The following is a 144179-nucleotide window of genomic DNA, read 5'->3' as shown; positions in this document are numbered from 1 at the left end:
AAAGGACATAAGTCACCTCCCTTAAGTTAGATTTTGTTAGATGAAGGACATAAGTAGCCTTCCTTAGACCAATTTTCAGTGACTTCTGTCCTAATTAGGAATGACTTTGTTTTCTTTCCATGATCCCCTTTTAGGAGCTAGTTGAGCAAAAGACCCCACAAACATTAAAAATTTAGGCTCTGAGCTTAATTTTAGAGATATTGAGATGTCTGTCCATCTGTCTGTCAGTCTGTCCATCAGTCTGTCAGTCAATAATACTTTTGGGAAAATGTGATTTTCTAAGCTGCCATTTAAGATAGAAGGCTAAAATTCTTTGTCAACATTTAATTTGTTGAAAAACTGCTTAATACAGGAGATTGTTTATTGGACATACTTACATTTTTAGGACTTGATTATAGAGTTGCTTTGCTTATAACATTATAGTTTGTTGTCCCAGGAATTAATACACCAAAAATCAGATCAATCGGATGATTAGATCACAAAAAATTTGTTGTTAAAAAAGTAACATGTTTAAAATGGACGTACGGACATTTTGGTAATGGTTATAGAGTTGCTACGCTTTCTAAATCGTACCTAACTATTAAAGGAATCACCATTCAAAATTTGAAATTGATAGGACAATTCTAACATGCCTAAATTAACGGAAAAAAGCTATCCGTTACGGACGGACGGATGGACGGACCGACCCTAATTATAGAAAAGCTTTGCTTTTAAAAAGAATATTTAGCAATCCTCATAAGAAAATAACAGGATGTTTGTTTAATAGGGGGGAACTTCAACGCCCCCCCCCCCCCCAACCTATTAAGGTCCAGAAAGGGTACTGACCGTTTAGGGTTAAACATAGAGTAAATTCGCTACTAAAACTTAAACTCTAAAGTCATCCTAGATGTAACACGAATGTTATTTAGTTTCCTGCGAAGTTGTCTCCGATACAACCGCTAATTTTTAAAATCAAATTAATGTTTTTGATATACAAAATAATAATCCTTTAATAATTTTTAGTGCATTTAAATATAGAATGTAAATATTCTAAATAGAAAAAAATAATTTCTATCTAGGCGTTGCAAAGTTTTAAGTTCGCCAAATTTGAGATATGCCAGAAAGCCGGACCCACCTTTTTCCCCACAACCAATAAAAGATGTTCATGTTAGCAAACTAATTTTCTCCTGTCATAATATCCACTTATATCCTATTATCATAATCAGGGATCCTAAGGGATAAGACAATAAAGGATTAATTGATATACGCCTTTTATTTATTGATTTACAGCTTGCACACGCTGCTATTTTGTACTACCCTATCAAGAATTATTTAAACGAGATGGTTCCATTAACCCCCCCCCCCCCCCTTACTTCAGATTTTTTTTACGTTTTTTATGTAAAATTTGCTTTAAAATATTATTAGATCCTTGTCTTGGAGTAATAGAGGTTTAATTTGTAAAGGGGTAGTTTCACGAAAGGCATTTGAACTTAATTTAGTGAACCGTATATTTTTTCCTGGTTAATTAGTTAAACTACATTTATATGGCATATATTTGAAAAAATTTCAATTTTCTACCACGTAGTTTTTAAGATATCAAGACTTGAAAATCGTCTTTTTAAATTGCATATTATGAAAAGAAGATTTTTAAGTTTTAATATTTTCAAAACTACGTGGTACAAAATTGAAATTCTTTCAAATATATGCCATACAAATAAATTTTAACAAATTAACTAGTAAAAAATATGCTGTTAGCTAAATTAAATTCAAATGTTTAGACACCCCCCGGGCCCCCCCCCCCCCCCCTCCTCGGGAAGGTTTATAACTGACCTAACCTGAAACTGGATCCCTAACTGGCTTCTCAGGGAACCAATGGTCTCTGTACCTCTGGCGCAACACATCGATCAGGGCATCGTGGAACCTGTAAGTTAAACACAATTTTTTCATGGGACACGGAATAAATAACAATTAAATAACATTAACAAATGAACGGTGTCTTAATCTAAGAAATATACTTGAAATAGAATGCATATGATGTTACGGAGGAACAACGGAATATTAATGAAGTTTGTGCACTAGGTACTATACAAGCTTCTTCCATACCTGTGTCCATTTGTTGTGGTTGTGATGTCAACATGGTGGGTTGTGGTAGGAAAATTGCCAGCTTCAGTGGTTTTTGATAAGGCTGTGGCAGCGTTGTTTAGGGATTCCATAATGGCCGCACTTAACCCATCCTAAAATTGAATAAAAAGATTTTTAAGAATACATACAAGTTTAATTGTCATTTTTTGGCATTAATGTCAATTTGACATTTACTTAAGTATAGCTTTGAAATTTATCCGGTGGATTAGAACCGGTTCTAAGCAATACTAAAATTTATGTAGACAATTTTCTATAAATAATGAAATAAAATCATAATTGGAATTAATCTTATAAATTTTCATTTTAGTATCCGCGGAAAGATGTCTCAAATACTAGACCAATATCCTCGCAATTTATTTTTCGGCTATATTAATCAATATTCTATGAATAATAAAATAAAATCATAATTGGAAATAATCTTACAAATTTTCATTTTATTATCCGTGGAAAGATGTCTCAAATAACTAGACCAATATTCTTTGCCAAATATTTTTACGCAAATGTGTCAAAACTTCCAAAAAAAATTAGTTTGTACAGACCAATCTTTTTTTCATTAAACTATTATAAAGCCCATGTAAAATATCCTTGTAAAGGACAATTATTATACTTTAGACGCTTAGTATACTGATTGAAAAAAAAATATTAAAAATCAACATTCAACCAAAAAAATAAAAAAATATGAGAATGAATAAAACTCTCGGTTTTTCTTTTGACTTCAAAATCAAATAACCTAACTTATTTGTCTTCGAATATTTTTATTTTGCCCAAAAAATTATTATGTTGCAATGCTTAACAAATACTTACCAATAACCCTGTACAGTAGAGAATGTATAAATTTTCTTGAGACTAGCAGTATACTCGGCAGCCGTAGACCCCTTGTTTGCTCTAAATATTATATAATAGTTAGCTATTTATCGCATCGTAGTATAGACAGCTTTTTGCCGATATTAAAATGAAAAATTATAAGTGTAAAACCAGTTTTGTTACCTCAAAGAGGCCGAAGGCCCCTGTCAAAAAAACTGGTATTATTTTTATGATCTTTATTATAATATAATATAATATAATTTATTTCGGAAAAACAGAAGAATACAATGTTGCATTGGAAAGATAGCCACATGGCTATACGGATTGGATAAAAACATCAAAAAGTGTTGTTGTCCCATCCGTTTACAATGTATACTTTTACAATTTACATTACAAATACAAGTTATTCATTATAGTATAATTGTATCCATACATTATGTATCTACTGATTGCCTATAGGGGATGTCGTGGTTGTGATAAGATCACACCAATCACTGCTGTGATTATGGTCCATAGGACCGACATGCCATTTGGTTAGTTCACACACCGTGCTGTCCTTATCCTGAAAAAGGCGTCATGCACCAGATCCAAGCATCAAAGAGCACGGCGTGACCATGTGACCGTTGATTTCCCAAGGGTGGGACCGCGGGGGTTGCTAGGGGGGCTAGTGGGTGGGGTTTCTAGGACAATATGTTATGGTTTGATTTAGCACGATCTTTGCTATGGCAATGATCGAACCATATCCCAAAATATGTCAATAAGTAAGTTTATGAAATAATAAAGTAAAGTTCGCGAAGACAACGCTAAGACATTCTTTAAAATTATTAAAATTAATATTGAAACAAAAAATTGACCTTGATCTTGATCAGTATTAAAAAATTTTGAAAATTTGAAAATTTAAGAAAATGTTTAAGAAAATATTTTTGAAATAAAGATTTACAGGAATTTAGAGAATTTAGAAAATCTGAGGGTAGTTTAAAGATTGTTTAGATAATGATGATATTGGGGTGGCATAGGTATCGAGCATAATTGGGAAGGTCGAGTACTCTTAGTAGCCAGTGAAGCATTTTCATACGCACCAACAAACATAAAATTTGATATCAGACACAAAATTACTGTGACGAACATACAAAACCATATGTTATAGGCGTGTGTTGTTGTTGTTGCTAGGCTCCCGGGAAATGCATCCTAGGCATCCCTTCCCTTTTTTAATACAAATGGCGACAATACTAAGAAGATCTTTTGAGGTGTCGGTGAGGTCAAAGGAGCCGACTGTATCGTCTTAGGAAGGTGGTTGTGCCGGGTGGTAAAAGGGGAAGAAAGAAATTGAGTGTTTTTTGGGGAGGAAGTCGCCTTTGCGCAATTTATGTTTTTTGGCCCGGCCGGCGTTGTCTTTGTTAATTATTATATTTAATATGGAAAATAGGGATATTCAAATATTCGTGGAAAATTGTCTGTATACGATGCCATGCATGATTTTTCAGTATGGCTGAGAACCGGATCTAATCCAGCGGATATTAATAGGGTTTTTTTAATAGCCAGGGTTGACAGCAATAGAACATTGTTACGATAGGAGGTCAGCAATCCCTTACAGACGTATCTGAAATTTAGAAAAGCATTTATTTTTTATGATGTTTAATGAATTATCAAATAAGATGCTTACTTATCAACCCAAAATGTCCACGACGTTTGTAAAGGCACTCCTAAACTGTCCTGAAAAAATACATGAATTAAAAATCATGATCAATAATAATAGAAAATATGTGTTTAAATTCGTACATACAATTCATACCTATGTTTCAATGACTTTAATTTTAATCCAATTCAATGTGATAATAATATATTTTTCTGTATGTATTAATATTAATTCTTAGTACCTAATCATATTCTTTCATTATTATTAAGTATTTTTTTTAAATCCTGACAATGACCAGAATTGAACGATTTCTTACAATTAAAATAAGACTAAATTTATTATTAGATCACAGGTAGGTATGCATTATCATTAATGGTGAAGTAACTATAATATTGAATTAAAATCCAATGTACTACCTATCCTTTTCAGAATTATTCAACAATTTGATAATATTTACCTGTGATGAAAATTTATTGATTGTAGCTGGAGAGAAATTACTGGGAGAAAAGGCCATTTCTGGAGTTCCATTCTATAACAATAATGCATTTGTATTGAAACAAGGATGACATCTATCCATGTGTAGCAAAGTATCTACCTACCAGGTGTATCTATTTCGCTGTATACCGGGAGTATAAATCTATATAAGAGCAGAATCTATGTATCTACCAGACGGCAAGACCATATGATTAAATAATTATGAGAACAATCACTTTTCTTAAAACTAGCGTTTGCGCCCCTAGCATCTAAGGCCTAGGGGCTCTATATTCGAAGTGATATGGAAGGGGAGAAAAATAGCTTAAAACCATACCCAGGCTTATTTATAAAAATAAAATAGTCAAAAACCATCTCAGGGCCTATAAGAAGCTTCCCTCTAAAGGAGAACCATATCGGTTCAGTGTTAAGCGAGATCCTTCGCTACAAACAAAAAAAGCTTAGTACTTTATATTATAGGACTAGCGGCTACGCCCCTAGAGGCCTCTAGTGGCACTTTAAATGTTTTTGTTTGTTAAAGGTAATTTTTTATGTACGATACCACCTTATTTGACGCTGAAGTCTCCCAGATTTTAAGAAAATTTTAAATTTTTTTGTCATTTCTTTTGGGAGGTTGGTAGCACCCTCCCCCAAAATAGTTAAAAATCTTTCAAGGACATATGAGAATCTACCCTGTTAAGGAGAACCCGATCGGTTTAGCGGTTAGCGAGATCCTTCGGTACACACAGACAGACACACAGACAGACAAACATCCTGTTACTTTAGTATTAAAATATCTAAATAATGCATTTCTAAAATAATTTTAATATTTACAACAAATTTTAAAATTGTTATGAAAATTATAACACGCCCCTTTAACTATAAAAACAAAAATAAAAATAAAGATCAGCTGTTGATCTTTGATCAGCAATGAAAATTGAAGATTTAATTTATTTAAAAAGTAGCAAAAAAAATAATTTTGTTACAAACGAAGGAAGCAAATACGTTTTTTTTTTAAATTATTGATTGTTTTTATGATTTTTAATATTTTTTTAAAGCATTGAAAATAGTTATTTTAAAGTAAGTTGTTAATTTTATTACTATCAACTCTTACTATTTATATGACGTAACTAGAACTTGTTCCGCAAAAATTATACAAAATTGGGACAGTTTCGATGCCGTCCTCAAAGTTAATTTAGGCATGTTATAATTGGGCTATCATTTTCAAACTTTGCATTATGGTTTTAGCTTGTTTTAAAAATACTTCATATTGAAAATAATGATTCCTTAGGTATAGCATAATGTTATAAGCAAGGCAACTCTATAGTCACGTCTTTCTTTGTCTGACCTTCAGATTTGTAAATATTTGCTTTTATGAATGTTTTCATCCTTTTTTTATACAACAGGAAGGTATTCCGTTCTTTGGAAATTTGGTACATTTAATTTGTTTTTTCATGGTTTAAATTTTGTGATGGTTGGTAATGAACCTTAAAATCACACTTACAATCTCCTTCTCTCCATGCATTTGTCGCCTGTTTGTTGGTTATGCACTTGGAATTTATTGTATTTTTGTATACCCTCTGCATTTGTGACATGTTCTGATTGGAGTTTATTCAAAAGCTTATATTTACTCATTTAGAGTTTACCTAAAGCATCGCTAATCTATGATGTAATCGTCTATGATTGTTTTCATCCAAAACATAAATGAGACATAAAAAGGAACATAATAGTTATTTCTCGCATTATAAACGGCTTTCCGCGGATATAGAATGTACAATGCCTTCGACATCTCGGGGCTAAAAAAACTAGTTTTAATCTTATGATTGTACATTTTTATATTTGTAGAAAGCTGAATATTATACGATGCTAGACATAGTTTTTTTTCGTATGGATGAGAACCGGTTCCTATCCACCGGATTCGAATGAATACGAGAAAAAAACATATTTGATTACATTAGCAATATACTTTTCAATATGGCTTCAAAACCGATTAATATCCGTTGGATTTGATTCGATGTTAAGCCCTGAGGTGGATTCTTAAAAAATTTGCCCCACTAATCGCTTAGTGGGGCAAAATTGTTTTCTTGAAAAATCCACCTCTGCTTTATAAAGTATCACTTTATAGACAATTTTTCATACGCTGCGATAAATAACAATTATCTTCATTAATATGAATGAATGAATTTAGAAATCCCGTAGCAGTCATAAATCACGAACGTACATATATATAAATGATGTAGATATAATTTAAATTTATTATTTTTATTTTTAATTGAAAATGGTCTGAAGAAAACACACTTTTTTATTAAAGGTCAATTCTTAATGAAAAATACAGAACCCTGTGCAGGTCCGCTTTTCAGTGAAGCTTTCTGTGGTTGAAGCTGAACTTCAAATTTAGCCGGCTGGGTTGTTGACAGCTGTCTTATGTCTAATTTGCGTGTCTGTCTGTTTAGCTAGCTGTCTGTGTGTTCCAAAGGAATCTGCAAACCGCTAAACCGCTAAAGTGTAGCTTCTCATAAGTCTTGGTTTATAGCTCCTTAGAGAAATCGACCCTACAAAAAAAACCTTACCCAAAAAAAATATTTTTTCTAAACTTTTTTTCTTTTTAAAACTCAAGTTAAAAGTGGAGGAATGTCGACATACTTCTCCACCCCTAATAATGGCTTCTAGAGGCGTAACCGCTTGTGGGAAGAAAGTACTTGCCGTTAAATAAATTCCATCGATCTGTGAGACTTCAGAACGTACCCAGCATCAGCTTTTGGTTATGTAATATTTTGGCTGCTTTAAAGCATCATATGTATGCCGCTAAATTTTCCCAGACGTTCGGCTGCTGATTAAAGCTGCTAAGCACTCTTACAAAATTTAAAGACAGTTTTTTTTCTAATCTTAACTTTAGAAGCAATTTAAATTTTGTACAACAATTTATTTTTTGTTCTATTGTGCATTTTGAGCCAGGACCATAAAGTTGTCCATATTTGGTGAACATGGCAGTTAATAAAATCAGTCATGCATCTGAATATTATTTATTTGCATATTATAAGTTAGTTACTTATATTTAGTAGCACAACTGCTCTACATTTAGGGCGTGTCTGACGTATAGTATACAATATCTCCTAAGCGTAGCAACTAAATAATTAGAGGCATGGTGCTTATAATAGTGCTTTTACTCAGGGAGGAGGACATTGTGATTTTTATTACACTAGTACCCAAAGTTTTATATTAACGTTTTCTTAAGCGTTGGCTTAACAACTTTGTAGACTTTTATTATATTTTGATTAGTTGAATAATTGAGTGTAAAAGCGTTTCAACCACTAATCAAATCTACAGAAGGGAAATTTTATTTATCATCATTGGGAGTGCACATAAATTAATCAGCCATTGTCTTATCCCTTTAGATCTCTGGTATTTACTTTAAAAATTGTTAATGTTCGCTTGTCTAATTTGTTGGGCTTTGACTATTTCTATTTAGTAGGACATTATTTAAATACAGATTTTCCGTCAAGAGTGTCCACAAAGGCTTTTGGTTTGTTTATTTTCTTTCAATGCTTTTTTCCTTGTTTTTAGTCTAATTTCTGTACAATGCTTTCTGTTGGTTGGCAAAATCCTATAATGTAAAGTAGTAAGGTTTTTTTGTCTAAAGCTAAACTTTACTGTACTTTTCAGGGATCCTTTATATATAGTTTGGTTTTAGGCTATTTCTTTGTAATATTTCCTCCTCCCCATAGAGGCTAGAGGCGAATCAACTATTAATTAGATCGTATTTAGAAATTTCATAATTTAATAATTAAAGCTTTTCCAATTTGGTATCTAATAGATCTCGTTTTAAGTTAAAAATTTAATTTCATCACAGATTTTTTCACACCTGGTAAAAAATAATTATTTTTTGTATTAATTCAAAACAAGGATAACACTCACGCTTATTTGGCCAACATATTATAGAAAATAATTTTGTTTCTTGAATAATAAAAATTGAAATTTAAAAAACTTATTATAAAATAGTTATCATAGATTACAACTTTAAATTTAAACTTGCTCTAAATTTAACATATTTTTTAGCAGAAATAAAAACTAATATTGCTATAAAAAGTAACACAAAAAACGTTAAATGTTCTTTTATTAATTTGATGAAGCAATCGGTTAGACAAAACTTCAAAGTTTATATAGAGTAGCTTCGCCGCAAAGATCAAAGATTTTCTCTGGTTACATTACATCAGGGCTCGGCAGCTGTGCGTCAGTCGAGTGGAAGCCTAAGTAAACTCGTCATATTATTACTTTAAAATTCAGCTGGATGTCAAAACCTGTTCCCAAACAGACAATCCATCTTTTCTGAATTTTTTTTGCACACAATCGGGTATAAATTTACTGTTTATGCGCGGCTGAAGCGCAGCTGACGAGCCTTGGTTACATTACATCATCAATAACAACTTTCAAAATACTTTATCAGCTTTATAGTGCAATACAGAGAGGGAGAGGACAATGGAACATAATTTAATCTTTCTTACGGAAGGATTTCGCTAACTGCTGAACCGTTATGGTTCTACTTTAGCTTCTCATAGGTCCTGGGAAGGTTTATAACTATTTTGGGGGAGAATACCAGAAACCTTCCAAGAGAAATAGCCCTTAGAAAAAATGACCTCTCAAAAAAAATAAGTTTTAAGTTTCGACTAAATGCCCAAAAAAAAAAAAATCTAAAGTACATATTTAAAATACAAATATACTATTAATTGACGTCATCATGTAAAAGAACTAAATTTAGCAGTTTTAAGTAAAGGATTATACAAAATAGTTAGACACATAAAATTAAAGGTAAGTTAAAATTTAAATAATTACTTAGTAGATGTTAAAATAAAAACAAGGATGGCAACATACATATATAAAAGCGTAGCTTAACAAATAGTAATATCAGACAAACGAACATTAATAACGTAAAGTAACAACGAATTTAATATTCAACATTATTTAGAAGTTTGAACTTTTTGGTATTGACTACAGAGTTGCTACGCTTTCTAAATTGTTATAGGAATCAGAATACAAAGTTTGAAATTGATAGGAGAGTTCGAACATGCCTAAATTTATGAGAGGTCCGTTTCGGACAGATGTACTGACGGACCTACCCGATACCAAGAAAAACTTCGCCTTTAACAGGAATAGAATTTAAATACGTCATAATGAGAGAAAATTGAATATGACAATTATAATCTGGGACTAATTTTAAACATTAAACAACGTAAATATGTATGAAATTCATATAATACAATAAATAAAAAATATATATAAAGTAGTATTATTTGTCTGTCTGTAGCTTAAGATTTCGATAACTACTGAACCAATTGAGTGCTCCATGGGATAGAAGCTTCACAATGATGTCATAGGTACAGGATGGTTTTAGGTCATTCAATTTTTAAATTTAAGCCTTGAGATGGTTTTAGGCTTTTCCCTCACCTTAGAATAGTGCACTAAGATGCGGAAAGTGGCATGTGTGATGTCATAAAAATATGTCTAAAAGGAAGGATGAGAGGAGAAGTAGGAAAGGAAACTCCTAAAAAAGAGATGGATTTAAACGTATTTTTATGACGTCACTCACGACACTTTCCGTATCTCCAAAATTTTTCGTAAAAATAATTCTTCCTATTACACGAAATGTTCATGCATTATGTGCAATTGCATAACCCTTCCCCCCCCTCCCCCGATCTCCATTACACTTGTCTTAACCTTTTCTGAACTCTTAGCCCAACATTAAAGATTTGATAGATAGTAAAAATTGTTTTGAAATTGGAGTGGAGAAAAATGAGGGAGGGGACATTGGGCTGATTATTACACTAGTCCTCAATGTTTTATAGTAACCTTTTTTTATTCATTGGCTTAGCAACTTTGGGGACCTTTAATAAATGCTGAATGGTTGGTTCATTAAGTTGAGTGTCTAAACGTTTCAACCACTAATTTTAATCTACAGAAAGGGTATTTTGTGTGTCATCAATTGGGATGTCATTAATCTATCGGCCATAGTCTAATCCCTGTAGATCCCTGGAAAAAATCGATGACATAATCTAACGTCGGTGCGGCGAGTTTTTTCCAAACTAGAAATCTCGCCTACACAAATTATATATATATATAGGGTCCAGGAATAAAGGGGTAGGATAATGGAAAACATACATATATCGTGAAAAGATTCATCTCAACGCGAGCCGCTGCTCAGTTTTCCCCAGGGACTAGGGCCGATGTTTACAATTAGTGATTTATCATTTACTAGTGGCTTTGCCCCTATCATATAGAGGCTCTAAATTCGAAGGGATATGGAAGATCAGAAAAATAGCTATACTCGGACTTTTCATAAAAACCATCCCGGAGATATAAGAAGCTTCACTGTAAAGGAGAACCATATAGGTTTAGCGGTGAGCGAGATACAGTCAATAAAAGCTTTCTACTTAATATAACCACTAGTGGCTGCGCTCTAGCATCTAGAAGCTCTATATTCGAAGGCCATAAAAATAGCCTAAAACCATAAATAAAAATAAAATAGCCTAAAACCATCCCGGGACCTATAAGAAGCTTGACTGTAAAGGAAAATCATATTGGTTCAGTGGTTGGCGAGATCCTTCGCTACAAACAAAAAAGCTCTTGTACACCATCATACTTTCTAAACAAAGGCGAAGATTTAATGTAGGACAGTGTGACACTAGTAGAGTGTCAGAACTTAATAGTCAGAATATAAATTTATACGTATAAACAAAATTGTATAAATTTTTTTTTTCAAAATTGCTGAAATACATGATGCTCCGCTAATAACATTGACCTTGCTGTCATAAGAATCATTACTTCAAAAATCAGATATATAGGATAATTATATCATATAAAAATGTATTGTCAAACAAGTTAAGAATTAACATGTTTTACTAGACCTGCGGACTCAACGACTATAGAGTTGCTACACTTTCTAAATCGTACCTAACTGTTACTGGAATCACCATGTCAAGTTTGAAATCTGTAGGACAATTCAGACATGTCTAAATTAACGATAAAAGCTTTTCGATGCGGGCATACAGACATACGGACATAACCTAAATTTGAAACAAAGCCACATTCCTTTATATCTGATATTATGTATATTGTTTGGTATATAAATAGAGATAATTTAGAGACATACTCCCTAAATCAGCCAATAGGTTAATAGTTGATGTACATTCCAGACATGTCATTGGTTGAAACATTTTACAGATTTTTTCAATTCGTTCGCATTATTAGTAAGCTATAAATTGTCGAATATCTTAGGATAAAGCTTTTGTGTAAAAATGTCTTCCCTGGTATAATGTGAAGCATATAATAAAACATATAGTGAATTAGTTATGAATAGTTTAATTTCTTAGGATAAAATTAGCATTCTAAACAAATGTTTTCGCTCATATCTCGTATATAACAAAAAATAAACAAAGGTTTTTGTCTGCTAAATATTCCTTTTTAAGTTTGACGGAAAATGTGTTCAGATGAACCATCTAGATATAATATGTCTATTGTTATATACTAAATACGGATCAGCTGAAATAAATTTCCTATTCGAGCCCTAGTTTCCTAAAGTGTACAGCAGATAACCCAATTATTGCAGACCCTATTTTCAGCGACTCCGGTAAAATGGAAAAGCGATTTAATGTATAAACGATTTATACATTATACATTAAAAAATTTAAATTTTTCAAATTTTGATTTTTTTTGAAGTTTAAAGCTTTTTTAGCTAGTAGCAAATATTGAGATAGGACGCGGAAGCTACGCACACTTTCGGAAACTAAATTCAGTTCATCTAAATACGTGCCATCATGTTTTAAAACGCGGTTTTTCATATGAGTGGGTTGTACGAAGCCAGTTATACTTCAGAGCACAGGGAAGCGAGATTTGAAGAAACAGAGCAAAGCTTCTCTATAATTAGGATCTGTACGTTAATTTAGACATGTTAGAAATGTCCTGTAGATTTAAAACTTTGTATGATTATTCCTATTGTTGGCAATTCTATATTTGTTACCAGAAACTCCATTCTGATTTTTAACTTTTTTGACAACAAATCTTTGTATAATACTAGCGGATTAGTCCCTAGCCTCTAGGGCCTTTGCACCAAGAGGTAATTTTTTAAAAAAATTAATACCTAGAGAAAAAAAGATAGTTACCTTCCCCCACTGCAACTGCGTCAATTTGTGTTATAAACAAATAAAAAAAATGGGAGGGGATTTTTTTGTTTTTAGGGGGGTTGGGGTCCCACCCCCTAAGAAAATAGCCTAAAACCACAACAGGAGCAGCAGGTATATTTCCGGAAGAGTAGAATCCAATCGGTTCAGTGGTTACCAAGATCTTGATTGACAGACGGACAGACATCATTCTACTTTGTAATATAGATAATTATCCTATTGATTTGATTTTTGGAATGATGATTCCTAGGACAACATGGTACAAGTTGAAAAACGTAAGTAGGTCATTAAATAGAAATAAAAATTTACAAAATTTCGAACACGTTTATTTACAATTTTATACCCTTAAGATAACATTATAATTATCAAGTTTTGACACTCTACATGATCGTTTGTTCTTCACTTTGATGGTTGTTGTCATCCTTGTTTATCAAAAAAATAGGTGAAAAAAAATAATCATATTTATTTCAAAAGTTAAAATTTTGATATTGGCGAATATCGTTTTTTTTTTCGTTTTCCTAATCCATATCATTCTTGGCTAAATGATTTATAAAAAAAAATTATATTAGTATTATTTGGCAAAAGGGAACAGATTAGTAAATTTTACATTTTTATTATTGGATTTATACTGTAAATTTTAGACTCTTAGAGCTCAACAGCCGCAAATATGTTTTTAATATATACTAGCAGCTTCGCCACTAGCTTTTAGGGGATATGTACTCTAAACAGAGAAAAATTACAATAATTTAAAATAAAACAGCCTAAACCTATCTTGTAACCTATATGAAGCTTCCCTAAAATGGACAACTCTACAATTTTTAATGTCCGTTTGTACTACCGTTTCAGAGCTTCGCTTTTATGGATGTTGTCATCCTTGTTACTTAAAGGCTTTACGTTTATTAAGAATAGTGTCATTCTTGTTGTTAAGAATAAGTAAAATAGCCAATTTTCAATGTTGTATGATCTTAGCCAAATTAGACATTTTTAAAATGTTAAATGTTTGTATTTTTCTTATAATATTGAAAACCAATTTGATTCCCATATATAGTAAGTTTCAAATTTTTACAGTCGAAAAATAATATTCTGAGTATAGTCCCTTTTGTGGCAACGCCACTTAATGGGCGTTTCTTCGTATTTAATTCTCCTATTTCTAGCCCATGTGCTGCGGGAGGCTCTAACCCTGCGAGGCAAATTGCCTAATTCTGCAATAACCCAACCTTACTTTACCTAACGTAACATAAAATAACCTATGAAAGCTACTTTGAAAATACAACGAAACGCCCCTTTAGAGGCGTTGCCACGAAAGAGACTATACCCAATTCTCTTAATTCGTGTCTATGCCTAATTGTGCTCTTGTGTCTATTATTTAAAGAGTAATTTTGAGTATATCTTGACGTACGCACGCACGCAAAATAATGCGCATGGAATGGCCATTTGTCCCAACCTAACATAGAAATTCTTTGTCTTTATGTTAGCCAAAGAAAGCTCTAAATATGGACCGCTTAAAAATATAAAGGCGTTTTTATATCAAATTTTTTCGATGTCAAAATCTTCATCCCTGAAAATTTCAGTTGTCTGTCTTGAAAAGGAGTCGTGAAAATTATAAAACAAAAAAATCTAGGAATCGACCTAGCACCCCAATTAACAAACAGATGGACAAAACAATGTGTATGTAGATTAGATGCGCATATGTCATGGGAATCTTCACTAAAAATTTCCCCCACTTTGTCTCAGACAGACGGACTGACGGACGGAAAGACGGACGAACAGACGGGCAGACGGACGGACATTTCGAATTATAGAGTAGCTTCGCTACTAATAACAAATTAATGGGTATGTTATTGTTCATAATAACAGTGAGGAATTTTTAGCTTTTTCAAGTGATTTTATTAACTTGATTGGGGCGATTCCTTAAAGGAATAGGCACATTTTCTTATGCATTGCATATTCAGTGTTTTAACTATTTATGACATATTAACTATTAACATTGTTTTTTTGTTTAATTTTTTATTAATATTCTGTTTTATTAATTATTTTTTAGGTCCAATTTCTTTAATTGATGATTTTATCTTTATGAATGTTGTCATCCTTGTTCTTTCCAATATACGGTCCAAAACTCCTAAGTGGAGAATTGCAGGCGAAAGATATTTTAAAAATTTCTTGTAACAAAGGGTGGTTTTATAGATTTAGCCAGCATGGACGTCCAAGGGGGGGGGGAGTAAAGTGGGGATTACCCCCCCCCCCAAAAAAAACGAATTTACCCCTACCTTGGGGTAAATAAAAAAGCTTGGACGCCCCTGTTAGCCAGTATTATTAATTTCTATTCTTTGTATTGTGTCCATTAAACTTGATAATAGACATACTATTTTAAACTAGCGGATATGCTCCTAGCAATTGGGGGCTCTGTATTCAAAGTGTGCAGAAAATAGCCTAAACCCATCCCAAGGTTTAAATCTAAACAAAAAAATATACTAAAACTATCCCGGGACCAAAAAGCTTTTCTAACAAGGATGACAACATCCATAAAAGCGAAGCTCTGAAACGGTAGGACAAACAGACATTAACACTTGTATAATGTCAGAACTGAATAATCAGAATGAAATGTATAAGAGTCAAAGCAAAATTGTAAGTAAATTAATTTTTTAACAACAAATTTTTACATGATCTAATCATCCGATTGGTCTGATTTTTGGTTTACTGATTCCTGGGACAACAAAGTATAATGTTATAGGCGAAGCAACTCTATAATCAAGTCCTAAAAATGTAAGTATGTCCATAAACATTATCCTTTATCAAGCAGTTTTTCAACAAATTTACTTACAATTTTGCTTTGACCTTTATACATTTATATTCTGATTATTCAGTTTTGACACTATACAAGTGTCAATGTCCGTTTGTCCTAACGTTTCAGTGCTTCGCTTTTGTGGATGTTGTCATCCTTGTTAAAAGCGAAGCTTTTCTATAATTAGGGTCGGTCCGTCCGTCCGTCCGTAACGGATAGCTTTTTTCGTTAATTTAAGCATGTTAGAATTGTTCTATCGATTTCAAATTTTGCATGGTGATTCCTTTAGTAGTTAGGTACGATTTAGAAAGCGTAGCAACTCTATAATCATTACCAAAATTACCGTACGTCCATTTTAAACATGTAGATTTTTTACTTTTTTAACAACAAATTTTTATGTGATCTAATCATCCGATTGATCTGATTTTTGGTATATTGATTCATGAGACAACAAAGTATAATGTTATAAGCGAGGCAACTCTATAATCAAGTCCTAAATATGTAAGTATGTCCATAAATATTATCCTGTATAAAGCAGTTTTTAAAAAAATTTACTTACAATTTTGCTTCGACTCTTATACATTTATATTCTGATTATTCAGTTCTGACACTATATAAGTGTTCATGTCCGTTTGTCCTACCGTTTCAGTGCTTCGCTTTTATGGATGTTGTCATCCTTGTTTAATTTAATTTTACCAGGTTATTATAACTAAATTAAGTTTAAATTATAGTATTATTTTCAAAATTAAGCTCTAAAAATATGATAAAAGCAACAACTTACCCTACTTAAGGGATAGGTTATTGAGAAAATAATTTAGTATGGCTACGAAACATAATAATATCCGCTGGATCAGAACCAGTTCTTAGCCAAAATGAAAAATCATGTACAGCATCGTATTACAGACAATTTTACACAAAAATTAAATAAAAATCATAAAATTAATACCAATTTTGTTAACTCGGGCCTTTGGCCTCTCAAGGCTAACAAAACTGGTCTTATTTTTATAATTAATCATTTTAATATCCGCGGAAAGCTGCCTATAATACGATAACTATTCTCAGGTAGTTAAAAAAAATAAATAAAAGGATAAAAAATTTCATAAAAGCGAAACTTAACAAATTTAATGGTTAGCCAAACGAAGAATAACAAAAATAATAGAATGTAATCAAGAAAAAAGCACAAATTATTGTGTTTAAAATGGACATACTGACTTTATGGTAATAGTTATTGAGTTGCTTTCTAAATTGTACCTAAATTTTACATGAATCATTACGTTAAGTTTGAAAGCGATAGGGCAATTCTAAAATTACTTAAATTAATTGTCTACATTTACGTTTCCCTATATCCCACCGTGCTTAACTTTATATTAAAGTAAAAATGGGAATGGCTATGGAGTAGGGCACTTTTTGTGTGGGTGGGAAAGCGAGTGAAACAGCGAGAGAGAGAGAGAGAGAGAGAGAGAGAGAGAGAGAGAGAGAGAGAGAGAGAGAGAGAGAGAGGCGATACAGAAGGAATAGAGAAGGTTTTAAAAGAAACTTTTGAAGAGGTGGTTGGTGCCCAAAAATTCAAGACAATTTTACGCTTAAATGGAACATTTTAAGCAAAGAAACACAGAGCGAGAGAGAGTGAGGGGGGGGGAGAAAATGGAAAAGAGTGATGTACTGATAAGTGAGAGCAGCGATTAGTTTTACTTTTAGTTTTTACTTGAACGCTAAGATGGGCAACATTGTGAAGAATTTTCATCAAATTAAAGTGATTTTCTCCAAATATGTGTGCATGTGTGTGTGTGTGTCTGTGTGTGATCTTGTGCGTCCAGTGTGTGTGTGATAAAAACATGCATTGCTTGCAACTGCAGCAATATTATATTGTTACACAATAACATGTAATAGTTATTCATCGTATTATAGACAGCTTTTCGCGGATATAAAAATGTACAATTATAAGATTAAAACCCGCTTTGTTTGCCCCGAAGGCCTAGTCTAATAAAACTGGTAAAAAAATTATTTTAATATTCGTGGAAAATTGTCTGTAATACGTTGCCATATATTTGTCAGTATGGCTAAGAACCTGTTCTAATCCAGCGGATATTAATCGATTTCGAAGCCATACTGGAAATTCAGTTCTACACAATTTCATACATGTCAGAAATTTTAGAGCGAGGTTTTTATATATTTGGGGTTGGTCCTTAGGTACGTTTGTCTGTTTTAGGAGATCGCACAATTATACATGTTAGATCGATATGAAACTTCGCACGATGATTCCTTTAAAGGTAAAATTTAGAAAGCGTAGCAACTCTTTTATATTAATCAATCCTAGAATAGTCCTTATGTCCATTTTAAACATGATAATAGAAATCTATCATTCTATTTACTTGATAATAATAACTTTATAACAATTCTTTTGTAAATGTAGTACTTTATTATAAGGAAAGAATTAAATTACAACAGGATGTAACAAGAATGAAAACATCCATATGTAGCAAAGATAAAAAATGATAGATGGACAGGACATCTGGAAAAAAGAACCTGATAAAATAAATCACGAAACCTTTTTAAAAGTTTTAATAACTTGAAAATCAAGGAATCGATCGAGCACCACCACCAATGAGTAAATCTTACTAAACCTTGGTGGAATTATGTAGAATGTGAATTATTAAATCCCTGAAAATTCCGGCCGACTATCTCGAATAGGAGACGAGAAAATCACAAAACTTTAAAATCCAAGAATCGATCTAGCACCCCAACCATTAAAAAATCTCTATGAAACTTGACGAAAATATTTAGAATTGAACTTAATTAATCCCTGAAAAATTCATTCAGCCGAGGATATCACGTTTCCAACAAAACGTTTCAGACGGACGGACAGACATACATTTCAAATTATAGAGCAGCTCCGCAACTACAAATGTGTTAGTAATTATTTGCATTGCAGTAGTTAACTCTACCTATATCATGAAGGTGTTAACTATGACTTATGTCATTAGTAATACTTTTTACCAATATTAAAGTTTTTAAAAGCAATGCTTTATGTACAGCTACGGTCGATCCGAACGTCCATATGTTCATTACGGATAGCTCCAATTCTTTTATTTATGCATGCTATAATTTGACTTATAGATTTCAAACAATAAATGGTAATTTTTGTAACAGTTATGAAAGCAATTAACATTGTTTTTTGGATCATGGAAAGAAAACAAAGTCATTCCTAATTAGGACAGAAGTCACTGGAAATTGATCTAAGGAAGGCTTCTTATGTCCTTCATCTAACAAAATCTAACTTAAGGGAGGTGACTTATGTCCTTTGTCTGACAAATTCTTACATTAGGAAGGCTGCTTATGTCCTTCATCTTGCAAAACATAGCAAATTCTTGCAAAACATAGCAAATTCTTGCAAAACATAGCAAATTCTTGGAAAACTTAGCTTTTCTGTCCTTCACATAGCTAATTCTTGCAAAACATAGCAAATTCTTGCAAAACATAGCAAATTCTTGCAAAACATAGCAAGTTCTTGCAAAACATAGCAAATTCTTGGAAAACTTAGCTATTCTGTCCTTTACATAGCTAATTCTTGCAAAACATAGCAAATTCTTACAAAACATAGCAAATTCTTTCAAAACATAGCAAATTCTTGCAAAACATTGCAAATTCTTACAAAACATAGCAAATTCTTGCAAAACATAGCAATTTCTTACAAAACATAGCAAATTCTTGCAAAACTTAGCTTTTATGTCCTTCACATAGCTAATTCTTGCAAAACATAGCAAATTCTTACAAAACATAGCAAATTCTTGCAAAACATTGCAAATTCTTACAAAACATAGCAAATTCTTGCAAAACTTAGCTTTTATGTCCTTCACATAGCTAATTCTTGCAAAACATAGCAAATTCTTACAAAACATAGCAAATTCTTGCAAAACATTGCAAATTCTTACAAAACATAGCAAATTCTTGCAAAACATAGCAATTTCTTACAAAACATAGCAAATTCTTGCAAAACTTAGCTTTTATGTCCTTCACATAGCTAATTCTTGCAAAACATAGCAAATTCTTACAAAACATAGCAAATTCTTGCAAAACATTGCAAATTCTTACAAAACATAGCAAATTCTTGCAAAACATAGCAAATTCTTGCAAAACATAGCAAATTCTTGCAAAACATAGCAAATTCTTACAAAACATAGCAAATTCTTGCAAAACATAGCAAATTATTGCAAAACATTGCAAATTCTTACAAAACATAGCAAATTCTTGCAAAACATAGCAAGTTCTTGCAAAACATAGCAAATTCTTGGAAAACTTAGCTTTTTTGTCCTTCACATAGCTAATTCTTGCAAAACATAGCAAATTCTTACAAAATATAGCAAATTCTTTCAAAACATAGCAAGTTCTTACAAAACATAGCAAATTCTTGCAAAACATAGCAATTTCTTACAAAACATAGCAAATTCTTGGAAAACTTAGCTTTTCTGTCCTTCACATAGCTAATTCTTGCAAAACATAGCAAATTCTTACAAAACATAGCAAATTCTTGCAAAACATTGCAAATTCTTACAAAACATAGCAAATTCTTGCAAAACATAGCAAATTCTTACAAAACATAGCAAATTCTTGCAAAACATAGCAAATTCTTACAAAACATAGCAAATTCTTGCAAAACATAGCAAATTCTTGCAAAACATTGCAAATTCTTACAAAACATAGCAAATTCTTGCAAAACATTGCAAATTCTTACAAAACATAGCAAATTTTTGCAAAACATTGCAAATTCTTACAAAACATAGCAAATTCTTGCAAAACATAGCAAATTCTTACAAAACATAGCAAATTCTTACAAAACATAGCAAATTCTTACAAAACATAGCAAATTCTTGCAAAACATAGCAAATTCTTACAAAACATAGCAAATTCTAGTAAAACATAGCAAATTCTTACAAAACATAGCAAATTCTTGCAAAACTTAGCTTTTCTGTCCTTCACATAGCTAATTCTTGCAAAACATAGCAAATTCTTACAAAACATAGCAAATTCTTGCAAAACATTGCAAATTCTTACAAAACATAGCAAATTCTTACAAAACATAGCAAATTCTTGCAATAAGGGTCCCAAACTCAAAAACAAATTTTCAGCGCGATCCGACCACCGGTTCTTGAGATATGGTAACCTGGTGTCCTTGGTACCGACTGTAAGATTTGGGAAATGGTTCAAATCCTTAGTAAATTTGGCTAAGTCCAAAAATATTTTGACACTTAGTCAAATTTTTGAAGAAAAAAAAACCCAGGTGACACCAAGCGTACCTACTGAGAGGACACTAGGTCGAAAATATTCTAAGTGTCAAAAAATTTTTGGACTTATCCAAATTTAATAAGGATTCAAACCATTCCCAAATCTTACAGTCAGTACCAAGGACACCAGGTCACCGTATCTTGAGAACCAGTGGTCGGATCGTGCTGAAAATTTGTTTTTGAGTTTGGGACCCTTATTGCAAGAATTTGCTATGTTTTGTAAGAATTTGCTATGTTTTGCAAGAATTTGCTATGTTTTGTAAGAATTTGCAATGTTTTGCAAGAATTTGCAATGTTTTGTAAGAATTTGCTATGTTTTGCAAGAATTAGCTATGTGAAGGACAGAAAAGCTAAGTTTTGCAAGAATTTGCTATGTTTTGTAAGAATTTGCTATGTTTTGCAAGAATTTGCTATGTTTTGTAAGAATTTGCAATGTTTTGTAAGAAATTGCTATGTTTTGCAAGAATTTGCTATGTTTTGTAAGAATTTGCTATGTTTTGAAAGAATTTGCTATATTTTGTAAGAATTTGCTATGCTTTGCAAGAATTTGCTATGTTTTGTAAGAATTTGCTATGTTTTGCTAAAATTTGCTATTTTTTGTAAGAATTTGCAATGTTTTGCAAGAATTTGCTATGTTTTGTAAGAATTTGCTATGTTTTGCAAGAATTTGCTATGTTTTGTAAGAATTTGCTATGTTTTGTAAGAATTTGCTATGTTTTGCAAGAATTTGCTATGTTTTGTAAGAATTTGCTATGTTTTGCAAGAATTTACTATGTTTTGTAAGAATTTGCTATGTTTTGTAAGAATTTGCTATGTTTTGTAAGAATTTGCTATGTTTTGAAAGAATTTGCTATATTTTGTAAGAATTTGCTATGCTTTGCAAGAATTTGCTATGTTTTGTAAGAATTTGCTATGTTTTGCTAAAATTTGCTATTTTTTGTAAGAATTTGCAATGTTTTGCAAGAATTTGCTATGTTTTGTAAGAATTTGCTATGTTTTGCAAGAATTTGCTATGTTTTGTAAGAATTTGCTATGTTTTGTAAGAATTTGCTATGTTTTGCAAGAATTTGCTATTTTTTGTAAGAATTTGCTATGTTTTGCAAGAATTTACTATGTTTTGTAAGAATTTGCTATGTTTTGTAAGAATTTGCTATGTTTTGTAAGAATTTGCTATGTTTTGCAAGAATTAGCTATGTTTTGCAAGAATTAGCTATGTGAAGGACAGAAAAGCTAAGTTTTTTAAGAATTTGCCATGTTTTGCAAGAATTTGCTATGTGAAGGACAAAAAAGCTAAATTTTACAAGAATTTGCTATGTTTTGCAAGAATTTGCTATGTTTTGCAAGAATTTGCTATGTTTTGCAAGAATTTGCTATGTGAATGACAGAAAAGCTAAGTTTTCTAAGAATTTGCTATGTTTTATAAGAATTTGCTATGTTTTGCAAGAATTAGCTATGTGAAGGACAGAAAAGCTAAGTTTTGCAAGAATTTGCTATGTTTTATAAGAATTTGCTATATTTTGTAAGAATTTGCTATGTTTTGCAAGAATTAGCTATGTGAAGGACAGAAAAGCTAAGTTTTGCAAGAATTTGCTATGTTTTGTAAGAATTTGCTATGTTTTGCAAGAATTTGCTATGTTTTGTAAGAATTTGCTATGTTTTGCAAGAATTTGCTATGTTTTGTAAGAATTTGCTATGTTTTGAAAGAATTTGCTATATTTTGTAAGAATTTGCTATGCTTTGCAAGAATTTGCTATGTTTTGTAAGAATTTGCTATGTTTTGCTAAAATTTGCTATTTTTTGTAAGAATTTGCAATGTTTTGCAAGAATTTGCTATGTTTTGTAAGAATTTGCTATGTTTTGCAAGAATTTGCTATGTTTTGTAAGAATTTGCTATGTTTTGTAAGAATTTGCTATGTTTTGCAAGAATTTGCTATGTTTTGTAAGAATTTGCTATGTTTTGCAAGAATTTACTATGTTTTGTAAGAATTTGCTATGTTTTGTAAGAATTTGCTATGTTTTGTAAGAATTTGCTATGTTTTGAAAGAATTTGCTATATTTTGTAAGAATTTGCTATGCTTTGCAAGAATTTGCTATGTTTTGTAAGAATTTGCTATGTTTTGCTAAAATTTGCTATTTTTTGTAAGAATTTGCAATGTTTTGCAAGAATTTGCTATGTTTTGTAAGAATTTGCTATGTTTTGCAAGAATTTGCTATGTTTTGTAAGAATTTGCTATGTTTTGTAAGAATTTGCTATGTTTTGCAAGAATTTGCTATTTTTTGTAAGAATTTGCTATGTTTTGCAAGAATTTACTATGTTTTGTAAGAATTTGCTATGTTTTGTAAGAATTTGCTATGTTTTGTAAGAATTTGCTATGTTTTGCAAGAATTAGCTATGTTTTGCAAGAATTAGCTATGTGAAGGACAGAAAAGCTAAGTTTTTTAAGAATTTGCCATGTTTTGCAAGAATTTGCTATGTGAAGGACAAAAAAGCTAAATTTTACAAGAATTTGCTATGTTTTGCAAGAATTTGCTATGTTTTGCAAGAATTTGCTATGTTTTGCAAGAATTTGCTATGTTTTGCAAGAATTTGCTATGTGAATGACAGAAAAGCTAAGTTTTCTAAGAATTTGCTATGTTTTATAAGAATTTGCTATGTTTTGCAAGAATTAGCTATGTGAAGGACAGAAAAGCTAAGTTTTGCAAGAATTTGCTATGTTTTATAAGAATTTGCTATATTTTGTAAGAATTTGCTATGTTTTGCAAGAATTAGCTATGTGAAGGACAGAAAAGCTAAGTTTTGCAAGAATTTGCTATGTTTTGTAAGAATTTGCTATGTTTTGCAAGAATTTGCTATGTTTTGTAAGAATTTGCTATGTTTTGCAAGAATTTGCTATGTTTTGTAAGAATTTGCTATGTTTTGCAAGAATTAGCTATGTGAAGGACAGAAAAGCTAAGTTTTGCAAGAATTTGCTATGTTTTGCAAGAATTTGCTATGTTTTGTAAGAATTTGCTATGTTTTGCTAGAATTTGCTATGTTTTGTAAGAATTTGCTATGTTTTGCAAGAATTAGCTATGTGAAGGACAGAAAAGCTAAGTTTTCTAAGAATTTGCCATGTTTTGCAAGAATTTGCTATGTTTTGCAAGAATTTGCTATGTTTTGCAAGAATTTTCTATGTTTTGCAAGAATTTGCTATGTTTTGTAAGAATTCGCTATGTGAAGGACAGAAAAGCTAAGTTTTCCAAGAATTTGCTATGTTTTGCAAGAATTTGCTATGTTTTGCAAGAATTTGCTATGTTTTGCAAGAATTTGCTATGTTTTGCAAGAATTTGCTATGTTTTGTAAGAATTTGCTATGTTTTGCAAGAATTTGCTATGTTTTGTAATAATTTGCTATGTTTTGCAAGAATTTGCTATGTTTTGTTAGAATTTGCTATGTTTTGCAAGAATTTGCTATGTTTTGTAAGAATTTGCTATGTTTTGCAAGAATTAGCTATGTGAAGGACAGAAAAGCTAAGTTTTCCAAGAATTTGCTATGTTTTGCAAGAATTTGCTATGTGAAGGACAAAAAAGCTAAGTTTTCCAAGAATTTGCTATGTTTTGCAAGAATTTGCTATGTTTTGCAAGAATTTGCTATGTGAAGGACAGAAAAGCTAAGTTTTCTAAGAATTTGCTATGTTTTATAAGAATTTGCTATGTTTTGCAAGAATTTGCTATGTTTTGTAAGAATTTGCTATGTTTTGCAAGAATTTGCTATGTTTTGCAAGAATTAGCTATATGAAGGACAGAAAAGCTAAGTTTTCCAATATTTTGCTATGTGATGGACAAAAAACCAATTTTATGCAAGATTTTGCTATGTGAAGGATCAAAAAGCTAGGTTTTGTGAGGTGAAGGGAGGCTACTTATGTCCTCAATCTTGCAAAATCTTTGTTCAGGGAGGCATGTTATGACCTTCATCTAAGAAATTCTCACTTAAGGAAGGCTACTTATGTCCTTCCTAGGAAGGTGACTTCTGTCCTAATTTAGGAATGACTTTGTTTTCTTTCCATGATCCTGTTTTTTTTTATATATATAAACTAGCTAATGCGTCACAAGCATCTTGGGGAGGAAGGCTTAAATTTAAAAACAAACATACAAATAGAAAAAAAATATTTTGCCTGAGAAAACTCTTGTCTCCGAATGTTTTATTTATCAATACTGTTGCATGGATTGTATAAAACTATGCACTGAGCTAATAGCCTCAGTGATAGCCCAAGATTATATGGTTTTCTCGGTTACTATTTCAGATAGACAATTTTTTTCTGAAGATTCACTGAAACAATGAGAATCCAGTACAAATTTTACTTTTTTCGTCGGACAGTCGGTCAATTTGCAAAAGATAAAATATTTCTTTTTAATAAGTTTCATGATCTATTGTCGCATATTCTCTCAATTTCATTTTATATAACAACTCAATGTTTGATCCATAACTTACTTCGTCCATTGTCCATCCATGATTTTTGGCTTAATTACTTATATATGTTAACATCTTTGTTTAAATTTAAAAAATCATTTCAGAAATACCTTATTATGTACAAAGCTCAGAAGACAAGGAGACAGAGTTTACCTGGAGCTTCCTCTCAGTCCTCTAGTGAGGATTCTCACATACATAATCATACAGGTTAGTATCTCTTATTCCTCTAGTGGGGATACTCACATACACAATCATACAGGTTAGTATCTCTTATTCCTCTAGTGAGGATACTCACATACCCAATCATACAGGTTAATATCTCTTATTCCTCTAGTTAGGATACTCACATACATAATCATACAGGTTAGTATTTCTTATTCCTCTAGTGAGGATACTCACATACACAATCATACAAGTTAGTATCTCTTATTCCTCTAGTGAGGATTCTCACATACATAATCATACAGGTTAGTATCTCTTATTCCTCTAGTGGGGATACTCACATACACAATCATACAGGTTAGTATCTCTTATTCCTCTAGTGAGGATACTCACATACATAATCATACAGGTTAATATCTCTTATTCCTCTAGTTAGGATACTCACATACACAATCATACAGGTTAGTATCTCTTATTCCTCTAGTGAGGATACTCACATACACAATCATACAGACATTTGACTGTTTATTACTCTAGTCCTCAAAGTTTTATAATAACGTTTTCTTATTCGTTGGCTTGAGAACGTTCGGGACTTTAATTGAAATTTTATTAGTTAGTTCTTTAAGTTAGTGTCTGAACGTTTCTATTCAACCACCGAATACAATCTTCAGAAATATAATTTTGTGCATCATCATTGGGGATTCACACTAATCCCTTCAGATCCCTGCGTGTAAGGACTTTTTTATTTCAAAAGGCACAAGTTTTGGTGATTACTAATCTTGTTCTTAAACTTGTCTAGGATGGAGTAAGCACTATGTAGAGAGTCGAGGTGGGCCACAGGCTGGTGGTGACCAGGCGAAGAAGAGTTCTGAGTGCCTGGAGCGCCTCACCTCCAGAACCCTGAGCCCTGCACCAGAAACTTTGCCCAGAAAATATTCTAGATCTGCTTCCATTCTTACCACAAGGCATTCATTCATTTGTGCTGTGAATTATTATTTTTTGTTGTTATTTTTATTTATTATATATATATATTTTGGGCTATGGAAGTAATTTTCTTCAGTGTTGATCCAACCACTCCCCCAGGTGAAAGAAGAAAAAGCACCTTCTAGTGGCTTATAAGAAGCTTCACAGTTAAAGAGAACCCAAAAGGTCCAATGGGTAACGAGATCTTTCTGTATGGCCAAAAACATACACAGACAAACATTCTGACACTATCATATAGACATAAGTATAAAAAATTTGCACATGAATGTGTGATTAGTTCATCTGGAAGTATGAGATCTGCCAGGCACCCAGAACTTCCTCCACTCAACAACTATATCACTGATGGACCCAGGGATCAATGGATTTTTTTAAAAAGTCCGCCTAGCATCAAATTTTAAATTGATCTACATATACATCTTTTTTTTAATTTTGTAATATTGTAATTGGAAATATGGGCATTTAAAATTTGCCATTTTCAAATGATTTTTTTATAGTATATTATTGAATTGCAGTAAATAAAGTTTTTATTACTAGCGGGTACGCCCCTAGAAGCCTCTAGGGGCACTGGTAGGAGGGTGAAAAGTCGACCTCATCCCATTTTAAATTTGAGTTTCAAAAGAGTTAAAAATATTTTTTGGGGGGAAGGGGATGAAGTAACCCTTTTCAAAAATAGTTTAAAACCTTCCCAGGACCCATAAGAAGCTTCACTGTAAAGGAGAACAATTTCGGTTCAGCGGTTAGCGAGATCCTTCGGGACAGACAAAAAACGCTTACTACTTTAAAAAGGATTCAAAATGCATGGACATATATCTTTTTAACTCTTATTTTATACATCTTAATTGGAACTGATGATCTATTTTTATAGAGAAACATATGTATTCCACCAATAAATAGTTACCTGATAACCTCGGGTGAGGTGGTGATCTTCCTGGGCTGCACAGCCAACTTGATGATCACCAAGGCCAGACTCTAGGTCCGTCACCTCATACCTCATCTTCTCCACCTTCCCCGCTCTCTCTCTCCTCCTCTCTCAATAGAGCTTACAGTATATACAGTATTTACCTAAAATAAGTGTGTATATATATTTACATTTTGGTTGCTAATACTTATTCAAAATAGCTAAATCTTTTGGTTTTCTTGAAGAATTTTACTAAATCCCTCAGATTGAGTTCCCAAAAGTGTTTAGCTAATATAATGTTATTACCGAAGATGTTTACCCTTATTTGATTGTATTTAGGACAATTTCCTAAGATGTGTTCAATAGATTCAATGGGGTCATTGCAATGTTCACATGCTTTTGTGTCAGCAAACCCCATTTCTTTAAGGTGTTTGTTAACACATGCATGTCCTGTTAGAATTTGAGTTATGTACATGACATCTCTTCTTGTCCAATTTTGGATAAAATTCCAGGCTTTATTACGTATGCTGGGTAGCATCATTTTTGTCTGCCTGCAGTCTGACTTTTTCTTCCTGGTTTGCCATTTATTCTGATGTTCTCTTAGTCCCCATTCCTTAATAGTAGAATTAATGTACGTTAGCGACACAGGTAAGTATGGTTCTGGCCTGGTCCTATGGCTGTCGCCTCCATAGGAACCTAGCTTGGCAAGTCTGTCCGCCACCTCGTTGCCAAGGTGGCCGACATGACTTGGTATCCAGTTTACATTAACAATATTATTTTTGCTAAGAATATTAAGAGCTTTCTTTGCATTAAGAACACTCTTGTTGACCACTGTGAAATTACTTACTGCCATAATGGCGGGATATAAAATAAATAGTTAAAAAAATAAATGTGTTTATACATATAATACTTTATATAATAGGATAATTTAAGACAAAAGGTATAATACTAACAGAAAATTCTGTTGATCTATGTCTTTTTACCATATGTTAACATCAATTAATCCATTAATTATTAATCTAGACTGAAAGATTATCTTGACAAACCAAGACTTGTTAGCACAATGGGACGTAGGCCAAGCAAGGTAATATTTAGTTAAAATGTTGTATAATAGATGTCTCTGTAGTATTAGTATTATCTTGACAAACCAAAACTTGTCAATACAATAGGACGCAGACTAAGGTTTAAAATGTGTTCAATAGATGTCTCTGTAGTACTTGTATTAGTATTAACTTGACAAACCAGTACTTGTCAGTACAATTTGACGCAGGCCAAGCAAGGTATTATAAAGATTAAATTTTCTTCAATAGATGTCACTATAGTATTAGTATTAACTTGACAAGCCAAGACTTGTTAGCACAATGGGACGTAGGTCAAGCAAGGTATTATAAAGTTTTAATTTTCTTCAATAGATGTCTCTGTAGTATTAGTACTAACTTGTCGGTAAAATAGAACGCAGAACAAGTAAGATATGTGACTAGTTCAAATATTATTTGGTATATGGCTCTGCGTTCTTAACGTTTACTATCAAAATAACGAAATATTATCATTATCGTAAAACTATTTTTAAGCCTCATTAAGTAACTCCATATATTATAATCACTTGGAAATTTTATTAGTTTTGAGGAGGAGTGTATCCTTAACACCCAAATGGGGATGTTTTAAAGGAGAGAATACCTTCCTTAGTAGACGTCCTTAAGAAATATTTGATTGAATATCATGGATATAATGTCAATAAGTACCACCCATTTAAAAGTTTTAATTGTAAAAAGTAGTGTTGAAAAAAAAAAGGATTTTCTAATTTTCAATAAAAAGAGTTGAATCAACAAATATTATTCTTAATTGTATAAAGGTTGATGATGACATGGACTCGCTGATCCCAGGTTTATCGAAGCTGACCAGCTACTACAAGCAAACCTTCTTGAACGTGTGCAACACCTGTGACAGCCTCAACCATAAGAACCCCTGCAGCCCACTTAATAATAACGACTCTACACCGAAACAGACTTCACCACACCATAGGGGAATGTAAAAGTCACAATGAATGCCCCAGGATTTCTCCCCAACCCCCCTCTCTACGCACCTTTTAACAATCATATCCTATTATATAAATTAGTAAGCTTTTTTTGTTTGTAGCGAAGGATCTTGCTAACCGCTGAACCAATATGGTTCTTCTTCACAGTAAAGGTTCTTGTATGTCCAGAAAATGTTTTTTTTTTAAATGTTATGGGGGGGGGGGTGGTTTCTCGACCCTTCTAAGAAAAATGACACCCGCTAAACAAATTTTTAGTTACTTTTTTCTATTTAACAATAAAAATGAAAATGTAGTGGAGGTTGTTCGACTTACCCCCTTTAGTTCACCTAGAGGCTTTTTGGGGCATATCAGCTAGTTTACCATTTATTATCTTTGCTATTTTTTTTTTCAAAAATGTAAAAGGCATATTTCAACTGGAATATTTTACTCAAAAGCTATATGATTTTTCTTTTCCGCCATTTGTAGAGTAAGCAATTTTAGGTAGAAAGTCTTCATTTATTTTTCTGATTCCTAATTCACTAAAAACTGTATTTTCCTGAAATCCTAACTTTTTAGTAAAAGTCTATATATTCATCAAAAATGTATTTTATTCATTAATATCTGTATATAAACATCAACCATCTAATAAATATTTTACCCAAGTTTTTCTTTGAATATTTAGCTTATGGCTGCGACTGGCTTAGATTGGGGATTTAAATGGATAGGACAATGTCCAATTAAATGTATATACATCCCTTATGGTGATAAACAAAATTGCCCAACTGTAGATTACAATAAGTGGTTTAAAAGCTCGGACACTCAACTTAATGAAAACTTAATAAAAGTCTTCAAAGTTGTTAGGTCAACAAATAAGAAATAAGCGGCTCCATCTTTTAAAAGTCGTGTGGCCGTCGGTGGCTACGGCTGATGGTAGTGGCCTAGGGAGCCGCGTTGCCTAAAGCGAGGCTGCGAATTATTGGTTTTTAGGTCTCTGTAAGCGGCGCAACTTAAGGTGGCTTTGACTTTGTAATAAAATAGTAATAATAATTAATTTTCTTATGTTTGACATATCCTCCTATTATATAAAGTAGTTAGGTTTTTTCTTAAGATTAACTGCTGAACCTATCGAATTTTATAGAAGCTTCTTTTAGGTCTTTGTGTGGTTTTAGGCTATTTCCAACTATCCTTCCTCCTTCGAATATAGAGCTCCTAGATGCTAGTGGCGCAGCTGGTAGTTTAATAATAGATGCTTACTCATTGGCATAACTGCGTTCTTGTTTATATTGGATCGTGATCCTGAATTAATGAAATAATGTGGAACATGTCATTGCATCAATTTTCTCGAAAATTATCAAAAAATCAATTTAATTCTATTATTTTAACTCTATTGAATTAACAACAAATATCTAGTAACTACAGGATGCGTTTACTTTTTCATCGCCACTTTTTAATTTGATTACGTCCTTTTTTTACAAGAGTTAGGGCATGGTCTAATTAAAAATAAATTGATTTTACCAGGGCTTGGCAGCCGCCCGTCAGACGCGACTATGCCTAAAATTTAAACCCGTTTGAGTGCATTTGAATGCATTGGAAAAAAACTTTTGAAAAGAGGGATTGCCATAAGCGGGCCAGGTTTGGGTTCTATATCTTAAACATAGTCTTTTTTTACTTGCAGCGAAGCTAATCTATAACTCTAAATGTTTGTCTGTCTGTATATCGTCTCTCAGCAATGTGGAGGAAATGTGATTTTTTACGGCTGTTATTCAAAATAGAAGGCTTTAATTATGTGTGAAGATTTCCTATATATCAATTGGAATTCAGTTTATAGTTTACCTAGGTATAAAAAAAAATTTAAATTTTGCATTAAATTTAAAAAACTGTGCATATGAAATTATGCAATATATAACTCAAAATGCAATAAGTACATTCTCCGTTTTCCTTGTAAAGTTCAATGTTTATGTGCATATAAAAAAAACAACAATCACTTTTACTTTGATTTTGTGGTGTATTTAGGAATAGTTCATCGCATTGTATTTTAGACTGCTTTACGCGGATATTGAAATAAAAAATGTGATTAAAACCAGTTTTGTTAGTCCTAAGGGGCCGGAGGCTTAAAAATTGAAGTTTCAGTGATTTTTACAATGATTAATTAAAACATAAGATACAGAGGTGAAAATAATTAAACTTTTATTATCAAATCTATTTCATAGTTATAATTATCTATTATGAATTATTCTGAAGATTATAGCTGAATCTGCTCTCAGATCTTGATCCTCCATCATGTCTTGTCGGAAGAGATACTCGAGACTTTCTCTCAGGGTCTTCAGAACTTAAAATGAAATATGTTTAGGTTTTGTGATGATTTAATTAAACTAGCAGGGCTAGGCACCCGAGCATAAGCCTCAAATTTACATCCGCTTGTGTGCAAAAAAATAAAAATCTGAAAAGATGGATTGTCTGTTTAGTAAAAAGTACCGAACATTGTAGAAGAGCTTTATATTAATCCTTGGATAGTTTAAGGCCATTTTCTACCCCCTCCTTCCTGAAGCTCTTTATAGTGCCTATAAAAATGACGCCATTCAATACAATTAAATGAATTATGATAGGCCAATACACAGACTAAATTACCAATGGCAGGCTAGTATACATTTTAATTGACAAATGGTAGGCCAGTATGACGTCATTCTACATAGGCACTACAAAAAGCTTCCCTCCCTCCTTAACAAACCAGTGCTTAAATAAATAAGTATTTTGTTCAAATAATGGATCCTTTTGAATATTAGCAGAAATAAATTTGCCAAAATTGCAATAAAAATATCTCTCATATTAAAATCCATTAACTATTCTTGATCATCAAGTTCATTTAGTTCTGTTTAAAGTTTACAAAATATAAAATTGCTGCTTTTTAGGGATAAGACAATGGCCAATAAATTGATGTACATCCCAAATGATGATACACTAAATTACCCCTTCTGTAGATTTAAATTAGTAGTTGAAACGTTTGAACATTTAACTTAATAAACCAACCAATCAAAGTTATTTAGCCGACGAATAAGAATAAGTTACTATAAAACTTCGAGACTAGTGTAATAAACAGCCCATTGTCACCTCTCTCTTTGAGCCTTTATACTTACATGTGATTATTAGATGACGAATGTCGTCTGTGTTGACTTTCATCTTCTCGCTTCGTGCGTCTGTGGTTTAGAGATAGTATTCTTTCAGAGCTCAGCCACGACTACGCAAAACCCTCTATTTAAACAGTTAGGTACGATTAAATACGATTTAGGAAGCTTAGCAACTCTATAAGAGTTACCAGAAATTCAACTTAAATGTTGATTTGTAACCTTTTTGACAACAAGACTTTATGTGTTTTAATTATTCTATTATCCTATGATGTCATCCTTGTTTCCCCTATTTCCAAGTTTTTAGAATACTTTCTCTTCCTGAGGTAAGATGACCGCTGGTGACCCTCGACCATACTTCCAAGAAAACGGCTGGCAACTGCATCAACATTGCTAAACAAGAAAACATAAAATCTAAGGTCATCCTTTTATATAAAGTAATAAGGTTTTTTTGTCTGTAGCTTTAGATTTACATATCTATAATACAAAGTAGCTTGATGTCTGTCCGTCCGTCCGTCCGTCTGTCCGTCCGTCTGAAGCTTAAGATCTCGGTAACCACTAAACCGATTGGATTCTACTCTTCAGGGTATATACCTATTGATCCTGTGGTGGTTTTAAGCTATTTTCTTGGGAAGTGGGACACCCCCAACCCCCCAAAAAATGAAAATTTCCCCCCCCCTAAAAAAAAATATTCATATTTTTTTCTAATTTTAATTTTTTTTATGTTTTTATAGATTTTTATATATTTTTATTAATTTTTATACTTTTTTATACTTTTTATACTTTTTTATACTTTTTTATATTTTCTTTATATTTTCAATTATTTTTCTTCTTTTTAAATTTCATTTCTTCTTTTAAACTTTGTTTTATCAAATTCAAAAAGATTGTGAAAACTTCCTTCTCCTGTGGGGGCGAAGCCCCAAAAAGACTAATGGTAAAGAAATTTAAAAAAACAAAAAAAAAAAGAAAAATTTCAAAGGTTTTAAATAATATAAATCAATATAAAAAGTTATAAAGAGTTACAAAATGTTATAAAGAGTTGTAAAATGATATAAAGAGTAATAAAATGATATAAAGAGTAATAAAATGTTATAAAATACAAAAAATATCTAAAAATATGTAAACCAAATTTTTAAAATTCTCCCCTGAACCTTCAGAAATAAAGCCCCTAGAGGCTAGGGGCGAAGCCGCTAGTTTAATACAAAGTAGCTTGATGTCTGTCCGTCCGTCTGTCCCTTAAGATCTCGGTAACATGAAGGTTTTAGGCTAATTCATATTTCAGATTCAATTCTTGAATTGGTTTTAGGCTATTTTTTCTTCCATTCCCTTCTAGATGCTAGAGGCGAAACCGCTAGTAAAGTATAAACCACATGCTCATTACAGCAAGAGTAGAAATTTTATTTTGAAAATAAATTATATTAGGCAAGGAATAAGATTAATTTAAGATTATATTTTTTGTTAAAATGAACCTTAATGATTTATTCTTTGTTTCTGAAGAAGTTGTATTTACAATCTCAGGGGTCTAAAAATAGAGAAATCAATCAGAATGAATTAGTATCAATTTAAAATTTAATCAAATGGCATAAAATGAAAGATATTTAGTGTTTATTTTCTATTTGTAACTCTGCTACTTATGATATTTAGCACACCCCTCCTCCCGCCCTATAGAATGAAACTTTTAGATCATTAAAAATATAGAAAGATATTTTTTTGTGCTTCTAGATTTTGTTGCAAGTTCAATTTCAGGAACAAAATTCAGGCAAATTATTTGTTTCCCAACCGCCCCATCTTTTTTCTCCTCTACACACCCATCTTTGCAGGGTACAACCTAATAACAGTTTTACCCCTAGTAGACTCCGACAAACCTCGAAATTATCAGCAATTCTGAAATAATCTAAAAATGTAAAAAAAAACATATAATCTATTTACCTCTTTAATATTATCCTTTGATGTTGTTTTAGTCTTTGATCTGCCACGATTCTTGCGTTTCTTGGCTCGTTTTAATTTTTCATGTTTGACAAACAGATGCTTGCGGTTATAGAATGATTTCCTTATTCTGTATCCTCTCCAATAAGCCTATTATATTCAATATTATTCTTTTTTTTTACAAATAATTTCATAATAGTAAGGTTTTTTGTCTTTAGCAAATGATATCGCTAACTGCTTTCAAAGAGAAACTTACCACCCAAGAGAAAAAATAACCCCAAAAAATTGTTGCCTTTTTCTTTTATAACTAAAATTGAAAATTGGTATGGGTCAAAAACAACCCTGTAGAACCCTGTGCTTAAAATGTTATGTCACTGGATAGAGCGTTGTAAAAATTCAGAGGATTTTGTAATATTTTTATGAGCATTTTCATTCGAACTCCATATAATATAGTTAATTTCCCGCATTTTCTCGCAAGAAGGAACGGTCCGGATTTATTCCATATGTGTAAGAATTATAATCTAAAGTTATCCCAGAAGGATATTTTCAAAATACAACTAACACCTTCCTAAGACTAGTGCCATGGGGATATTTTCAAAAATCTGCTTACACGTTCCCGAGACCCAGTGCCATTCACTTAGTAATCATCTTGTATCTTTCTAGTTTTTACCTGTATTCTTGTTGCGGCAATATTGTAAAATCTTTTTATTCCCATAGCTCCATAGGATAACAATTCACTAAATAAACATTTTTATTCTAAATAATAATATATTCCAGGCTTTAAGACTTTTTTTAAAAGACATCTTTTTATCTATTACATCCAGAAATCATGAAAAATGTTCACAACGCCGGGATCATAAGGCAAATGGCAATAAATTGATGTTGATTCCCAATTATGATCAACAATACAACTCTTTCTGGATACAAAAAAAATGTTGTTGAAAATTTTGGACAATAATAGTTTGACCCACCCAATCTTCTCTTCAAATTCAACATCCATGACGTCCAAGGGTGGGGTAAAGTGGTGTTTACTCCCCTCAAACTTTAAAACCTGGCATTTTACCTCCCTCAAAAAATTTAAAAATTCATTAGATTACTCCCCTCAAAACCTTTGAAACCCCTCATTTTACCCCCATAAAAATAAAAACTTGGACGTCATTTTCTATGACATACCTTGCAATTTCTTTATGCCCCATCATAAGAGCTGTATCTAGTGGAGTTACATATACACATTCGACATCATTATCCTATAATTTCATATAACAAAATATCAATCACTTTAAACACTCAAGTCAAATGATTCATAACGTAATATGCAAAAGAAAATTTAAATAATGCTGCAACTATTAAAAGTAGCTTTGACCTAATTTGTTGTTATCGTTAAACATCTAAGTTGAAGTATATATATAACATATCCTTATACTAAAGTAACAGGATGTTTGTGTGTCTGTCTGTGTGTCTGTGTGTTTGTTTGTACCGAAGGATCTCGCTAACCGCTGAACCGATCGGGTTCTCCTTAACAGGGTAGCTTCTCATAGGTCCCGGGAAGGTTTATAACTATTTTCTTGGGGGGTGGGACACCCCAACCCCCCCAAGAAATGAAAAATACCCCCCCCCCGAAAAAATTTTGTTTTTAAATTTTTTTAACTAAAATTAAAAATGAGGGGGAAATTGGGTTGTTAAATTCGACTCTCTCCGCCTCAAGTGCCCCTAGAGGCCTCTCGGGGCGTAGCCGCTAGTTTAAGATAATGTAATAAAATAAGGTAAAAACCTATGATTGTTGAAAGTTTAACATTTCTGTCTCAAATGACAAATAAAAAATTTTCAATACATGGATGAAAATAGTTAGGCTCGGGAGCCGGGCTTCAGCCTTTCATAAGCTTAAAAATTAAACCCGCTTGTGTGTGCAAAAAAATCCGAAAAGATGGATTGTCTTTTAGGAACAGGTTTAGACATCCAGTTGATTTTAAAAGTTATAATATGATGATTTCACTGAGGCTTACACGCGACTGATGCGCGGCTGTATAACCCTGGAAAATAGAAACTTAAATACATCTTCTTACAAGGGGGGTTATAATTTATAATTTCTGTGAACGCCACTGTTTGTATAGACGTATGTACCTGTAAAACAGCAATATTATTTGGATAGCATTGTTTCTTCAACAGTAACTTCACAATCACAAGATGTCCTTTTCTAATTTGAACAAAATTAGTCAAAAGTGCGTAGAAAAAATTAAGCAAAAGAGTGATAAATTTTTAAAGCTAAATATTTCATATTTGTTCTCTGTCTACAAAGGGGTGTTCAGAAAAATAGCCTAAAACTAATCTAAGACTTAAGTATAAAAATAGAATAGCCTTAAACCATCCTGGGACCTTACTACCTTCTAAGATAGTATTTTTGTAATATTGCAGAAGGATTATTGGACATAAAAGCTTACCCCGATTTTAGTGTTAATTTATTAAATTGGTTTTAAACTTATATCCTGCTTTCATTAAATCCAAAGTATAAAAAAAACAATGATAATTAAAAATTTCCTTGAATACCATCTAAAAACTTACCTTGTTGCCCAATGTAAAGGACAATACCCTTGATTATCCTATTATATGTAAAAAGCTTCATTCTTTTTCCCATTTTATATTTAAAACAATAAAGGTTACTTTTTTATTTCACTATAAATAAATTATCTGAAAGTAACAGAAAAAAAATAATAAAATTTTTTTAACGATATGGCTTTTCAAGAAAAATGTTAAAACATTTTTACAACAACAATTTTTGGTAATTCAGGTATTCTCAAAATCGCAACTTTTCATTTTTTAAGTGTTTATTACGTTCTATACTTTATTAGAACAATTAATAACTTATCAAAGAAGTAAGGAAAATTGTAAAAAAAGCCGGAAACAAAATTTAAATATAAAAATTAGATAGCCTTAAACCATCAAGGGACCTATAAGAAGCTTCCATAAGATGGAGAACTCAATCAGTTCAGTAGTTAAATCTTAAGCTAATGACAAAAAACCTTATACAATCGGATTAATTAATACAAGTGTAGAATAGTTATTTCTCGCATCGTATTATAAACGGCTTTCCGCGGATATAGAATGTACAATTATGAGATTAAAACTAGTTTTTTTTAGCCTCAAGGTGCCGACGGCACCGGCTAAAAAAACTGGTTTTAATCTTGTGATTGTACATTTTTATATTCGTAGAAAGCTGGATATAATACGATGCTAGACATATTTTTTTCGTATGGATGAGAACCGGTTCCTATCCACCGGATTCGAATGAATGCGAGAAAATTAAAGCTTTTTTCCCTGACTGTGGATGTCTGCTTTTGCATCCAGCAGTATAGTTACACATTCCAAGCTTCCAGCAAAGCAGGCGTAGTGCAGGGGAGTCCGTCCATACCTGCACAAATCATATTTTATTCTATAACGTCGAAGGCGGGGAGGAAGGGGACAATGGGCTGTTTATTACAAAGTTTTACAATAAGTTTTTCTTATTCGTTGGCATAAACACTTTGGGGACAACTTTGGTGGATTTTGATTGGTTGGTTCATTAAGTTGAGTGTCCAAACGATGTAACCACTAATTATAATTTAAAGAAGGGGCAATTTTGTGTATCATCATTGGGGATGTACATCAATTTATCTCTTGCAATTTTGTAAGTCTTACCTGTCTAATGTTGAGACTTGAGCACCAAATTCTAGAAGTAGATAAATAATGATGGACTGACCAGCCTGGCTGGCATAGTGAACACAATTCTTCCCTTCCTCATCAACATCTTCAATATCAGCTCCATGGTCAAGCAGGACAAGAGCACAGTCCCTAGCAAATTGTTAACATATATATATATATATATGATGGATCGAAGCAGCTTAAAGTGCCTATATAAAATGACGTCATACAATACGAATGACCAATGATAGGCCAATACACAAACTAAATTAACAATGACAGGCCAGCATACATTTTAATTGGCCAATGGTAGGCCAGTATGACGTAATTTTATAGGCACTATAAAAATTTTCGTTGAAGTTAATTAAAAGTTGGTTATATTACCTGAAAGAATGGTAAATTGATTTATATCCCCAATGGTATAATGAACAAAATTACCGCTTCCACTATTTTGACGAATTATGACTTATAAAGCTTTTACACAAGTAAACTTTATTAACTATATTGACATTATAATTATATTACCTATATCCAAGTTGAGCAGCTAGTATAAGAGGAGTTAACCCCTCCTTGTTAACTAAACTAATATTATATTTCTATTACCTATATCCAAGTTGAGCAGCTAGTATAAGAGGAGTTAACCCCTCCTTATAACTATACTAATATATATATATTATAGTTCTATTACCTATATCCAAGTTGAGCAGCTAGTATAAGAGGAGTTAACCCCTCCTTATTAACTATACTAATATTATAGTTCTATTACCTATATCCAAGTTGAGTAGCTAGTATAAGAGGAGTTAACCCCTCCTTATTAACTATACTATTTTATTATAGTTCTATTACCTATATCCAAGTTGAGCAGCTAGTATAAGAGGAAATAACCCCTCCTTATTAACAATACTAATATTATAGTTCTATTACCTATATCCAAGTTGAGCAGCTAGTATAAGAGGAGTTAACCCTTCCTTGTTAACTAAACTAATATTATATTTCTATTACCTATAACCAAGTTGAGCAGCTAGTATAAGAGGAGTTAACCCTTCCTTGTTAACTAAACTAATATATATATATTATAGTTCTATTACCTATATCCAAGTTGAGCAGCTAGTATAAGAGGAGTTAACCCTTCCTTGTTAACTAAACTAATATTATAGTTCTATTACCTATATCCAAGTTGAGCAGCTAGTATAAGAGGAGTTAACCCTTCCTTGTTAACTAAACTAATATCACAATTTTCCTCACAAAGAGATAAACAACTTTCAGGCCTGTTACAGGATACTAAAACAAAAAATAATTCTAATTATGTTTTTTTAAATTTCTCAAATCAACTTATTTTCTAAAAATTCTTCATTTTTGTGTCTTTTTGTTTATTAAACTAAAAGAATGAAAATCCAATGATTTAAATGAATGATCCTGGATAATTTGTCTTTGTTCGTGGATTGTTATTGCAAGAAGCAGCTTATAGTACCTTATAAAAATTGACGTCATGCAATAAAAATAACCAATGATAGGCCAGTATTACATTTTACCATTAGTCAATTACAATGTATACTGGCCTATCATTGGTCATTTGCATTGTATGACGTCATTTTTATTAGGTACTATAAGCTGCTTCCCGTTGCAAAGGAAAAAGTCACAGCATAATAACATAACAAAATTCGAATTTCTGTCTTTTAACATTATAAATTAAGATTAAGATAAATTAACTTTTAATTGTTTATTGAGTTTTGTTTTTAGATTAAATTTAATTTTTTACCAAACAAACTTTGATTTGTATAGCTTAATATTCTGACCTGCAATATGAAGAGCAGTATAGCCCGCCTCATCCTGATGATCAAGCAGACAATCCTTGTTCTGGCAGAGAACATGGATCATGTGAATATCCTCCATAGACACGGCCCACATCAGGGCTGTTCTACCCTCCCCGTCCTCCAAGTTTATAAGTCCATGCTTCATGTACACCTTCATCACTTCTGGTTTTCCTAAAAAAAATTTGTTAGGTTGCTGTCTGTATCACTCTAACGCCAGGACCAACAACCAAGGATAACTAAGAGGAGCTAAATCTTACTTTTTCTGTCCAAACACCCGTGCTATTATTTAGGTTAAGTAACACCTATCAGACAACCAACCCTTTTGATTGCACGACCTTTGTCTGGAAGTCCTAACTGTGCACGGTAATAGCCTATTTTCGGCCAAGACATTCTCCCTACCATAACTGTTGATGTCGCGAACCTGACATATCAGCAGTTAAACCATTTTTAACGTCTTTAGCTATGACACGGTGTTAAGCCGAGATCTCGATGTTAACAAAACTGATTTTAACCTTATAATTTTTCATGTTAATATCCGCGGAAAGCTGTCTTTAATAAGATACGATAAATGTAAAGTAATTGAATGGAATACCTGAAATGACAGCAACGTAGTGTACCCTACTTAAAGGAAGCCTGCAAGGAATACCACGCTTTAACTGCTGAAAGACTGCCACAAGTAGACCCAATACCCTAAATTTGAAGCCTTCAGCTTCTATAACAAAAAAGTTCTAGGCATTTTAAAATGACATTTTATAAACAATGAAAATTTTGAAAGAATTTGAATGCTAATGTTAGAAATTTTGAAATTAAACTACGTGGCCTAGAAACAAAATTATAAGCTTATCTTTGTCATAAATTTAGATTGCCAGTAACTAATTATATATTTACAATAAAAATACCCATTTTTATAGTCAAAATTATTAAAAAAAATTAAGTTTAACTTGCGTTGTAACGAGTGTACTGTAGCCAATCAGAAGGCTGAATCAGCTTAGCAACCAATCACAGCTGAGCTTGCAGAAGTTTCCCCCTTTGTTTCCGCTATGATTTTTGTTAAAAAATGCAATTTAAATTGAATTTTTTTCATAGATTTTGACTATGAAATGTGGTGTTTTTATTGTAAAAATGTAATCAGTTACCAGAAATCTAAATTTTTGACAAAGATAAGGTTATAATTTTGTGTCTAGGCGACGTAATTTAATATTGTTTTTTCTTTTATGAGCATCGGAAATCTTTCAAAATTTCCATTGTATATAAAATGCTTTTTTGAAAAGCCTAGAACTTTTTTGTTATTGAATCTAAAGGCTTTAAATTTGGGGTATTGGGTCTACTTGTGGCAGTCTTTCAGCAGTTTAAGCGTGGTATTTCTTGCAGGCGTCCTTTAAGCCTTCATCATCAAGCATATCTGGTCAACACACACACACTCACACACACAACCACACAAACACACACACACACACACACACCTGATTACCTGAAATGACTGCGTAGTGTACTCCACTTAAGCCTTCATCATCAAGCATATCTGGCTACAAAATAACTATCAATTAAATTTAAAATAATTTCCTCGATATCGTTGATTCTTAACATTTTTGACATTCAGTTGTCAATTTTTTTGCTTTTTAATATTTTTTTGCTTATAACAAACTTATGACTTCGCTACTTGCTTCTAAGGGCACTGTCTTTGAAGAAGATAGTTGGTGGAATGAGACATAAAATCTAATCCATTCCAAGGGGAATATTATAAAAACATAACCAAAATCTTTCTCGGGACCTATGTATAGCTTTTAAAATGAAGAACTCAATTGTTGGTTAGATCTTAACGGCCAGACAGACAAAAAACTACTTTAAGTAATAGGGGGATAGTTTCATAAAAATAACTCATTTTAAAAGAAATAATATAACAAAATTAAAATTTTACCTTGGCTTTAATTTTCAACAAATAGTCACAAATATCGGCTCGACCTGTTTTAAAATTGTAACTGTTTATGTTTAAACTAGCGGCTACGCCCCCTAGAGGCCTCTAGGGGCACTTGAAAAGGGGGGAGTCGAATTTGATAACCCAATTTCTTATTTTAGATTTTAAAAGAAAAAGTAAAAAAAAAAATTTGTGGGGGGAGGGGGGGAATTTTTTTCTAGGAGCGACTTCTCTTGGGAGGTTACCCTCCCCCAAAATAGTTATAAACCTTCCCGGGACCTATAAGAAGCTACAGTGTTAAGGAGAACCCGATCGGTTCAGCGGTTAGCGAGATCCTTCGGTACAAACACACAAACATCCTATTACTTTTTTATAAGGATATTCAAAACATGAGATTATGTTAAAAAAAAGTTTGAAGCAGGAAGCAGCTTATAGTGCATATAAAAAATAGCGTCATACAATACAAATGACCAATTATAGGCCAGTATACACTTTTTGCAATGACAAATGGTAAAATGTTTACTGGCCTATCTTTGGTTAATTGTACTGTATTACGTAATTTTTATAGGCACTATAAGCTGCTTCTTGCAGCAGGTTTTGTCAATAATTTTTCGGAAATTGCGAAGCTTTACTTGTAATGTTTAATATTATTGATTTAAGATCTAAAAATATTAAAATCAACCAATAAACAAGAAAATCTGTTACCTTTTATAGTGGCGAGAATTAGAGCAGTTTTAGAGCTTGAATCCTTTGCATTCAAGTTTACATAGGGACTCATAACAATGGGCTTCAGGCTTTCTAACAATTCAATTTATCAAAGTTAAAAACTAAATAGAACGTATAAATTTGATGCAAGGAATTGTTTTATTATCTAAACCTTTTTCTTTCGTGTTTGCAGTGGCGTGCGAACCAAAGGAGACATTTGGGGCAATTGTCCTCATCCCGAAGACTCTGTACTGACTTTCAATTGGGTCTTTTAAAATTAACCAATAAGGTCGGGAACTTTAAAACAGCCAAGTCGCTACAAAATAGCAGAAAGTAATTTGCTAAAAGACGAAAAAGGTCCCCAACAGGTGGATCCAGGTAGTTGTCTTGTTATACATCTATATTTATAGATTTATTATTTAAATGAAAGTAAATTACCTATGGAAGCAAACTGTGCTGCCAGGTGTAGAGGTACCTGGCCCTGATTATCCTCAAAATTTAAACAATCCTTGGCTTTGTATTTCAACAGCTCTTTAACAACTTCAGTGCTTTCTAAGTCATCACTAAATATGTTTAATTATTAGTGTTACAAAGCAGAGACAATGAAAAACAGCTCTGTGCTTTTCAGAAATTTTTTGATTTATTCCACAGGAAGGAAGGGGACAAGGGGCTGTTTATTACACTAGTCCCAAAATTTTTACAATAACGTTTTCTTATTCGCTGGCTTTACAACCTTGTGGACTTTAACTGAATTTTAGTTGGTTAGTTTATTAAGTAGAGTATTCAAACGTTTCAACGTTTAATTGAAATTTGTCCAACAAAGTTAAGACAATACCTGGTAACGGCCCAGTGCAATGGAAGGCGACCTTCAATGTCGGCTGCATCAACTTTAGCTTTCAATCTGAGAAGCTCCTTTGTAATTTCTAAGCTTGAGTTAGAAGCCGCCCAGTGGAGCGGAGTCCTCTTGTTCAAATCTTCTATGTCTATGTTGGACTAAGGAAGAATTAATTTTATTTTCTATGAAAAAAGTATTTTTGGATGCTGAATTTTCTAAATTTTTTTAATCAAAAATTAGAACCTTTTTAAATCAGTGAAAAGAAGAAAATTTAAAACATTAAATCAATAAACATGTATAAGCAGAATCGTGCACAGCGATCAGCGAATGCAAGAGCTAAAAAAAGGAACACAGTCTTTTCTAATTTCTAATTATATGGGGTTTACACCCCCTACACACCCCTTCGGTACGCCCCTGTGATTGTTTATTTCTACCTTGTTTATTTTAAATGTTTTAAGGATAAGTTTGAACAATTTCTTATTCTTGATTCTGGCAGCTATATGAACAACTGTTACACCTGACTTTAAATATAAAAAAATAATTTCGTAAAACTTAATCTTTTTAAATATTGTAGGTTAAAATATATTTAAGAAACTATTAAAATTTTTTATAATGAAAAATATTTCTAATTCTTTAGGCTAATTTGTAATAAAAGTTGAGTTTCCCTAAAAACAATGATTAAATTTTTTAAAAGTTCTTTGGTGTTAGAGACCTTGGTAGAGACTCACATAAAATACAATTAATTATTTAATATTATGTATCGCATCGTATTATAGACAGCATTCCGCGGATAATAAAATGAAAAATTATAAGATTAATTAATTAGGCCTCTCAAAGATATCAAAACTGGTATTAATATTATGACTGTATTCTATTATTCGTAGAAAATTGCTTATAATACCATAATACGATACCTTACATGCTTTATTTTAGTATGGTTGAGAACCAGTTATAATCCAGCGGATATTAATGGGTTTCGAAGCCCCGCTGTTTTGGCACATACCTTGTCCTGGCTCCTCCAGTCTATAACATCCTTCCCTGCCCTGAAGAATAAAAAATTGGAATAATTATTTATCCCATCGTATTATAGAAAGCTTTCCGCGGACAGTATACTATATATTAGGGTTGGGCCGGATAATTTTTGGATACCGGATACCGAATATCAGGCTAATTTCAAATGCCGGATATTAAAGTAGCAAAAAAAATTCAGGTAAAAAGTAATATTATTTTTGACCTAAACAAAGCATTTAATGTTACCAAAATTATGAAATATCCAATAGTCAGATCTAGCATGGTGTACAGTCCAATATAGATAGTTATACCTTAGTATTGTCTGAATACAGTCAGATCTAGCATGGTGTACAGTCCAATATAGATAGTTATACCTTAGTATTGCCTGAATACAGTCAGATCTAGCATGGTGTACAGCCCAATATAGATAGTTACCTCAGTATTGTCTGAATACAGTCAGATCTAGCATGGTGTACAGTCATATATAAATAGTTACCTTAGTATTGCCTGAATACAGTCAGATCTAGCATGGTGTACAGTCCAATATAGATAGTTACCTTAGTATTGTCTGAATACAGTCAGATCTAGCATGGTGTACAGTCAAATATAGATAGTTACCTTAGTATTGTCTGAATACAGTCAGATCTAGCATGGTGTACAGTCATATATAAATAGTTACCTTAGTATTGCCTGAATACAGTCAGATCTAGCATGGTGTACAGCCCAATATAGATAGTTACCTCAGTATTGTCTGAATACAGTCAGATCTAGCATGGTGTACAGTCCAATATAGATAGTTACCTTAGTATTGTCTGAATACAGTCAGATCTAGCATGGTGTACAGCCCAATGAAGACAATTTCTACCACTGTAATCAGCTACAACAAATATATATTCTCATAGCGAAAAGTTCTAGATACTATTCAGTGATCCCGAAACAACGTACCTGGCTAGTACATTTAGAAACTCCCTAAAATGTTATTTTAAGATGCCTATAATTTTTTTGTTATTAAAGCTGGAGGCTTGTGGCAGTCTTTCAGCAGTATTTCCTACAGGCTTCCTTAAAGAAACATGTTGAACCTGTAGCCTTTATAAAGACATATGATAAGTTTTAGAGATCAAGAAAAAGGCAGACTAGAGCAATTGTATAGAAGCCTAGCAACTAAAAAAACATATAATTAAAGTATATTGTCCAAAAAATTAACTCACTTATAGCTAAATTACAGTTGTACTTGATGAGGGTGTGTAAACAATCCAGATTGTTCCCAATGATGGCATACATGGCAGGTGTCCTACCAAACTTGTCTGGAATATCTGGCTCTCCAGATTCTTCTACTAATATCTAATATCAAATATAAAATTATTTTTGGCCTATTTAACCTTTGTCATATATTTATTTATTTATCATTTGCCTTTACAAAAAGTTTTCCGAAATAAAAAAATAAAAGATAATTTTTTTTGTTACCTAATTTTTTTAATACGGAAAAATTATTTTTTAACTTTTGCAATTTTTAAAAAAATTTTGATAAAGTTTTATTAAATTTATTGTTTCCCACATTCCCAGCTAGAAACGTCGTAAGGAAACTCGCATCCGATATGTAGTATTTTATCGCGAAAATCTTATTTACGATTTTATGGCAAAAATTGAAAAAAATCGCTAGGGATTAATTCGATTTTGTAGTAAAAATCGCGGCAACCACGATTTGCCTAAGAAATCGTAAACAATAGCATTTTATGTGTGTCAACACACACTTACAAACAGACACACAACCAACTTAGAATCAAAATCATTGTGTGATAAATATAGTTTATAAAATTGCCGCTAGGTATTCCCATTACTTTATGTAGACAATTTGAATTTTTTTTGTTATCAACCAAAATAAATTCAAAACTGGTATGACATAATATCATAATGTGTTAATGATCTATTATTAAAAAAAAATAAATTGTTGAAAGCATTTTCATTTTAAACAACAATAAAAGTACAAAAATGTCTTAATGGTACTTAAAATAACCAATATTCAGTAAAACACTACTTCCTCTATAATCTTATTGTAATGGTAAGAGATGCAATATCACCCTTTACAATTATTGAGTACACAATATTCACGTAGAGATTGCGACCCTTTCTCTCTCTCTCTCTCTCTCTCTCTCTCTGTATGAAATGTACTAATTTTGATTATTATGAAATTGATTGGATTATGGACCTGTTCCTTACATTAAACTACACGATGTTAAATATTTTTTAAATGTATTTTTTATTCACGATTTAAGCACAATATCGCTTACGAACCTTACGATATCGCTTACGAGTTCGTAGGTGTATCGCGCAGCTCTAAGTACCTTTTCGACCATTTATCGTAACATATCGTCGATGTGCATTGGACGACTATTTAGCGATATCGTAAGAACTCGTGCTCGATTGCTACACGATATCGTGCGCTATAGTAGCGCGATAGTGACGCTACTTTCTGGCTGGGTTACTACCATTGACGTCATAACTTTGGAATGAATCAATTTTCAAAACTTTTCACTGTTTAGTTTATAAATAACTATAAAGGGGGTAATTTTTTTCGCATATTTTCTGTAAAGTTGTGTGTTAGCGTTTAGTCAAGTCCACTTGTTAAGAACAGTGTGACTTAATAAGCGCATTTGACTAAACGGTTATATACAACCTAACAGAAAATACGAAAAAAATTACCCCTTTTATTGTTACTTACCCTTTCAATAGTAGCTTTATCCCCTGATATAGCTGCAGCATGGAGTTCTGAAAATGGAACACCAGCACTTGGAAACCTTGTTCTCATATTTGTCTAGAATGTAATTAACATAGACAGTAGAACGATGTCTGTCTGTCTGAAGCTGAAGATCTCGGTAACCGCTGAACTGATTTTGCGCTATTTTAAGAGTTTCTAACCACCACCCTTTTATAAATATAGAAAAAAAAATTTTTGTGAAATAAACTAGAAAAGCTAAGAATACGCAGGGAGGGATAGAACAATTATGAGTAATTATTCTACTGCCCTTTTTTCCCAAACAAAGAATTTGGATTATATTTTTTTTATCGCCCATTGTCCTAACTAAGTATTGCTTTTAAATACAATCTACCTATATATTTGGATTATTTAAACTTAGTACGAAAAAAAGGAATAAAATTCTAGATTAGGCCAGTTAAATTATTTTTAAATATTAATAAAACAATTATTACACTTTTGATTTATTTTTGCATTGTCAAATTAATGGATAGTACTAGCGAATTTACATATTTTGCATTTAATATAGAACCTTTTTTTAAGTTTTTTAAAAATTTAAATGTAAATAAAAATGTAACTAACTATGTTAAATTCATTATTCTTTATTTTAATCTTGGATTGGTGATAAATCAATGAAAGATAAATTAATACACAACCAAAACTTCTTCTAAGAATTAGTAGGAAAATTTTCAATAAATAATATTTCTGAAATTCTCAAATTTATCATCAAAATTCTCCAAAGCGAGAGGAAATAGGAAAGATCGTAATATGTACTTATTTAAAAGTAGCAGGATTATCTATATGTCTGTCTGTTTGTTACAAAGGATTTCACTAACCGCTGAACCAATATAGTTCTACTTTACAATGTAGCTTCTTATAGACCCGGGATTACAATAAATATTTTGGGGGAGGGTACCACCACCCGCCCAAGAATTATCGTTCCTATAAAAAAGATAACCACCAATTAAATAATTACTTTTCTTTTTAAAACTAAAATTTAAAGTACATAAAAAATGAGAAAGTTAATTTTAACTTAATAAACAATTTGTAAATTACCTGATTCATAGAAATTGTGCTTATTCCACTAAAGATGGATAAAACATGGATAAACAAAATTATAATCTAACTAATGTTTTACTCGATTAGCAACTACATTTATTTTTGTTTTAATAATAGCCTAAAACCTCCTCCATTGCATATATACTTAATTTCATCAAATATGAAGGACGTTCTTTCCCGTCCTTTACTATTTCTTGCTGGACACAGACACACAAACACAACACACAAAATACAACTTATTATTTACTAGCGGCTGCGCCCGTAGCATCTAGGGTCTCTATATGAAGATGATTGAAGTCCCTCCACAGATTATGACGTCATACGATAAAATAACCAATGAGAGGCCAGCATAAATTTTACCATTGGTCAATTGCAGTGTATACTGGCCTCTCATTGGCTATTCTATCTTATGACGTCATAATCTGTGGAGGGACATCTTCCTATATATTCTCAGGGATATGAAAGGGTAGAAAAATGGGGTATACTCCTTTTCACGACATCCCTCCATATGGAGCGATGATTTTAATTGATCGCCTCTTATGACATGGGGCGATGTAATGGCTCGTTGAAAGGGGCGATTTAATAGCCCCATATAACAAGAGGCGATGTTATGACTCCTTGAAAGGAGCGATTTAATAGCCCCTTGCCCTAAGAGGCGATTAAATGATCCTTTATCGCTCCTATATCGCCCCTTCTAAAGAGGAGATGATATGTCCTCTAATCCCAAGGGGCTATTTAATTAAATATCGCCTTTTCATGGCCCCTTCACTATTATATATATCTTAGTCCCTTGATGGCCCCTACATCGCTCCTACATCGCCCCTTCATTGCTCCTCCATCGCTCCTTCTCCAAATTTATATTACATTGTACTTTGATGGCCCCTACATCGCCCCTCCATCGCTCCTACATCGCCCCTCCATCACTCCTACATCGCCCCTTCATCGCTCCTTCTTCAAATTTATATTACATTGTACTGTGATGGCCCCTACATCGCTCCTACATCGCTCCTACATCGCTCCTTCATCGCTCCTACATTGCCCCTTCATCGCTCCTTCTCCAAATTTATATTACATTGCAACTTGATGGCCCCTACATCGCTGCTACATCGCTCCTTCATCGCTCCTACATCGCTCCTTCATCGCTCCTTCTCCAAATTTATATTAAATTGTACTGTGATGGCCCCTACATCGCTCCTACATCGCCCCTACATCACTCCTACATCGCCCCTTCATCGCTCCTTCTCCAAATTTATATTACATTGCAACTTGATGGCCCCTACATCGCTGCTACATCGCTGCTACATCGCTCCTTCATCGCTCCTTCTCCAAATTTATATTACATTGCAACTTGATGGCCCCTACATCGCTCCTCCATCGCTCCTACATCGCTCCTCCATCGCCCCTTCATTGCTCCTTCTCCAAATTTATATTACATTGCAACTTGATGGCCCCTACATTGCTGCTACATCGCACCTTCATCGCTGCTACATCGCACCTTCATCGCTGCTACATCGCACCTTCATCGCTCCTACATCGCCCCTTCATCGCTCCTTCTCCAAATCTATATTAAATTGTACTGTGATGGCCCCTACATTGCTCCTACATCGCTCCTTCATCGCTCCTCCATCGCCCCTTCATCGCTCCTTCTCCAAATTTATATTACATTGCAACTTGATGGCCCCTACATCGCTGCTACATCGCTCCTTCATCGCTCCTACATCGCCCCTTCATCGCTCCTTCTCCAAATTTATATTAAATTGTACTGTGATGGCCCCTACATTGCTCCTACATCGCTCCTTCATCGCTCCTACATCGCCCCTTCATCGCTCCTTCTCCAAATTTATATTACATTGCAACTTGATGGCCCCTACATCGCTCCTACATCGCTCCTCCATCGCCCCTTCATCGCTCCTTCTCCAAATTGATATTACATTGCAACTTGATGGCCCCTACATCGCTCCTACATTGCTCCTACATCGCTCCTTCTCCAAATTTATATAACATTGCAACTTGATGGCCCCTACATCGCTGCTACATCGCTCTTCCATCGCTCCTACATCGCCCCTTCATCGCTCCTTCCACAAATTTATATTACATTGTACTTTGATGGCCCCTACATCTCTCCTCCATCGCTCCTCCATCGCCCCATTGCCCCTTAATAGCCCCTTACCTTAATTTATATAAAAAAGCCCCTACATAGCCTCTCCATCGCCTCTTAATAGCTCCTTACCTTAATTTATATAACATAGCCCCTACATAGCCTCTCCATCGCCCCTTAATAGCCCCTTACCTTAATTTATATAACAAAGCCCCTACATAGCCTCTCCATCGCCCCTAATAGCCCCTTACCTTTATTTATATAACAAAGCTCCTACATAGCCTCTCCATCGCCCCTTAATAGTCCCTTACCTTAATTTATATAACATAGCCCCTACATAGCCTCTCCATCGCCCCTTAAAAGCCCATTACCTTAATTTATATAACATAGCCCCTACATAGCATCTCCATCGCCCCTTACCTTAATTTATATAACATAGCCCCTACATAGCCTCTCCATCGCCCCTTAATAGCTCCTTACCTTAATTTATATAACATAGCCCCTACATAGCCTCTCCATCGCCCCTTAATAGCCCCTTACCTTAATTTATATAACATAGCCTCTACATAGCCTCTCCATCGCCCCTTAATAGCCCCTTACCTTAATTTATATAACATAGCCCTACATAGCCTCTCCATCGCCCCTTAATAGCCCCTTACCTTATTTATATAGCAAAGCCCCTACATAGCCTCTCCATCGCCCCTTAATAGCCTATTACCTTAATTTATATAATCATTACCTTAATATATATAACATAGCCCCTACATAGCCTCTCCATCGCCCCTAAATAGCCCCTTACCCTAATTTATATAACATAGCCCCTACATAGCCTCTCCATCGCCCCTTAATAGCCTCTTACCTTAATTTATATAACATAGGCCCTACAAAGCATCTTCATCGCCCTTTACCTTAATTTATATAACATAAGCCCTTTATGGCTCCTGTACAGCCTCTGTAATTGTATTGCCCCTTCATTATAGAAGGTAGGGCATTAAGGTAAGGAAGGAATGTGACCCTCTTCAGTTTTAAATTTAAGTTTTAAAAGGATGACAAGGATGACAACATTTATAAAAGCAAAGCTCTGAAACGGTAGAAAAAAGTTTAATGAACATTAATAATGTAGAGTGTCAGAACGGAATAGTCAGAACATAAATTTAAAATTCGAAACAAAATTGTAAGTAAATTTATTGAGAAATTGCTTACATGCAGGAAAATGCTTAAGGACGTACTCACATTTTTTGGACTTGATTATAGATACGATTCGCTTATAACATTCTATTTTGTTGTCCTAGGAATCAGTATCCCAGAAATCAGATTAATCGGATAATTTTGATACATAAAAATTTGTTGTAAGTTAATAATTAGTATGCTTAAAATGGACGTACGGATATTCTGATAATGATTATAGACTTTCTAAATCGTACCTTTCTACTACAGGAATCACATGCCTAAATTAACGAAAATAGCTAACCGTTACGGACGTACGGACTGATCCTTAATATAGAAAAGCTTTGCTTTTAAAAAGTTAAAAAGATTTTTTGAGGGGATGGGGTAATATTTGTCTTTGGGTGAATTTTCTGGGAGGGTGGAGATACCCTACCTTGAAATAATTATAAACCCTCTATGAACTTAAAAGAAGCTTCACTGTAAAGGAGAACCATATAGGTTCAGCGGTTAGCTTTTCTACAGACAAAAAAAGATTACTACTTTATATAATAGGTTATGAAAAAGGAAAAAAAAGCAAGATAACAAGGATAACAACATTCACAAAAGCAAAGCTCTAAAATCAGGAGGTCAAACATAAATTTTGTTAAAATTAGCGTAAATCTATAATACAAAGTAGAATGATGTCTGTCCATCCGTCTGTCTGTCTGTCAGTCCCTTAAGATCTCGGTAGCCACTGAACCGATTATATTCTACTATTCAGGGAATATACCTACTGGTCCTGTGGTGGTTTTAGGCTATTTTCTTGGGGGGTGGGATACCCCCAACCCCCCCAAAAACAAAAAAATCCCCCCCCATTTTTTTTTGAATGGGACAATGGTATTATACAAAAAAATGGACGTACATACCTTCTAGTAATGAATATAATATTGTACCCAACTGTTATAGAAATCATTCTGCAAAGTTTGAAATCGATAGGATATTTATAACATGTCTAAATTAAAGAAAATGTCGTCTAACCGTTTGGACGTACGGACAAACCAATTCTTACTATAGAAAAGTTTCGCATTTAAAAAGGAGAATTATAATGAAAATATAATGAATTAATAAAATAAATATAAATAATATAATAACATAATGAAATAAAGAAAAAAAATAAACTAAGAGAATGAAATTTTTTAGTTAAATAGAATATTGAATAAGGATCATATAATGAACAAACAGACAAAGTAAGTTATAGAGCAGACTTTAAGAGAATATGCTATTACTCAAAGATTATCACGAAACCTAAGTCTTTTGAAGCATAATTGAGAGACAGACAAAATAATTTATAGACTGGATATACATATGTATGTCATGGGAATATTCACTAAAAATCTCAACAGTCTATCTTTAACAATAGCAGAGAAAACCACATGCTTAACTTAATGAGAAGAGCAATGACGAAAGGACTAACCCTAATTGTAGAAAAGTTTCTCTTTTAACAAAAAAAGTATTTTTTTTTGGTCTGAAGCTTAAAAATTTCATAAACTGACTAAATTCTCCATTTTAGGGAAGCTTCACATAGGTCATGGGATAGTTTTTTGCTTTTTCATTTTCAGATTTAAGCCCCTAATTGGTTAAGGCTATTTTTCTGCCTCCTTACATTAAAAAGAGCGCAGCTGCAAGTGAATAAGAAAAGAGAAATATAAAAGAAGAATACATATTGGACAAACCTAGGAATGGGACAATCGTCGGAGTGGACATTGCTTATGTAAAACGCAGGAGTGTCTTTTATTTTATTTATAAGATAAAAATCTTTCAAAACAAAAAAAAAATCTTGAATATCTTTTCTCACAGACTGAAATTTTAAAATCAGTCTGACAGTTTTCCAAAGTAGGTAAGTTCTATCGAAAGGCAAAGGTTTGAAACAGATAGAACATTTCATTAAACTAAAACATATTTTTTTCTCACATTGTTTACAACTGTCAAATATGTTTTTTTTATATGCCTAACCCCTGCAGGGGGCTTATTTGTATATTTATATCTTAACCTAACCTAACCTGTGTAGAAATAACTAAACAAATGTTGTTGAAACCTAATTTTTAAGATATTATAGACACTTCTGCGTTTTACTTATATAATGTCCACTCCGACATTTGTCCGAAATATCCTGCGTTTGTCCACGTTAGTAAGGCTTTCTGTTCTGAAACTTAAGATCTCAATAACTACTAAACAGATTGGGCTTTCTATTTCAGGTAAGCTTAATATTTGTCTTGTAATGGCTTTAGGCTATTTTATTTTAAGTCGAGGGATGGTTTTAGGCTATTCTATTTTAAGTCCTGGGAAGGTTTTAGGCTTTTATTCATTCCCCTTTGAATACAGAGCCAATAGATGCTGGGGGCGTAGCCGCTAGTCGATATACAAAGTTTTTTTTGTCTGCAGCAAAGGATCTCGTTTGCTGCTAAACCGATATGATGTATGTCTGTCTGTCTATACAGTAGGATCTTGCTAACCGCTGAGTCCTGAGATGATTTTAAGATAGTTTATTTTTTTTCCTTATAATAAAATAACAGGATATTTGTCCATAAAAAGCGAAGCAATATCTTAATTTTTGTTGTTGGAACTGTTATTCAGTTGATTATACCAAGGATCAATGGCCGATAAATTTTTATCCATCCCTAATAACGATACACAAAATTGCAACACTACAACCAAAATATGACAAAAGTCCCCAAAGTTTTGAGCCAACGAATGAGAAAACTTCATTATAAAACTTTGGAGACTATTGTAAAAATTGCCTAATGTTTCCTTTCTCCCTGAGATTATACAGACTATCCTTAAACTAATATTTACATTAAAGTAACAGGATGTTTATCAGTATCAACTGAACCGATATGCTTCTCCTTTACATTGAAGCTTATATTACTCGCAGGAAAAGTTTTCATTTTGGGGAGGGGACCAACACTTTCAGCCCCCGGAAGGTATCACTTCCCTTAAATTCTTAACCTTCCCCCTCCCCCCCCCCTCTCCACCACATCTATTCATTAAAGTACTCCTAGGGTCATCTATGGGATTAGCCGTTAGTGACTTAAAAATAATTCAAGTGCAATGATATATTTACCAAATTAATACGATAATTTTGTATACATTTTTTATGAAAAAAAATTATTTTGCCAAAGGCAGCCAAAAAATAAGCAGCAAATATTTCAAAAATGCTCTGATAATCAGAGATCTACAGGGATAAGACGATTGTCGATAAAATGATATATATACATATATACAGTGTGTTTTTTATGAGAACTTTTTTGAAAGCAATTTTACCTTACTTATAGTTATCAGAATTTAATGATTAATGGCTTATTCTCTTCTTTTTTTATAACCTTTAATAGAAAAGCAAAAAATATTTCAGTTTTTATTCAAAAAGTACAGTAAATTAAAAAATTTAAAACTTAGGTGTCAACATCTAAAAATGGTTTTAGTGCATTTTTCTTATAATCTACCTTTGCAAGAATGGCTGCAAAACGCTTCAAAGTTGAGATATAGAGCTAAAAATTTATATAGATACTATTTGTGACATGTACTAGAACATTTTGAAATTTGAAGGCCATATCTCAACCAGGGAGGGAATACTGGCCCCCCAATGTACTCCCTCCATTCTTGGAAAGGGTAGAAGATTTGAGCATAAGAAAAATGCGCTAAAACCATTTCTCGTATTCATTTGAATTTGGTTCTCATCCATATGAAAAAACTATGTCTAGCATCGTATTATATCCAGCTTTCTACGAATATAGATATGTACAATCATAAGATTAAACCCAGTTTTTTTAGCCGGTGCCTTCGGCACCTCGGGGCTAAAAAAACTAGTTTTAATCTCATAATTGTACTTTCTATATCCGCGGAAAGCCGTTTATAATACGATGCGAGAAATAACTATTTTAGATGTTGACACCCATGTTTTGAAATTTTGAATTTACTGTACTTTTTAAATAAAAACTGAAATATTTTTTTGCTTTTCTGTTAATGGTTATAAAAAACGAAGAGAATAAGCCATTAATCATTAAATTCTGATAACTATAAGTAGGGTAAAATTGCTTTCAAAAATGTTCTCATAAAAAAAAACACTGTATATATATGTATGTTTATATATTAATTATTCCCATTGATGATTCACAAAATTACCCCTTCTTTAGTTTAGAATTAGTGGTTGAAACATTTAGACACTCAACTTAATGAACTAAACAATCACAAAACAATAAAAAGTCCCCAAGGTTGTTAATCTAACGAATAAGAAAACGGTATTATAAAACTTTGGAGACTAGACAGCACTCTTGGATAAGCCAACTTATAACACTTTGGGAACTATCCCAATCCTCCCAGGCGAAATGACAATGAGATTTTTTGGTAAATTTGTGGCAAACTTTATTCTTAATAAATTAGCACTTGCCAAAATTATACTAGAGAGATATTTCATTGAAGAATAAATCTTTTTTTTTGCCCAAACTTTTCGTCAGCCAATAATAACAGATAAGTTAAACATTGTAAAAATAATATAGTAACTTAACTCGAGTTGTCAACGGCAGAAATTAGGTCCTGAAATGGTTTTAGGCCTGGAAAGGTTTATAACAATTTTATCTGTATTTCTTAAAATAAATTAACAGAATCTTTGTCTGTATGTATGAATGTCTGTCTGTACCGATGGATCTTGCTAACCGCTTAACCAATATGGTTCTTCTTTACAGTGAAGATTCCTATAGGTCCTGAGATCGTTCTCCTTAATAGGGTAGCTTCTCATAGGTCCTGGGGAGGTTAATAACTATTTTATTTTAATCCTTATAATAAAGTAACAGGATCTTTGTCTGTATGTATGTGTGTCTGTACCTTGCTAACCACTAAACCGACATGGTTCTCCTTTACAGTGAAGCTTCCTATGGGTAATGAGATGGCTTTAGGCCATTTTATTTTTAATTCTTATAAAAAGTAACAGGATCATTGTCTGTATGTATCAAAGAAGATCGCTAACTGCAGAACCGATATGGTTCTCCTTTATAGGGTAGCTTCCAATAGATCCTGGGAAGGTGTATAACTGTTTTGAAGGAGGATATAAGGGGCTATTAAGGGGCGATGGAGAGGCTATGTTATATAAATTAAGGTAAGGGGCTTTTAAGTGGCGATGGAGGGCTATTAAGGGGCGATGGAGAGGCTATGTTATATAAATTAAGGTAAGGAGCTATTAAGGGGCGATGGAGAGGCTATGTAGCGGCTATGTTATATAAATTGGCTATTAAGGGGCGATGGAGAGGCTATATAGGGGCTATTCTATATAAATTAAGGTAAAGGACTATTAAGGGGCGATGGAGAGGCTATGTAGGGGCTATTTTATATAAATTAAGGTAAGGGGCTATTAAGGGGCGATGGAGAGGCTATTTAGGGGCTATGTTATATAAATTCGGGTAAGGGGCTATTAAGGGGCGATGGGGAGGCTATGTAGGAGCTATGTTATATAATTAAGGTAAGGGGATATTAAGGGGCAATGGAGAGGCTATGTAGGGGCTATGTTACATAATTAAGGTAAGAGGGTATTATGGGGCGATGGAGAGGCTATGTAGGAGCTTTGTTATATAGATTAAGGTAAGGGGCTATTAAGGGGCGATGGAGAGGCTTTGTAGGGGCTATGTTATATAGATTAGGGTAAGGGGCTATTAAGGGGCGATGGAGAGGCTATATAGGGGCTATGTTATATAAATTAAGGTAAGAGGCTATTAAGGGGCGATTGAGAGGCTATGTAGGGGCTATGTTATATAAATTAAGGTAAGGGGCTATTAAGGGGCGATGGAGAAGCTATATAGGGGCTATGTTATATAAATTAAGGTAAGAGGCTATTAAGGGGCGATTGAGAGGCTATGTAGGGGCTATGTTATATAAATTAAGGTAAGGGGCTATTAAGGGGCGATAGAGAGGCTATATAGGAGCTTTGTTATATAAATTTAGGTAAGGGGCTATTAAGGGGCGATGGAGAGGCTATGTAGGGGCAATGTTATATAATTAAATTAAGTGGCTATTAAGGGGCGATAGAGAGGCCATATAGGAGCTTTGTTATATAAATTAAGGTAAGGGGCTATTAAGGGGCGATGGAGGAGCGATGTAGGGGCCATCAAGTTGCAATATAATATAAATTTGGAGAAGGAGCAATGAAGGGGCGATGTAGGAGCGATGAAGAAGCGATGGAGGAGCGATGTAGGAGCGATGTAGGGGCCATCAAGTTGCAATGTAATATAAATTTGGAGAAGGAGCGATGAAGGGGCGATGTAGGAGCGATGAAGGAGCGATGTAGGAGCGATGTAGGGGCCATCACAGTACAATTTAATATAAATTTGGAGAAGGAGCGATGAAGGGGCGATGTAGGAGCGATGAAGGAGCGATGTAGCAGCGATGTAGGGGCCATCAAGTTGCAATGTAATATAAATTTGGAGAAGGAGCGATGAAGGGGCGATGTAGGAGCGATGAAGGAGCGATGTAGGAGCGATGTAGGGGCCATCACAGTACAATTTAATATAAATTTGGAGAAGGAGCGATGGAGGAGCGATGTAGGAGCGATGGAGGGGCGATGTAGGAGTGATGGAGGGGCGATGTAGGGGCCATCAAAGTACAATGTAATATAAATTTGGAGAAGGAGCGATGAAGGAGCGATGAAGGGGCGATGTAGGAGCGATGAAGGAGCGATGTAGGAGCGATGTAGGGGCCATCACAGTACAATTTAATATAAATTTGGAGAAGGAGCGATGAAGGAGCGATGGAGGGGCGATGTAGGAGCGATGGAGGGGCGATGTAGGGGCCATCAAAGTACAATGTAATATAAATTTGGAGAAGGAGCGTTGAAGGAGCGATGGAGGGGCGATGTAGGGGCCATCAAAGTACAATGTAATATAAATTTGGAGAAGGAGCGATGAAGGGGCGATGTAGGAGCGATGAAGGAGCAATGTAGGAGCAATGTAGGGGCCATCACAGTACAATTTAATATAAATTTGGAGAAGGAGTGATTAAGGAGCGATGTAGGAGCGATGGAGGGGCGATGTAGGAGCGATGAAGGAGCGATGTAGGAGCAATGGAGGGGCGATGGGGGAGCGATGAAGGAGCGATGTAGCAGCAATGTAGGGGCCATCAAGTTGCAATGTAATATAAATTTGGAGAAGGAGCGATGAAGGGGCGATGTAGGAGCGATGAAGGAGCGATGTAGGAGCGATGTAGGGGCCATCACAGTACAATTTAATATAAATTTGGAGAAGGAGTGATGAAGGAGCGATGTAGGAGCGATGGAGGGGCGATGTAGGAGCGATGAAGGAGCGATGAAGGAGCGATGTAGGAGTGATGTAGGGGCCATCACAGTACAATTTAATATAAATTTGGAGAAGGAGCGATGAAGGAGCAATGTAGGAGCGATGAAGGGGCGATGTAGGAGCGATGTAGGGGCCATCAAAGTACAATGTAATATAAATTTGGAGAAGGGGCGATGGAGGAGCGATGTAGGGGCCATCAAAGTACAATGTAATATAAATTTGGAGAAGGGGCGATGGAGGAGCGATGTAGGGGCCATCAAGTGGGTTGTTATATAAATTAAGGAGGGGCGATGGAGAGGCTATAAAGGAGCCATCATGGGGCTATAGCATAGCCTCTTATCATAAGAGGCGATATGAACGCCCCTTTAAAGGAGCTATTAAGAGGCCATGAAGGAGCTATAGCATAGCCTCTTATCATAAGGGGCGATATGAACGCTCCTTAAAAGGGGCTTTCACATCGCTCCATATGATGAGAGGCTATGCTATAGCTCCTTGAAGGAGCTATAGAAAATCATCGCTCCATATGGAGGGATGTCGTGAAAAGGAGTATACCCGAAAAATGACCTAAAACCATACCTGGACTTATTGATCAAAAGAAAACTATCTCAGGACTATTAGAAGCTTCACTGTAAAGGAGAATCACATCGGTTCTGCGGTTAGCGAGATCCTTCGCTACAGAAAAAAAGCTAACTACTTGATATAATAGGATTAATAACATATAGTATAAGATTTATGCAATGATAATTGACGAATTTAATGGGTAAAAAATATTGTAACTTATTAAACATGTTTTTCCTTCCCTAATCCAAGCTCCAGCAAATGTTTGATTAATAAAATTATGATTTGTCCCGCTACTTTGCATTTCATCATCTTCAAACTCCAATTCTGAGCCTAGAAAAAGTTAGATACAACTGATAATCACAAAAATTGTACATTGACGTTATGTGTTCGAAATCATACAATTACAACAAAAATTCTAATATGGTTCTCCTGGTTCTGTATGACATACTGGTGTAGCTATACTGACTGGTCTACCTGAATCCTCCTGGTCCTGTATGAAATGCTGATGTAGCTATACTGACTGGTCTACCTGAATCCTATTGGTCCTGTATGACATACTTGTGCAGCTATACTGACTGGTCTACCTGAATCCTCCTGGTCCTGTATGACATACTTGTGCAGCTATACTGACTGGTCTACCTGAATCCTCCTGGTCCTGTATAACATACTAATGTAGCTATACTGACTGGTCTGCATAATTCCTCCTGGTCCTGTATGACATGCTGGTGTAGTTATACTGACTGGTCTACCTGAATCCTCCTGGTCCTGTATGACATGCTAGTGTAGCTATACTGACTGGTCTACCTGAATCCTCCTGGTCCTGTATGACATGCTGGTGTAGCTATACTGACTGGTCTACCTGAATCCTCCGGGTCCTGTATGACATGCTGGTGTAGCTATACTAACTGGTCTACCTGAATCATCCTGGTCCTGTATTATATGCTGGTGTAGCTATACTGACTGGTCTACCTGAATTCTCCTGGTCCTGTATATAACTGGTCTACCTTAATCCTCCTAGTCCTGTATGACATGCTTGTGTAGTTATACTGACTGGTCTACCTAAATCCTCCTGGTCCTGTATGACTGGTCTACCTGAATCCTCCTAGTCCTGTATGACATGCTTGTGTAGCTATACTGACTGGTCTACCTGAATCCTCCTGGTCTTGTATGTCATGCTGGTGTAGCTATACTGACTGGTCTACCTGAATCCTCCTGGTCCTGTATGACATGCTGGTGACCCTCAGTATCCTCAAGTCTCAACTGTGGCAAAGATCTTCTCATTTTTATGCAATACTAAAACAGATATTGAATTAGAAAAAATAGTAATAATACGGACTAGAAGGCAGTTTAAACACGCACTATAATTAGGGGAATCTGCACTAGAAAAATCAGAACTCTATCCTTTATAACCCCTGAGAAAATGCTATTATTGCTAACTTATTCGGTCAGACAGGCTACCAGTCAGACGGGACTGACCTCAGTCATGAAACAGATGCTTCTTGGTCAAGAAAATCTTCACAAATGTGTAAATTATATTTTTTCATCAAAATATTTTTTTCTTCTTTTATGGGGTACTATTTTGTAGGACGGACAACAGAGCAGCTTAATGTGCCTAAAAAATGACGTCATACAATAAAAACTACCAAGGATAGGCCAGTTTACATTTTACATTTGGTCAATTAAATTTGGTAATCTGTATTGCATGACGTCATTTATAATAGCACTATAAGCTGCTTCCTGACAAAAATCTAGATGTCTCGCGATTCCACTCAAAACTTTCTCACAGACATATTTGCATTTGGAATAAAAGAGTAGATTTGATACTAAAAAGAAATATTTCCAAGGATCTAAAGGGATAAGACAATGGCCGATTAATTGATGTACATCCACAATGATGACAAACAAAATTCCCTCTTCTGTGGATTACAATTATTAATTGAAACGTTTGGACACTCAACTTGATACATCAACCAATCAAAATTCATTAAAAGTCCCTAAAGTTGTTCAGTCAACAAATAAGAAAACGTTATTAGGAAACTGTCGGGACTAGTGTAATAAACAGCCCCTTGTCCCCTTGGTTCCTGAATATTTTATCCTATTTTTAAAGTATTAAGCATTTTTGTCTGAAGCGAAGGATCTCGCTAAGTGAAGCCTCTTATAGGCTCTCAGATGGTTTTAGGCTATTTATTTTTTAAAAAATAAGTCTGGGTATGGTTTTAGGCTATTTTTCTGCCATTCGAATATAGAGCCCCTAGATGCTAGGGGCGCAGCCGCTAGTATAATATAATACATTCGCTCATTAATTGGTTAAATAATAACAAATATTATTCACATAATTATAATTGTGTCACAATGTGTCAAACAACTTTCTTTTCTATTAAAAGCAATATTTACTTTTTTATATTTACAAATGTTGACATTTTTTAGCGGAAAGGGCAGTGTATAATCCCATAGCAACCCTTGAAAGTAAAAAAGGAGACAATGGCTGTTAAGCAAGGAAAAGAGCGTTTAAGAGGCGGGAAAGAAACAAAGAGTATCCAAAAAAAATTTCAAGGGGGGGGGGGTTTACTTTTAAAATAATGAGTATATTCCAATGATAAGGGAGGAGTAAAAGCCAATATTTATTCAGAATTATTAAGCAGGGCATATTTGGCAGGGATCTACAGGGATAAGACAAAGGCCGATAAATTGTTGTGCATCCCCAATTATGATACACTAAATTATACCCTTCTAGATATTATAATATTGGCTGAAAAGTTTGGACACTCAACTTAATAAACCAACCAATCGAAATTCAATTTTAGCCTCCAAAGTTGTTAAGCTAACGAATAAAATTTTGGGGACTAGTGTAATTAACAGTCCAATGTCCCCTCCCTCCCTGATATTTGGTCAAGTGGAAAGGTTGAAGTAATTGTTTGCTACATTCTTGTGTTGCTTTCATTTCATTTTTGTATCAGTTTTATTTCAGGTTTGTGTGTCATACAGTTTGGTTCTACACGAACACTGACAAATTTAAATATGGCAAAATTATTGGCAATACCAGCGGTTAGACAGGTAATATCTATCCATATTATTCATAAATCTAAAGGGTTAAGACAATAGCCGATTAATTGATGTACAGTACATCCTAGGGATAATACAAAAAATTACAACTTCTGTAGATTACAGTTAGGGGTTGAAACGTTTGGACACTCAACTTAATAAACCAAACATCAAAATTCAATAAAAGTCCCCAAAGGGGATAAGCCAACAAATAAGAAAACGTTATTATAAAACTTATTATGGAGACTAGTGTAAAAAAAAACAGCCCAATGTCCCCTCCCTCCCTGATATTACAGCATTTTGTTCGAGCTCGACAAGATTTTAAACATAAACAAAGCATGTAAAAGATGTGACTATAACAAGCTGTTGTCTGTACGTACAGACAAAACCTAGATATAGAATAGCTGATCACACACCCCTACACCCCTCTCGATTTTGAGTTAAGGGCGGTGTAAAAAATTTCCGGTGCACTTTGCGCATTCTCTAGAAAAACTCTGTACATTGCCCTGTTTTAAAAACAGATTTAAATAGAAATATAGACTAAACTTGGTGTTTAACTTACATTAGAGTAAAACAATGGAAGGGGTTATATACCTGTATGTTCCTACCCCGAAGACCCTGTGCCGACTTTCAATTGGTCCCTTAAAAATCAACCAATAGCGTCGGAACTATTAACACAGTCAAGTCGCTGCAAAAGAGCAGAAAAACAATTTCCTAGCAGACGAAAAAGGTCCCCAACAGGGGAATCCAGGTAATTGTCTGGTTATACATCTTAATTTATATTTGAAATGAATTTACAGATATTGTCGAAACTTGCTCTGGGAGAAGGTGAGGAGGCAGAAGTGATTGAGAAAATTGAAAATTCTTGCATCAAATTTGATCATGACAAGAAAGGGGTAAATAACAAAATTTTTTACTATAATGGAATCTTTTTATAGTGCCTATAAAAATGACGTCATACTGGCCTACCATTGGTCAATTAAAGCTTTAGAGCAAGTTAGGTTAGGTTATATTGAGTACTGATAGGAGTTATGCAAAGGAAAATTATGTAGTCTCCCCTCCCCTTCTTATCTAAATTATTTTTAAAATGAGAGCGGGGGTGAATAGTTTAATTTTATTATTTTCCGTTCTCAACTAGACAATGAAAATGAGAATCAAAAGAAACTTAAATTTATTTTGTCTTCATGACCAAGAGTAAAAAACAATTTATTTTTAATAGAAAATATTTTTGTTGTTGTTTAGGTTTTATCACCGGACGAGTATTTCAATGTTCTGAAACTTCAAAATGGAATTGAATGCACTAAAGACGAGGTTTTTATTTATGAAACTTTTTTATATTTTAGGTCAGTCCGTCCGTCAGTAACTAATAGCTTATATCGCTGATTCATGTCTAACATGATGTGTACGAGTGGTGGAACACGACGACCGTACGATACTCAGTTTAACTGTAGACAAGCTTCGAAATTCCCAATAACAAAGAGGTTCTATTTTATTACAAGTTTACAAGTTTATTCATACAAAAACACAACAATATTGAATTCAATATATACAGAATTAGGATGGGTTAAATAGGATGATAATAGATTCCTTCCCTTTATATATTTTGGCTTTGTCACGAAAGAGACTATACCATATTTTTGTTTTAATCTGCTTATAAGTAATTTTTCAGGTAAAAACAGTTTGTGGTCCATTGCCATGTAATAGAGATGGTAAGATCAAAATAAGGTAAAAAACATTTATATTATTTATTTAAGGCTTTGCTTATTGTGGCTTGGGCAGAGTAAGGATAAGAAAAAAAATTGGGGTGTAAATGAGGGTTGTCAATATTTATTCTTCACAACAAAGACGCGCTGCTTCCTAAAAGTTCCGCGGCTAGATAGGGCTAAAACATAAACTTTTCTAAAACCACGTAGTTATGAGCGGCTAAGGTTTCTACAAAGTCGAGTTGCTGAGATTTGACTGCATCTACGGTTGCTTAGGCTAAGTAATCCTCAGGGTTACTGTAGAGTGTGGATGATCAATTAAAAATTGGTAGCTGTGAGAGTGTGCTTAGGTTTGGTGTGGCTTAGGTTCTTTGAGTATTAGAGTGGCACATTGGTTCTCTAGACTCTAAGCCGTGCGATTGATACTGAGGCTAATGGGTTGGCTTATGCATGCCGTGCGGCTGACGTTGAGGCTTCTGTACGCAGCGTAGCTGAATGCAGCCTGAGGCTGACGAACACTGTCGATAAATTACCGACATTTTAAAAGTATTGTATATAATGTATGCTTTCAGAGATTTCCTGTACCTGGATATTCACAGTGAGTGCGCTTTTGTCGCCATGGATAGAAACAAGGACGGGTACATCACCAAGGGGGAACTCAAGCTGGCTAAGAAAAAGATGACAATGAAGGAGGTTGATCAGGTGGGTTTGATTTATTTAGTTTGAATGCAGTAGGGGCTGTGTTCTATCATCAAGAGGCCTCATGTTTTCATAGAATAGACAAATGTTTAAAAGGTTCATTTCACGTTTATGCCAATAATGTAAAAAGACTGTGATAATTTATGATTATGATGATTTAGAGAACATAAGTATCACAATAAAATTAAGACAGGGGACATCATATTTAGTGCGAAAACTTCTTATCCTTCTTAATATTAAAGTTTTGAAGTGTCCAGATTTATCAAAATGAGAACAAGAATGATACCATCCATTAGTAGCGAAGTACAAGATTAAAATCATGGATGAAAATACGCAAATGTTCATATTGTTCAAGAATAGATTTACAAAAATCACATAACCACTTACGTTTTTTATTGTAGCATGACTGAAAAATCGACAGACCAAGTACATAATATAATAGAAGCTCAAATTGGCATAGGGAATCTTCACACAAAAAAGATTGACCATCTTCTTTTCATAGCAGATGAGAAAAATCACATTTCCTTCAAAGCGGTAAGGACTGACGGACGGATTAACAGATAACAAGATTTCCCTACTAAAAATGAAGTATACATGACAGAAAATTTTCTATTTAGGTGATAAAAGATTATGATCTGGACAAAGATGGAAAACTAAATTATGATGAGTATCTCAAATCAAAAGAAAATTAAAAAAGGCAATAATATTCTTTTATCTTTCTTTAAATTTTACCTATTGTGCTTTTTGCTCTAATATTTCAAGTAAAAACTTAAAAATTAATAAAGATATATTATTATTGCACAAAAACACAATTTATAATCCTTCAATTCATTAGTTTCATTTGAAGCTAAACATTTAATACACGATATGTCATATATGATTGCACTTTTCTTTTTCTGTTGAATATTTTTGGAATCTAAATATATTTACTCTAAAAACACCAAATAAATTTTACCTCGTTGGCTTTAAAAATATCTCTACCAAGGACGATTACCTCCAAAAGTAACGTTTACAGGGCATTTTTCAACTTTTAGTGAAAGTTCAGTTCAGTTCAGTCGCGTCTCTCTTTTGGACTGTGGAGTCCAGAGAATACGGCCACCCTGCTCCTCCATGAATTCCTTTTTTTGGCAAGTGCTTCAGCTTCTCCCCATGTTAATTTCAAATTAAAGAGGTCCTTTTCAGTGCTCCGCCTCCAGGTCATTTTTGGTTGTCCCCGTTTACGTTTACCAGTGGTGGGGTTCCATTTTAAGCAGTTTTTTGGAAACCTATTTTGTTCCATTCTGAGCACATGTCCTAGCCATCTTAGTCTTTTAAATTTCACTTCTGCTTCAATACTATTGCACTTGGTCTTAGCATACAGCTCAATGTTTGATATTTTGTTTGGCCAGAATATTTTGCAAATTCTTCTTAGGCAGCTATTGTGAAATGCATTAAGTTGATTTGTTTCAGTTTTCACAGTTCTCCAGCATTCAGCTCCATAAAGAAGAACTGATTTTACATTACTGTTGTAAAGTCTGATTTTTGTTTTCAGAGCAAGTTTCTTTGAATTCCAAACGTTGTGTAGACTGTTGAAAGCAACCCTAGCCTTATCAATCCTGGTTTTAATATCAGCTTTTGAGCCATTTTCACTGCTGATAACACTCCCCAAATAGGTGAATTTGTTGCTTTGTTTCAATTGTTCACCATTTATTGTTATAGTTTGATCAGGGTTTGTAGGTATATTCATAATTTCAGTCTTCTTGACATTAACAAAGAGCCCGACTTGTCCTGCGTATTTGACTAGTCTATCTGTCTTAGCTTGTAGATGTTTAATTGTTTCTGAAATCAGTGCCAGATCATCAGCAAAGTCCAGATCTTCTAGGTGTCCTAGTACGCCCAGCTGGAGACCACGTTTTTTGTCCTCTGTGGTTTTCTTCATCACCCAGTCAATGACCAATATAAATAGAATAGGTGATAAAATGCATCCCTGTCTAACTCCAGTGCTTATTTTAAAGAAATCAGATGTCTTATTGTTTCCAACTGAAACACAGGCTTGGAAGTTGTCATAAAATTTAGTTATCATAATTATCATCTTTTCAGGTATACCATAACTTCTTAGTATTTTCCAGAGTGTTTGTCTGTGTATGGAGTCAAAGGCCTTAGAGAAATCAACAAAATTTACATGGAGTGGCTTGTTAAATTCAACACATTGTTCAATAACTGTCCTAAGGGTGAAAATTTGGTCAACACAGCCTCTTCCAACACGGAACCCAGCTTGTTCTTCTCTTAGTTTATTGTCAATTTTCTCATCAATTCTGTTTAAAATAACTTTACATAGGACCTTGCTTGGGATAGAAAGCAGCACAATTCCTCTCCAATTATCACAATTGTTCAAATCTCCCTTCTTAGGTAGTTTTATGATTATACCTTTAGACCAGTCAGTTGGTATCTTTTCTTGTCTCCAAATTTTATCAAAGAGATCAGTCAGAGTCCTAGCAGAAAGATCTATGTCTGCCTTAAGCATTTCAGCAGTTATCAAGTCAGGTCCAGGTGCTTTGTCGTTCTTTAGACTATGTATAGCAGCTTTAACTTCTTGAATAGTTGGTGGTCTTGTGTCTATGTCTATTTCATGTCCTGGTTCTGGTTCAGCAGTAATTTCAGGTTCAGGTCTGTTCAACACTTCTTCAAAATGCGATTTCCACCTTTCAGCAACTTCTTTTTCTGTAGTGAGTAATTTACCATCTTTAGCCTTGATAGTTTCACCACTCTTTTTGTTATATTTGCCACTTAATTGCTTGGTTATGTTGTATACTGTTTTCATGTTACCGAAGTCAGCTGCTCTCTGGGCCTTTTCAGCCAGATTGTCAATGTAATCTCTCTTGTCTTTCCTTGTGCGCTTTTTGACTTCTTTGTCTTTAGCAGTATATTCAGCTCTTAAATTGCCCATGTCAGCCAAATGTTGAGCATTATGAATTTTGTTTTTAAGATTCTTTCTCTCTTCTATTTTGTTCCATGTTTCTTCAGAGATCCAGTCCTTTTTCTCTGGTTTCTTGTGTCCTAGGATTTCCTTAGCAGTAGATTGAAAGTTTTCTTTAATTGAAGTCCATGTGATCTCAGTCTCGTCATTTAGGTCCTCTAAGACTTGAAATCTATTTCTGAGTTTTAAGACAAATTCATTCTTTATCACTGGGTCCTTTAATCTTGAAGAATCATATTGTCTGCCAATCTCACTCTTTATATCATGGCCAGTACGCTTCAGCTTTAATTTAATCTTACTGACAACTAGTTCATGGTCACTGAATATGTCGGCTCCTCTATAGCTCCTACAGTCTTGCATTGATTTGACCCATTTTCTATTGATCATAATATGGTCAATCATGTTTCTTGTTTGTCCATCAGGTGTTGTCCAGGTATATTTGTGAATGTTTTTGTGTTGGAATAATGTACCTCCTACGACCATATCATTATTTAAACAGAATTCAAGTAAAAGTTCTCCATTTTCATTTCTTGTACCTATGCCAAAGTGTCCCATTGCATTTTCCACTCCAGTCCTGTCAGTTCCTACTTTAGCATTCATATCTCCAAGAACTAGACACATGTCATGTTTGGGTACTGAGTTTCTGATTGATTGCAGTTGATCATAAAACTCTTGTTTTACTTCTTCACTTTTGTCATTTGTTGGGGCATAGCATTGGATAAGGGTCAACTTGCAGTGCCTTGATTGGAATCTAGCCTTAATTATTCTGTCTGATATAGGTTTCCAGTCTATTAGTGAATTGACATGTCGTTTTTGGATAATTATAGCAACCCCATACATATGTTGACTTTCATGACCAGAATAAAGTATTAGGTGGCCATCTTTGGTTGTGGTTTGTCCTTGTCCTGTCCATCTACATTCTGCAATTCCAAGTATTCCGATATTGTAACTTGTCATTTCTTTAACTACTTGGGCTGTTTTAGTTGACTCATACATTGTTCTAACATTCCAGGTTCCTATCTTACAGCTTTGCTTAGAACTTATTGGTCCTGTCATCAAGTTGATAGCTTCCTTTCGGGTTTCACCATCATCTTTCATATTCTCAGTAAACTGAGCATCAGTTCCAACAGTTCTTGTTTCATGCACACCTCTGGCTGTGTTAAAGCCATAAGTGTTTGAGGTTTTGTGGGTGGTTTCGCTAACTGTGATGATTTTTACAGGTAGGATAGTTAGTCCTACGCAAACCTTTCATATCCCTGGAAGGAAGGGTGACTGGTAAGGGGAGGGACGTCAATATCCCCCAGTACTTCAAGAAGTACCTCCTGCCCTGTTTAGTGAAAGTTAGGGAGGAGGAAATCGATACAAAATTTCCCATTGTAACGCACTGGAGTTATATCAAAAGCCTAAAAAAGTGCAAGTAAAAAAAATATTAAAACAAAATAAATCGATTAGACAATTATCAAAACCCAGTCATTGTATTCGTCTATGATCTATGAACAACAAAAATATCTAGAAAATAATTTGTAAGAAGGGCTGACATAGCTCAAAACTTATTTTTGCACTTTTGCTTATTTGCAAAATTTTTATCATTATTTTCTGTGAAAAAAAATTTTTGTTTGTCATTCTTTATTTGTAATATTTACAATTATTGTAGCTATTGTGTTTAAATAAATATTTACTATATCATGATTATTTCTATATCATTTAATGCTACATAATTAAATTCTTCTTTATAAAAAGCTAATGCTAAATTTTATCAACATATACGTTAAAATAATAATAATAAAACCTTATACCAACTATGTCTGCTAACTTAGACCCAGGTAAATAAATAAAACCGGTTCCGTAAGAAATGACTGTATATTCCCTACCTAGGTCGTAGATGGACGTTTTCGTTTTAAAAATTGTATACAAAATGAAATAAATATTAGTTTTGAAATAAAATTGTAAAAAAGAAATATAATTTACAAAAACATAAAAATCATTTAATTTTTTCAATATTTATCTTATAGTATAAATAATAATTCTGTTTTTAAATTTTTAAAATGAATCTGGCCGCTTCGCTTACATCTACTCAACAAATTAAAGATGGCGGAGTTGTGTAGTATACATAATACATATATTATTCTTATATACAACAATACAAAAGAAATTTATGATAGTGTGGAATAATAGATTGTTGAAAATAATATTATAAGTGATTTGTTATTTGTTTAATGTGATTTTGCTTTAAAAAAGAAAAATATTACTTAATTTTGTGGAATTAATACCTACCATTTTTTGTTATTTTCTTCATAATTTACACGTTAATGGATATCTTTGTTAAGCATTTTAGATAAGATAAGATAAGATTTATTTTCCTCAAAGGTACAACATATTTTATTAGATATATATTATAAATTATGTTACTATGCTTGATTTGTTTGATTCATCTGGTTTGTTGTGTTTGGTGCAGGTTAGATAATAATATACATAATAACAATTATTAAGTACCTAGCATGGAATTGGCCGAACTTCATCTCCACCTAGTTACCAGGCCAGTTTAAATTGAATGGAGACAATATTTTACAATAAAAATTCCATGCAACATTGTACCAGATAGTTGGCATAACCCTTTAAGGGTTGTGGAGCCACTGGTGTACTTTGACGCTTGCCAAGCCGATACAATGTTATATGTGCAAATAAATAATAATCTTAACAATGAAACAATATCTTGCTGTGTATTTCAGACATCCTCCTACTATCAGTTGCAACTTCTCCAAGCGTGAATTCGGAACAATTAAGGAACCAAAACCTCCATAAGGAGTCGCTATTCCCGTTGAGATCCCTTTTCAGCTCCAAATAGACAGTTTCCTTTATATCAAATTATTTTCATTATAGAGTGGAGTTTTGTCCGGGTTTTAAGGACATCTCCACACCAATAATTACAGGATAACGGCAAATTTCGCGATAACACTTGGTCCAATCCAAAAAATCCAAAAAAAAACCAAAGAAAAGTCCAAAAAAGGACAAGAATACCCTAATAATAATCATATCGTGTACTTAAGTGAACAAGGTGTAATGGTTGGTTTCGATTCCTACGGAATCTGATTTTTATTTTTGAGAATGGATATAAAAAATCCTAAGAATAGGTCATATGCGATTCCTACGGAATCTGATTTTGGTATTTTGATAATGGGAGTGTGTCCCTAAATATGTATGGTTCGATTCCTCCGGAATCTGATTTTTGTGTTTTGAGAACTGGTCACAGCATGGCTGTGAATGGGGCAACAAAATGGGAGAGGAAGAGGGGGGGGGGGAGGGGGTTTTAAGGGAAGGCGAAAACGTATCATTAATCCATTGATTCCACCCCTTTTTGAAGGTAAAAGGGTGAAAGTGGGTCATGTTAAAAAAGACTGTGGCGTGCTATTGCGCGCGTAATTTGGTTATAGCTTTGCTTTAGTGAGGTTTAAATCTTACTATTGTTTAGACACGAAATGTTCGGAGAGGAAGAATACCAACAAATGTGGCAGCCGCTACGCAATAGATTGACAATAACATATGAACGACTTCTCAATATAGTTAATGGTGACAATGTCAGTGACGAAGTACGTCGTGAGGTAGCCCGTCTTCTATACCAACAGGGTTATTTAGAAACCGAGTTGGCCCTCACACTATACAACCCAAACAAGGACATGGAGTTTCATGAAGCTAAATTGGGTGAAATTGCTGAGCGGATAACTGCTCAAGAGGGGGCCTGTCTCCAGCTATAGTTCCAGAAGTTGGCCATTTCCGGTTTGAACCAGTTACGGTCAAGTTCTCTACGACTTTATATACAAGATATCCGCAAAAATATCCGCAAAAACACCCGCGGAAATGTCCACATGATGTTCACAAAAATCAACAAAAATCAACAGCATATTTTTAATCAGCTTTTTAAGTGTTGAAACACACATAAACAATGTATTAGTGATTTTCTTTCCCCTGCTCTTAAGTTTTTTGAAATATTACCATTTAAATCACTTTTATTTATAAAACTTAGCACTGTTTGGTTGCAGTATATGTTATTTTTTCTTATAACTGTAATGTTTCTAACACATTTCCAAAAGAAGTTCACAAATTTAAGACATTTCTTACATAGGGATAAAACGGATTTATTGTTTGTTTTGATATATTTATACATACAATAGTCATCAAATAGTCAGAGAGAAACTATCCTATAAAGGATACCTGACTTGAATTAGGCCCCTATTTTTAGGTCTACCGACAAAAGTTTTTAGCGAATACCAATTAAGGAATACAAGGAATGTTTATAAAGAAGTTTGGGCCTGAATGAAAATCAAATGATTTTTATCCGGCCTTTCATATAGAATCGTTCTTATTAGTTTACCCTCTGACAAAATTAATTTTACAATGAGCGTCGGTTCGTATGTCTATCTGTTCTAAACGGAAAGTTACACTTTGAATCAAGACAGTTTAGAGATCATGGAAAGAAAACAAAGTAGCGGGATTCGTCATATATTCACATTAGCTTTTGATAGGTTATTTTAGGTTAGGCATATGTTAATGATTGCCCTGCTGGGGCTAGAAATCGAAGAAAAGCTACTGTATAAATACGACGAAACACGATTCCTGATGATTCCTAAATTCGGTGCTACTATTAGAATTCACATCAAGTATTTAAACGTCCGTCCGTCAATATCAAATATGCTTTCTTTAATGTATTAACGACATATTTACATTTTTTGCTTGTAGTTTGGAATGATATTTCTTAAAAATATTAATTTTGTAGTAACTCTATATTTGTCAATGTTAGTTTGTCTTCATATTTTATAGAGCTGGGCTTTTTCTTTGGATATTGTCATCCTTATTTTATTACATTTTCTAAACTACTTAAGACCAATTTAACGTTTTAGTGAAACTAACTGCCAAGGTTCGACCGCTTTGGTGATTGCATTTAACCAATAAAGACAGACATACTGCAATTTTTACTAGTATTTGTTATTTTAATAAATTCAAATTTCTTTTTTAAAGGGATAGTTTCACGAAGTGCATTTAAAAAAAAATAGTGAACTGTAAGTTTTTTCTATTTTAAATAACGTAGTAGTGCATAATATAAAGTTATTGATTAAAATTAAGAGATTTTACCAGGGATTTTCCTTAAAAAATGAGTTTTTCATTTTTATTTTCAACTTCGTTGCGTGTTATATATGGCAAACACTTTTTTGTCATAAATACAACTTTAGATAGCATTTACTAGTTAATAGAACTTTAAACTTTTTTTACAACAAAATACACATAACAACAAAGAATGACCAATAAAATATTCAGTATGGTACTTAGAGTAGTGATCTTTTTATATGTCTTAGTAGAATATATTAGGCATTTGATAGATATGATTGTGCTAAAGAATTTTAACATTGACCTGACCAAACTTTTCTTATTTAACAATATCTAAAAGAGTTAGTGATTTGCAACATAAATTACATGAGAATGGTCTTTTTATATATATATATGTTGTATGGTTAGTTGGTATTTCCGCTTGAGATAATGTGTATATTGTAAGGAAACCGGACGGTTTTCTTAATTTTTTTAAAAAGAATCTATAGAAAACCTGTCCTATAGTGAACCGGACGTTATTTTTTATGTTTTTTAAGTAACTTGTCCCAAGGGGAACCCCTGTTCAATTTTTTTATAACTCTTGTGAAATATGTGGAAAAAGATTATCTAAAATTGGTGTTTTGGCTAGTGATGGGAATCCGGATCCGGAATCCGAATCCGGAATCCGCCCAATTTTCGGCCAATTTTGTAATCCGAATCCGGATCCGGAATCCGTTTTTTATAGCGGATTCCGGATTCTAAATTGGTAGGCTAAAATTACCGTCTTTTTTCTTACAACTCCCTCTGTTTGAAGGCAAAGATCAAAAAAAAATTTTTTACATAACAAATTTTAATAATGACTAATGTGATGTACCTAAATGTTTTAGTTATGCTGGAAGTCAACACTTTAAACAAATCAAGGCTTCAACCAAGTAACATAGTGATAAATTAACGAAAAAAGCTATCCCTCTGTGACGGACGGCCTTTTAAAATACTGCTAGAATCCGGAATCCGGAATCCTCCAAAAATAAGAATCCGGAATCCGAAAGAATCCGTCACTTTTTTTGACGGATTCCTTCAGAATCCGGAATCCGAATCCGGCCCAAAAATTCGACGGATTCCCATCCCTAGTTTTGGCTATACATATTTGGAAAAAAATAGACCATTCTCATGTAATTTATGTGGCAAATCTCTTTAACTTTTTTCGATATTGTCAAATAATAAAAGTTTGGTCTGGTCAATGTTAAAAATTCTTTAACATATAATCATATCTATCCAATGCCTAATATATTCTACTAAGACATATAAAAGTTCACTACTCTAAGTACCTTAACTCTTTAAATACACTTCATAGAACTATCCCTTTGAATACAGAAAATTGCATTGATATTCATAATGAATAAATTGAATGAACTTGTAAAACTATATACATATTTTCAATTCTTAGCTTTACTTATCTTACGTAAACAAATTACTTGCGCCTGAGTACACATTGAATTATCATAAGCCGGGGATATTATTATTAGGATCATTTATTGTGCTCTGGATGGGATAAATGATGATTGGTTATGACACAAATATTCTACATTATTCTTCATCTTTCAATATACCTTTCATTTGCATACCCTTTTTTATAAACAATAAAAAAGTTGATTAATATTCATTCCTTGAATATACCTACAGATGAAATGCTTTAATTTTATTTTTCCCTTAGTCTAGGGAAGAAGGAGTCGTTTATATTATACTAGCGGCTTCCCCCTAGCCTCTAGGGGCTTTGCATAATTACATCTTTTCTTACCTGGAGATCCCCACTCCACAACTATTTTAAATAATTTGTTTTTTTTTTGGGGGGGGGTTGGGGGTGTCCCACCCCCCAAAAAAAAGCCTAAAACAACCACAGGACCAGTAGGTATATTCCCTGAAGAGTAGAATCCGATCGGTTCAGTGGTTACCGAGATCTAAAGGGACAGACAGACGGACGGACAGACATCATTCTACTTTGTATTATAGATATAGAATTGGCAGACATTTTGTTTTTATAATTTTAAAAAATGAAGTAGTATATTTTGTCGTAATGATGATAGAAAAGTGATAATTTGCAGCTGCAGGTGCTTCCTATTTCTATAATATTTTATTTTTAATAATTTGATTACGTAATTAGACATTAAAAAAACAAGAAAAATAATTTAAAAATTTTGTTGAATTAATAGTAGGAATAACTGAGAGCAGCATATATCAATCTAACTTTAACAAACTATTCTTAAAGTTAATGCATTTTCAAGATTTAGTTCTAAATGAGAAATAGAAAAAGGGAGAGAAAATAAAAGTTTTTCTGTATCATTAATTTTAGAAACTACCTTCGTAGAACTATTAAATGTAATTAAAACAGATTTAATTAATTTTTGTAGATTATATTCCATACGTATATAATGAATATTCTTTAATTTTGTATGTACTCCCTTGTGTTATGAGTATTTCTTGGCTTATAAACAGGCGTAATGTATAATTTTGAATTTAGATCTTATAGAAAAAGTCAAGTAATTAAAGGGGGTTTTGTCTATAACATACAAAATTAGCCTATGATTTAAATTAACCCATTAGTCCGGGTATAAAGTAGATATATGAATATTTATACACTGGTCGCCGGAAGGGAAAAGCAGTTTTTTGAAACAGGCTCTCTGAGATTATTACAGATTCTGATATATACATATATAGACTAATGAAAAATGCAAAAAACGAAATCAAAAGCGTTCCTTCTTGGGAGAAAATCCGGGAAAAAGATTTTAGCTATTTTTAACCTAAAATTCACATTGTCAAGCCTGCAAAGAAATATACAGACATTTTAAAAATATCATTGTTCAGCACTTAGAAGTTGTAGAAAAATGCTACGCATACCATTGAAAAGCTTATAACCTCTAGTTTTTATATTGGTATATAACGTTTTTGTACTATTATTATTTTTTGAGCTATCCTCTGAAGTATACACAAGTTTTAAAAATGCAGTTTTTTCATGAATTTTAAGTTTGACACTTGTTACACAAACCTTTTTAAAAATGTATTGCTTAGCACCTAGGAGTTATATTATTATTTAATATAGGTATATTTATATATTTTGGGTGCATTCAATTTTATCTTAATTAAAGATAGTCTTTGAAATGTGTATAGTTTGTAGTAAGAACCATAGAGGGAGGGGGGGGGGGGTATACACTTTTGGCAATGAAATTCAGTATAAAATTTTGCTCTGGATGTTTTTGGGCTTGTTGTTATAGATATAAACATGATTCTTTTTGTAAGATCTCTTATATTATTAAATCTACCAGAATAAATATTGAAAATTTAAATTTGGCACTATCCTTCTAGGGGCTAGTGGGGCAAAACAGCTCCAAAACACTAACATCTAAGGTCTAAACTTATTTTTAGAGATATCAAACAAATTTTTTGTAAACTTTGTTTTGCATAATTAAGCTAAGTAGTTACTAAAGATTTCATTTTGCCACTTTCCTTCTTGGTACTAGTGGGGTTTAACACCCCCCAAAACACAAATATTATAAGTGATGAGCCTATCAAGATGATTTTTTAAATTTAAAATTTATTCTTATAATTGAGATACATAGCCACTAAAGATTTTGCCCTGGCTGTTTGGACTTATTGTTATAGTTATCAAATGATTCTTTTTTAAAAATTTTCTTATATGATTGGATCTACCTGTAAAACTTTACAAATTTTATTTTTGGCACTTTCCTTCTTGGGGCTTGTGGGGTAAAAAGCCGGTAAAACACTAAAATTATAAGCTATGAGATTATTTTAAAAGATATCAAGCTAATATTTCTAATGTAAACATTTTTCACATAATTGAACTAAGTAGCTACTACAGATTTCAATTTGGCACTTTTCTTCTAGAGTCAAGTGGGGTAAGACATCCCCCAAATACATATATTATGAGTTCTGAGCTTATTTTCAAAGATATCATGTTGAACTTTAATGAATGATTATTTAGTTCAGTCATTTAACAAAATCAGCCCAATATTTTTTTAAAAGCCAAGAACTTAAAGTTTTAGTAGTTTTGGGGGCAGTTTCACCACACTAGCCCCTAGAAAGATTAGTGGCTATGTATCTCAATTATGTGAATAAATTTTAAATGAAAAAAATCATCTTGATATCTTTAAAAATAGGCTCAAAACTTATAATTTTAGTGTTTTGGGGGCTGTTATAAACTGTTAGCCCCAAGAAGGAAAGTGCCAAAATGAAATCTTTTGTGGCTACTTAGCTCAAATATGCAAAAAAAATTACTTTAAAAAAATTAGCTTGATATTTCTAAAAATAAGTTCAGACCTTAGATGTTAGTGTTTTGGAGCTAAAGATAATGCCAAAATTCAATTTCAAATATTTTTACTTGTAGATTTAATCATATAAGAGATCTTACAAATAAAATCAGGTAAATAACTATAACAACAAACACAAAAACATCCAGAGCAAAATTTTATATCTAATTTCATTGCCTATAAGTGTATAAACTCCCCCCCCCTCCTCCCTCCTTGGTTCTTACTACAATGTCAAACCACACACATTTTAAAGACTATTTTTAATTAAGCTAAAATTAAATGCACCCAAAATATACAAATATACCTATATAAAATAATTATATAACTCCTAGGTGCTAAGCAATATAATTTTTAAAAGGTTTGTGTAACAAGTGTCAAACTTAAAATTCAAGAAAAAACTGCATTTATTAAACTTGTGTATACTTCAGAGGATAGTTCAAAAAATAATAATAGTACAAAAACGTTATATACCAATATGGAATCTAGAGGTTATAATCTTTCCAATGGTATGCGTAGCATTTTTCTACCATTTCTAGGTGCTGAGCAATGACATGTTTAAAATGTCTGTATATTTCTATGCAGGCTTGCCAATGTGAATTTTAGGTATAAAATAGCTAAAATCTTTTTCCCGGATTTTCACCCAAGAAGGAACGCTTTTGATTTCGTTTTTTGCATTTTTCATTAGTCTATATATGTATATATCAGAATCTGTAATAATCTCAGAGAGCCTGTTTCAAAAAACTGCTTTTTCCTTCCAGCGACTAGTGTATATATTACTGTAAATTATTATTATTTGTAATGATGTCTATGTAGAGATAATGTTGTGGATAATTTAATTACAACACCCAACCAATTTCATTTATGACCCCACACTCCCCCCATTTTATATCCCCTTGATATCCACTTTTATTTTCCCCTTTTCACACTCCGGTATATAATACATCTCTTATTGTCTTTCTATCAAATATAAAGTCATTATCTAATTATAGGAGGGAATGTAATTGCTTTATGCAATTGATGATACATTTTACTCTTTAGTTACAAAAATTCAAATAGGTTTAAGGCATTGATGTATATAACTAGCGACTTGCCCCTAGAGGCCTTTATGGGCAATTTAGGTTTGCTTTTTTTTAAAGTAAAAAATTTGTTGGGTTAAAACATTTTTTTTCTAGGGGTGATCTCTCTTGGGAGGTTGGAGATATACTCATTCAAAATACTTTAAAACCTTCCTTGGGCCTATAAGAAGTTTCACTGTAAAGGAAGATCATATCGGCCAGTGGTTAGCGAGATCCATCGCAACAGACAAAAAAGCTTTCTACTTTACATATTAGGATTGTATAAAGATAAGTTTACGAATTTTTTTCTTCTTCATTGAAAACTTTAATTTGCTTTTTATATTTAAAATTGAAAGTTAAGTAATAGCAAATTTTTCACTAGTATACTTTTTTTTACATAAAACAAGCTGAATAATGTCCCTTTAATGATATAAAAAGTAATGAAGGCAGAACAGAGAATAAGAAAACAATTAGGATATGAAGAATTAGAGAGAAAATACTGTGGAATAGTATTTAGTCTCTTCCCAATTCTCTCAGAGTAAGGGTTACCTCTTAATATTTTTATAAGTAGTGAGCCTACTCTTTATGTGAGGTATGTCTGTACATCACTGTGGCATATGAAATAACGTCACATAACTACTTATATCTTTCTTATAAATTAACAAATATTTCAATAGCTCTTTAATGCTGCATTTTTATGGTCCAACAATCTTTAAGCCTACAAAGAAAATAGATTTTGTAATTATTATATTGAATTTTAAAGCAGACCTTTGAGTTTTGTGTCAGTACAGCAACACTGAATTTGTCATTTTCTGTGACTCGACGTAACTTTGATAAATCTTACCCAAAGTTATTCTTAAAGGATATCTCACATTCAATTTAAAAAGGTTAATATTATACCTATTTAATTTGTTTTTAAGAATTTTAACTTTTGTGCTTTTGTGGATTTTTTCATCATTGCTACTTTATTTAATAAAAAATTGAATAAACTGTTTTTAAGAATGTGTCATTATAGTAATGGAATATTTTTCTTAATCTTTAATATACCTATTGTTTTTGTAATTTCTCCATTAAAGATTTAATAACATTTATTTATTAATTTCAGATGGAATTAAGATGAACAAAACTAGAGACTGACGTAGTAACGGGACCAAACAGAAAATACATACATATACACAAAATAAAAATAAATAAATAGACAGATTCTAACTAGTTTCAGCTTGTTATTAATATAGAATAAATATGTCCGGACGTCAGGGTGCGGCGGATGGTGATCCAATGGAACTTTATCAAATGTTTCAATCTAGTTATAATAAAATAGCAAAATATGAGCTGCAGGGTGATGGTTATAGCGGCAACTGTCAGCCATATTTAGGACCGCCACCGGTTTCCTCAGCCGCTGGCGGTATACTAGACAATATTAATGGCCTGCCGGGATCTGCAGCCGGAAGGTTAGCCGGTAAAATTGAGGACAGACATTGGTATAATAATAGTAGTGCTGGGGAAGGAGCCCTGTATTGCAATGATCCATCAGCCGCCTATTATTCACACCATCAGGACTGGGGCCTGGTGGCGGGTTATGGCGGTGGCTACGCCGCCGACGGAGGCGGTGTTTATGGAGACAATGAATATATTAGTGAATACACTCGGGGTGCCCATAATATGGATGAGGCGATAACTGTGCTTAGAAATCATGGTGATATGGTGAGTTTTTTAAACCCTAAAAGTTAAGTAATTTGATATTTGTATACCATACCTACACAATTTTTACTTCTATGTATATTGCAAGTAAAGTCTTCTTATGTCAGTCTTTAAACTTTTTCCGATGGCAATTAGTGATTGAAATGAAAAATGAAGAAGACAAAATTGCTAATTTTTAAACTAACATAACGAACACTACTTAAAAAAGAGTAACCTACAGCTTCTTTACAGTTAATATGACTTTAATAAAGGATAATATGAAATTGTGAAGAAATGACGGTGAAACCTTCGCTGCCGCCGCAGTAATTTGCCTTTTACAGATGACAGTTGTCAAAAATTATGGCTTGTCTTCGCCATTTCTTCCAAGTTTTACTTTATAAAAGAAAATGTGTGGGTTAATCCAAGTGCTCTAACTCATTTTGAGCTGATTTCCTTTGTATTAGTTTTAAAAAGTGGCCCTTCCACCTATAATTTTATTATGCCTCTGGTTTCTATTTTTATAATTATCAATATTCTTTTTAGTCTATGAGTGTACCTGGGTTGGCATGCAGCCCCATGCCTGCCCTCGCTTCCAACAGCCCTATGCCTCACTCTACCCTGGATGACTATCCGTCGCAGGCTGCAGCCACCAGCAGCGGCCAGTCTGCAGGCGGCCCCAGTAACCTTCCAGATCTCGAATCAAATGTAGGGATGGGCGGTATGGCATTACTGACGGGCGGCCAATCCGCCGGCGGCGCAAGAAAGCGGAAGGTTAGTGAATCTGCGAGCAGTTGTTCGCCTACACCTAGTAGCACATCACGGCTAGGTGGCAGCGATGGATCAAACAGCAATCGAGGCGGCAAGAAGAAACGGCTGCAGGAGGAAGAAAATGATGATCATCTAACACCAGAGGAAAAAGCAATGAAGGTATTAAATCATGTTTGCAAATTTGGACGTGATCGCAAAAAATACCTTATAAAAGCAATTAAAACACTAAAGTCGCTTATGCAATATTTATTTTTGTCCGCTGTTCAAGATAACCATTGAAAAATTTATTTTTTCGGGAAGCATAAATTGAGGAAAAGAAAAGGCTTATTTTCAGTATATCCAGCTAAGAATAAAGGAGGCGGGGGAATGGGTTAATGCCCAATGGCATACATTCATATGTATTATGTATCTCTTAAAATTAAGATATTATGATTTGCTTACTTATCTATTTGGCTAGTTATTTTGGTTAAAATATAAATACCTATCCTTTTCTGCCGAATTTAGTTTTTTTTAATTTTCTAATTTCTCGCCGAATTCGATCAGGCTACATTATTTAAAACCAATTGATTTGATGCTGTGTAGGACAACGAGCGGCGGTCGGCCAATAATGCCCGCGAGCGTATCCGCATTCGGGACATCAACGATGCCCTGAAGGAGTTGGGACGGATCTGTATGTCGCACCTGAAGTCAGACAAGCCGCAGACCAAGCTGGGTATCCTCAACATTGCCGTGGATGTTATCATGGGGTTGGAACAACAAGTCAGAGAAAGAAATTTAAATCCCAAGGTATTGTATTCAAATTATTAGGAAATCTTCATACAATATTTTTCGTAACCCTAATTGAAAATTTGAAGCAAAAATGACCAATTGCGCCATTCTATAGCAGGTTTTTACCGTTTACCGATTTTGTTACATATTTTAGGTTAGGTTAATTAAAGGTTAGAAAAGCCCTTCCTTCTTTTTTCGCAATAAAACATTAGTTTTTCAAAAAAATTTTGGTATTATATCTTATTATACCTATTGAGATTTAAAAAATAAAGTTTTAGAATTCCTTTGTTGTAGGTAGCATGTCTAAAAAGACGGGAGGAAGAAAAGTGTGACGACCTTGTTCCAGCCAGCAGTTCCAGCTTGTCCTCCAGCCACCTGGCACATCCTTCGGGTATTATACCTGGACCATCATGGTTCCAGGAATCAAATCTGCAATAAATTTCATTTTTTGGTTGGGTATTAGATAGCATTAATCAAACTAGATTCGTTAAAGACGTAGGTAAAATATTTGTTTTTAGATTTTATTGAGATTATTAAAATCATGCAAAATAGCCTGAAATAAGCTTTAATTTGAATTTTAGAAATTAAACTATATTTCATTTAGGTATATTAAGATAAAATCAAATAAAAACTAAGGGGGGGGGGAAGTTTTGACACATTTGCGTAAACAGGGAGTATAGGCTTTATCTTTGGACTGAGAGTATAGGTTATTAGGGATAAAATCATTCTTATATGATGAATTTTCCCAAGTTTTAAGATTTTTTGGATAGGCCTCCAGGTTCCGGAGCTCCAGGCCTCCAGGTCCTCTCTGTACAGGTAAAAATGAAAAAAAAAATTTTTTTTTGAAGAGTTAGAAGTCAACCTATGAAACAAAATATGCATATTTTTGAATGTTATTCACAAATTTGAAGAAAAAAACGCATATTTTGTTTCATAAGTTGACTTCTAACTCTTCAAAAAAAAATTATTTTTTAAATTTTTACCTGTACAGAATGGACCTGGAGGCCTGGAGCTCCGGAACCTGGAGGCCTATCCAAAAAATCTTAAAACTTGGGAAAATTCATCATATAAGAATGATTTTATCCCTAATAACCTATCCTCTCAGTCCAAAGATAAAGCCTATACTCCCTGTTTACGCAAATGTGTCAAAACTTCCCCCCCCCCCCCTTAATTTTAAATCTTATTATCCAATTTCTATCTTAAAGTTAATGCTATCTTATCTTAATTGAAATTATGATAAGTAAACGTCACAATCCTAATATTTTTTCAACCTGATAATGTTCAAATAAGCAGGGTTTCGGATTCGGATCCGGATCCGGATCCGGATCCGCAAGGATCCGCATATTTTGAGTCCAAGGATCCGGATCCGCAAAAAAAATGCGGATCCGGATCCGGATCCTTAGACTCCAAAAAATGCGGAAAAAATGGAAAAATCTACCTAAATTTATATAAAATCTCAGACATTCTCTTGATGAGAGCCAATCTTTAAGGTTTAGGTTCAGACTTGAAAATTAAAAGTATTTTTGACTTCGAATTGAAGAATAAATTTTTTTGAAAAATTTGGTGATTTTATTTTTATTGTCAAAGATCCGGATCCGGATCCGCACTGACCAAATTTTGAGGATCCGGATCCGGATCCGCATAAAATCAATGCGGATCCGAAACCCTGCAAATAAGAAAATAATCAAGTTATCATAAATGTATAAAAATAACTTGTATTTCTGTAGAAATGTATTTAAATTGTAAGCAGAATTGTTTAATTTTTTTTTAAATCTCATTCATTCAATGATTATTAGCAAATACTGTAAATTAAATTAAAATTTGCCAAAGCTAAAATTTTCTTGGACCATAAATATATTTTGGAATTTCTAAGTTTTACCAAAAAAAATACCTAAGTGGAAAAGAATTTTGTTTACGTGACTGCCTGAATTTTTTTCGTTAAGTTTATTTTGAAATAATAAAATGTGTGTGTGTGTATGTTTTAGTGTGTTAAAATTCATGGCAGTCAGCCTGTGATATAGAAAATCTTTAAACCAATAATTATAATAACTTAACCAAGTATTTTACACATTAAAAAAAATATTACAAGCTAGTCTTCTCAATTTTTAAAAAATCTTCCAAAAATTTATTAAATTAGATATTAGAGAAGTAATTTCTGTAATGAAATACATATCTGAATTTTGATCTATTGAGATTATTTCTTCCAATATAAAAACTATTTCTTCATATCATTACAATCATAATTATTAATTAAGAAAAGACATTTTGTAATAATCTAAAAGATTTTAATTGGTATTTGGGAAGTGCTATTGTTAAATTGTCAAAAATTTCTAGGTTATATCTTACTAATTAAGGCAAAAAAATAATTAGTCCTGAATTTCAAATGAGTAATTTATAATGTAAAGAATGTGTCTTAGTGCCAAAAAACTAAACTAAACTTTAAAAGAATAAAATTAATTAAGAGCCCAAATACCAAAAAAACTTGTGTATTTAAAACTATTTCGTATGAAGTGATGTGCTTTCAAACAATTGTAATACAATCTCATTGATATTATATTTATTTGTAACGTTTAAAATGTTAATTACGTATCATTATGTATTATTTTATATTTAATCTTTTTATTTAAAGGGATAGTTAAATGAAGGGTTTTAAGCTGAAATTTAAATTTTTGTAGGGGTTACTTAGGTATTAATCATATATATATCATATATATTTTAGAAAGGTAGTGAGTCTGAAGCAATTTTAATTTAAGAACTTCATAAATTTTTTTTCATAAAAATGATTTATATAATTCGATTTCATGAAACTATCCCTTTTATAAGTTAGACATTTTAAACATAATTCAATGCCAAAAAAAGGAAACACTTTCCAAAAGTTTTAATTTTGATACCTTATCTTTATTTTGTCTGTGTTCTAAGTGAGTGTATAATTTATATGAGTATATTACTATTATTATGTCTTTAACTAAAGAAACTAAATTTACATCTATACAATTACAGATAGAAGATGCGGTGTTGTTGGGATGGTGATAGAAGCTGAATAGCTGAGGCGTTCTTAGGACAACAAAATAAACAATAGTCAAACTGATAAATATAGTTAAGAACAATATAGTTACGTGAGGCTGATTGGTTAGTGTCATTCTTCCAAATAATTATAATCATTGTAATCATCGCCGGCGGTTGATGGTTGACTATTACCGCCATGAGCGGCGAGGGGGAGGATCACCTAAAGCTCTACCAAAAGTTTAATGAATCCTACAACAAAATTGCCAAATCCGAGGCCTCTGGGTTGGCGTACCATGACACTGGAATACCCAGCGAGTTCACCGTTTCCGGTTATGATTACTCAAGCGGAGTGCTCGGTGTAACCGGTGGTGGAGCCATACCTGGCACAACAACTGCCCAAAATTTTCTCCAGGACCCTCAATATTTTACATTCAGCGGCGGCGGTGGCCAAACATCGGCGGCAACAGCTCTAAGCCAAGGTCCGCCGTCGTCAGGATGGGGTGCTGCGGGTCACGATTTCCAGACATCAGGCGACCCATCTTCATTGTACCTTCAGACTAAACTACCACCGGCTGCGGATGGTGGTTATGCAACCGCTGCGACCGGTGCTTATGACTGGCATCAACAGTTCTTGTCGGGAGACGTTTATCCTGATGGAGCTGGAACCAGCAGCTATAGTCCAAACCCAGCTTCGTCCACGCCCCTGCAGGCTCCGTCACCATTCTCACACTCAACGACGGCCACGCTTGTTGGGGCCCCTCACCAAGGCTCCCAAGAAATCGACGATGCGCTGAACGTGTTGAAAACTCACGTTGATGTAAATAATTACCAACAAACTGCTAGTGGCATTGAGAACGAACCTCTACTAGCTGCTGCTCAAAATAGCAATAAACGAAAATTTGATGGATTCGACTCCAATTATGTAGATGTTAAGCCTAGTGGATTAGTAGATGATGGAGTAGGAAAGCCTACAGCCAAGGCTCGCACTAAACGATCTCGTAAATCTGATGAGGCAGAGTCAGCCGAGGACTCTACTCTGGATCCCGTTGAGAAGGATATGAAAGACAAGGAGCGTAGATGGGCAAATAACCAGCGCGAGCGAGTCCGCATCCGCGACATCAACGAGGCACTTAAAGAACTGGGCCGCATCTGTTCCACCCACCAAAAGTCGGACAAACCAATGACCAAGCTTGGCATCCTGAACAACGCTGTCGACGTCATTATGGCATTGGAACAACAAGTACGCGAGCGCAATCTGAACCCGAAGATAGCTTGTCTTAAGCGACGCGAGGAGGGATCACTGAGTGGAATCGGCGGCGGAGATCCGTTGTCGCCCAGTGGTAGCCTTACACCAACCAGTATGTCGGGCGGGGCAGGTGCCTCCGGCTATCCTTTTTCTCCAGAACAAGTCGGAGGCGGTCTTGTCCTTGATGGAGGTCACCTACAACCAGCTCCTAGTATACCATTCTCTTCATAACCTTAGGCTCAACTATACATTCATAATTAAATATGTCATCATAATATTAATATAAACTTATTAGCTCTCTGCTGTGTCTTAACTTTACAAAAGCGTGGCAACTAAGTGGCCAATTGTAAATAATAAAAAATGAAATTCAATGCTTGAAACAAATTGTTAACCCAGGCGCCTTGTGATAGGATAACGGCTGCTATTGTGGATATTTTATTGCCATTTTTAAGTGCTCTTTTATGCCTGATACATCATATATTTTATATACATTACATTTGGAAATTGTGATTAAGGGGGGGGGGGGAAGTTCTGACACTTTTGCGTAAACGGTGAGTATAGGCTTTATCTTTAGACTGAGAGGATAGGTTATTAGGGATAAAATCATTCTTATATGATGAATTTCCCCCAGATTTAAGATTTTTTGGATAGGCCTCCAGGTTCCGGAGCTCCAGGCCTCCTGGTGGTCTCTGTACAGGTAAAATTGAAAAAAAAAAATTTTTTTTTTTAAGTTACAGGTCAACTTATAAAACAAAATATGCATCTTTTTTAATATTATTCACATATTTGAAGAAAAAATATGCATATTTTGTTTTATAAGTTGATTTTTAACTTTAAAAAAAAAAAAAAATTTTCATTTTTACCTGTACAGAGACCACCTGGAGGCCTGGAGCTCCGGAACCTGGAGGCCTATCCAAAAAATCTTAAATCTGGGGGAAATTCATCATATAAGAATGATTTTATCCCTAATAACCTATCCTCTCAGTCCAAAGATAAAGCCTATACTCACCGTTTACGCAAATGTGTCAGAACTTCCCCCCCCCCCCCTTGAATATTTTCATTACTTGTCATATTTGAATCTTTTATTATTATGTCTAGCCTGTGTAGCCATAAGTTTTATAAAAACATTTTCCTGCTTTATTATATTTTATCATCTCCATGAATTTCAAAGTATTCAGAACTGAAAGTTTATTAAAGATATCATTTTTAACATGGTTGTGAAACCTTTAATATTGGGGTAGAGGGTTTACCACTTTTTTTTAACCTAACCTCAAAAGCAAAAAAGGAACTTTCATAAAAATATGGATGTAACACTTTGAACCCAAATAAAGTAAGCACCATGTCTTAACACAATCGTGATACTTTTATTTCTAGGTAATTATGTGTTTTTTTTTAAAAATTGGTAAATCTACCTCCTCCCCCATACAAATGTGCCTTTTATTGTACCCTGCATTCCTTATTTTTAGACATCCAAACAAAGCTATAGATATTATTGTTAAATAAGTGTATTGATCACAATCATATTTTTATATTACCGGGATTTTTTTGTAAAATGGCCTATTCTGTAATGTAGAAGTATTTGTTGATCTCTTTAAAATCAATATTTTTACTAAAGGGAGAGTGCGGATGGGCCACATTTGAAATTAATAAAAGGAACTTTGCCAAAAAAAGTTACACAACTGAGATATAAAATGAAAGTTTGAAAAAACGGCGATAAAACTACAATTTCTTCTGTAATTTTTTGTTATCATTAGAAATTACGGTTTTCTGCGGCGGTGAAAGTCACACCACCGTTTTGATATTTCCACATTATACTACAGTTATAGAACTGCCAGGCAAAGTCTCATTGCTGTATCTATTTTTTAGGCTAAGTTCCTTTGTGTTGGTTCTTAAGAGTATCACAACCGCCCTCCCCCCTTAATAAGTCTCATTCTTATTTTTAATTCCTTAATTCATGAAAATAATCCCGTTGTAAACAAAACATTCTTTTCGTGCATTTTATACAAAATTAATTATATTTAAAAGTGATTTATAGAATTTTAAGCTTTCAAAGCAAAATATATTTTTAAGACCCATGAAGGGCGCTTCATATTTAAAAGATCTCTACTTTTGATCGATGGGTATATAGATAGTTAAAATAAACTATTTTTTCTATTAATACCTAGATATTTTACATCAAGTGCTTGTATGTATATTTATGAATTGAATATGTAAAACCGTCCGAAAACTTTTGTGTCAAAACTTCCCAAGCCTTAGACGTTTTTGTTTGAAAATAGATCATTACAGGCATTTTAAAAATTTAAACTAATGTTTACATATTAAGTAAAAATGTCCTCGTTTATCTTAAAGTCAAAGCATTAAAATCAAAGGGGGGGGGGCGAAAGTGACACTTTTTGAAACCAAAACTAAAAGTCAAAGGAACTCAACTAAAAAAAGAGTTACAGGTCTGACATTTTGCATGGCAGTTGCTTTATAGGGGTACAATATGGAAATGTGAAGAAACGGCGGCGCAACCGCCGAGAAAAGGCAACAAAAATTACGGCGGGAAACGGCGGTTTTCGGCGGTTGCGCCGCCGTTTCTTCACAGTTCCATATTGTACCCCTATAAAGCAACTGCCATGCAAAATCTCAGACCTGTAACCCTTTTTTTAGTTGAGTTCCTTTGTTGACTCTTAGTTTTGGTTTCAAAAAGTGTCACTTTCGCCCCCCCCCCTTATTTAAGTATTTAGATCTATTTCAAGATTCTATTAAAAAACGAAGCAAAATTATTTTTTGTAAACCATTCTTATTTGTACAATTTGTTTATATTATACAGACTTTTTACATTTATACAATGTAGTCCGCATAGGCAATAAAATAGGCATTCTTGTTTGAAACTAGGAATGTTCTCTTTTATATAGGTTTAGATTTTTAATAGAAAAAATACAACAATTTGTTTATTTTGTTTGCCTATGCAACTACTTACCCAATTGATATTAGTTAAATAATTGACTCGAAGCATCTCTCTTCTTCCAGTAAACAACAACTTGTGAATTAAATCTTTATTTTCAGATAGCTGGTCGAAAATGGCCTCCACTTAAATAATACATAACTCAGAAAATAGAATTATATATCACATTGGAAATATATTTTGGTGCCGGGATTGAACCTGTGTCCTCCTTGCCCGCAAGAATAATTGCATCTTTTATCTTCCAGCTCAAATAATAAATCAGGTTATTTTTCTTCTCTTTCATTGCTGAAACATTTTTCTTATTTTCTTAAAAATAAGCTTGGCGTAATTTTTCTCCTCAAAGGATTATATTAACCATTGTCTAACTTTAAATCCCTACAAAACTTAAAACTTGCAATATTTTATCCCATATTACATTTGGCAATCACTCAGTAGAAATTATTAGGTTTTTTGCTACTGTCCTCCCTAAAAGGCCGTATGATTTAACAGTTTTTTACTCATTTCATACTTACTAATGTGACCCTAAGCAGGTTTCTTCAAAGGAACATTAATGAAAAAGTAATTTAAAGTGTAATATGTAAAGCAGTTTTAAAAGTTTGGGAACAGTTTTAACTGAAAGTATATTTTCCGATAAGAATATAGCAAACGTTGAGATTCGTATTGTAGGAAATCGGTGGGAGAGACTTACATGTACTAAAGACTACATGTTTTATAAGTTATTTTATATTTAGAATGAACGACGACGATCCTGTTCACTTGTACCAAAGGTTTACAGAAAGTTTCAACAAGATTGCCCGCACTGGTGGTGAAGCGGGGGTTGCAGGTGGTGCTGATGGGTTGGCAGGCACACCTGGAGTCTACCAGAATCTGGATCTGGATATGCAGTACGCTCATCAGCCTCAGGTACGATATTTTGTAGTAAGCTAGGTGTTTCTGCACAAGATTCATTGTTTTTACGGCTACAAAATATTTCTTTTTCTTAAGTAGGGGGGAAAATGTTTTCATTACAGAACTAGGTACTCTTTATTTTTTCATTTTTTATTCATTTTTTTACCCATACTACATATTTTTCTAGTTTTTTCCTCAAGGTGGGTGGAAAATGTAATAGTTATTTCTTTCATCGTATTATAAACGGCTTTCCGCGGATATAGAATGTACAATTATAAGATTAAAACAAGTTTTTTTAGCCTTGTTTTCAATACTCTTTATTTTTACACCCCTGTAGTATACAGTCATTTTTTGACACAAGTCATCATTTTGATTAAATTATCTGTAAAGGTAAAACACTACACCCTTTTAAATAATTAAGAACTTTCAACACGTTCGTCACCCTTAGGTTTTAAAAGTTTTTTTTTTAAGTTGGAGATTTGGTTGTTGACGATTAAACATAATAATTAAAATAAAAGTGTTTCCCAAGTATAAATAAAATACTTATTTTATTTCTTGTTTAGGGAGATGCCAAAACCGACACAGATGGATATATGAATTCTGAATGGTACCCCACCGCCGCCTTCTCTCACAACACAGCTGATCAATACCTGGGCTACCAAGGAGCTCATCATGGCGGCTATGAATACGACCAACATTTAACATCAAATTTCGACCTGACTGGTGGTGGCAACGGCGGAGGATTTCCCGTTTCAGCAGCCGCCGCAGCTGCAGCCATGCACAGCAAAGACCTTGACAGTCTTTTGGTCCAGCAAAATGGTGGCCAGTTTCCTGGCGGTTCTCTTATGCCACAATTGACCGGATCCCTCCATCAGACACCGTCACCTGGCCTTGATGGCGCGTCAGTCGGTGATCCTTCTTCCTATCCCGGACAGCACTATGATTCACGGTACGCCTCAAGCAATGGCGGCCAACCATTAGTTCAACAAGAACTGCCAACAAGTTCACTATCAAACCATCAACAAAAAGCGTCACGTGGTCGGCCGCGCAGTAAAAAGTCTCGAACCTCTGCCGATGCCGAAAATGCTGAGGATGAGTCGCTGGACTCCGAGGACAAGGATTCGAAGGACAAAGAGCGCCGGTGGACAAATAATCAACGTGAACGTGTTCGCATACGCGATATCAACGATGCACTGAAGGAGTTGGGTCGTATCTGTAGCTCACACCTCAAAAATGATAAACCCATGACAAAGCTGGCAATAATGAATACCGCTGTCGATGTTATCCTGTCGCTGGAGCAACAGGTACGCGAACGCAATCTAAATCCTCGCCTGGCCTGTCTCAAGCGGAGGGAGGAAAACGGGGCCGCCGAACAATGGAAATCTGGCGGCCAACCCGGACAGCCTGTGTCTAGTCATGATTCTAGTCACCAATCACAGCAGCCGTTGGGCTCGGTGGCAATATCTAGCAATGGCGGCGGGATGTTCTCGCCCTCCCCGGCTCCGGTCAGTCTCGACGGATCATCGTTTCCGCCAACCTCCCAGTTTGGGTACCAATAGCAGCGTCTGACCGAGTGGCTGGCGGCCTAGTTAGTTCATATTTAGAGTACCTTGATTAATGATCTGATCAAAATGATTTTATAAACAAAAGAAGGTTGTTACAAGTCTGATATTCAATATAAGATTTAATCTCTGAAAACTATGTAATTAATAATTTATTTAAATGGAAGTTAATTGCAAGGTTTGATTCAAATCTTTACAAAAATACATATAATCTAAAGTTAACCATTTAAAAAAAACGTAATAACTTACATTTTTTCAGTTCCCATTGATGATTTTTTTACATCAAGTAATAAATAATTGCCAAACTACTTTTCATAGCAAGAGATAATTTGCATGTTAGCCAAAAAAAAGATTTTTCTATGTAATGTAAAAAAAACTCGCCTAATTCGTCCATTATAATATTTAAAAAGAATTTTTATATCCCTTGTAAAACTGAATTTCTATTCTTTTCTTGCCATTTCTTTTTTTTACTTGAGTATAATAATTGAAATTATATTATGAGATTAAAGCAATATTTTCAATGAAACTAATTTTTGTTTTTATTTTTCAGCGAGATTTACCCAGACATCTTAAAATGTATTTTAATAGAAAAATAATTTTTACATCATCAGCAGAGCATAATTAATAATTTAACTTTTTGTGTTATAAATCACAAAGAAAAATACACAAAAAAACATTGCATATCATTTTTACCAATTTTGATTTTACTTCTAATTTGTATTATATTTGATTATTTTTCTTACTTTTTTACTGATTTGTGTTTTTTTTAATGTGTGATAGTGATTTTATTTATTTTTTTAGTTAGTGTGCTATTGTTAAGTTATATTATACATATCATGCTTTAGGGAAAATTTGTTTAAAATTTGACTTTATTTTTTTTAGGCCTACACCTTCCTTTTTTGTGTACCCATGATTTTTATTTTTTTTATTTTGTTTATATGATATTTTTATTTAATTTTTAAGTAATCTCAGGGGTGTTATATTCTGCAAGGGATCCCCTGCTAAAGGTTGGGTAATAAAATATATGTGGGAGGGGTAAAAAAAATAAAAATAAAGAGTAATGAAAAGATTTTCTCCCTCCTTGGAGAAAAAAATAAAAAATATGTGGGAAGGGTAACAAAAGTGAATAAAATAAAAAGTACTATAAACTTTTTTTCCATTTTTACCCCAACTTAGGGAAAAAACTAGAGGGGTGGGGTAAAATATTTTTCAGCTTAGAAAAAAAAATTAATCTTGTGCAGAATATAAACCCCTGAAAAATCTGTAAAATTGATTTGAAGGTGAAGATCTCAGATTGTGAAACTAATGAGCATTTTCTAAAGTTGTACACAGTTCAAAATTATTTCCAAGTATAAAACTTTTTATTACACTTTCTTGCCAAATAAAATTTTTTCCAGATACAATAAAAAGTTCAATACAAAAACGAATAATTAGTATATCATAATAGTTCCAAGGAATATAAACTTAAAAACAAAAATTGTAATCAATTTAGTTTATATGGGAAATAATTTTTTGGTGTGTTTTTATTTTTATATAAGGAATAATTTTTATTTAAATAGACAGTTGACTTGAAGAATTATTTAAGATTTCTTCCGTCATCCGTGTATTGAAGTTTTTCTTTATTTCTCTATAATTTTAGGCCCTAATTTTTATACCAATTTTTTTACTTATAATTTAATATTTTTAAATGCCATTACAGATACAAGTATACATACAGCAAATTTCTGAATCTTGAGCATAAATTTGCAACAAATTAAATAAATATCATAAAGATGGATCTCATATCTTTTTAAGAGAAATTATTGTTCAATTTGTTTTGAAATTCTGCGGATAAATTGTACAAAATGTTTTCTATGATTATTTTGTAGTTTGTACTGTACATAAAGTACAATTATGATATTATTATTATTATTATGATATTAAACATATCTGTCTGTCTGTCTGGCCATTATTTCGCCAGAAGTCCTTATCTTGAAATAAATTTATTGGGAAGTAATAAGTTAGTATTTTTTCATTTTTTAGACTATTGTATATTATAACATCTTATGACAGTACTGAAAAAAAAATTCAATCAACCCATAACATTCGTATTCATAAGAAATAAACATGCCTATTTCTTTTCCTAGATTTTCGCAATGACAAAATGTTTCTCCCAGCTGGCTAATTTAACAATACCCACCCACCCACCCCTTTATTATTTTACCCGATCCCCTCCCCTAACCATGGAGTGGCGCCTGGACTAATATCTGAGGACTATGTTAGCAACCTTAATTGACGACATTGCTGTAATTAAGTGCAGTAATGTTAAAATACTCTACAATTAAAGGAGGAATAAAGTAAATGTCGTAATCCTTAGAGGTGCACTAAAAATGCCTAGTTCTTAAGTACAGAAATTGTTTAATGTTTAATTCACATTGGTTAAAAAATTCTTCAAACAAGGATGGAAACAACTATAAAAGTGCAGCTTAACAATTAAGACAAACTAACATAACACCTTAATATTCAATATATTATTAAGAAGTTTGACAAAAATTTTGCAAGGTAATATCCCAAAATTACTTGAATACAGAATGCTTTTCATGGACATACTTACTTTTTAGGACTTGATTATAGAGATGCTTTACTAAGAACATCATACCTGACGGTCCTATGAATCCACATTCCAAAACTAAAATTAGATAAAATATTGTGTCTGAAACAGGTCCATTATCAATATGTTTAAAAAGGACATGGTTATTCTGGCAATGATCATAGAGTTGGTGCGCTTTCAAACTGTTACGGACTGGCCCTGTTTAATTGTTTATAAATAAAGATTGGGTTAAAAGCTAGGGGTGAAACTACTAGTTCTAGAAATGAATGGAGAAATAAAAGATTTAAAACATGAATTTGACAGTTTTTTAAGGCAAAACTTTTAGACCCATAGGGACGGCTCGTTCGTATGAATATCTGTAAACGTTAATTTAAGCATGTGAGAATTACCCTACTGATTTAAAAACTTTGCATGGTGATTACTGTGGCAAATAGGTACAATGTAAATACCAATGCTCAACATTTCAATTTATATACATAAAAAACTGGGATCACAACATACATAAAAGCGAAGCTCTGAAATCAAAAAGAAAATTAATCGAACATGAACACTTGTAGAGTGTCAAAACCTAATAAGCAGAATATTAATTTAGAAATTTGAACATAATTGCTATCAACTTGTTGCAAAATTGCGTGGATACAGGACTCTGCTTAAAGACATAATTACAATTTAGGACTTGATTCGATAGATATTTATCTCAAAATATTGTACTTTTTAAAAGCGAAGCTTTTCTATAATTAGGGTCGGTCCGTCCGTACGTCCGTAACGGATAGCTTTTTTCGTTAATTTGGGAATGTTAGAATTATCCTATCGATTTCAAACTTTGCATGGTAATTCCTTTAGTAGTTAGGCACGATTTAGAAAGCGTAGCAATTCTATAATCATTACCAAAATGTCCGTACGTCCATTTTTAACAAGATGATTTTTTTTACTTTTTTAACAACAAATTTTTATGTGATCTAATCATCCGATTGATCTGAATTTTGATATATTGATTCCTGGGACAACAAAGTATAATGTTATAAGCGAAGCAACTCTATAATCAAGTCCTAAAAATGTAAGTATGTCCATAAACATTATCCTGTATCCAGCAGTTTTTCAACAAATTTACATAAAATTTTGCTTTGACTCTTATACATTTATATGCTTATTATTCAGTTCTGACACTATACAAGTGTTAATGTTTGTCCTACCTTTTCATGCTTCGCTTTTATGGATGTTGTCATCCTTGTTTGTCCTAAGAATCATGTAACGTTCCAAAAATTATATGAATAGGATAGTTATATCATAGAAAAATTGTTGTCTAAAAAGTTTTATAATCGACATTTTTATATGGACTTTAGGGTAACTATTAAAGAGTTGGTATGTTTTTAAAATCGTACCTTGTTGTTTAAGGAACCGCCATTTAAAGTTTGAAATCGATAAGGGAATTCTAACATGTATACATTAACCAAAAGAGCTAACCTTTACTTACAAACGGACATACAGACCCTAATTATATAAAAGCGTTTAAAAATGACCCGAAACGTTTATACACCAATTTTTGTACAAACTTTATTCATATAAAATATTTAACTCGTATCATGAATCAGTCTTTTGTTGTACAAAATCTTGCCATAAATTGGAGAAAAAATTTGTTTTGCGCAGCGCACATAATCTCAGCCAATTATGATCATATTCGCTTTTCATGAGAAGCAAGGCATAGAAAAATGCATGCCGTGCCCCCTCTCTTTTTACACGAATTCTCTCGTCAATACATGTAGTGCACATGCAAGCAAAATAATGCATGCATTACCATTAAATGCAGCCAACAAAGATGGTTTTTAGATGACCATAACTGAACAAATAGGGTGTAAAGATGGAGGGGGAATTATTCAGGGATCTAAAGGGATAAGACACTGGTCGATAAATTGATGTACATCCCCAATAATGATACACAAAATTACCCATTCAGTAGAATAAAATTTGTGGTTGAAACGTTTGAACTTAATGATTAAACCAATCAAAATTCACTATAGTCCCCAAAGTTACTAAGCCAACGAATAAGAAAACGTTATTACAAAACTTTAGGGACTAGTTCAATAAACAACCCACCAACCCCTATCTCTCTTTGGAATTATTGAAGTGCAGCAGCATGCATCTGACCCAGAGCTGCATGTCAATCATGAGCTCTTTAAAGCAGCGGAGGGTGGTGATGGTGTAGATATAGATTCAGCACAGCACACCCTTATTATTATATGTACACTTAAGTATATGGTAAGATAGGAATTTTTGTTTAATAGTGTCCAGTCTAACTCATCCACCAACCACTATCATCAATTTTGTAGTAGAAAGGGAGAGGATAGGGTATACACCCCCCTCTTCGGTGTGGCAAGAATGTATGTCTTATTACACATAGACAAGTATATTATTTTCTAGTATGGATTCGAAACCGATTAATATCCGCTGGATTACAACCGGTTATCAGCCATACTGAAAAATTGCATTGTATTACTGACAATTGTCTACAAATGTTAAATTAAAATAATAAGAAAAATACTAGTTTTGTTAGCCCGAGCTTTCGACCACTTGTGGCTAACAAAACTGGTTTTAATTATATAATTTTTCAATCTAATATCCTTAGAAGTCTGTCAATAATAAGATGCGATAAATAACTGTAAAGAATGATAAAATCAGCTTATACCAACAACAAAATTATTTCAGAAAAAAATGACGAAACCTTCATGTGACTTTTAGATATCATTGGGGACCAACACTTGTAGAATTGACGACTTTTTTATCTACCCCTCAAATATTATTTTAGATTTAGTTCGCTTGTTGGCTATACCTTATTCCTGTGTCCAAATACCCTAATGACATATAGATTAAAATTGATATAATTTTCAAAAGAAAAACTTTTATTTTTAAAATTACATTTATGAGTGTTCATCACAAATAAATAGATTATTTTATTTTCATTTATTACAAAACTCAATTTTACTCCTATTTGAGAATTTAAAGTTATAAACAAAACAAAAACTACCCCCCCCCCCCCTTATTTCCATTTAATTTCAATTGTACCTACTTTGTGTAAAAGTACCAAATTTTCTTTAGCTCCAATTTAGCACAATTAGAGAATTCATTTAGTACATGATATTTAAAGCTTCTACAAGAGAAACCTAGAATTGCAGTTCAAATGCAGATATCCCCCTCCTTATTTTGAATTAAATAAAAATTAAGGGGGGGGGGGGGTTGTTTTTCATTTGTATGTTTATTACTTTAGGACAGGTTATGTTGTAAAAGTGGCTGAAAAGTCAGCCACTTTTACTAGCTTCTTCTTGTTGTGTCATACTCATAATTGTGTCTCAATCCTTTTATAAAATGTTTATATGTTGTGAGACTTGGGAATTAAAAATACAACAAAAAGTAGTTGAAGTCAGAGCTCATGATTCAGTAAATTAATTTCATTTGAACTTGCTAAAAATTTGGATATTTGAGTAGTAAAATGTTGTCATAAAACTTGTTTTGTACTGTTGCAACACTCAAAAAAAACATCTTTTTGAGTCATTTTAAAAGTTTTACAAAATGTGTAAATATATAAAAGATAAGATAATGATGGCATTTATTATAAATTCTTCGCGACATTAAATTTTTGTGAGAAATACACAAAATTGCGAAATTGGATACGGACGTTTTCCTTGCAACACTGAACACACACACACACACACACCATAGCCACTCGCCCTTCTCTTTCACACTCTGTCCAATAAATCGTGTTTACCCCTTCCCCATTACTGCAAAAATTGTATAAGTATAAGAGAGGGTCTATAAACAAAGATAGCTTAGAGAGACGGGAAGAAAGAGGAAGAGGGTCTTCCCAGTTTTGTCCGTCTGTATTCTCAAGCAATGTGTGTGTGTGAAAACGTGTGGATCTTTGTTCGTTCGACTACTTGTGTGTGTGTGTGTGTGTGATAGTAAGGGTAGAAAATACAAGAGGGAGGTAGAATTAAAATGTACTAGAGAAGTGGGGGCGGAGGGTGAATTTGTGAGGAGCACTACTATCTTCACGGAGGGACATGCAGCTGATTCGGGGAAGGTATATCAGGGGCTGGTGGGATGAAAATACTGCAAGGGAAAGGGGTTGAGTCTCGTCTCGTCCAGCCTGGCTCCAGACTTCAATGCAGCCACCAGCACCCCACACCCGTCTCATAAACCCGGCACGCCGCCAACACAGACAAGTCTCTCACACTCCCACTCCCCACCTCTCTTTCCCCTACACCCCTCTCTCTCTCTCTTTCTGTATATTGCACTCAGACAGTGGGATACTAACTAAACTAAAATAAACTGATGCCAAATCAGTTTTTAAACACCACTATTTTTACTAGTTGTAGTGCTAAAAATGTAAGCTAAAACCTTTCTAAATCTACTATATGTGTATTGTTTTGGCTTCAAAAGAATCATACAAAAACAAAGTTTTCCTGTCCTCTCTTTCTCCAGAGAGAATAGTTGAGACAGCAAATAAAATATGCAAATTCAGTCCAAACTAGTGTCGGCCATTTTGTATTGCTTGACATCCGTGTACAATACAGTTGGGAGAGACACTCACACTCACTCAGTCACACAGTATAGCAGACAGAATAGGACAGAGAGGAGTGTAATACTCCTGACAGAGGGCAGGTGTCCCACAACATAATAAACTATATTTTCAATGTTATAACAGAAAAAAAGATATTCTATGCAAGAGATATATTTTTTGATAAAAAAACCCAAAATGCTAACTATAGTGAAATACAAATGTAGCTAAAACTTTTAAGAAATGGTGAAATAATGTAGCTATAGAAATGTGTTTATAGTCATTGTGTTTACAAGATACTAACTTTAAAACTAACACAGATAAAAGTTATATTCGTAGTGAAATTCTTATCTCTTTGAAAATTAATAAAACTACATGCATATACCCAATATTTGTGTGTGTGTGTGTGTCTGTTTGTGTGTAATTGTGCAAACAAAGTGACGAATATTAATGTATAATACAAGAATAAATTTTTCTTATCTCAAATATAAAGTTTGAAAGGTGAGGCAATGATGTCTGAGTCTGGGGGAGGAGGGGGCCTCGCCTCCACCCCGTCACAAATTCGTCAAGTTATCGACGCATTCAACAGAAACGCGTCCAACTCGCTGCATGGACCCTCGCGCCTGGAAGAACACATCGGCCGAGCCAAGTCTAAGATATCCAGCACAGACGTTGATATATTTCGTGTTACTGGGCCCATACGACCGCTGGGCGGTGGAAATTTGTCCTACCGCCGACTAGATCCTGGCGGCGGTGGCGGCCAGGAGGCTGGTTTAGATCTCAGCAAACATCCGCTGTGGCTGCGGGAACGATTTCTCCAGATGCATCAGCAGCACAAGGTTGGACAGGAAATGCTGCGCCAGCAACAGCAGGCCGCGCAGGCAGAACGGGCCAGTCATCTGACAGGCGAGAAAATTCGCCAGCTTAGCCAACGTGCTTCAGAAAAGTTGCGCATGCCAGTCCCGTCGCCGAATAATTTGTCAGCAAAGCACCGAGGCAGCAAAGAGCTGGAGGTGGCGTACAAGCCAGGCGCTGGTGGTCACACGCCCAACGTCTCGGCGGTACCGATCATGTCTTCCAATGACAATAACTGGGCCGAGTTGGAGGAGACCATCATTGATGGAGAGCGCATCTCATGCTTTGTAGTTGGTGGGGAGCCGCGGCTGTGTTTGCCGCAGTTTCTTAATTTTGTTCTCGCCCGCGTCGAGTTGACAGACATCAAGCAGGCCTGTGATAAGCTACAAATCTACTGTGCCACCTGCTCCACCCAGCAGTTACAAATCCTTAAGGAGGCCAAGATCTTGCCTAACACCGCATGCCAGTGCGGCCTCATCACCAAGTCCGATGCTGAGCGGTTGTGCAGCTTTTTGCTGGAGCGCCATCCGCCGCGAGCCTCCATCCGGATGGGCGACCCCAAGGCGTCGCCGTTTTCCTTCCGGGTGGAACACGACTGCTTCGGGCGGTGCGAGGGCTTGGTGCTGCCAGAGGCCTACACCTCACCTGACGCCCGCTGCATCGAGTGCATACAGTGCGGTGGACTTTTTTCGCCGCGAAAATTTGTGACACACGCGCACGACGGCGCGGAAAATAAAACGTGCCACTGGGGCTTCAGCTCCGACAACTGGCGCATTTACCTTCGCCTCTCAGAGGCATACTCGGAGGTAGAACGAGAGCGACACCTGAAAGTCCTTGACGACTTTAAACTTCGTTTCTGGCAGACAACTGGCTCCAAACGACCACAGGTATTTAAAATATATTTTTTTACATTATCTCTAAGAGTGAGAATTTTCTGGATTAGGTTTTACTTACTTATTGCGCAACACCTACCATTCTGGAAATAGCAGTCATTCTTATGTCAAAAAATTACAAATAAAAATATTATTTTTTAAAATTTAAAACCGAAAATAGGTAGTTATTTTTCGCATCGTATTATAAACAACTTTCCGCGGATATGAAATGTACAATTTTAAATTTTACAAGGCACGGGCTAACAAAACTGGTTATATAATATTATGATTGTACCTTTTAATATTCGTAGAAAACTGGATATAATACGATGCTAGATATGATTTTCCGTATGACTGAGAATCGGTTCTAAACCACCGGATATTAATCGGTTTCGAAGCCATACTGGAAAAATGTTTCTGGTCAAAGTGATCAGAATAAAAGATTTGTGCAAATTATATATATATGGGGGAAGAGGAAAAAGAATTAGAGCACATATTTTCAGGCAACTTTTTGTGTACATTCTATCCCCTCCCTCCCCCTACCCTACACCCCTATACACCTAGTTTCAGCCATATGAGTGCTTCTTAGTTACATGTATTTAGCATCAGGGATCTTAGGGGATAAGACAATGAACTAAATGATAAAGATGTACAACACACATCAAAATAAACAAAATTGCCCCCAATTTTTAGTGAAAAGTTTGGACAACACAATTAACATCCAATAAAAGTTTATAAGTTAACGCATGACAGATCGTGTTTACAAAAGTCTGGGGAACACAGTAAAAGTGTCGGACTGATTATGACGTAAAAAAAAAATTAGCCAATGAGAGGCCACAATAAATTTTACAATTGGTCAATAATGGCCTCTCATTGGCTAATTTTTTTTGTTACGTCATAATCAGTCCGACACTTTTACTGTGTTCAAGTCTGGGGACTATTATAATTTACATTCCATTGTTCCATCCCTCCCTGATATAGCATACATATGTGATGTATATGTGTATGTATATATGTTTACAATGAAAAAAAACTGTCCTAGTTAAGCTAAAAACGACTAGGGGATGGATGTTTACATCTTTTTATTATGTGTCTCTTTTATTCATTTAAATTTTAATAATTAGAAGTTTTATAAACACTAGTTGAAATTTTTAGAAATATTTTAAATATATCTACTAGTAATTAATAGCCGCAGTCACAATTTAAGTATACAAAAACCTACAGTATTTTATCAATAACCCCCCTTTTTTAATAACAGAATTAGCTTAATTTCATAGCCTAAGGTACTAAAAAATAATATAAAAATAACAAAAAATACCTTTTTTGTTTTGATTTTTGTGTTTTTTATATAGATTTCGAAAGAGCTTCTTAGTACATGTTTATATGAAGCTATATATATGAATATTTATCTTTCTTGAATGTTTCTTAAAGAAATAAATACTTAGATTACGAGGTATTTTCATTGATTCTGTCTCCATTTGTTCCTTTTGACTTACAAATTATTTTGAAGAATATTAAAAACCACAAAGATGAATATATAAAAAAGTTATATGGTAATAAAAATGATTTATATATACCTAGTGGATAAAAAATGTGCGTGCCAAATGGTAGCCGCCCCTTTTCCATTCTTTAATTCTTAGTTCAGTTGTGATTTTGCAGAAGTTATGATTTTTATAAATGATTGGGTTAGTTTTATTTAGGGGTTTCACTTATATTGCATCTGGAACATAAACCTATTTTTTAGGTTAGGTTAGGTTAAGATTACTTCATAGGGATAGGGTCACACAGGGTTGGAGCATCCCGAAGGAGCTAGAAATAAGTTTTTTTTACATAAATTAAAAATAAGAGAGTGGAGGGGGGATTCGGTGGCCAATAAATAGGTTTAAGTGAAATCACCTTATAGTTTTATTTTTATTCTATATATACTTTTACTGTTTTTGTGACTTACAAACATGAATATGAAAAAAAAACTTATTAGAAGGCCTGGAGGCCAACAAAACTTATACTACATAAAAAAACACTCTACAATGCGATACGATACATGATTTTTCAGTATTGCTTAGAAGTGATTTTAATCATATGGGGAATGATATAGTTTACGTAGTTAAAGATTTTCCATTCTATTTATGGTTTCTTATTTTTATAATCTAGAACATAATTATATGCGTAGATTTTTTTTGATGTCATAAGTTTTTACATTCTATATTCATTATATTTTATACAACAACCGAATTGTCATTAATTTTTAAATAAAAAGAAACAATATCAAATGTAAAGTAACTTTTAAACATCTAACAATTAGTAAAACACCCCAGTCAACAAAGCCAATGATATATCTAATTATCCTAAATATTAATCTGATTTTTGGAATACTGATTCCTAGGACAACAACAAAAATTTTAAGGAAAGCACCTCTGATCAAGTCCTTAAAATGCAAATATGTCCTTAATTAGTATTCTGTATTTAAACAAATTTACAGATAAATTTTTGTTGACTCATTCATTTATACTTGCTTATTTAGTTCTGACACTCTACAAATGTTAATGTTCGTTTGTCCTACCGTTTCAGAGCTTCTCTTTTATGGACGTTGTCATCCTTGTTTGTAAAAAACGGATTTGTGGTTCATATGCAATATGAGGTAAACTACCGAAGTTTGGTTTTAAGAAAAAACATTTTTACTAGGGTTTAATTTTTCAAAATGGCCACAAGTATTATTATGCAGAAAGAGGGGTCAATGGGCTGTTTATTACACCAGTCCCCAAAGTTTTGTAATAATGTTTTCTTATTCGTTTGCTCATCAACTTTGGGGACTTTAGTGAATTTTGTTTGGTTGGTTTATTAAGTTGAAAGTTCAAAAGTTTCAACCACTAATTTTACGCTACAGAAGGGGTAGTTTTGTGTATCATCATTGGGATGTACATCAATTTATCGGCCATTGTCTTATCCCGTTAGATCCCTGATTATTATGTTGTTACACCCTGTACAATTTCTGGTCCTATTTACAGAATGCAAGTTGGTAGTTTTCCAGTAGTCAGAAAGCCAAAGAGAGAGAGAGAGAGAGAGGAGGTTTTAGGGAGAACTAGAGGGGTGTGTGTGTGTGTGTTTGTGTGTGAAGGGTTTATAGTAAAAATCCTCGAAATCATAATATTACTACATTTCTCTCCCCTATATATCAATATTAAGCTTTTCGGGTCAAATAACGACGTAAATAAAAAAAACGTTATCGATTTAATGAGTGTCATTAACCTTTTTTTTGGTTATAAATAGATTTTAAGATTTGTAATAACTCTTAATAGTAAAGAATAACAATTGTTATTATATATAAAACCCTGGGAGGGAGGGGGCATTGAACTGTTTATTACTCTAGTCCCCAGAGTTTTATAATAATGTTTTCTTATTCTTTGGCTTAACAACTTTGGGTACTTTTAAAGAATTTTGATTGGTTGGTTTATTAATAGAGTGTCCATACGTTTTAACTATAAATGTAATCTACAGAAGGGGAAATTATGTGTTTTATCATTGGGGAAGTACATTAATTATCGGCCATTGTCTTATCCCTTTAAAACCCTTTTTAAAACCACTTTAAAACCTTATATGTTCTTAAATTATTTAGATAGGGTTTGAAAAATGAGAAACAAATGATAATAACCTAAGAATGCTTTTTGTGCCTATAGAAATGACTTCATACTTGCCTACCATTGGTCAATTTAAATGTAGACTAACCTGTCGTTGGTTATTTAGTCCGTGTATTGGCCTATTATTGATCATTTGCATTGTGTGAAGTCATTTTTATAGGCACTATAAAGAGCTTCTTACCAAAGTCCAATGCGTTTTTTATTTTTTAACCCAGGACGATAAAAATTAATTAGTCAGTCTAGTCCTCCTATTTTTGAGGTCAGCTTTTTACATGATGATTCTTTTTATAAAGCTTTTTATTTGACACATATTTGTAGTTAAACTTCGTTTTTTATTACATTGATAAAACTGCTTTTATATGATCCTATCATTTAAATACTAGTTGATTCGCCTCTAGCCCCTAGGTTATTGCAGGGGAGGTTAGGAAAATTGCCTTTTATAAAGCATCTCCGAAAATTACATCCAATTTGGACCATCCTTTTACGAGATCTTAACCGTCAGATTAAATACATTACTTCTTCATATTTTATTTAAGTAAATTTTTTGCATAATCAATGTTTGTTTTGTTAAATGAATTTCAGACAAATGTAAAGATAAAGAAAACTTATCATGAATTCGTTTTATTATCTTTGTCTTAAGACGTAATATGTGTTACACTTATAATTATAAAACTTTAAAAAATCTTTAATAAGATTCTAAAAGAATTAAAGTAGTCCCCAAAAATGTATGATAACGTTTTCTTTTTCATTGGCTTAACAACTTTGGGGACTTTAATTGAATTTTGATTGGTTGGTTCATTAAGTTTGGTGTCCAAAAGTTTTAAGCACTAATTGTAATTTACAGAAGGGGTTGTATTTGATCATTAGGGATGTGAATCAATTTATCTGCCATTAACTTATCCCTTTAGATCACTGGGTTTAGGTCAAAAGGGTATCTTATAATATCCTATCGTGTGCTGTGCAATAATATTTTTCGCAGCAAATATTCTGTTTATTCAAGCTTTATTCAGTGGTCTGTTATTTATATGTCCATGAAAATTAGTCTTGTAAAAAATATGGATCATTTTAAAATCCAATGGCTCTTATGGTTTAAAATAAAAATACTCTAATTTTGGTTTAGCAACAAAGCTTCGTTAGTATTTGACATCATCGTTCTTGTTAATATAACAAGAATAGTTATATTTTGACAAGCAGCTAAATTTGTTTGATAAAATGTATAGCTGTAATTAACGCTGTTTGATACTACCGTATAAACTATAAAACAAGGATGACATTATCCATAAACTCGAAGCTCTGGGACGGTAGGATAAACGAACATTAACACTTGTAGAGTGTCAGAACTGAATAATCAAAATTTAAATGTATAAAAGTCGAAACAAAATAGTAAGTAAATTTGTTGAAATACAGGATAATGTTTAAGTACATACTTACATTTTTAGGAATCAATGTTAGAGATGCTTCGCTTATGACATTGTACTTTATTGTCCTAGGAATCAGTATTCCAAAAATCAGATCAATCGGAAAACATACACATTAAAATTTGGCGTTAAAAAACTTAAAAATCTACATGATTAAAATGGACGTACGGACGGACGGACCGATCCTAATTATAGAAAAGCTTCGCTTTTAAAAAGTATCTTTGTAAGGATAAGTAAAGTGGTTTTTAACAAATCATATCCTCATAATTTTGCTTTGAGAAGGGGTTAGGGTCGGGTTCAGTGGATTTTGGTGGGTGATTATTGGACACGCTGGCTTGATTGGTTGGTTCAAACTAGAAGAGTCAAAACTTTTCATCCAATAATATTCATCTACAGATAGGGTAATTTTGTTTTTCATTCTTAGGGATGTATTGCAATTTATCGTCCAATGTCTTATCCCTTAAGATCCCTGATTTTGCCACTATCCTAAAGTTCTAGCTTTTTTATAAAGTAAAAAAAACATTTCTTTTGTCTGTAAGCCATTCTGCTTTTGTGGAGTGATTTCCAAGATATTTTAGGACTCTAGAAATCCTTTGTAGACGAAACGAAAGTATTAACAGCCAAGAAAAGGGGTTGGTGGCAGGGATCTAAAGGGATAAGATAATGGCCAATTATTTGATGTACATACCCAATGATGGTACACATAATTACCCCTTCTCTAGATTACAATTAGTGGTTGAAACGTTTGGACACTCAACTAAATAAACAAAACAATCTAATTCAAAGAAAGTCCCAAAAACTGTTAAGCCATCGAAAAAGATTAAAATTTTTGGGACTATTGTAATAAACAGCCCAATGTGCCTTTCTTTCCTGGGTTGGTGGTAAAGCTTAATTTGATTCTTATCAGTATATGTTATCTAAAATGTATTATAATACCCTTCGAGAATTGAATGTATTTTCTTTATTTATGAGCTTTACCTCTTTATGAATAGAATGCCCTGGTAAAAATAACTAAAGTTTTATTCAGAACCCAAATTTTTTAAAATAATTTTTATTGAATGTCGCAAAAATGTTTTTAATATCTATTGGCTCTTGATTATATAAGTTACATCAGTGGACGTATGACTATGCATCCCTTCTTTTTACCGCCCCCTTTGGTGAATCGCAGTGCACGCCACTGCTTGGAAGTAATATGAAACTGAGATGTTTTTTTTCCATATTTGCCTTGCGGCCAGAAAAAAATATTAATTCAAGAGATCTTACAAAACAGACAAGCTACTTTTTCTTCTTTAATACTAAAGTAGTTAAATGCATAAGTGTGTGTCTATTGTGATCTCTAAAACGACTACCAATTATGCTATGTGTAACAAGTAGAAGAGCTTTGAATGGTCCCGGCAGCATTAAAGCTGTTCAATGGGATTAATGTACCACTCAAAGAAAAAAATATTTACTATTAGCCGAAAAAATAATTATTTAAAATTAATATAAAGAATTTCTCCATATAAAAAAAAGTAACCCCATTAAAAAACTAGTTTAGCGTAATGTTAAATTTGAAATGGATAGTTTGAAACGGCCCCTTCTTAATGTTTTGGGTTCCCCATATTTTTTATGTGTTTTTTAGCTGAAAGCTACTCTTTGACTCAGTTCTATTTGTAATAAGTATGTCTAAAAATTAGTCAACTGTATTTTTTGAAGACCTGGAAAGTGTCATGTGTGACGTCATAAAATACGTCTAATTCCATCTCTGTTTTAGGGGTTTCCTTTTCCACTTCCCCTCTCATCCCGCCTTTTTAAACGTATTTTTATGACGTCACACATGACACTTTCCAGTGATTCATTTTTTTAACAAATTTATCACTAAAATTTTTAGGGTTTGCATAATCAAAAATGTTTATAAAGCTACCAAATTATTGTTGACCTACGTGTTTTGTATAAATTCGTTCCTATTTTTATTTTTTCTTTGTTTGGCTTTAATGGGGTATAAGGCTGGAAGCCTAACTAATAAATTACAAAAAGCTGAGGCAAAAACTAAAGAATTTTTTGCAGATTTTTACATAATTATTATTTGTGAAAATTTTAACATTTAGTTTTTAAGAATAATAGTGACTTAGCCCATAGCTTAAAAAAGCTTTTTCTTAGGGGAGTTGGGTGTTACTCACTTTTCTTTTTCTGGATAACTGGATTAGAATTAAGATCAGATAGGGGGGGGGGGGATTACAGTATCCCAGTTGATCAACTTCCTTAAAAAATAGCTTAAAACCTGCTTCTACATTTCACTAAAAAAAGACTTTCCGGTGTAAAAATTCCTTTGCAAAAGAAGGAAAAATACACATTCATAATTTCTCTTTTAAAATAGAATTTAAAATGTTTTACCTACATAAAAGAATATTAAAGATTTTGAAAAAATATCTTTTATTTAAAATTCTATTGATAAAAAATGCATTTCTTTATGAAGTGGGTTGTTTTTTTGGAGGTTAATTCTATTTAGTTTTAACACAATAGTTTTATAGAATAGGAATTTATCAGAGCTTTTTAGGGAATTTTATATCTTTCTAAATATATGTTTTTTAATATTTTTTTGAAAATAAGATGATAATGAAAAAAATATTCAACTGACTATAAATCCAAGATTTGGATTATTTGATCATCCATTAAACAGACAACCAACACTTTGATTGCAAGAACTTTGTCTAAGAACCTTTTTATTGAGCAAATTCTTCTGACATAGCAGCAGAAGGAACCATTTTCAATGACTTCTTTCTAATATTAGAATCTGTACAAACCGAATAGACATAGGTATTACACATTTTATAAATCCGAGTTTTTATTAGATTTTAAGTTTCGCAGACATTTTACAATATAGATGTATATATATATATATATATATATATGTGTGTGTGTGAGTGTGTGTGTATGTGTGTGTATATGTGTGTGTGTGGGTATGGGTGTGTGTGTGTTTTAAGTCTTTATAGACATTTACAATTATCTTGCAGACAATTAAAAGCACATTGTATTTTCCTGTACATCTTAAAACTTTATTACAATTCTGTGTAATGATTTATAACAATCTTTTTTTTACTAGTGGTTGCACCCCTAGAATCTAGGTTCTACCTATTTTTTTGGGAGTTAAGTTGGAATAAAAATGGTTAAACCATCCCAAGGCTCAAAATTAAAATCTTGTCTTTTGTATAACACTTTAATGTTTCTCATCTGTAAAAAAATGTTAAATTGTTTTTGCTTTGCTACTTATTTGCTTTATTGTCATTTATGAAAAACTAGCGGCTACGCCCCTAGCATCTAGGGACTCTGAGGGGCTAAAAATATAGCTTAAAATCATCCTAAGGCTTAAATCTGAAAATTAAACAGCCTAAAACCAACACTGCCCTATATGAAGCTTACCTAAAATAGAGAACCCAATCGGTTCTGTAGTTATTGAGATCTTAAGCTTTAGACAAAAAACCATACTACTTTATATAATAGGATATATGTATGGATTAAATTTTCAATATGATATGATTATCAATATTTCTAATGCAATATATGCAATTTTGCAACGTGTCTGCAAACGTGTTCATCATACTTTTGATACAATATATAAATTTAGGTAGAATCCCTTAAACCCGGTCACAATCGACAACAATCCCCCTCTCAACTATTTTTATATAAAAGTTGGTAGCCCCTGTGGGGAGATCTAGCCTATCTAGGATCACTTAATCCTTACATAACCTAACCTAATATAAGCTTTAAAAATATGTTTATTTTGAAAAGCTAACATAGATATTAAAGGGGGTGGTGGGATACGTAAGGTCTCTGGCAATTTTAAGGATACTGCCTAAATTTAAAGGTCCAAACACTTGTTAAAATTCCATTACTCATATTTTGTGGTTCTTTGTTGCAAAAGTGATTTTAATTTATTTTTTAAAAAGGGGGAATGATTGAAAGGGTAAGGGGACTTGCAGTTTTTGTTTCATTTTATTCTAAAGTACATTTAGCTTTTAATACTACTTTTTCTTTCACTTGTACGAATCACGGATTAATGATAAGGCATCTAGAGACAGACTAATAATTGTTCAAATATTGACACAAAATCTTATTGTATAATTCACTAGCGGGTAGATGCCTCTAGGGACACGTAAAATATTTTCTTTTCAATCTATGTTAAGATCCGCTGTTTACCAAACATGTTTTTCTTGCGATACATTAACCATTGTCCCTGATGTGAGTTAAATAGGATAAAAAAGAAACTTAAATTAGAATTTGGCAAAAAAAATAGAAAAAAATGCAATTAACATGTATTAATGAATATATCTAAAATGGCTAAAAATATACAGATTACTTCTTAAGAAAAATGAATACGTCATAACTTTTGAAGATTTAAAAAAAAATTCAGCATTATGAAATTTAATCATGAAACTTGAAATTCAAAGTTATATGGTTGTCTTTGTCTATTTCTCTTATGTGAGTGGTTTTGGACCAAAACAAAGCTTTGCTATAAATATAGTACTTATTGGTTTTTGAGATCTTATTTGGCAAATAAACATTTATATACTAGGCTATTCTAATGAATTGTTACAGTTTTTTCATTTCTTTATCAAAGTCAAAAATAATGCAATAAGTTTGTTTTAACAAGAATTTTGATATGAAAAAATAGCAAAGTTTTGCTCATCAACTATTTTTGTTGTTTTTAATCTTGACAGCTTGCTTCATATCTCTTTTTGGCATTATCAGGGAGGGAGGGGACATTGGGCTGTTTATTACACTAGTCCCCAAATTTAATTCTTAAATAATGTTTTCTTTGTTGGCTTAACACCTTTGGGACTTTTGTTGAATTTTGATTGGTTGGTTCATTTAGTTGAGAGTTCAAACGTTTTAGCCACTAATTGTAATCTTGTAATCTACATTGTTTTTATCATCATTGGGGATGTACATTAATTTATCGGCATTCGTCTTATCCCTTTAGATCCCTGATTTGGCATTATCCTTTCAATGGTGTAAGAAGTACTAATAACACCCCCCTTCTTAAATCTTTATTGTTTGGGGGGAGGGGAGGAGGTTCTATGATGATTCCCTATGCTAGGTTAAGATAAGTTAGATTCAGCACACCCCAACAAAACCTCCTGCACGCCCATGGCGTAGCCTTCGACATGATTCATTAGAATTTGAAAATAGATATTTATCCTAAAAATTCAGATTTCAAAACGTGGGAGGACATTTTAATTTTATAAAATTTTGTAATCACAGTTTTAATTATCTTTAATGAATATGTTTAATTAAACTTTCTTAAAATTAGAATGAATTTTGCAACAAACAAAAAAGGTTTTATATTAGATAAACTAAGTTTATTAAAATGTATAAAAATTATCTTTAGAACTACTTCACTTTAAAAACGCATAATGATTCAGTAATAACTACTTACAGACTAAAAGGTTATGCTTTAAAAATTAAATTTTTTATCCTAATCATACATACATAAAAGGTCCTAGGACAAACGCAGGAGTGACAAACGTTGGAGTGGACATCTAACCAATTTTAAACCATCTTATAGGTTTTAAGAGCCCTACGGAAAGCTTATTTGTATATTCATATTTTAACCTAACCTAACCTGATATAAATACTTAGTAATTGAATATTTTAGACACTCCTGCAATTGTCTCCGACGTTTGTCACTCCTTCGTTTGTCCTGGAACCACATAAAACTGTTGGAGAAGGGGGGGGGGGGGACTGATTCTTTCAAAATGCAGTTCTTTAAACAAACAAAAACATTATAGACAATAATGCGGTCTTTGTGGATTTTTTATTACAAGGGGGGGTAGGTGGGTGAATTCACTACCCCTCCCCCAATCCCATTTTACATTTTGTATTACCTTTTGAATTGAACATTTCTACATACATATATGAGGTAAACCAGTCTATTAGCCATAAAAAGTTATGGCCGTCTGTATGAAAAAATTAATGGGATGTGTTTTTTTACATGTGTGTGTATGTGTGCGTGTGTGTATATGTGTGTGTGTGTGTGTGAAAAGGCAATTTAAGGCAGTTATGCAAATTAATAAACTTAATTTTTTTGAAATTTAATTACCATTTTTAGTACATTTTGTTTCAAGCAAAATGACTGTAAAAGTTTAAATAATTATATGTTGCTATATGGTTAGAGGTCTAATTATTTCATACAAAAACTGTTTTTTAATGGTTTTTAATCTTTTTTCATGAATTTGTGTATCACTTATCTGACATAGCAGCAGCAGTAAGTGGAAAAACATTCACGTTTTTCTATCTACACAATCATTTAATTAAACGCAAATATAATAAATGTTTCAGGGACTAAGAGAATAGTTAAATACAAAATATTATCTACATTCTAATTTTCCCTAAAATATTGATACCAAAGGCATAATTTTACACTTAAGGGCAAGGGGATAGAATGGTTAATTTGCATATGTTTTGGATTGTTAGCCCGTGGCCATCAAAGACATAATTTTACACATTGGAAATAGGACGAGATTGATTTATAACTCATAGTCATGTATGTATACAATACCAAAAGTTACCCAAGGCATTATTTCATAAATAGGTTTGGAGAAGAATTAATTTATCTTCCATTATGCCATCCCTGTATGTCCTAGTACATCGTTCATATGTATAATATGTGGCACTGCTAGCCTTGCTGTGCAGAACCAGGGATCTAAAGGGATAAGACAGTGGCCGATAAATTGTTGTACATCTCCAATGATGAAACACAGAATTACCCCTTCTGTAGATTACAATAAGTGGTTGAAACGTTTGGACACTCAACTAAATAAACCACACAATCGAAATTCAATGAAAGTCCCCAAAGCATATAAGACATCTAATAAGAAAACATTATTATAAAACTTTGGGGACCAGTGTGATGCCCAGCCCAATGTTCCCTTCCTCCCTGGTGCAGCAGCAGAACTGCTTAGCAACACATTGCGTTATTGTATGGATTGTGATATGATGATGTAAAGCCTGGCAATTCTAGCCTACCCCACCATATATGCTGCACTTCAGCAGCAGAATAAAGAAAACAGTATTTTAGCTTAATAACTTTGGGAACTTCATTAAAGTTGGTTTATTACGCTGATTGTTCAAACGTTTCAACCACTGATTTTAATCTACAAAAAGGGTAATTTTGTGTATCAGTTTTGGGTATGTACATCAATATATCGGCATTGTCTTATCCCTTTAGATCTCTGGATTGCTCCCTTCATAAATTATAATTGTCAGGTTAGGTTGAGTAGGGACCTTAAGAACCCCATAGGGTTAAAGAACACACCCTTCATCTTTAGAAATTTGAAAAATTGTCTTAAAGATGGGATGATTTTACTAATTTTAATTAATAACAAATATTACAATATTTATAAAGAAGAATACTTTTGATTAAATTTTAATTGTTCTTTTATTTTAAAACTATTTACAAAAAACAACAGAATGTATAATTACATAGAAGCATAGTTAAAATAAATTATAAAATTAACACAATTCCTATGTATTAAAAATTTGGATAATAGGAGTAAAAAATTGTATTAAATAAATTTGCGCAGTTTATGTTTAAAATAAACGTAATTGTTACTTTTTTGCAATTTTTGAATAAAATCTTTTTTTAAACAGATGTAATTCTTAAAAAGGGAAAGTGTATAACTATACATAGTTAATAGGTTGATATGTTATTTTAAATAAAAACACTTGTTCCAATTTTAAAAATGTTTTTAATTGCAATTTATTCATGCATTTAATGATTATTTATTATTTTAGGTATGTTAGAAACTAATGAAATAATGTTGAGCTGTTTTTATCTAGGATTTAGCAGAGAGAGAGAGGACAATGGGCTGTTTATTGCACTTGTCCCCAAAGTTTTATTATATTGTTTTCTTATTCGTTGGTTCAACAACTTTGGGGATTTTAGTAAACTTTAAGTTGAGTGTTCAAACGTTTCAGCTACTAAATTTAATATACAGAAAGGGTAATTTTGTGTATCATTATTGAAAATATACATCATCGGCCATTGTCTTATTATCCCTTTAATTCTTAGATATTACCTAGTAAAAACCTTTGAAACTAGAAAACAATTAATTGACTTTAAATATTTGCTAGTTAAGAAAGATACATAATTGAATCAACTCCATTTTTTGCAAAACCAACACGTTAAGTAATAAGAATTTTTAAAGTCTGTGTAATTGTACTTTTATATATTGCATAAGATTGAAATCTAGCCAGTAATACTTAAAACCTATTGCTGAAGAAAAATCAATAAAAACGTAAGAATTGGCTTTGTGGCGAATATCTCAAATATTGCAAATATTATAACAGCTGCAATTTTTTTGCAAAGATAACTTAAATTTATCATTTTGCTTTAAAAACACAGTTTTTTTAGGTGGATTTAAAACGGGTTAAAGTCACGCAAAAAAAATGTTGAGCCATTTGCAAACGCCCGAATTTAAAGTTTGCAATTTCAACATAATAGCTGGAGTCAGACGGAGACACAATATATTGGGGGGGGGGGGGGTATAGAGCATGAAATTAGCAGGGGGGGAGGGGAAGGCTGTCTATAATCTCGTTATCTTTAACTTTTATATGCTCTGTCTAGCCAACAAAATAAAAAAAAAGGCTGAAGTTAGTCCGCCTGTCAAAGGTGTCTGTAAATAAAATCTGTCTGCCCTTTAGAATAAGCAAATATTAGTTAAATATTGCATTCATAGTCTCCTCAATATTTTAGCATTTTATCATTAAAAATATTCTAAGCAATTTAATATGTAAAACTGATATTTATTGCGCATTAAATATATATATATGTTAAGCAAAAAAAAATGTTTGAAAAAACATTTGTTTGTTTGTACTTTTATTGTTTTAAAGGCACCTTTTATTATGCCTATACATAGACCTGATTTTTTTGTTTATTGTGTGTGTGTGTGTGTGTTTAAAGAATGCATGCATAAAACGACTGGCTCCAGTCTAAATCTCTTGTTTTTTGTCTCTCCCTTTTTTTCATCTTGTAGGCCTTATCTTTCTCTCTCTCATTATAACTCCCTCATTTCTTTAAATCTTATCTCTCTCTCTTTTATATAATTACAAAATTTTTAAAAATTGGTTTATTGGAGGGTTTAAAAACTTTATTTACATAAATAAAGAATTATATTCTGATTTAACTATTTTTTTAAAAGTTTTATTGTACTTTAAAATTAGGCAAGCAGTTTTATTTATAATTTCTTGATAATAAGGATATCAAAATTTGATATTTGAATATTATATTTCAAATGATATCTACTGATAGTATTTAAATATAAATTTCCAAAAACAGTTTATTTTGATCAAATTAAGAATTAGTTCTTAATCATGATATTTTAATATATTACTACAAATCTATTTATCCATTTTATGCCTTCAAGTTTTATAATTCAATAAATAAACAAGAAATTTATATTTTATATTACATAACTTTTATTTACTTTCATACGGTCTGTTAATAAATGTGGCTGTGCCACTAAAAAAATAGTCCAATTTAGAGTTGATTTAAAGTTTTATTTTTATGCATAATTTACGACAAATATTGTTTTTGTCTGGGGCTCTGTCTAGAATGAATTCTAAACTATACGTATGTGTACAAAATTTGGCAGACTCATTTTTTTACGCAAGTGGGCCATATATTATCCTTTTCCCATACCTTATTTTGAAAATGTTCAGCTCATAGAAGGATAGGAAGGCTCTAAGCCTGCTGAGCTCTTTGAATAAGCCTGCAAGGATTCAAAATTCAATTGTTTATTTCGATTATATAACATTCAATAGCAGCTAAATCAAATCTTTGATCATAAATTTGAGCTATTTGCCAACCTTATTTTTTCGATAATATACTTTCATTTATGCAATGTTAGCACAAAAGTTTAACCGGGGGTAGTTGGTCCACTGTCTAATAAATGGATTTTCCAGAAACTTTTCTCCTCCTCACAAGAGGATTTATAAGGCCCATTTACATTTACACGCCATTGAATTCAGGATTAATAATTCTTACAAACCGAGCTCACAATGAAATGTGTGGCTTAATTTTCCTATATTATGAAACCTTCATAGGGTTTCAAATTTGCAAAAAGACTCACTATAAAATAATGTTATACCGCGAGAGTAAAAGTTTTATTATAAAGTTTTCTTGACATTGGAATCTTCATATGGGTTCAAAGGGAAACGAGTTTTATTTGCTGTCTAAAGTAATTTGCTTATCTATTATTAAGTTTCATTGGTGAATTTTATCTTTTTTTAGCAAGCAAACATGACATTTAACTTGAATTATGAATAGATACCAAGACATACCAAGCCCTTTTAATGGGTTTAAATAACATTTTATTCTTTCTCTCAGTCCCTCCAAACCTTCCTTCCAGCTCCTTAAATTTAAATATCCAGACACAGGGAGGCAGGGAGAGGATTATGACGATTATCTGCAACATGTTCTTCCCCCACTATGTACCATCTCAGGGAACTAAAGGGATAAGACAATGGCCGATAAATTGATGTACATACATCCCCAATGATGATACACAAATTTACACCTGATGTAGATGTCAAAATTTACTAAAGTCCCCAAAGTTGGTAAGCCAACGAATAAGAAAATGTTACTATAAAACTTTGGAGACTAGTGCCATAAACAGCCCATTGTCCTCTCTCTCTCTCTGGTACCATCTAAAAAGGACGAATCTTAGACATAGATATTGAGAAACATTGATTTATTATCCATTTTCTTATCCCTTAATCTCTGATTTAAAAGACATTCATTGTATAAGTAATGTAACATTACTTATGAAATTTAAATACTTTTGAATGTATATTTAAATTTTGTATTTTGCAATTCAAATAAACTTTAACAAAAGTTTTTTTTTAAATGCAGTGCAGTTATATAATATGGGTTGTATGTATGTTACAACAAGGGCAGTTTAGTACATAGGAACAATAATATATAAATTATGAATATTAAGGCATAATTAATCTATGTATGAATCTACACAAAAAATTCAGATGCCTATCTTACAAAGAAGCAGATTAATATGTAGCATGATTTTATTACAGACAGAAGAACATTAACTCAGGGAGGGAGTGGACATTGGGCTGTTTATTATACTAGTCCCCAATGTTTTAGGATATTGTTTTCTGACTTTGGAGACTTTTATTAAATTTTGATAGATGGTTTATTAAGTTTAGTGTTCAAATTTTTAAACCTCTAATCTTCAGAAGGGGTAATGATCATTGGAGGTTTACAGCCATTCATTGGCCATAGTCTTATCCCTTTAAGATCCCTGACATTATAACTGCGCTACTAAAAATAAGAAGTAAAATAGATGGCTAGGTGAATATATAAAAATATAAATGGCCAACAGGTTTACTTCAAGTTAAACCCCCTATTAGCACGACTAAGGTACAAGTATAGAAAACTAAAGATAAGGTTATTGAACCTCAGGAATACGGGGATAGAACATTGGAATTAAAATTAATTTTGACCTAATTTTAATTGCAAAATATTGCTTTATGTATCAGAAGCATATTAGGGAGAAGAAAGGGTTGTGGAATATTTATATTTTCTAATGCCCTCTCCATTCCTGAATAAACCTACACTTACTCTACATATAGTAACCATTTCAATAATCTGTACATTTTCTATGTACAATGTACATACAGTTTTTTTTTACAAACTTTTTATCATGTTTGTCTCTTTTGTTATCATAATAATTGCATTTTTTGTCTGGCTGTCTTATTTATTCTGATATGAATTTAATTATAGTGATAAGACAACTCAGAAAGATTGATTAATTGTGGTAGGAACCCTTTTTTTGTGAGAAAAAATGTTTATTTTATGGTTTTTTTGCTTGTGGCTTATTTTATTATATTTCTGTCGGTGCCATAAAATTTGAATATGAGAATTTATTTGATTATTCTAATATTTGTTTTGTTATCATGATAAAAAAAATTATTTTGCTAAATCACATTAATATTGGACACTTAGCCACATGCAAAGTCTGCCCTGACCATTTTCACACAAATCTAAATAAATTGGAGACAATTTCATGTGTAAAATAATCTTTTTATTATAAATTTTGACACAGAGAAATTGTACACCCCCCCCCCCTCTTCTCTCTCTCTCTTTTTAAATGTATGACCATCTTCATCATAATATATTTCTAAAACCAAGATTTTCAGGGGGGGGGGGGGAGTAAGTACTTCCTATCTATAAGAATGTGTGTGTAGGTGTGTAAGATTGTATCACTTGTGAGTGTGTGTGTATGTGTGTGTGTGAGTTGGTATGGTATTTGTGGATGTCTAGACTTGGGACTAGTCGTCACACTAGCTATACCTAGACCTAGTCTAGGCAGAACATACACACACACACACACACACACACACACACACACACACACACACACACACACACACACACACACACACATGCGCTCACACAGCTGACTGGCTACAAGTCTGATCACTTGAAGCAAGTAAAAAAAACAATATAAGGAACTTTTTTGGTATATTTCTATTATAAATTGCTTTTTTACACAATTCTTTATTAAAATCAAAAAATTTGATAACTTTATTTTTTTTAAATTTTCTTTTATGTCTCCTTTTTTTGGCAAAATCTTAAAAAGAGTGTTGAAAGGTGGTTGTTAAAGGGGGTTGGGGGTAGGTTGAGGGTAGAATTTACCTGTGGAAGCAACCAGGCGGCGCGGCGCGGGACCAGCCACCACAAGATCAACTTCTTGCTAAATATGGATACACACCAGACGTGTGTGTGTGTGGGAGTGGAGCGCGAGAACGCATAGAATGCCGCACCACGCAATTTCATGCATCGTTAAATCTCCACCCTTAATGGGTTTGCTGGTGCTTTTCTTTGGAGGGTTGGTTTAGGTAGGAGAGAGATTTGGATTGTGGTATTTTTTTCTCTCTGTTGAAATGAAATGAAAAAGGGAAGGACTCTTAAAGGTTTCTTCTTCAATAAATCTTTGCATATTGTTAGGGGGTGCGGGGGGTGCGCTCAGACGAGTATATGGGGAGATATAACCATCCCTGGGAAGGGGAGAGGCAAGCAAATCCATCATTTCAATTTTTTGCAGACTTTCAGAAGAATAGTATTGCGGTTCTCACGTCTTCGTGGTTTCCTAGGCGTCAGAGGGGGGGGGGTGGTTACACATACAGTAAAGAGACATGGGGGGGGGGGGGGGGGGTTAGTGTTGAATGTTGATGATCCAAAGAAAAGTTTAATTTTCCTGGATAGAAATAGAAAAGAGATTGATGGCTGGTTTGCAAGAGTACAGGGACAGGGATGTGACACTTGCATAAAAATTACTATACATACTCAGAGAGAGAGAGGGGATAATGGGATTTTTATTACAATATTCCCCAAAGTCTTGCAATAACGTTTTCTTATTCGTTGGCTTAACAACTTTGGGGACTTTTTTGAATTTTTATTGGGTGTTTCCTTAAGTATTTAAACGGTTCAACCATTTATTGTAATCTACAGAAGGGGTATTTTTGTGTCATTATTGTGGATGTACGTCAATTTATCGGCCATTGTCTTGTCCCTTTAGATACCTGATACCTCCAACTTTTAAATAGGCATTAAACAACTTGTCTCAATCAAATGGTATGTGATAATTATCATCAATTTTTAAGATGTCATATCTCTATTCGTGAATTTGCCTGAGGCTTGACTTTTTACTTGTCTCTAAATATTTTGTTTGTACTCTGTATATACTGTCTATCTGTCTGTTTGTTAGTCTGTCTTTCTGTCTGTTTGTCCGTCTGTTTGTCGGTCTGTCTGTCTGTCTGTCTGTCTGCAATAACTATCCGTACCTCCATGGTTAATTGCTATTTATGAAAATTATTCTTCCTTTACTTTATTAGGATAACAATTTAAATAAAATTTTAATTTATAAAATCCGTGTTTAAGATTAATAATATTGAATAAGGTACAAAGTTCATATAAAAAATTTTTTATTCATAATTTTTCTTCTCAAAAATAATGCAGAGTAAGGGTTATCATATGCTTTTAATAAGAATTTCTATTTTAAAATTATATGCATATATATGTTATATTTGATATTCAAGGGTAATAATGTTTAGTGACTTTGAAATAATAGTCAAAACTATTTTTAAGGATAATTTGAATTTAAATAGAGAGGGGACCATGAGGTGTTTTTCACAATAGTCCCCAAAGTTTTATGATAACGTTTTCTTATTCGTTGGCTTCACTTTGGGGACTCTTGTGAATTTTGATTGGTTGGATCATTAAGTTGAATGGTTAAACGTTTCAACCACTAATTTTAATCTACTAAAAGGGTTATTTTGTGTATTATCATTGGAGGTGTACATAAATTTATCGGCCATTGTCTTATCACTGGCTTTAATAAGCCTAAAACGCAATAAGCAAGGTCTAAAAACTGCAGAATGCGAAAAACTTTTGCAGAATTTAGTTTGTGTGTGCAAATAGAAAATTTGCGTGTTTTGCACACCAGCAAAAAAATCCACCCGAAACAAAATCAAAATATAAAAATAGAGGCAGTCGTTGCGTGTCTGTGTGTAGATATCTGTTTTTAAAAATAATTAAAAACAAGAATAATTATTTTATAAGTAGAGCCGCAAAGGCTAATAAGTGACTAGTACCAGCTGATGTATATAAGGACAATATCGGTGTATAAAATAACTACGCTCTTGATATTTATTTATCGCATTGTAGTATAGACAGCTTTTCGTGGATATTAAAATAAAAAATTATAAGATTAGTTCCAGTTTTGTTAGCTCCGAGAAGCCAAAGGTCAAAGTTAACAAAATTTGTATTGTTATTGTTATTTGATTTTATTATTCGTAGAAAATTGTCTGTATAACGATATGATACATATTTTTTCAGTATGGCTTAGAACGGGTTCTAATCCAGCAGATATTAATGAGTTTCGAAGCCATAATGAAAAATCATAAAATTTTATTATAATAAAACAGTTAACAGGTGTATTGAAAATAATATGCATACAATAGAAAAGTATAATAATAGTTGTAGTAAAATGTGTGTCGTCGCTATATAATTAAAGAGTCTGCCATATTATAGTAGTATACATTTCATATGTATCATTTACAGGATGTCTAAAATAAATCCGTCAAAATTTGCAATTTTCTATTTAATAAGTATTCAACTTTAAATGTTGCAGTTAACCATGCATTTTTTAAATATTTACCTAAAAATTTTTTTAAAATATTTTAATGACATATACGTCCTCCCCTAGAGGCTAGGGGTGCTGAGACTAGTTTTATAATATAGGAAAGCTAGATTGCTAGATTGATTTTGGTCACCCTGTAAGAAATGTATATGTATAATGGTGGTTTATATGGTGGTAGTACTACAGTATAGTGGTGTGTGTGTGTGTGTGTGTATGCATGTCTGGTCTCTGTCTCTTTTTACACCCCACCTTTCTCTTCCTCTTTTTATAAGATTTAGTGGGGGGGGGGGGGTTGTCTATACTACTTCCCTACATACATTTATCTATAGAGTTTTATAGTAAAGAAAATAAATGAAATTTAAAACTAAAAGCAACGTAGAATAAAAGCTTAAAAGGAGATATATGTACATATATCCTTTTTAGCTTTTTTTGATATTCGTATAATCTCTCTTATTTATCATGTTTTAATAGATTCTTTCTACTCATTTTATGAAATAGAAATTTTAACTGCGTTTAAAGTTCAAGATAGTGGTAAGATGTCATTTTTGTTTCTGATTCTCATATTTTTGAAATATGAATAAAACTATAATGAAAAATGCAACTACGTCTCATTTCTCTCTCTCTCTCTCTCTCTCTCTCTCTCTCTCTCTCTCTCTCTCTCTCTTTCTTTCTTGCATTTTTCTCTCTCTATTTATCTATAATTGATGTATGTATATGTATGTATATAATAAATATCCTCTAATATATAATATTGAGGTCATATTACTCGCATAAAAACTTGTACACTGTGTTTCCCTTCATTTAGAAAAAAAGGGGGGAGAAAACGGACTATCCCTTTCTCTCTCTCTCTCTCTCTCTCTCTCTCTCTCTCTCTCTCTCTCTCTCTCTCTCTCTCTCTCTCCCATATCTCTCTCTCTCTCTTTCTCCTCCGTTCTTCTGCCTGACGGAGAAATGATTTCATTATAGAACATTCCTTTTTCCTACTCCGTAGTTTCCTGCCCTATATATATACTAATATAGATATATATATTAGGCCTGGTCATAATTTAGAATATTTTCATTTTCTCTACATTTTTGAAAACAAAAATGCTTTTGAGCCAATTGCTTTGTTTCTTTTATGGCTCTGTTACGTTTTAATCCTTAAAAAATGTCATATTTTAAGGGATAATATTGCTTTTTTAAAACGAAGTTTAAAATTAAGGCTTTTATTTGAAGAAACGTCTTCAAAGTCGCCAGTAATCACTAAAAACATTCACCCCTACAAAAAACACTTTTTATTAAGTTGTTTCTTAGGAAATAAAAAAGTTGAATTACTGCATAGCTCTAACGTAGAAATATGTACATATAAATCCTACTTATGTGTAAAACTAACCCCACAGTAGATAGTGAACAAGTCAGGGAGTTTAAGGGTTAAGACAATGGACAATAAATTGTATATCCCCGATAATGATAAATAAAATTACCCCTTTTGTAGATGAAAAGAATTGTTGGTTGAAAAGTTGAATTTTTGAACCAACCAAAAAAGTTTAAAGAAAGATACCCAATGTTTTGAAGCCAACGAAATAGAAACATATTGATAAAACTTTGATTACCAGTTTAATTTATAGTCCGGTATCCCCTCCCTCCGTGGTAAAAGTAAGGAATCTTGCTAGGACTTAAAACTGTGAAGGGAGGAATGAAGCGGAAGGGTCGAAATTAGGTCACAAACTTCATGTTAAATAATTGATAATAGATTAGGACAAACTAGAGGGGTGGGTGGGTGGTGGGGGGTTTTAACTTGTCAGGGGTGGGGCCGGGGTTGTTATATTTATATCAATATTAATGTATTAATAAAAGTGCAGTTTATATGTCAACTTGCAATAAATGAAAATCAGCAACAGTTTTACTTATAAATATCAATTTTCAAAATATTCCTTTTTTTTAGATGTTTCAATGTATTTATTGCAACAACAAAAAACCTACAAAATACCTATAGATTATACAATGTTCTTTATTTCAAGTAATTTTTCATTTTTTAAAGTTTAAAACATACAAAAGTATAACCCTTTTAAAGATTTTTTTTAAAAATTATCAAAAAAGAACCATTTAAAATTAATGCAAGTTTAAAAACAAATTTTCAATAACTTATGCCCTTCTAGGCATATAATATTTTTAAAAAATCAACCCTCTTATATTAAAATTCCACCCTACAGGAGCATAATATTATTCATATATGTTATGTATATAGTCTCTGAGAGGAAAGTGACAGGATTCCGAGAGGTAGGGAGGGAGAGAGAGAGTGAGAGGGGTTGTATGAAAGTAGGGCAGTAGGATCATAGTAGTAGTAGTTGTAGTAATTATAGTACTATAATCCACTATAGGACTAAAAGGGGACAGAATGGAAAGAAATAATTCATAATTCAAATATTTTATTTAAAGCCTAGAATTTTATAATCTTTAAATTCGAAAATAATAAGTAAGCAAACCCCATAATTAAAAAAGGACATGATCATAGTAAAAGAAATCTTTAAATGAAATTTCAGAGGCCTATCTAGCTAATATGGCCGCTGTATGTATTAAATTTATTTCCCCAAAGAACACCTTTGTAAGAGGGCCATAGTGAACTAGTATTGATCTATAAAACAAGTCTTTCTAATTCACGTGGGGTGGGGGGAGGAGGGGGGGGTGAAAATATCCCCTGAACACTCTCCCTCTTTTTTCTTTTTATCTATTTATCTTTCTTTTTTCTCTCTCTCCCTTGTTTCTACTTCTGTCTTAGATTCAACTGCCAATCTCTCTTTTTTCCTTTTCTCTTTTTCTCTCCCACTTGTCTCTGAGAGGCATTTCATAGCTCCCCTTGTTTGTAAACAGAAACAGACTGAGAACAACATTTTTTACTATTATTTTCTAGATTTTTGTACAGAAAAACAGGCTAGAAATCGAAAAAAAAACGACAGTTGACTCTTAAAGCATTGGTCTTATTCGGGTATATGTATTACCTTAGCTGGTCAATACGTATGTGTGCGTTGATCTTGATTTTGTAATTTTGAGTAAGCCAGACAAACAGACTAAAGAATAGCTGCGCTACTTGAAAAGTTGAAAAAAACTTTCTTCTCATGTATTTGAAGACCTATAAGGAAATATTGTGGACTAGGCATATTTATATTTTATAACCCTCCCTCCCATCTACAAATTTTACCCTCTCGTTGGCTACCCCAAATTTTTCCCTTGTTTATCTCAGGGATCTTAAGGGATAAGACAATAGATTGACACCTCCAATTATTATCAACAAAATTATAATATTTGGTGGAAAGCTTTGAACACTTGTTTGTACCAGCCAATCGAGATTTGTTAAAATCCCCCAAAGTTTTTAAGCCAACTTGTAACTATGGGTACAGTTTGATTTACAGTCTAATGTCCACTCCCTTCCTGGTTTACCCACTTTTGACTTACACAGAAAGATACACAGACACACAACACGTATATACACTGACACACACTAAAAATGTACACAGAAATTAACATGAAACCAGACATATAATAAAATTAATAATTTATTCATGAGCCCGGGCTCGACTCCCAGCATTATTTATGAGTGTGTGTGTGTGTGAGTGAGTGTGTGTGTGTGTATCCATTTGGGTAAATTAAATGCGTATTATTTTAACATTTTGCATGTTAAAATATACATAGTACTCAAATAAAAGATACACTCTAAACTAAATGATTTTGATACATTTTTTACAACAAAATAATTGGGTATTTTTTCGTCTTCCACATAATTTTTTTCTTGAGTCCAGTTTCATTAGTTTAGACTTTAGACCACTAAAACGCTGGTCCCCCCAAAATTGTCTGTCTTTATGTGTTTTTTTACTTAAATTTTAATCATTTTTCATAAAATTTTTGGGTAATTTTTTTGCTTTGACTACCTGGACTAATATGCCAGTTAATAAGTTAGGTTAGGTTTAATTTTTTCATATTTTTGATATGATTTTAGTAAAAAAGCAAAATGAGAGTCCTTTTACCATTGTAATTGCAAACAATACATTAATTAAATGCACTACACGTCTATCCTGGAATTAATAAAACTTGGCCTAGCCAACTCGAACCTACAATAACCTACTCTTACCTACCCCAACTTACTTTACCCCCCCCCCCCCCCCGGTCTATGTTCTTATCCGTTACCCCCAACAATGCAGCAACTTTTATTGGCAAAACTTTGAACAGTAAAAATAAACTTGTTTTTTTTGTTTTTTATTTGTAAAATGTGCAGTATGTTTTTGGTCTAGGATATTATGTATAACTAGCAGATACGCCCCTAGAGATCTCTAGGAGCACTTGTGGATGTGGACGTTTAATTCGATAACACAATTTTTAAATTTAGATATTTTTAAAATATTTTTTTCAGGGGCAATATCTCTTGGGAGTATGCAGTATGGTGGTACTTCCCCTTCATTGTTATAAACCTTCCCATGACCTATGAGAAGCTACCCTGTAAAGGAGATCCATATTGGTCCAGAGTGATTAGCGAGATCCTTCGGTATTAACAAACAGACAGACAAACAGACATCCTGTTACTTTATTATAAGGATTTAATCCCTGTTTAAATCCGCGGGATTATGCCTAACCCAGCTTACCTGAAATTATTCATACATCAAGATATATAAAATTAAGGCAGAAATAAAGTTTTATATTACAAACTTTGTTTGTTTTTTAAGCTCTTTTAAATCCCACTTTTTTTATTATTTTCTGTACGTTTTTTTTTGTCTCTAAATAAGGTCGATGACAAATTAATGCCACGCTGTATCACGGGATGGGGGCGTGATTGAAATGTGTAGTATACTCCTTTGATTAAACTCAATTTACGGGTTTTTATATAATTGCAACGTAGTTATAAGACTTTTGGTAGCAATAAATTGAGACGTTGGGTATCCCTCTAACTGAACCGATTTTTGATTAGTCAACGGTCTAAATTTGTCTCGGCCAGGATATGATTAAAAGCCTAAATCGGCCAAGGAATAGACGAGTACAATATTTTTAAACTTAAAAAATTAAAAATAAAGAGCTAAATGATTTATTGCGTCTTTCTCTTTTTATCGACAGACGCACTTGGATATATTATTTTCATAATTAATTATATGTATTTCCCATGTTAACGTCACCTTATGTGTAAATTTGGTGAGCTATAATTATTGAGTAGCGTTGTTAAGTTAGGATGGAAGAATTTTGTAATGAAAGCAAAAGTGGGGTAGAGGATAAGGGATGGGGTAAAACGGGTTATCATAATGTTTTATTTTCTTGACTTTAAGTTAAACTCTATCTATTATCTAGGGGAAATTAGGAGGGGAGGGGGGGTGACTGGAAAGGGTTAAAGCACGCCAGGAATTTGTTGGGAAAGTACGGTTATATCTGAAAACTCTTGCTTTCTACAGGCATGCACAGCAAGGCCAGGAATTTGGCGCTAATTTTTATACTTGTTAAAGGTGTCAGTATGTCTAATTAGCACCTTTTAAACTTTTACAAAAATTTATATGCTTTTAAAAATTAATATCACCTCGTGATGTATTAATTTGGCGGCTGCAAAATGTAGCAACTTTCGCTGCTGGCAGCTACAATACCTATATACTGGACTACGCAATATTAGGGACCGGCATAATACAAAATGGCCGAAAAAGGAAATTCTAAATTTCTAAATATCGTCTGTATGCAGCTAAATTACTATAAAATGTTTCAAATATGTATATTATAAAACGGTTTGCGTTTATAATTAGATATTAATTAATATCGTGTTTACTTATTAATGTGTTAAATAGATTTAAAGCTGTATATATATATTCGAAACGGGATTTAAATGTCTCGTCAAATAAAATGTCATTTTCCTGCTATGAAGATTAAGGTGTGGGTTATATTAAGGGCCAGAGGGTGAAGGGGGGAGGGGGAGAATTGAGGCTTTTTTAAAGGAGGTGATGTGTTGCGAAAATAGTGTGCAATTTAGGGGGTTGTGAGGGGGAAAGGGGAGTAGCTCAGCTTGCAAAAAAAAGATTGCAAGCACGCGCGAGCACGCAGATAGCCAACTTGCAGGAATTTTTAGGAATACAGGCGTACATTTCAAATTTAGATTTTTAATCATGAGATTTCTTTAATTCTAAGATATTTCAACAAAAAAATAGACTACTAGTAATATTTTTCGTTGACAAAATTGATTTCTTTTTATTCTTGAGTTACTTCATTTATCTTAAAACTAGTTAATATTTTTGCCATTTTCGTGCTAAAAAAAAGATTTTCTGCGATTAGAAAAGATTGATATACTGTGTTAAAAATAATATTATGGGTTTGGGAATTTTAGAAGAAAGAACATTTTGATGTACGGTGAGAGGGGAGGTGGGGGTGAGGGGAATTTTGTTTTTTGCAGCTGCCCATATTATTTATTGGCTAACTACAGGGGCTTAGAGTGTGGCTTGGGAGGGGTAGGGCGAGCGCGGAGGGATAGGATACAAGCAGGACAAAAAGGGCACAGTTTTTGCTTCTCATATGTTTACCTTAAAGTGGGTGAGGGGTGTTTCGGGGGATTTTTGCAGTTTTATGGCACACATGTTTCAGTTATCTAAAAATGTTGCATATTCTACAAATTGTCAAATTTTATTGTCCTATTTAAGTAAAATTAAATATCCTTAAAGTAATATTCTACAAATTTCAACTATTTTAATTAAGTTTCACCATCAATTTTAAAGCCCATTTAATGATAAAAGGGTTAAAAACACAAGCTTTAATGGGCAAGAAAAGTGGGAAAAAATGTGCTAAAGGGAAAAAGAAACAAAAAGTGTAAAGAAAATGAGAGACTATAAATATCTATCTATCTAGGGTAAATGTTAGTATGTGTAGCGCTCGTTTTAAGCACATATTCACACATATGTTAAAATGGGGGGGGGGGGGGGAGCTCAGCTTATGTTCGTATGGTCGACTTAGATTAGATTAGATTTATTATTCTTGGGTGTACATACATAGAAAAAAAACAACAAAATAATAAATGAATTAAATGAATATTATATACATTTATATATACAGTCAAATTTTATTGATATGATTAATTTATAAAAAAATTTTCTTCCCAAATGGCAGTTTCCTAAAAAACTAGGAAGTATGCAGTAATGTGTATTCACACATTGTTTTCATACAGGCCATATAAATAAGACAAAAAAAATAGAAAAAAAAAGATAATAAGCAATAAATAAAATCATATTGGAGAGGAAAGAATGATAATAGGAAGGATTGATTAGGACATACAAGTCTCACACCATTATTGCAATAATAGAAATTTAAAAAAATTTTAACAAATAGATTTTGATTGATTTATCAGATTTCAAACAATATTGAAAAGAAATATAATTTTATCTACATTCTTGACATAATGGGTTGTTACACACTAAAGTTAAGCTTGATAACAAAGATTCTTTTAGATTTTTCATAAATTTTTTTCTTGATTGATTGTGGGTTAATAAATCATTATTACAATGGTTATTCCATAATTCTTGGAAATGATACTTAGGAAATCTTTCAATAGATTTAAACTTCGGTTTTTTAACATCAAACATATTAGAGTTTCTAAGATTTCTGGTATGTAATTGATTACGGCGAAGCCATGTACCTTGAAAGGAACTTGGTAGCTTACTGTTTATAAAATCATACATAAATAATAATTTCAAATAATTAGCTGATTCATGTAAAGGAAGGACATTCATTTTTTTAAATAAAGGCATTGTGTGTGAGATGTGTTTCTTACTAAAAACAATTCTTATTGCCTTTTTTTGCAATTTAATTAATGGGTCCATAGTAGATCTTAGACCACAACTCCAGGCAGGTAAACAGTAAAGTAAATGACTATTTATAAGTGAGTGAAAAAGCATTTTTTTGCTATCTAAATTCAGTATATGTTTAGCTCTATTTATAAGAAATAAGGAACTAGAAATCTTTTTACGTAAATGTTCTACATGATATTTAAAATTTAAAGAAGGATCTATAAATACACCTAGGAATTTAATTGCAGGAATATTGCTACTTGAATTGACATAATTTAAGATTTTTATTTTCTCAGGATCAAACTCATTTTCATTGTTAAAGTTTAGCTTAATATTAAGAGCATTCCAATCAATAGTATTTTCATTTTTATTAAATATCATGATTTTAGTTTTATCAGGATTTAAGCTCATTTGATTACTCCTAAACCAATCAGATATCTTTTTAAGTTCATTGTTTAATTTCAGTTTTATCTCTGTAAAGTTTTTACCAGAAATTAAAAAATTACTGTCATCAGCAAATAATAGGGTAAATAAATCAGTACAGTTTTTAAGATCATTTATGTAGATTAAAAATAGAATTGGTCCTAAAATAGAGCCCTGTGGGACACCTCTATCTATGTTCAGCTTAGTTGAATCAGTGTTGTTTACATGTACAAATTGCTGCCTATTACTTAAATAATTTTTAAACCATTCAAGTTCAACGCCATTAATGCCAATTTTTGACAACTTTTTAATTAAAATAGAGTGTGGAATTGTATCAAAACATTTTGCAAGATCACAGAAGACTCCAATTACAGTTTTATTATCATTTTTTGCTTCAGCTATATAATTTAATAGATAATGTATATAGATACATAATGAAATATGGGCTTTATGTTAGAAAAGCTCTTTAGAGTTTTTGCCTACTAAGGCAACTAAGGAAATTTTTTTTTCGATGGGGTAAAATTTTAAAATATCTTTCATGCAAAAATTAAAAGAAATGTTCCTAAATGGGAATGTGAAATTCTGTTTACATAGTTTTTTTGTTTAATTTCATTATAACTTTTCTCTTGGGAGGATGGTGGTACTATCAACCAAAATAGTTATAAACCTTCCTAAGACCTATGAAAAGCTACTCTATAAAGGAGAACCGTATCGGTTCAGCGGTTAGCGAGATCCTTCGGTACAAACGAACAGACAAACATCCTGTTACTTTTTCATAAGGATTGAATTTGTTTCTTTGATTTCATTTTTGCCTGGTACAGATTTATATTAAGTTTTGACATATAAATAAATTGTTCAGTTAGCAGCAGTCGTGGTGGTTAGACAAGTATGTAACTAGGGGTGAAGTGGCTTTATTTAGGGATTGTCCAGGGGGTGGTGGAGGGGCATATACATATGTGTTTTTGGGGTAGGGGGGGGGGGAGAAAGAAGGTTGCTTATAATGGTGTTCTTTAACTTCCGTCTATGCAGAAAATTCTCTTGTCTAATTTAATATCATTGTTTTATGTTTATATAATCATTTTCTTTTCTATTTTGCGATTTACTAGATTTTTTTATGCGAAAGTGATGGCACATCGCATATGTAATAAGCATTCAAGGGTTGTTTAGGGGTTGTAGCAAGGAGGTGGTGAAGGGGGTTGTCTAGGCATCTTTTTGAAGTTGTAGTGGAAAGGTGTTAAGGGTTGATGAAGGAAGATCTCGATCATAACTATTTTCGGATAGATTCACCCCCTCTCTTTCTCCATTCCCTTTGAACTGGATGGTTCTGGATTATCTATTTCAAAACTTGATAGCGATAAGGTGTTTATACAAGTGCGCCAATGTTTCTTTTTATAAAATTGTTAAAAAATGAAATCTGTTTGGTTTTCCTTTGCAATTAAGCTTTTTTTTAGGTACAGGGAAGGTTTTTAACTATTTTGGGAGAGCGTATCTCCACCCTCCCAATTTAAAATCACACCCCCAAATTTTTTTTCTGAATATTTCTTATTAAAACTCAAATTAAAAAGTAGAAGGGCGGTTGACTTATCCCCCTCCCACCTTAAGAACACCTAGAGGCTTCTTGGGGGCGTCCGTTGCCCCTAGTCTTTCTTAAAATAAAAGCTATGTCTTGCATTTTTTTTCAATTAGGTGTTTGATCACGAATTTCATATGGTAAAAATATTTTTCTTTTTTAATTGTTATCCTAATAAGATAAAAGTTATGCTTGAAAATTGTTTTAATAGCTATTATTATATGTTGCATTTTTAGATAAACGTCAGAATTTGCGTCATTTGCGTCATTTCTATTTCAGATTTTTATTACCCGTCATCTTAAGGGTTGTTTGTGAGGTAGTAAGATCGGGGGGGGGGGGGTTGTAGCTAGGCATATAAGGCACAAAGCAGAAAATAAATACAAGCAGACATGCACACACACACACACACACACACATACATTCTGCTTTGTAGTCATGCAGCCTTAGGCAAGGGAGGGAATATTTTCATAGGGGATGAGAGGAGAGGGATGGTAAATCTGGGGGGGGGGGGGGAGAGGGGTAGTTTTGTGGACCAGACACTTTTAAAGTTCATAAAAATATAAACACTAACTTTTACATTCTAGAACAATTTTAATAACGTTTTAATAACGTTTTCACTTTTTTGCATTAACAACAAAAAAATATTTTTTTATTCAAAATATACCTAAAAAAAACGCTTTAGGTTCCAATCTTTTTGTTTAACAAATTTTATTTAAAATTGTTATAAAGCGTTTGTAAATTTTTCTTTATTTTATATACCTAATAATTAGAAATTAATCTTTTATTATTCTTTTTAGGTAAGCAATACAACAAGTAACAGACAATTAGAGGATTTTTTGTGCAACAAAAAAACTTGAAATTCGAGGTTGCGTGACGCGTAATATTAATTGGCAATTATGAAACGGCGTAAATTATAAATTAAGTTTAAATATTTTCACAGAATTATTTATGTCAACACGTGCAGTGCATTATTTTACATGCAAGGAAAGGACAGTGGCAGATAAATTTCATCTTTTTCTAATTTATCCCCTAAAACTTTACAATACTGATGCATAACTGATAATATTTTATAAACTATCCCTTCTCCAAAAGATGCATTTTATGTTTTAGCTATTCCCCCCCCCCCCTCCCCACCTGATTGCCTAAAACCTGCCCTGAACTAATACTAAGCTGCACAGAAAATTTGGCTTCATATGCCCTGGCCGTTTACTTACTGGTCCCATAATTTCAGCTATTTAGAACAAAATTAGCAAGAGTTTTATATAAAAAATATTAATGTTTTCAGATAATGGCCTTTTAACTAACTAAAAGCTTTTTGTTTCACATAAACCAAATAAAAAACGTCCCTTTATTTTAAGAATTTAAAATGCATTTCAGCGTAGGCTTCGTTTATATGGACTCACTTACATAAAAATTAACATTCATTTATTTCTTCAAAACCTTTTTTGGGTCATGCACACTCCCACTTACACACACACACACACATTCACAAACATATATATATAAAATATAATAATGTAAAAAGGTTAAGTAATACAATTTTAATCTGTTAGTAATTGTTGTCTATGTTTAATTTAAATATAAAAAAATTACAAAATAATGATAATTTATAAGATTACAACAGGTTGAAGATTCCTTTGACTTTTAACTTCTGCTATTGTTTTGCTTGTCTTTAACAAAATTTAGCTAGCCAGGTTAAATCTTTGCAAAAAAAAATAGGCTTTGTCTGTTTTTCATTATTTGCAGCCAACCCTCCCCCCAATCCAACCCCTGTTTTTTTACATGCGTATATGCATTATATTTGTGTGTTTGTGAGTGTGTTTGTATTTGTGTGTGTGTGTGTGAGTGTGTGTGTGTGAGTACTGAGTACAGATATAATTGCGATGCATTTCATGCAACCCCTTCTCTCTCTATCTATTTATCTGCCCCCTCCCCTCGCGACTTGTGTATAATATTGACCTTGATGATCTAGACACTTTGAAAGGACACTCCATTACTTTATTATTGAAACTAGCGAATGCGGGGGGAATTATGGGGCTCTATATTCGAAGGGATTTGAAAAGGCAGAAAAATTGCCGAAAACCAGACTTGTTTATAAAAATAAAACGGCCTAAAACCTTGGCTAAGAAGCTTCACTGTAACGGAGAAACATATCGGTTCAGCGGTTAGCGAGATCCTTTGCTACAGACAAAAAAGCTTAATTCTTTATATTATAGGATATAAAAAGCCAAATGTCCAAAGATTTAAAAGTAACTTAATGTAATTGAACTTACACATTAAAATGGAATATATAAATTTTAAAATGCATAAAAATTAAAGTATCAGAGAACCCATTTAAATGCAAGTTCTATTATAACAAAACAGTGTGTTCAGCAAGTCTTTATGCTTCACTTTTTTGCATTCTGATATTAAACCTTTTAAACGCCTACTATTTAAAATAGATAATTTAAAAACTAAATTGGTTTTATTATTTTGCATTTTATATATAGCAGTGTAGTTGATATTTTATATGGGAATTTCCGTATGACTCTTATGACCACAGCCTCTAAGCAGTCGGTTACCATTACTATAAATCTACACTTCATTCTACAATAATATAGCTTTGAAAGATGATTATAATTTAATATTAATTTTACAAATTTTTCTCATATATTTTAAAGTTATGTGTTAAATCCTATTATATAAAGTAATAAGATTTTTTTGTCAGTAGCTTAAAATATTGGTTACTACTAAACCGATTTGCTTTTGGTATAGGTTTTTAGCTTTTTTCTGGATCAAATATAAAGCCCCTAGATGATAGGGGCGCAGCAATTAGTGTTAAATTTATAGCGTTTGAATAAAACTATACATACCTATACTGTTACATATCTCAAGTTAAATGACATTTTCTTCTTCATATAAATTTTAATTCATATTGAAATATGCATTAAATCATTTTGTAATGACTTATAATAATAAACATTTCATTGTAATTTTTATTGATGAAAAAGGGACAAGGGGGGAGGATGGTAATATTTAAATGAAAGATACTTTTGCATCAAATGGGACATTGTTATGCAAATAATGATATTACAATGTTCAGTGCTTTGTGTATAGTGTAAGTGTGTGTGTGTAGGTGTGTGTGTGTGTGCCAATTATGCTTATTATTGCACAAAATCTTTCCTCAATCTTTTTCGTGTCTGCAAAAATTCTGCAATCCATTGACCAAGCTAATTGCTTAATAATTTGACCCTGTGTGCTTGTGTGTGTGTGTGTGTTATTGTGTGTGATGTTTAGTCCCTTTATATCCTCAAAGTTGATTCGCCCCTAGCCTTAATATATAGCTGAAAACGCTTACCTGAAAAGAACAACCCATTCAAATTTAATAATTTCCGAGCTCTTTAGGTTCAGACAAAAAAAACCTAGATCAACTAATGCGAAATTGCAATTATGCTTGACAAAAAAGTAAACTTTACTTAATTTGTTATGTTTTTAAAAAACTTCAAAATAAGTTTTTTAACAGAATATTTTGCTATACCTATAAGTTTAACTTTGTTAAAAATAAGTAATGCTTACCCTTTTCCACCAATAAGAAAATTTTATTAAATCATTAATGTTTACTTTAGTTCAAAACAATTTTGTTTTAAGTTATCTTATATGTTGATATAGTTTACATACAAAAGTTATGCTAAAAAGAAGTATTGCATACCCTTTGCCACCAATAAGAAAATTTAGTTAAAGTTTTAAAGTTTACTTCAGTTTTAAGTTATCTCATATATTGATACTAGCGGCTTCGCCCCTAGCCTCTAGGGGCTTTGCCCCAAGATTTATAATTACACCTTTTATTTCCTGGAGATGCCCCCACTCCACCACTATTTTAAATAATTTTTTTAAAAGTTGGTGGGGGGATTTTTTGTTTTTTGGGGGTTAGGGGTGTCCCACCCCCCAAGAAAATAGCCTAAAACCACAACAGGACCAGAAGGTATATTCCCTGAAGAGTAGAATCCTATCGGTTCAGTGGTTACCGAGATCTTAAGGGACAGACAGACGGACGGGCAGACATCATTCTACTTTGTATTATAGATAGTTTTATATATAAAATCCAGCCTGCCTCCACCTAACCGAAAATGCAGCTTCACCCCCTGCTTGATCTGCATTATTTAATTTCATGCTTCTATATTCCTATTATCAAAAGTCTCAAATTCTGCGATGCAAAACATTAAAAATTTGCATTCAGATTTTCATACACATAATATAAAGGGATCTAAAGGGATAAGACAATGGCCAATAGATTGATGTACACAAAATTACCCCTTCTGTAGACTAAAATTAGTGGTTGAAACGTTTGGACTCTCCACTTAATGAGCTAACCAAAATTAAATAAAAGATCCAAAAGTTATTAAGGCATACAAACACGTTATTATAAAACTTTGGGGACTATGTCCCCTCCCTATCTGCATAATAATGCATATATGTATTATGTATATCAAAAAGCAAAAGAGTTAGGAAGTAGGTATATGTCTGTTTCTTAGCCCAATAAGATCTTGCTCACAGCTGGACTGAATTTTATTTTTAATGTTGGCTGTATAGATGTAGGTTATGGGTAGGTATATCTTTAGATATAGTAGTTTAGCCATTTGCCCCCCAGTAAATGATTCTAGAGTCTAGGTGCGTTGAATATAGTTAAATATATCATTTAATTCGATCTATTTTATAAAAAGTTTGAAAAATATAAGTTTTTCGGTATAGATAGCAATTTTAATGAAAATGTGAACCACTCTAGACTAATTTGTCCATCCTATCAGATACCAATTTAATTCTTTTGCGAAGCAATTTTTTTCCCTATCCATCCAATAACAAAAACTGAAGGCCGTTACACATTTTTTTGTCTTCAAATATTGCATATTGTATTAACATTCCCTTTGTGCATAAATTGCATAAAAAAAAGATAAACTTTGAAACTCCATACATTGCATTGTAAACAGAATTTTAGCATTATATAAAATCATTTTTTTTAACATATGAGATTTTTTTAAAGCTTAATAATCCATATTTTAAATAAGGCCTAAAATTTAAAAATAAGTATAAGGATTTAATAATTCTATAGTGAAAAAAACACATATAACTTTTGTAGTGAAATTAAAAACAGATGATTATAAGAAAATATAAAAAATCTACATAGTATATTTTAAAATTAGACTTCAAATTTAAGAGAGAAATATCTTTCAATAGGTTTTACCGAAAGTCATAAATACGTTTCTTTTTATTAATTTTCTTATTCGTTGGCTCAACAACTTTTGGGACTTTAATTTTGATTGTTTAGTATATTAAGTTAAGTATTCAGACGTTTCAACCACTAAGTTTACACTACAGAACGGGTAATTTTGTGTATCATCATTAAGTATTTATGTCAATTTTTCGAGAAAAAATAATATCATATTTCTTGAAAATAATAATATTATAGAAAATGAAAGTGCAAGTGAATTTCTGCAATATATTTATGTCCTTATTATACCCCCCCCCCCCCATCTTCCTTCTCCTTTTCTACGGTTAATTACGCATTCCGGGAAGAAATGTGGGGCTCTCAGCACTCCGATAGGTCATGTGACTCCCAGAGACTACACAAACACACTCACACGTACACACACATACACACAATCAGAGTTGCATTTATTACAAAGGAGAAAGGAGAACTGTTTTATGTCTTCTGAGAGCTCGTTTGTTCCTCCGATGGGAGGTTTACGTCGGAGGTTGCCAATATTTTATACAGGATTTAAGGAATAAGTAAATATCCGTCGTTAGGATCTATTTTTCTATCTTAAAAAGTATTCTCTCGGTAACTAAATAACCTATTGACCTCTCCGAAATGAAACAAAGCAACTTGTGGGGACTTTCAACCCTGCGGGAGTTTTTAAGATCTCTCCTAACCTAACCTTACCTAACATAGATTATTTATAACTTTTTAAGCTATTTTTTTTGTCATTATACCTCTGACCATTTATCTCGATGTGATTATGTGTGTTTGTGTAAGTATACTTCTGTGTATGTGTCAGTGTATTTATGTGTGTGTGTGGGTGTGTCTCTGTGTGACTTTACATTTACATATTACACTTAGTATAGAAATATTCCCCCAATTTTGTTTCTCTGCCTCCAATAAACAAACTATTTCTCTTTTATATTCATTTGTGAGTTTATATAGTATAATAGGATAATATCCTGCACTATAATATGTATAAAAACACTCTCTCTGATAAACTACACGCCCCTAGCTCTGCCCCCCCCCCCCCCAACTCCTCCACCCCCGTAGCTGCCTCTAATGTATCATAGTCCAAGAATTGGTGCATTCTACTCGTCTGACACACAGACACACACATACACACACAATAATTACACACACACATGATATATATTACACATACACAGAATGTACTGACTGGCCCACTCACTGAATGTGGGTGCGCATCTACTTCCGCATAATTAGAATATACTCATTGTATTTCATATTCGCAACAAAAAATTAGCAAATAAATCAGGAATAAGGTATAGCTAACAAGCGAAATTAATCTAAAAATCAGCTGAAATTTGATTCAGTTGAGGGTTACAGCTTGGTGAAACAAAGAGGAAGGGACAGCTTGTGTTTTGGTAATAAAATGCAGTCCATGGCCATCTAACGTCACTTATGGGAGCCAAATCACTCCTTTTCTGTTTAAACATCAGAGGTTTTAGGTTTAATAACACCCACCAGACAACCAACAATTTGATTGCATGACTTGATTTGAACTGTGCATGGTAATGTGTTGCACCTGTTTGAACCAAGGCATTCCCCCAACTCTAATTATAAATGTCGCACACCTGGCATAGCAGCAGTAGAAATTATTGTTAACGTCTTTAGTTATGACGTAGTGTTAAGCCGAGATTCGAACCTACCACCTCCCCGACGACGAGCGATTGCGCTACGTGTTAAGCCACGGTCGCGGGTTAATGCAGTTATGGTATCTTGATAATGTGATACATATGCGGAAGTGAATGCTACCCCCCGAGTCTGACATGAAATGTTTAGCTGCAGCCCCTGCAGCCACTACCTAACCTTATTAAATCTTGTACAATCAGCAAGAAAAGCAAAAAATGTAAGAAATAACTAGGGCATCTATATGTTTAAGATACATTTATATAGATTTATCTTTCTCGTACACAGTATTGCATCTTTGAGAAGGGGTAATGAAATCGGGAATGATGCAGCTTATACCAATAACGAAATTAATTCGGGGAAAAATCACGAAATCTATATGTGTTTTTCAGCTGTCGTTGTGGGGCAACACATCGTAAAAATGACGACCTCTCCATTTGCCCCCCAAATATTATTTTAGATTTATTTCGCTTGTTGGTTATACCTTATTCCTGTGATGATGTATTAGAAAAAAAAGATATTAAATGACCAAAACAATATTTTTATTTTTTTATCCTATTAAAGGTTTTTTTTGTCTGTAGCTTAAGATTTGTATAGCTACTGAACTGATTGAGTTCTCCCTTTCAGAGAAGATAATTTGGGATGGTTTCATCCTGTTTAATTCTCATATTTAAGTCTTGGGCTGGTTTTAGCTATTTTTCCCTACCTCTTCGAATACATTTATTAGTATTATACATATAAAAATCTAAAATTATATCTATTGCTTTAAATGAACAAAAATAGATATATTTATGATTTCAATAGATCACATACAAATTAGATATCGTTTTTAATAAATTAGGTTGTTTTCCATGATATCTGTATAGCCAGGTTTCTGTCAGATTAAACATTCTTCTAATGAAAGTAAAAACAGACAAAGAAAAATTTTGGACAAAGGAAAAGAGGTGCACTTAATACATACACATGCACACACACTATAAATTACACAGACTTAATCACACGCACACACACATACTTTTTAAAACACAGATAAAATGAAAGTCCTTTTAAATATTTAATGAGATTAAATATTGAATTTATAGCTTTCTATAATAAAATTTAGACCAAGTCTGATATGCGAAATAACACCCTTGGACAATAGCTTAGGTCTTTTTTTCATATAACTTTAATGGTTGCTAACCAATATTAAACATGGATCTCGCAGTTCACGTAAATGCGCGAGAGAGAAAAACGGATGTTTTCTCAAGCTAGGTGCTTTCTTGAATTTAAAAGCCTTTGTTATTTTAGATGATTTGAAGGCCTTCTAATACCATTTTTTACCAAGTTCTACTGTAGCAGCATATACAGTAAATGAAAGAAAGACATCTGTCAATGTAGAAAATGCTTTTTTCCTATACTGTACTTGATTTTAAAATTGAAATATGATCACAACGCAATTGTAAAATTACAGTACGAACTTCCTTTAAAAATATAAAACAAGCATAAAAGGTACATAGAGTTGAGTTCAAGAATATTTCACCAGAAGAAAAACAAATTTATCTCTAGTTTCATTAAGACTTTTGATTAGTCGCCGACTGTTAGGCATGATGCTTTAAAAGAGTAAGCGGAAAAAACATAAAGTTTCGACTCAATCAATGATTGGAAAATTTGGAGGATAAAAGTGTTATCTCTCTTTCTTGGCTAGGTAGCACATTTTTAAAGAATATTATACTATTATTTAAGTTTTTTAAAGCTAGGTAGTTTTTTAAAGGTCGATCTTAAAGTTAGACTTTAGCATAGCATTAACAACTTGTTTTACACGGCTGGGTTTTAACCTGGGAGGAAGGGACATTGGGTTGTTTACTACACTAGTCCCCAAAGTTTTGTAATAAAGTTTTCTTCTTCGTTGGCTTAACAACTTTGGGGACTTTATTGAATCTTGGTTGGTTGGTACATTAAGTTGAGTATCCAAACTTTTCAACCACTAATTGTAATCTACAAGATGGGTAATTTTGTGGATCATCATTGGGGACGTACATCAACTTATCGGCCATTGTCTTATCCCTTTAGATCCCTGGTTTTAACCCAACATACATACACACACAAGTTCATTGTAATTAAAATTCCCGTTTTGCACCCAGATCCCTTTTCTCGCATATATTTCGCCAACTAATCCCATTTATGTGCAATGCAATTTTATCGCAATAGCCCCCCATCCAACCCTTCACATAATTCCCAAAACTTTATTGCAGGCTGTCCGTGTGGGTTTTGTCTCACCCCCCCCCCCTCCCACGTTGCCTTTTTTTTTGGGGGGGGGGAAGGGGGGGGACTAAGCAATGTTGCATATCTTGACATTTTAGGCGAAAAAAATCGCGAGCATAGCTATTTAACTTTGTAGGCAAAAATGTGTAAAATGTGGTGCCGTTTTTTTTTGTAATTTTTGAATTCACCAGACATGCTATGTGCAAATATATTAGCAATTTGCATTTCTGCTTGGATGTAATTACTTTTTTTTCGATGCATTCTAGATATTTAAACTTTTATTAAAGGTTATGCAAACCTTAAAATTTTCGTTCAAGTACAAATTGTAACATTTGATATACTATGTACTGCTTATAATATTACCAAAAAAAGCTTCTCTGTTATAATGTTATATATAGTTTTCTTTTCTTATAATAGAATTATAATATTTGTTTTTCTGTTTCAGGAAATTGACCACTATGAAGGCTCTGAGTCTGTTTACGTGTCCCAGACCAAGAAAAGCAAGCTTGATGACCCGAAGCTGGAGCCCTACCCCCACCACCACCCCCATATTGCCGCCTATCCCTCTATCGCGCACAGACCCTGGTCACCGCCAATCAAGGGAGGTGGCCGGTATCCTGGCCCCCCAAGTGCCGGCGGCAGCGCCTATTCGCTGGAGCCCCACCACGGTCCTCATCACAACCAGGCCGCCCTCAAGCTTGAAGAGGATAAATTTTCAAATTACAGCACATCGCCGGTTTCTTCGGCGGGGGTTGCGGGCAACGTAAGCGGCGGCAACACAAATAGCTACCACCCAAGATACAAGGACAGCCCGTACTCGGTTATACCAAAGAAAAAGTATCTCGAAGAGCACGAGCGATTCCCGACGTTGGCCGACGAGATTTCGCGTATTAAGACTGCGCTGGACGGTGCTCCCGTGCACGCCAAGGAGGCTGTCCTGAAAATCCTAGAGCGACTGACGGCCCGTGTTGATAGGGCGGAGCGGGAAAAGGATGATGCAATCAACAGGTTCCGCGAGCTGCAGCTAAAATATGGACAACTTGAGGATGAATTCGCCAAGAAGCGCGGCGAACTCAGGGAACTTCTGAGACAAGATCTTAAGCGGATATCAGCGTTGGGCGTCAATGTGAGCGGCGTGACCGACATAACTGTGTCCTCAGCCGACAACCCGATGCCGCTGCGCCTGGTCAAGGAGTCCAAGTTGATAGGCGGCGACGGCGGCGACAACGAGAAGTCGTCATCCGCTGACCCAAGCAGCTCTGAGTGTGCCGGCACCACCGTGCTACCCAAGATCACGCTGAAGTCCCCGGCCAAGGTAATGGAGGAGTTGAATGTGCCGAGCTCTACTAGGTCGGAGGCTGGCAGTGTGGACAGAGAAGAGGACCAGGAGGCCCAGCCATCTGTTTCTTCTCCTGTGGTAAGTTTATCTTTTTTCAAAATCAAGGATAACAATATCCACTTAAAAGCGAAGCTCAGTAAATGAAACAGTGGTATAAATGGACGCATATTTTATTAGAGATTTTTAGCCCATGAAGAAGCAAAATATTATTTAGAATTGTAAACAAAAGTCTTTCACAAAAATGCGTAAATGCAGAATACTAAATTTCTATAGAAAGCAATGCGTGCATTTTAATAAGGCACTATGTCGATTTAAACAATTGTTTCATCGGTTATAAAGAAAAAGGATTTTTTCCTAATATAGACCTTTGCTAGTATGTCTCTGACAGTATAATTTTCGAATATACCTAACAAAATCATTTTATAAATGTATAAACTTCAAAACATTCCGTTTAGGAGCGCGAGAGTCTGAAAGAGCGCATGGTCAAGATGGAAGCTGAGTTGAACAAGCTCCGCGAGGAGGTGTCCAGCAGGACCAACGGCAAAGCGGACCTAACCACCGCCAAATCCCCGCTGGCCGCTCCGCCCACATCATCGTCCGCCCTGTTGTCCTCGACAACCCCGTCGTCCTACACGAGCTGCTCGGCCAAGCTGGGCTCGAACGGCGCCAACTCGAGCTCCCCCACGCCCAGCCCTCCCTCCCACCCCGAGAGCTCGCCAACGTCGAACGGCGGCGACGAGTGACGAAACCAGCACCCGTTGCGGAGGCGGTACCGCCAACACGAACGCGTAGCCACTTGAGGCATATCATATTGTCAGGGAATAAGAGTTCTTCAAGGGGGCGAGGCTAAATCCTGCCCCCAGCTCTTGTCCTAAACCCCTTTTATCTTTCAAAACTGTCAGTTCCTTGAAAAGGACTTTAAGGTGATCTCTTCCCCTACTCCCAAACTAACCTTCCATGTTAAACAATTCCCAAGGAGTGTAAACAAACTTTTTTACAGCCTTTAATTTTCTCCTACACCATGAAATTGAAACCAATTCAATAATAGGGATTAATAGAAGAGAAAAAGCGAAGCTTGTACAGAGAGTTTAAATGTATAGAATAGATGTGTACACTGTACATTGTGGTGTACATTTTTGTGTACATTAAGGATGATTGCTTATTTTTATTTTCAGCATCCTATCTGTCATCAATTTGTCACGCAGCTGACAAAAAATATCAATATTGTTTCCTCAAAAATATCATAGTAGTAAAGCTAAAAAAATAAGTGTGTCTATATATTTTTTTCTAGATTTATAAATCTAGTTATACCTTTAAAAAGCTTTTTTACCAAATAATTTATCTTTTAGCAAATTTACTTTATACTATGAATATTTAATAAGAAACCCTTACCACCTTGGATTATAAATATTATAAAACACACACAAACAAAATTATATATCATATTATATAAAAATAGTCTTTTTTAATGCTAAACCAGTGGAAATATAAAGTCAAGAGTTTAACCAGTTTTAACACATGACTGTGCCATTCAAAAGTTAACACACACATAAAAATTATTTTTTTGAGCAATTGAACTGAGAGGGTGTTTATTCTATCCCTAACTCCTAGCTCTTAACATATTTTGCCAGTTGTATTTTTTGACACCTAGATATAGATTGATAATAATTCAAATAATAATAATATATTCTCTTAACATATGTTTACTATTTTTAGAAATTTCAAAGTAAAAAATCTTTCATATTATAATGTTCAAAATTAGAATACATACATATAAATGGTTTTGAATAAAATATTTCACATTTTTAATGTATTAATTGTCACTTTCTCAAATTTTCACAAAATTTTCAGCTTCAAAGTAAATTCTACTAGAAATTATATAAAATAGATATATAATATATGGATGTTAATATTAAATAAAATAGACTCTATACTATAGTAATCCTGTATTTTGATACATAGACAATAGAAAGCAGAAATATAACAAACAACATGGCCAGATATATATATTTTTTAATCAGTGATGTCCAGTTCAAAATTTTCATTAATTTTATATCTGTTTTTATTATGTATTTGTTTATTAGTTTTGTTGCGGAGATGTTTATAATTATGATGCACAGTCGCGCAAATTCTTTGCAAAAATTAATGCGAAAATTTGTGCGAACCTTGTTTTTTTGTATTCACCTATTATAAGAAAATATATGCTATTAGGTAAAGCAAGGGGAAATCATTTTTATATATTTGTTAATTAAGTAAAACTTTTTATGAGATAACAAAAAGTTTATTTGCATTGTTTAAACATTGCATTTTATTTTTTATGGCATAAAATTATGGGTTCTCGTAGTGCAGACTTAAAAACTTCATAGTACATCCTTTTTTTCAACTCTCCTTTTATTTTCCTCCCTCCCTTATTCTCTTACCCTTTTTTAATATCTTTAAGAAACTCTCTCTTTACAGTTTAAACTAAATTGTTAGTTTTAAGTTTAAAATGCATTCAGAAATATGCACACGAGTAATATGTGCTTTGGCAAAAGAAAACGGGTTCTTTAGTAAATTAGTAAATGTAACAAAAATACTATTTTCAAGCCTTTTGAATTGCCTTTAAAATAAAAACTAATGTCTATTTACTACCTAAATGGAGATTTTTAAAATAGATGTTCTAATGAATCATCTGAGTTTCCACAAAATTGGGCCCCCAAGATTTTAGCCAAAATAAATTAAGAATAATAACACACAAACTACCATAATTGTTATCAACGGGGTAAATTTAATTTAAATTTGTGTCAATTTTTTTCATCTGTGGAATATGTTTGTCTTAATTAATCTCTAGTTATTATATCATTTTCATAAATGTTGAATTATTTAAACGTTATTGTGCTTAAAAATTTGTTAATTTATCTTTTTAAGTTATTAAATGTTAACTTTTTTTTGAAAAAAAGGCAAAAATGTGAAAATAGAAAAGTGTCAGATTTGTAATTATTAAATAATTGTCACAGTTAATGGTCTCTAAAGCAAATTTTTATCATGTCATAGTTGATATCAATTTGTAGATTAAGGTTTTTTTTGGAAAAATGTTTTTAGATGATCCCAAGTGTTTTTGATGGAAGCTTTCGCTTAGTTTAAATTTCCCCCAGGCACACATTTTTACAATAATTTAGTCATCTAGTTTTTATAGCACTAAAGGCATCTTGAAAATGCTATTAACCTAAGCACTTAATCCTTTTACACACTTTAACTTAGTCTTTCAGGACAATTTTAATGTTAACAGACCCTATTTCTTTTGATTTAAGAAGTGGCTGCTCACTTAGCTTTAAGGGGGCTTTCTCCTGCGGGTTGTCTAAGTTAAGAAAGACGCAATTTACGATCATATTTTT

The 144179-nt window shown here is 33.2% G+C and overlaps 7 protein-coding genes and 2 long non-coding RNA genes across 10 annotated transcripts in view; 4 read left to right on the top strand and 5 right to left on the bottom strand.

The window, feature by feature from the left end:
* Window positions 1–2157, bottom strand: part of LOC145318344 (uncharacterized) — a 12673-nt gene extending 10516 nt beyond the window's left edge. For both annotated transcript variants that reach the window (XR_013879313.1, XR_013879312.1), the window contains exons 1-2: window positions 2083–2157; window positions 1815–1900 (exon numbers count right to left, since the gene is read on the bottom strand). This is a non-coding gene — a long non-coding RNA (uncharacterized LOC145318344). The remainder of the gene's footprint in view (window positions 1–1814; window positions 1901–2082) is intronic.
* A 623-nt stretch (window positions 2158–2780) lies between these two features.
* Window positions 2781–5170, bottom strand: LOC145318343 (eukaryotic translation initiation factor 4E type 3-like). The gene is made up of 3 exons (XM_080159643.1): window positions 5019–5170; window positions 4589–4638; window positions 2781–3006 (listed from the first exon to the last, which is right to left on the bottom strand). Exons 1-3 carry the CDS (start codon window positions 5073–5075, stop codon window positions 2922–2924), a joined length of 192 nt encoding a protein of 63 aa, XP_080015769.1. The 5' UTR covers window positions 5076–5170; the 3' UTR covers window positions 2781–2921.
* A 20651-nt stretch (window positions 5171–25821) lies between these two features.
* Window positions 25822–29975, top strand: LOC145317463 (uncharacterized). The gene is made up of 5 exons (XM_080158557.1): window positions 25822–25924; window positions 26679–26844; window positions 27141–27215; window positions 28785–28845; window positions 29614–29975. Exons 1-5 carry the CDS (start codon window positions 25834–25836, stop codon window positions 29791–29793), a joined length of 573 nt encoding a protein of 190 aa, XP_080014683.1. The 5' UTR covers window positions 25822–25833; the 3' UTR covers window positions 29794–29975.
* Window positions 29976–31945: 1970 nt separating this feature from the next.
* Window positions 31946–33008, bottom strand: LOC145318342 (uncharacterized). Its single transcript, XR_013879311.1, has 2 exons — window positions 32910–33008; window positions 31946–32104 (listed from the first exon to the last, which is right to left on the bottom strand). It is a non-coding gene; the product is annotated as an uncharacterized LOC145318342 (long non-coding RNA).
* A 155-nt stretch (window positions 33009–33163) lies between these two features.
* On the bottom strand, window positions 33164–45260 carry LOC145315498 (uncharacterized). The gene is made up of 19 exons (XM_080155480.1): window positions 45214–45260; window positions 44771–44810; window positions 44202–44288; window positions 43768–43925; window positions 43371–43495; window positions 42933–43025; window positions 42231–42274; window positions 41784–41838; window positions 40295–40483; window positions 39665–39779; window positions 38496–38648; window positions 38138–38229; window positions 37383–37422; window positions 36945–37017; window positions 35997–36070; window positions 35494–35560; window positions 34827–34973; window positions 34367–34419; window positions 33164–33290 (listed from the first exon to the last, which is right to left on the bottom strand). The coding sequence occupies exons 1-19, from the start codon at window positions 45258–45260 to the stop codon at window positions 33164–33166; spliced, it is 1779 nt and encodes a 592-aa protein (XP_080011606.1).
* A 201-nt stretch (window positions 45261–45461) lies between these two features.
* LOC145318341 (uncharacterized) lies at window positions 45462–61017 on the bottom strand. The gene is made up of 6 exons (XM_080159640.1): window positions 60931–61017; window positions 59972–60058; window positions 48587–48618; window positions 47498–47590; window positions 45987–46119; window positions 45462–45655 (listed from the first exon to the last, which is right to left on the bottom strand). The coding sequence occupies exons 1-6, from the start codon at window positions 61007–61009 to the stop codon at window positions 45576–45578; spliced, it is 504 nt and encodes a 167-aa protein (XP_080015766.1). The 5' UTR covers window positions 61010–61017; the 3' UTR covers window positions 45462–45575.
* A 1623-nt stretch (window positions 61018–62640) lies between these two features.
* Window positions 62641–69810, top strand: LOC145317462 (uncharacterized). The gene is made up of 7 exons (XM_080158556.1): window positions 62641–62782; window positions 63571–63666; window positions 64013–64081; window positions 64440–64495; window positions 65046–65175; window positions 65790–66216; window positions 69474–69810. Exons 1-6 carry the CDS (start codon window positions 62747–62749, stop codon window positions 65862–65864), a joined length of 462 nt encoding a protein of 153 aa, XP_080014682.1. The 5' UTR covers window positions 62641–62746; the 3' UTR covers window positions 65865–66216; window positions 69474–69810.
* Window positions 69811–79692: 9882 nt separating this feature from the next.
* On the top strand, window positions 79693–91677 carry LOC145315497 (uncharacterized). Its single transcript, XM_080155479.1, has 8 exons — window positions 79693–80288; window positions 80808–81191; window positions 81615–81818; window positions 82095–82235; window positions 85081–86242; window positions 87807–87903; window positions 89734–89905; window positions 90454–91677. Exons 1-8 carry the CDS (start codon window positions 79827–79829, stop codon window positions 91447–91449), a joined length of 3618 nt encoding a protein of 1205 aa, XP_080011605.1. The 5' UTR covers window positions 79693–79826; the 3' UTR covers window positions 91450–91677.
* A 6959-nt stretch (window positions 91678–98636) lies between these two features.
* LOC145317424 (uncharacterized) lies at window positions 98637–143328 on the top strand. Its single transcript, XM_080158499.1, has 3 exons — window positions 98637–100336; window positions 139912–140883; window positions 141261–143328. Exons 1-3 carry the CDS (start codon window positions 99104–99106, stop codon window positions 141546–141548), a joined length of 2493 nt encoding a protein of 830 aa, XP_080014625.1. The 5' UTR covers window positions 98637–99103; the 3' UTR covers window positions 141549–143328.
* The last annotated feature ends 851 nt before the right edge of the window (window positions 143329–144179 follow it).

Source organism: Acartia tonsa, chromosome 4 (assembly GCF_053477335.1).
Source record: "Acartia tonsa isolate MP-2025a chromosome 4, ASM5347733v1, whole genome shotgun sequence".
Lineage (NCBI taxonomy): Eukaryota > Metazoa > Arthropoda > Copepoda > Calanoida > Acartiidae > Acartia > Acartia tonsa.
This window is presented reverse-complemented; position numbering and strand designations above follow the sequence as displayed.

Bases quoted from the DNA above. Each gene is read 5' to 3' on its own strand.
- LOC145318343 (XM_080159643.1), bottom strand. From the start codon at position 5,075: ATGGCCTTTTCTCCCAGTAATTTCTCTCCAGCTACAATCAATAAATTT. The intron at 4,639-5,018 runs GTAAATATTATC...GTATTTTTTCAG, and splicing joins TCAATAAATTTTCATCACAG to GACAGTTTAGGAGTGCCTTT. The intron at 3,007-4,588 runs GTAAGCATCTTA...TATAATATTTAG, and splicing joins TGGACATTTTGGGTTGATAA to AGCAAACAAGGGGTCTACGG.
- LOC145317463 (XM_080158557.1), top strand. From the start codon at position 25,834: ATGTACAAAGCTCAGAAGACAAGGAGACAGAGTTTACCTGGAGCTTCC. The intron at 25,925-26,678 runs GTTAGTATCTCT...AAACTTGTCTAG, and splicing joins TCACATACATAATCATACAG to GATGGAGTAAGCACTATGTA. The intron at 26,845-27,140 runs GCATTCATTCAT...ATGTGTGATTAG, and splicing joins GCTTCCATTCTTACCACAAG to TTCATCTGGAAGTATGAGAT.
- LOC145315498 (XM_080155480.1), bottom strand. From the start codon at position 45,260: ATGACTGTACACCATGCTAGATCTGACTGTATTCAGACAATACTGAG. The intron at 43,926-44,201 runs GTAGAAATAAAC...ATTCTTCCTTAG, and splicing joins AAACATTTAAAATAAACAAG to TCCAACATAGACATAGAAGA. The intron at 43,026-43,370 runs GTAATTTACTTT...TTGAATTGTTAG, and splicing joins AGCACAGTTTGCTTCCATAG to AAAGCCTGAAGCCCATTGTT.
- LOC145318341 (XM_080159640.1), bottom strand. From the start codon at position 61,009: ATGAGAAGATCTTTGCCACAGTTGAGACTTGAGGATACTGAGGGTCAC. The intron at 48,619-59,971 runs TTAGGGAAGGAA...TTTTATCCATCT, and splicing joins AACATTTGCTGGAGCTTGGA to TTAGTGGAATAAGCACAATT. The intron at 45,656-45,986 runs GTGAGTTAATTT...TATTTGTTGTAG, and splicing joins CAACTGTAATTTAGCTATAA to CTGATTACAGTGGTAGAAAT.
- LOC145317462 (XM_080158556.1), top strand. From the start codon at position 62,747: ATGGCAAAATTATTGGCAATACCAGCGGTTAGACAG. The intron at 63,667-64,012 runs GTAAATAACAAA...GTTGTTGTTTAG, and splicing joins TTGATCATGACAAGAAAGGG to GTTTTATCACCGGACGAGTA. The intron at 65,176-65,789 runs GTGGGTTTGATT...TTTTCTATTTAG, and splicing joins CAATGAAGGAGGTTGATCAG to GTGATAAAAGATTATGATCT.
- LOC145315497 (XM_080155479.1), top strand. From the start codon at position 79,827: ATGTCCGGACGTCAGGGTGCGGCGGATGGTGATCCAATGGAACTTTAT. The intron at 81,192-81,614 runs GTATTAAATCAT...GATGCTGTGTAG, and splicing joins CAGAGGAAAAAGCAATGAAG to GACAACGAGCGGCGGTCGGC. The intron at 86,243-87,806 runs GTCACCTACAAC...TGTTATCATTAG, and splicing joins CGGTCTTGTCCTTGATGGAG to AAATTACGGTTTTCTGCGGC.
- LOC145317424 (XM_080158499.1), top strand. From the start codon at position 99,104: ATGATGTCTGAGTCTGGGGGAGGAGGGGGCCTCGCCTCCACCCCGTCA. The intron at 100,337-139,911 runs GTATTTAAAATA...TTTCTGTTTCAG, and splicing joins CTGGCTCCAAACGACCACAG to GAAATTGACCACTATGAAGG. The intron at 140,884-141,260 runs GTAAGTTTATCT...CATTCCGTTTAG, and splicing joins CATCTGTTTCTTCTCCTGTG to GAGCGCGAGAGTCTGAAAGA.